Genomic DNA, 144,179 nt, shown 5'->3' with positions numbered 1-144,179 from the left:
ATAAGAATTCGCTTCGTCTATCCCCGCTTTCTTTTCTTCCAATGACGATCGAATACTTTCGGTCTCCGTCTTGAGTGACGCCAACTCTATTCCCATATCATCATAAGTCTTTATAACATTTTCTTGCTCCTTCACGAAACTACCGATTACCTGTAAACAAAAATTCATTAGTATTCCCCTTCCCTGAATATGGACAATTGTCCAATACGCACACAAACACTCATTATTGCTCATCAGCATGTTCGAAGAAATCAAACAAGTTCCACAACACTAGACAACAAATTTTGGCAAAGTTTCTGCGTCTGAAACCATAATCTTTTTCTATATGGGCACACCTATGTTATATTAAAGTTATTAATTTTAATCTTTCTTCCTTTCGTGATATATGCTTTTTTTGGGTTGCTGTATTTTGGTTTCATTTGACATCCATATTTTTTATGGGACATCTTTTTTCATATGCCTCGTTGGTCAGTTTGCCCGTTGTGGCTTTTGTATTTGTATAACATAAGTATATAGAAAATAACTATAAGTATAAGCAGAAAATAAGTATAAGCAGAAAATAAATGTACAGAAAAAAACAACACAAATACAGTAGGCTCCGGACTATCCAGACTAATGTGGCGGAAGGGTGGGTCAAATAACAGAAATATATCCGGATTGGCAGGAGTTCTATAAATACAGTCCTCACTTCAAATACAGTCATCATCGATGGGGGGGGGGGGTCCGATTTGCTGACTTTAGATGACAGGGGGGGAGGGGGGTTTGGATAATGCTCACGTCATCAACCACCCTTTATGAAAATATGAGTTAGGATTCAGAGGGGCAGAGCTGATGACGAAATTTTGCTGACAAGGGGGGAGGGGTCAACGTTTTGCTGTAAAGGGGTCAAAAATGGCTAAAAATTTGTTTACGTAATACTTGAATGGCCCCTAACATAAGTATAAAGAAAATAAAATAAATGTACAGAAAAAAACAACACAAATACAATAAGCTCCAGACTAATGTGGCGGAAGGATGGGTCGAATTACAGAAATCCGGATTGGCCGGAGTTCTATAAATAGTCCTCACTTCCTACCCCCCCCCCCCCCCCAATCAAAAAACATTTTTTATACAAAAACCTGCTCTCATTCATATTTTCTGACCTCGAAGTACCGGCGAGAACTTAATAAGTGTTTGAATAGAACAGGAGGTTTAAAAGACGTTTTTTAGCACATAAAGCTGCAATTTCTCACAATTTTATAACCTGACAAAGTAAAAAAATGGCTATTTGCTTATTAATGAGAAGTCCGTTATAGCGACAATTTTCTTCGTGATAGCGAACTGTGGTTAAATGGACTTTTGCTGTATTACGTCATCATCGATGGAAGGGGGGGGGTCCGATTTGCTGACTTTAGATGACAGGGGGGGAGGGGGGTTTGGATAATTCTCACGTCATCAACCACCCTTTATGAAAATATGAGTTAGGATTCAGAGGGGCAGAGCTGATGACGAAATTTTGCTGACAAGTGGGGAGGGGTCAACGTTTTGCTGACAAGGGGTCAAAAATGGCTAAAAATTTGTTCACGTAATACTTGAATGGCCCCTAACATAAGTATAAAGAAAAGAAAAGAAATGTACAGAAAAAAACAACACAAATACAATAAGCTCCAGACTATCCAGACTAATGTGGCGGAAGGATGGGTCGAATTACAGAAATCCGGATTGGCCGGAGTTCTATAAATAGTCCTCACTTCCTACCCCCCCCCCCCATCAAAAAACCTTTTTTTTATACAAAAACCTGCTCTCATTCATATTTTCTGACCTCGAAGTACCGGCGAGAACTTGAGTACTTAACAAGTGTTTGAATAGAACAGAAGGTTTAAAAGACGTTTTTTAGCACATAAAGCTGCAATTTCTCACAATTTTATAACCTGACAAAGTAAAAAATGGCTATTCGCTTATTAATGAGAAGTCCGTTATAGCGACAATTTTCTTCGTGATAGCGAACTGTGATTAAATGGACTTTTGCTGTATTTTCTGAAGTTTTACCGTGTTACATCATAGATACACGATGTTTGCGTTGGTTTGATTTTAATAATATGCTGTCTTGTAGGAAATCGGTGAAAAATACTCTTAATTGAATAAGAAAAAAGTTTTTACTTCAAAGTTGAAAAATATTTCGAAGGGGGAACAAACTGTACCTTTTCGTTTTCTTGAAGAAGATCTCTTGCATCTGCCAACTCTTCCTTGGTTTTTTTGAGTTCCTCTTCCAATAACCGCATCTTTTTTGTGCTATCAAGTACACACGTAAGCTCTGAACATGCATTTCCAAGTTTTCTACTCATCTGTGAATGATAGATGGAAAATGACAACGTTATACATACGCACGAATATAAATACAGTCAATTCTCGATAGCTCGAACTCCGATATCTCGAATATCCGTTCAAGTCGAAGTTTTTACGCGGCCCCAGAACTTTTTTCATATTTTAATATTAAATTTTTCCCTTTACTCGAAGTTTTCTTCCTTTAAGTGGAAGTTTTCGGGAATGAGAGAAATTTAAAAAGTAGCATTCAGCTTCCCAATTATGAATTGAGGTACGGCGTATAAATAAATGGAAGCCCCCCCCCCCCCTGGCTATTCTAGTTTTCTCTTTACGATAAACGCTCACCCATGACAATGAACTTTGTGTCATCTGTGTTTTTTGTAATTAATTTGTTGCATTTGTAACATCTGGTCTTGTCGAAATCGCAGTTCGACCAGTTGCGAGTGGATTTAGGGTCCAAACGTCGGTACAAATTCTGATTCTGCGTAGATTTTACAAAAACTTCGCAGTGAAAGCTTTAGATTTGAAAGAGAAAAAAAAAGAACATATTGATGAAATAAAAAGAAATACAAATTCTCAAGAAAAAGTATGTTGTTCCAAAATAAGGCATCTGATCCGAATACCGTATCTAAAATCTTGAAAAAAACTAGGTTATTATTCGAGCAAGACTCTCTTCAAACTAATTATCCATCCAAACTATTAATTTGATTCCCAATTAAATATGGTTGCATTCGAATAGTTTATCTGTGTCGATTTCTTCATCTCCAGTAGATTACAATGGGAATTTTCGAACTAACGACAACTCGAAATTTTTGTCGGCCAGTGCACATTCGACTTATCGAGATTTGACTGTATATAGTTTAAACACAACAGTTTTTCCTATATAAATGACAAGTTTGACATTTTTATTATGTTTGCGTTACCGTGATAAAAAATGTTGTTTTATTAAGTGAATTATCATTAAAAAAAATTTTGATTATAGTTGATCCAGAGTTCCCGGTAGAACCTGCTTGATCATTTCCCTGAATTTCTTTAACCAAGACTCAAAAATTATCCTCTTTCCCTGACCAAAATTCCGTTAAAAAAAATTCAATCGCAACCTTCCGAACCTATTTATGTTGCTGTTTTTTTCACAGAGTTTTTCCCTGACTTTTAGCAAATATTTGCATGTTTCTCTATGTCTTTTGTTAAATATTTTACGTTTTCTCTGACTTTCTAGGTCGCTCGGAAGCCTATAATTACATCAACATAAGGCAGATGGTCTTCAACTGTTTTACAGTCGCGAGCACTGCCTGTACCAATCACCAAAAGAGAGATGCATGAAATCAGAATTATTTCAATCCTTGAATGCAATTTATACAAGGTGTTTAATTGGATGTTCATCAAGTGTTTGCGAGCACTAAATCGGACACTAGAGCATGAAATGCTCTGGGTACTTCGTGGTGGCAGCATCGTGGTGCTCGTGAGCAATTGTTTGAAGATGTTTGACATAGGGGATAAAAAAAGTGGCTTAGACATTTTAGAAAAATTTCGTAACTATTAAATGCAATTAAATAAATATTTATTCTTTCAGTATTACCATGAGCTGTTTCTTCATCAGGTCATTCTCTCCCTCACATAAGATCATTCTGGTCTGCAAATTCTTGTATGATTCATCGAGCAGTGCGTATGATTTTTTCATATCTTCAACCACCTAAATGAGAAGAAAAAAGAAAGAACTTGATTGTGTCATTGTTTTCTTGAGTGTTTATTTATTTGAGTGTTCAGCTTATACTGATTGAAAAGAATGCGTTTATTTTATAAAACTCGGAACTCTTGAAATGTTTATCAAAATTTCCAATTGGTAGAGTATTCTTCTTAGAATGTTGTTGTTTTTTTAAATATTAATGATCTTTTAATGAAACTATAACTGCTAGAGCTGTTGCTTGCTCTCTTTTCTCAGTTTACGTGTATCAATTGCTTTGGTCAGTCATTAAAAAAATAAATAAAACATTCACTGACCTTTGCTCTATCATTTTTTGCGTCAATATCGGCTTTTTTAAGCTCGCCTTCTTTGATTTCTAGTTTCTTCAGAGTTTCTCTCAGCGTTTTTTCAGTCATCCATAATGTTTCTTCTTTTTCCTGCAGTCGCTTTTCTTTTTTATCCGATTCTCTTGAAGTATCTTCCAGTTCTTCTTTAAAATGCGTAAGATCTTCCTCGGCTATTTCTAGTTGGACCTCAATTTTGTTTAGTTTACAAGTAGTTTCCTTGAGTTCTGATTCAAATTTGTTCAGTTTATTTGCAATTTCCTGACGTTCTGACTCGGTTTTGTTGAGTTTATTTGCAGTTTCTTCAAGTTTAGTCTGATTTTCCTTAAGTTCTTCTTCAGCTTCATCTACTCTATTTTCACTTTTTCTCACCTCTTCTTCAGTTTCCTTCAGTTTAACAACAGCATTCTCTAATTCTTCTTCCGTTTTTCTCAGTTTGCTTGCAGTTACTTCCAATGCTTCTGCAGATTTCTCAAGCATCCCTACAGCTTCTTTCAAATCCGCTTCGGTTTCCGTAAGAGCAATTGATGTTCCTTTCAATTTCTCTTCACATTTAACCAGCTCATTTTTGGTTTCCTTCAGTTCTTCCCTTTCATCTAGCAGCACGCTTGCAATATCTTCCACCTTCTTTTCACTTTTCTTCAACAAGTTTGTTCTTTCTATCAGATCCTCTTCACTTTTTTCAAGCTTATTTATGGTATCTTTCAGTTCTTCTTCACTTTTTTCCAGCTTACTTACGGTATCTTTCAGTTCCTCTTCACTTTTTTCTAGATTATTTACGGTATCTTTCAGTTCCTCTTCAGTTTTTTCCAGCTTACTTACGGTATTTTTCAGTTCCGTTTCACTTTTTTCCAGTTTATTCACAGTATCTTTCAGTTCCGTTTCACTTTTTTCCAGCATACTTACGGTATGTTTCAGTTCTTCTTCATTTTTATCCAGCTTACTTACAGTATCTTTCAGTTCCTCTTCACTTTTTTCTAGCTTACTTACAGTATCTTTCAGTTCGGATTCTCTTTTTTCTAGCTTCCTTACAGTATCTTTCAGTTCCGTTTCACTTTTTTCTAGCTTACTTACGGTATCTTTCAGTTCCGTTTTACTTTTTTCCATCTCATTTGTGATTTTTTTCAGTTCCTCTTCACTTTTTTCCAGCTTACTTACAGTATCTTTCAGTTCGGATTCTCTTTTTTCTAGCTTCCTTACAGTATCTTTCAGTTCCGTTTCACTTTTTTCTAGCTTACTTACAGTATCTTTCAGTTCCGTTTCACTTTTTTCTAGCATACTTACAGTATCTTTCAGTTCCGTTTTACTTTTTTCCATCTCATTCGTGATTTTTTTCAGTTCCTCTTCACTTTTTGCCATCTCAATTGAGATTTCTTTCACTTCCTCTTTAATTTTTTCTATCTTAATTGAGATTTTGTTCACTTCTTCTTCACTTTTTTCCAGTTCACACATAGTATCTCTAAGTTCCTCTTCTTTTTTCTCCAACATTTCCGTAGTTTCTCGCAATGTCTCCTCACATGTCACCAGCTTCGTTGTGGTTTCTTTCAATTCCTGTTCACTTTTCTTCAGCACGTTAGTAGTTTGTTTCAGTTCCTCTTCACTCTTCACAAGAACACTCGAGGTTTCTTTAAGTTGTTTTCCGGTCTCTTCTAATTCATCAATAGTTACTCCAAGTTCTGCTTCAGTTTTCTCAAGCTCACTTGCAGTTTTTCCATATTTTTTTCTAGCATTAACTAGCTCTTCAGCAGTTTCTCTTAATTTTTCTTTGGTTCGGCTGACTTCGTGTTCCGTCTCTTCGGCAGATTTCATCATATCTGAGACTAGTGCTTTGAAATTCCCAATACACTAAGAAAGAAAAACAATAAACTGTGTCAAAAAATTTATAAATTAATTTTATTTCTTTGAGATGTGAAATGTCCGACCTGTACAAGAACCGCAATGGGCAAGAAGCAAAATTCTTTATGTTTCTAATTTATTTTGCGTGTCTTGTGCGCGTGCGTTCAGCCAAAGGCGACTGCATCATAGCTACCTACGTTAAAGAGTGAGAAAAATCTATCTAGAATGCATAAAACGGTTTTTTATACTTTAATTTGTATATGTTACTGCCAAAGCCCGAAATGCGGCCAATTCGCGAAGTGACCAGCCTCGTCGTGAATTGGCCAAGAGTTTTGAGCAAAGTCCGAATTGTAGAAAGGATTTGGACTTTGTCTGACCATTTCGTGAAGTGGCTGGAGATCCCTGGCCAAAGCTCGACGTGCTGACGTAAGGCAGCCAGGTAGGTGCCAAATCCATTTTTTTAAATCGCCAACGTGTGATACACGGCTATATGTTCATATAGTATCTATATCGGATTAGCCCCATGTGAAGGGAGAAAAAGTGAAATTTGAGAGAAAAACTATAAAAATAATTGTATAAACATATAGTTTCTCTACCAATTTTTTTTCTTTTTTTTTCAGAAAAAATTAATTACCGCATCGTGACTGCGGTTCAATGAGTTGTCATACAAATACAAATACAAATAAATACAAATACAACGTGAAGATAATTATCACAAATCAATATTTACCGAAATTGGCCAATTCGCGAAGTGGCTGGCCCTATCGAGAATTGGATAATTTCGGGCTTTGGCAGTAGCATATAAACTGAAGAGCCAAAAAAACTGGTGCAGGCATGCGTATGCAAATAAAGAGATATGGAACCAATCAGAGTACGGCGCTGCTGTCGGCAACGCCTATATAACACAACAAGTGTCTGGCATAATTGTTAGATCGGTTGCTGCTGCTACAATGGCAGGTTATCGAGATTTAAGTGAGTTTGAATGTAGTGTAATAGTCGGCGCACGAGAGATGGGACATAGCATCTCCGAGATAGCGATAAATTTGGATTTTCACGTACGACCATTTCATGAGTGTACCGTGAATATCGGGAATCCGGTAAAAAATTTAATCTACGACATCGCTGCGGCCGGAAAAAGATCATGCAAGAACGGGACCAACGACGGCTGACGAGAATCATTAAACGTGACAGACGTGCAACCCTTCCGCAAATTGCTGCAGATTTCAATGCTGGGCCATCGACAAGTGTCAGCGTGCGAACCATTCAACAAAACATCATCGATATGGGCTTTCGGAGCCGAAGGCCCACTCGTGTACCCTTGATGACTGCACGACACAAAGCTTTACACCTCGCCTGGGCCCGACAACACCGACATTAAACTGTTGAGGACTGGAAACACGTTGCCTGGTCTGACGAGTCTCGGTTCCCAATTGCTTCGAGCTGATGGACGTGTACGGGTATGGAGACAACCTCATGAATCCATGGACCCTACATGTCAACAGGGGACTGTTCAAGCTGGTGGAGGCTCTGTGATGGTATGGGGCGTGTGCAGTTGGCGTGATATGGGACCCCTGATACGTCTAGATACGACTCTGACAGGTGACAGGTACGTAAGCATCCTGTCTGATCACCTGCACCCATTCATGTCCATTGTGCATTCCGACGGACTTGGACAATGCGACACCCCACACGTCCAGAATTGCTACAAAGTGGTTCTAGCAACACTCTTCTGCCTTTAGACACTTCCGCTGGCCACCTAAATCCCCAGACATGAACATTATTGAACATATCTGGGATGCCTTGCAACGTGCTGTTCAGAAGAGATTTCCACCCCCTCTTACTCCTACGGATTTATGGACAGCCCTGCAGGATTCATGGTGTCAATTACCTCCAGCACTACTTCAGACATTAGTCGAGTCCATGCCACGTCGTGTTGCGGCACTTCTGCGGGCTGGCGGGGGCCCTACACGATATTAGGCAGGTGTACCAGTTTTTTTTGGCTCTTCAGTATATATATATAGTTAAAAATTCTGATGGCTATTGATTTACAACTGCCCCAAGAAATAAAATATTTAAAAACTATTAGAAAACCAGTTGCCGCGAAATGGGAGGAAAAGGTGAGCCTTTCTTTCTATCAAACCGAGCACAACACCCGTCCATCGCCATGGGCAATTTACTACCGATTGAATTAAGCTGGAAGTGTAAGTTTGTGTACCTAACAATCTGAGTGAATGTAAATAATGCTGTGTGCGAACTATTTTTTTGTGCTGCCATCTACATTTCAAATTTTGAATGAAGTGTTATAATTGAATATTTGTACCATTGTAAGCCCTGTTGCTCTCTGTGGAGATACTTTTTAACTGTCGGCTTAGGATTACGATACTAGAGTATCAGGTTTTTATTTGAAAAATTGCAAATCACTGTAAAGAAATGCAGTATTCTAATGTAAATTTATAACATTATTTTTTCTGACATAAGTGTATTATGCATGCACGTGTTAAAAGATTTATTTGTTTATAAGATAAATCTAATTTGCGGGTAAAAATACCAGCATAAAGTCTCTGGAGAGTGTTGATCAGTAACTAACTGATAATTGTTAGGGTTTGTTTTCCTCGAATTATACAAATACAACGCCACAACAGGCAAAACACCCGGGCAATTATACGAAACAGTCCTTACTATAATACAGTAAGGACTATATTATAGTCCCACTTACAATTACACCTCGGAGACTAAATATATATACAGTTATATGCCCCGCTTAATAGGATATCAACGATTCCAGCAAACAATATTTGATTATGCGGGGGAATAGCTGAATTGCCGTTTCACAACGTAAGTATAGTTTGTATATTAAAAACTGGTGAAGGATTAATATTAATAAATCTTTTCGAATAAATCAGAAATCAAAAATGAAATGAAAAACATATTTAGTTACAATGATCACATACCTAAGATTTTTTGCTTTTCGTTAGGAAGGTTAGCGCCCTCTATTGGCTCAACAGGGAATAAATTAATATTCAGAAAATATCACAATAAAAACATTATGGGTATGGTGGTTGATTGTGTATTAACAGTAGACGTGTGAAGAGTAATATTCGATTAGGCGGGGGGAAAGTTGAAATTATCATATCATAACATTGTCTCTATGGGAAGAATTTTGGTGAACGAGTTTTTTATCCGTTTAAGCGGGGCATCAGCCGCTATCCGATTAAGCGGGGCCAACTGTATTTGATCAATATTTTTTCAGGAAATTAAAATCAAACTTTTTCATTTATCTCAGTGACTATTCACGAAAAAGTAACCATTATATTCATGAAAGTTGATTTTTTCATGCAGCAGCATTCAAAAAGCTATTATCATCTCATCAGAAAATTTATGAAAATGAAATAATGAAAAAAATAATTTAAAAAATAACAATAAAATATATCTTCGTATTTTACCTTATTTTTCTCCCTCAACTCGTCCTCTAATTGTTTTATCTCACCATTTTTATACGTGATCGCACTCTCCATTAGAGTCAATCTTTCTTGGAGCGCAGCTTTTTCATCACTCTCTGATAAGCATGATATCACTGTTGCGAGGTAATGGTCTTCCATATAATTGAATGCCTATAATATGTTACAATATAACACTTTCAATGAAAATTTATGTATTTAACATAATATTTGATGAAAGTTCATCATTATAAAGACATTATCGATATTGAACATTGAAAAGCCGGAAACAACCGGCTTCACATCTCTTTAGGTAGGATTACCAACCGTCCTCCTTTTTGATGTCAGATTCGGAGCGTCCTCCTACGTTTCGGAAATTTCGGCCTTTTGTCTTCTTTTATAGGTTTCCAGAATCTTTTTTTTTAATCTGAAACAAGTATCTCTTTATTGGTAAGAGTGTTTGCGTATATCTTTTTTTCAACACACTTTTACACGCTTTGATCCATGTGTCGAAATTCTCAGACAAATCCAAGATGCCTTCAAGCAGGGCGGTATGGACGGAGATACGGTGGAGGGGGGGGGGGGGCAAGGGCGTAGCCAGAAATTTCGTTCGGGGGGGGGACCACTTTCATTTTGGGGGGGGACCAAAGTGACAGAACAATGGATTTGGCCATCTTTCTCCCTTTTTTCGGTCATTTTCTCACATTTCGGGAGGGGACCAGACCCCCAAGTCCCCCCCCCCTCGCTACGCCCTTGGGGGGGGGGATCAGTTCTTCGACTGATCTAACGTATATATGAATTGACATCATCATCGTCATCGTGCCCCCCCCCCCAGCAATAATGACCGTGTTAACCAGACTTCCAAGTCTACCTCCGCCTACGCAGGGCAGATGCTATTCAATGAGTATTGTTTTGAAAAATACGTATGAATAACAAGCGATTGACGAGTGTTCGTATCTTACGTAAAAGATAAGAGCATAAAAAATATTACTGATTTTTCATCCTGGTTAAGATAGAGAAAGTCTTAAAATTTAGAACAGGTTTTTTTCAAAAATTATAAGACGAGCTAATTGCCCTGTAAAGAACAATTATATTATAGTGAGCATCACTCGGGGCTGCAATTAGGGGGGGGGGGAGCAGGTGGTTCTTTGGTCCCGGGCGCTGGAAGGACGGGGGCACCGAATACCCTATAATTGCTTTTTCTATATTACAAGTGGCCGTCAAAATGAGTTCTTGCCTCGGCTGAAAAAGTATCTAGTTGCGGTCCTGGCATCACTACTAGAGTATAACCAACTCACCCATTACTAGAAATCAGAAATTTCCAAATAAAAAACGTTTAGAAATCATTTGTATGATAATTTTTTTTCTAATGAGTGTGCACTGAGAAATTGAAAATATACATTTTAAAAACATGTTTGCTCTTTTTCTCAGGTTTAGTTCATATTTTGGAATTTTTTAACACTTTTTTGGGGGGATTTTTTGGTGCATATTTTGTGGGTTTTTAGGGCATATATTTTGGCATTTTCTAGTGCACATTTTCATAATTTTGGTGCACATTTTCATAATTTTGGTGCACATTTCGCCACTTTTTAGTGCATATAATCCGGGTTCTATTCATGACTATTAAAACGAGCAAACATAAAAATATTACAATTTTATCGTTAAAATATTTTAAAGTTAAAAAACGTTTTATCTTGCTCTCATTCAAGATGAATTCCCATTGCCGAAATGAAAATGTATATCCACAGATAAACTCCTTGAAAGATATCAATGTTTTCGGCCGGGCAGAGTGCATGACTTGTTGCCCAGTAACGATAAGTCATGTTGCCCATGTTTCGATAACGTTATTAATTGTAATGTTACCTTTCTTCAAATTTATCAGCATTTTTGAACATAAGCGAAATCACTGATCGAATCCATAATCCTAGACTGAAATTTGGGCCAAATTTCCGGTACATTTGAATCATATGTACCAGTACGAGCTGGGATTACACATAATCACCGATAAATGTGAAAAATAAGATTTATTAAATTTATAAAAATGGTTGGTACCTATGCATAGTCGCCGGTGATTATGCACAATGGCGTACGCAAAGGGGGGAAACCGAGATTATAGTGTTATTTTGCAGGGGAAACATACCCCCCCCCCAAGAAGAAAACAAAGTTGAAACACCCCCCCCGCCCCGAAAAAATTCTGCGTACGCCTATGATTATGCATAATATCCAGATTTATTAAATTTTGGGAAAAAGTCCTTCAGAAATTCATTTATTTTTAATTTTTAAAAAAATTCAAAAATAATTTGTTTTTTCACGCCACTATTTCAATATCCTACCTATAACAGCAGTTCTCAACCTTCTTTGACTTGCGGAGCCTTTTTAAGTAAAAAAATTCTATGGCGGAGCCCTGTAGGCCAATTTTTTAAGAGTTACTGATAATTTTTACTATTTAAAAATATTTAATTTTTTTTAATTTTACCATTTTTTTATATTTTCCTCGAGCGGCAGCGGAGCCCCTGGAGAGTGCACAATAAGCCCCAAGGTCACCGCAGAGCACCAGTTGAGAACCGCTGTCCTATAAATTGACTCAAGCTAAAGCAAAATGACAGAAATGACTTGGTAACAAAAACAATTTTTGTACACAAAACAGTGTACTTGCAACCACAGATAATTCTATCCTGTTTCGCCTCACAATATGTTATATTATTATTTTTTGAGGAATCTTCCAGAGTCCAGTGTGTAAACTCTCCTCTTCAGTGCACAGCAAATTACATTGGCATGCAAGTTTTTTTAAGAATGACGCTCCTTCGAGACCACTTTGAAAATCACAGTGCAAAATGTATAAGTTGCAAGGTCGAATGTAAATAAGTCCAGGTGAACTGGATGGTTTTACTGTGCTATCCATCTTTTTCAAAGGGATTTGTTTACATTTTACTGTTCAATGCCAGTGTCATAATTTTCGATAAATAAAGCACACTTTTATTTCTAGCTTTTTGCAGAGCTTCGTAAACATTGTTTATGCCTCTACATGTCCTAAAAATACAGAAGACAATCTAATGCTATTGGGTAACATCAGAGTCACAAAACCTAGAATTAGTGGTTCTTAACCAGGGGTGCGAAAAAGCATTTTAAGGGTGTGAGATTAAAAAAAAGAAAAAAATATGTTGACTGATTATTCAGGAAAATTAAAATCAGGCGGCTTCCCAATCCAGATCAATTTCAAGAATTTTTTTTGTAGCTGCAACCTCTAATTTATCAGATTCCAATCTTGCAATAAGTTTTCACATGAGATCTTAAAAAGAGCTTCAAACAAAAAAAAAGAGCAAAATGTTTGGAGCTTTGAAATCCTTTTAGAAATGACTTGCACTCTGGAGGGACAGTCCTAAAAAAAACCCCACACTTCTTTTACTGCCAGGCCAACAGAGGTAGCAGGCTCACCTCAAAGACTTGTTGTTCTATATAAATTTCACATTGTCAAAAATGCCTGTAGCTCTTTCTGAACATTATACATTTTCAACCCATCTCTTACTAAAAAAAATCAGTGAAAACAATTCTCTTTCAATTTTAACAATTTGTGGTGTCTTGTAATGTCTGTGAACTGTGTGTAGCAAGGAGGAGAAATCTATAAACAAAAAATATATACTACTGAGGAGTTGTTTCATCCCATCCAACTGCCTTCCATACAACCCACAGGTAGAACCCCAACTCCCCCATCTTAACATATTTGAATTGCCCCTTGTCAAAGGCAGCAAAAAAAAAGCAAGAGGATAAACCATTTCCTCAGAAGAGATAGAAAAGAAATTAGAGCTAGTATTGGCTTTGTTTTCAACAATGGAAAAGAGGGTCTCCTCTTTAGACACCTCCCCCCTTTCATCCATTTACTGAAAAAGCAGGTTCAGTGACCTTGACCAGCATTGGTTTCCAATATGTAAAATCTCACCCTTCAACTGATAAGACATTTTGCTCATGTACACCAAAGTTTCTCTCAGTAGGGTATCCAGAGGAAAATGCAGATAAAGATTGTTGATAAGGCTTCCTTATTCTCTCCCATAGTAGAGATAATCTACTATGGGGGGAAAAGTGAAGACCAACCACTGGAATGGGAATTCATCCCCCTTTTAATTTTTTTTCCTTCAGATTTTCCCTGACCTTTACCAAATATTACGAATTTTCCCCGACTTTTCCTAAATATTAAGGATTTTGCCTGACTTTCCAGGTTGCTGGGAACCCTGTATTAAATAACAAAAAATAACAAAATCACTCCGAAGACCAGTTACTTCGAATGATTGTTTATAATAAATCGGTCTCTCTCATCTCCACTTTACATAATAGTTTAACATCAGGGTATGGAAAAACGTTTTTTTTAAATAAAAAAATCTGATTAATTTTTGATTTAAATCGGATTTTTATCATCGGATTGCTTATTAATTAAAACAAATGTTGTTAATCATTAAGAATGCATATTTTCATATCACCTACCTGTTTTTTTCACCTAAATCTCTCAAATTTAAATCAGCATTAAGAAATAAACTACAAACGAACTATATGCAAAAAATATCAATATTAAAAATCTGTAGTTTTGTAACACGGAAGGTTGTTGAGCCCAAATTAACTTCACGGATAAACATTTTTTCTTCTAGAGAAAAGTCCTTTTTTTTATTCATGAAGGTTCCCCCCTCCCCTATTAAACTGAATGCTTGGTGATATCACATGGTACTCAGTATTACATATGGTGCAGGGTTTCTCGATTCACTCTATGCACAACCAAAGGGCTATTCAGCATCAATTAAAAAAAACCATTCTATTGACAAGACTGTTTCTTGCCCAGTTAATGGATGCATTTATTATGGATGTGCGATGTGTTTCCAATCTCTTGTGTGTGTGCATTTACATGATTTTGCTTAATAATTTACACATTTTTATTATTTCGCAGATTTAATGAGTTTTTGTTAAAAAAAAATGAGCAAACTCTAGACTTTTCACTTTGTGCATTAAAATTTCAAGTCGAATGGTAGTTATGCTTTATACAAAAAATAATTTCTTCTGGTTTTTTTGTTATCAGGGTAACCCTGGTGCCCCATTGTAATGCATAGCAAATTCTTAGCGCACTTATATCCATAGGTTCAGCTACCAATATTTTTCTGAATTTTTCTTTTTTCATGCACAAAATCTAGAAATAGAACAGCTACCTTTCTGATCTGTATCTAAGGATTAGGCTCAAGTCTATATTCACAAGATTTTATATACTTCTCTTTAGTCAACAACTTTACGGCATTTCAATAACAAGCATACCGTACTAGGTACTAACTTCAATATCATTGAAATTAATACAAAGTAAAATGAAATTTAAATTTTGTGATTTAGATCAATGATTTTTTTTTTTCAAATCAAGTGATCGTGATTTAAACCAAGAAATCGGTGTACCCTGGTTAATTTAAATACATTATTACTGCTACATTTTTTTTCATTAGGGGCCATTCAAGTATTAAGTAAGCAGATTTTCAGCCATTTTTACCCCCCCCCCCCGTCAGCAAAAGTCAGCAAAACACTGACCCCTCTCCGTCAGCAGCTTAGAATATTTAATATCTTCAAAAAGGGGTGGTACATGACGTAAGCTACCTTCAAACACCCCCCCCCCCACCTTGTCATCAAAAGTCAGCAAGTCCGAAACCCCCTTCGATGCTGACGTAATACTTGAATGAGAATGACCTTATTAATAGGATGTACTCAAAAAAGTGACTCCTAAAAGTAGTCATAATACTTACGGGGTGTAAATTAATTGATTATAGGTGCTGCGGAAAATCTCTAGAATAAAATTGCAATATGTTTAATGTAATGATAAGCCTGTGGTTTTCAATAAACGCGATACAAAATCAATACAAAAAGGGTTTCACCAACGTGCCTCGAGATTAGGCGGATGTTTCATGAAATTATTTATGAAGTAGAACCTCGATCATCTCTGGGTGAAGAAAATCACGGTTAACCGAAAAGCCGGTTATATCGGAGGGAGCAACAACAAAAAAAAGAAAATGAAGCGACCCGCGGCAAATTTCCAGATATTTTTAGTGCCCCACAGCATACGTCCAGAGCACTCAAGTGGCCCGCGGCACTTAAGTCAGGAGTCTCCAACGCATTGCCCGTGAGCCACATTTGGTCCTCGTATCATTTTCAGAAAATAGTTTAAAACAGCGGTTCTCAACTGGTGCTCCATGTGCACCCTCCAGGGGCTCCGCGGCCACTCGAAGAAAATAATAAAAAACAGTAAAATTTAAAAAAATGATTATAAATATTTTTAAATGGTAAAAATAAATCAGTAATTAAAAAATCCCCCCCCCCCCCACGGGGCTCCGCCATAGAATTTTTTTACTAAAAAGGCGAGTCAAAAAAGGTTGAGAACCGCTGGTTTAAAACATTGAAAAACGATTAATTCTAGAATGAATGAAAGAAATGATTCCGGAACAAATTCATGAAAACTCAGAATTACTGAGTTTATTTTAAAATTTTTGAAACAAATGATTTCAGAATTAATGAAAAAAAATAACTTATAATCAATGAGAGATAAATAATGCAGTAATTTCTGATAGAAATTATTTTACAATCAGTAGAAGAATAACTGCATGATTATTGAAAGAAAATTATTTCAATATTATATAGAGAAGAAAAATTTCAGAGTTACTGAAATAAATAAAGAATCTCATTTAAAGTGATTTCAGATCAAAACCAATCTCAGAATTAATTAATTTGTTCATTACTTAATCAAAATAATTTCAGAAATTAGTGAAAAGGTTATTTCAGAACTAATAAAAATTGGTAATTATTAAAAGAAATTATTTCAGAATAAATTAAAAGTCTTCAACTATTTTCGTCCTTATTTAACTCGGGGCCTCATTGGCTCCGTTCTATTAAGCTGTCGCTAAATTATATGAGTTGGTGACCCATGGGCTTCGTGGGATGTTTCGATTTGGTCCACCGTGTCTGAAAGGTTAAAGACCCCCTGACTGAAGTTAAGACAGTTCACATTCAATTCAATTTCACATTTTTTTAAATCATTCCACTTCTCTAAAATCAATGCTCTTTGCATTTACCCTTCCTCCACCCCAACCACTTCCTACAAGCATTTTGGAGCTCTTCAACTGATACACGTACATTTCAAAATGTCATTCAGCCCACGAATCGCTGTTTTTCGTCTCGAAATCTTTTGCCGTGAAAATCCCTCTCGATTTGGCAAAAAAAAAAAAGAAAAAATGAAGAAGTTAAAAGATTGTTGGAAATAGTGGGCCTGCTTTTGTCACAATGCAAAAAAAATTAAACTTTGTAAGCTTGCCGGGTGTTGAATCACCGTTCTTAGTATGGAATCATTTGCTTTGCAACTTTTAAGTTTCTGAGAAATTTTATTTAATGAGATAATATATTCAGTTTACTCAGAATAAAACTCTGATTCAAAATTTTTAATGAAAAATTATCATAAAATAGAATGAAATTTATCTGGGATAGTCGAACTCCCCCCACACACACAAAAAAAAAATCATTATTGGGGAGAATACAAAAATAAAAATTTGTATACGGTGCCCACACAACCTAAAAAAATGTGAATTAGTAAATTTTGGGTCTTTTTCTATGAAACTCAACCCGGGATAAATTTCTAAACCCGTAAAATTTAAATCAAAATTCGTCGAGATATTGATAGTCAAAATCCGGGATTTTCGGCACTTTTCAAAGAAAAATTTTTCAAGACGATTTAGCCTTCGAGAAGTATAAAATGGGAAACATCAGTAGATTTATGTAGAGATGTAAAATTCTCGAAAATATTCTCATCAAGGAGATATTCTCTAGTAGGACTACTATTATAAATAACTTGAGAATATTCTTATAAATTCTTGATGAGAATATTCTTATAAATTCTTGATGAGAATATTCTTATAAATTCTTGATGAGAATATTCTTATAAATTCTTGATGAGAATATTCTTATAAATTCTTGATGAGAATATTCTTATAAATTCTTGATGAGAATATTCTTATAAATTCTTGATGAGAATATTCTTATAAATTCTTGATGAGAATATTCTTATAAATTCTTGATGAGAATATTCTTATAAATTCTTGATGAGAATATTCTTATAAATTCTTGATGAGAATATTCTCCTGTTATTTATAATATAGTTACATATAATATACTTGAGAATATTCTGTGGAAGGACTACTTTCACAAATTACTGGGGAATATTCTTATAGAAATTATATCTGTAATATTCTTATTACAGAATAATAAGAATTATTCTGAAGTTATTAATAACAGTCCTTCCAGAGAATATTCTTCTTGTTCTCCGAGACTATTCTCCGGAGAATATTCTCACCTCACATCTCTAGATTTATGTTTGTAAAAATGCTACATTTTGCCATTTTCATTTTAAAGTGTCATTTTTCATGATCAATTGCAGAAGATGTACTAGCTTGTAATTATAATTATCTATAGATAAAGAACAACTCACTCTATTGAATTCATCAAAGACGTCTGTATCATTTGCACCTTCCATTGTTTTGGTCTCTAATTGCGGACTAATGAGACTTGCTTCTATGAACCTGCATAAATTAATCATAATAATTATTTATTCATAATCTAAGAAAGTAGTAGGGCTATAAATAGGGATTCGGGCCATGAAATCAACAAAAATGGATAACATAGGAAATAATGGCAAACATAATTTTGAACCATTTTGAAAAATTCCAAAAACTTCAAAGAAAAAAAAAATTCCAAGAGATAATTATCAAAGACTTAGCAAGTAGAAAAAAAAAAGGCGAGGAGAGACTGTCAGTATGTCCGTGCTTAGAAATATTCAAGTCATAATTCTGCCTTAGACTAGTTACTTCAGAATTATAGAATTTCATGTAATGTTTGTTCTGTTTTTTTTTCTAATTTATTGATTCAATATCGAGTAAAATATTCTTTTAAAGATCGGGGGGGGGGGGACACCAAAACCATTCAAGTGCTTAGGGCCTTCAAACGTTTTTGGGGCCTTCAAGGAAGAGTCTACCCCAGGACCCCGAGAAGGCACTCTACGGTCTCTTGCCTATGTGCTACCCCCCCCCCCCCGCCCTCAGAAGCCCTAAAGGAGAGAAGTCCTACCTGTTCTGAAGTATGAGTCTTCAACCTTTAAGGTAGTACGGGCCAAATTTTTCTTCATCAAGCCCAATGTCCAAGTCATACTGTGGTATCTTCATACTCGCACTAGCGTCTTAACAAGTAAACCCAACATGGCCCAAGGCTTCTCTCTCGAGTCAAATTTTCATTGATACTTAAATCATTTCCTCGTTAAATATGACATTTCATTAGTCAGTGAATCTTTTTTTTTTCATTATATATGAATTTTGATTTTCACTAATTCTGAAATTATACTACTTTTTATCGTTTATTATATTTATCCAGTATTAATTCTCAATTCTCATTAACTCTGAAGTGTTTTTTTTTCCTTTGAATATGAATTTTCACCATTTCATAAATTATTTCCTTTTCAAATATTAATTTTCATTAATTCTAAGACAATTTCTTCATTAAATGTTAATTTCCATCAATTCTCACACTACTTTGCCACAAAATATGAATTTTTCACTAATTCTGAGAAATCATTTTTTTCATCAAAAATATTAAATTTTCATAAATTCTGAAGAATTATTTTTTAATCAAATATGGCTTTCCATTAATTCTCAAATTATTTTTCCACTCATTATTACAAATTTTTCACTCATTCCTGGAAATTATTTTCTCAAATAGGAATTTTTATAAATCAAATTCTCCCATTTAAAAATTGGGCGTGGGCCTCACGTTGGGAATCACGGTGTTACACGTTTTTGGACCGTTCAAAATGCACACAGTCGATCCCGCTTATAACGTTTTCCTGCTTAGTACGACTTATTTTCGTGATCCTAATACCCACTCATCCCATTGAATCACTAATACTCGTCAAGAGTTCTCGCTCTTACGAGGTTTTTTCATGATGGTTTTTTTTAAAAAAAACGTTATAACCGGGATCCAATGTAATATTATGACTCTAGACAGGCCATCTTCAACCCGTTGCTCGCGAGCATAACGGTGCTCCCTGAAGCACCTGGAATGTTCGATGCCCGTATCCGATTTCGGGCTCGCGAGCACTTGATCTCACATCCCAAGTAAACATCATGCACAAATTGCGTTCAAGGATTAAAATCATCTTCATTTCATGCATTGTGCATTGGTATGTCCAACTTGCCATAAGGGTGCTCTTCTTTTGATGTTGGGTACAGACAGTGCTCGTAACTAGAAAAATGATGAAGACCTCCGCTCTAGACCACCAAAATCATTACAACGCTCTTAAACTCATCCAATGATGCAAAAAATGTATATGTCAATGTTCTTCACCCCTTTTACACTTGCGAACCGAAAGATATTTGGGAAAATAATTCGACGACCAGCAAAAAATTATTTAATAAGAGAAGAAAAAGAATTGCCTACCGTAAAAAGTACATAAATAGGAGAAATAAATTCCCGACGTGCAAAAAATATTACATAAACAACAGAAATACTTCAAGAACAGGCAAAAAGTACATGAATAGGAAAAATAGTTTGACAATCAACAAAAAAAAATATGAGAAATGATTTGCTGATGGCAAAATACAGAAATAGAAACCAAATATATATATATATATATATGTTACGGTAAATATGATAAATCGCTTATTATACATAATAACCGGTTATCATGAATACTTTTCAATCATCTTGGTAAGTTTGATAAATTTATCACTCCTCACCCAGGCCCGTAGCCAGAAATTTCGTTCGGGGGGGGGGGGGGGGGGGTTCGAGAGGACCAAATAATAGAGCAATATATCTGGCCATCTTTTTCCCTTTTTTCGGTAATTTCTCACATTTCGGGGGGGACCAGACCCCCATGTACTCCCCATTCGCTACGGCCGGCCTTTCTCTTCCCGGGGAATATGCAATATGCATAATGCCTAAGCGTCCGTCGTTGATAAATTTGATGAGTTCTAAAAAGATTATCACTTTTACCGGACGTTATGCATAATAGCCAAGTATCGTTGGTAAATTTGACCAGGACTTGAAATTTATCGCCTTTATCTGTGATAATGCATAATACCCTAGTACAGTGTCTCCCAAAGTGTGCAATATCTCCCCCTGGTTGACGATAGAATGGTCCGGGGGCGATAAAAGCTACGAGTATAACATAGAATCCTATAGTTTCGTTTGAGTTGGGCGGCGATGAGAAAAAAACATTTCTGAAGAATGGGGCAATGTGGAACAAAAAGTTTTGGAAACTATGTCCTAGCACATAGTTTTCCAAATTTTTTTGTTCCATTACCCCATTCCCTAAAATTTTTTTTGTTCTCATCGCCCCCGACTCAAGCCAACCCATATGATCCTATACTAAACCTCCATAGCTTATAACGCCCCCTTGGCAAAAATCTCTCTCCCCGGGGGGAAATATTGCCTATTTTGGGAACACTGCCCTGGTGCGTGGTCTCCCAAACTTTTTGTTCCATCGCCCCCCTTCTTCAAAAATTTTCTCTTCTCATCGACCCCAACTCAAGCCAACCCGTTCTAGACTAAATCCAGAGGTTCTACCGCTCCCCTGGGTCCTCCCATTGCACCCCAGGGGAGGTGATATTGCCCACTTTGGAAAACACTGCCCTAGTGCGATGAAATTAATAGATATGAAAAAAATTACAAATGAGAGTCTGTGTAATGAGTACAGTCGGACCGTATATAATGATAGCAAGTTTTACGATCATACCCCGATATAATGATCGAAAGTTTTACGATCGTAACTCGATATAATGATAACAAATTTTACGATCGCATCCCGATATAATTATAAAATAAATGTATGAATTATAATATATAGTATATCACTTAGTACGATTTTATTTTATTTACCAATGATGCTTAGATACTGTGCACAATCGCCAGTAAAAGTTATTAATTTAGGGAAACTTATCAAACTTACAAATATGCTTGGTAAGTATACATAATAACCAAACCAGTTACTATGTATAATATAACCACATCTATCACATTTACTGTGAATATATTTTATTAAATCTAAATCATATTAATTAATAAATTTTATTAAATCTAAATCATATTAATTAATAAATTTTATTAAATCTAAATCATATTAATTAATAAATTTTATTAAATCTAAATCATATTAATTAATAAATTTTATTAAATCTAAAATTATGTAGCGGCTGCATGAGCTGGGCAAAATATTTCGCTGACCGGCAGGAAATCCCTCGGACTGGCACCGGTCCGCAGACCAACGGTTAAAGAACACTATTATATATATACAATCGGGGGAGGGGGCCAGAGTTAATGAATTTTTGACCCATCTCAGGAACCAGGGACGTAGTGTGCCTTCTCGGGGCCCCGTGGCCCTCTTTTGAAAGGGTTATTATTATGCAAAATAAGTGTAAATTTTTGTAATCGGTCCCCCCCCCATTCGGCTTGAAGCCCTGGGGCAGTGCCCCGGGTACCATAGTGTAGTTACGGATCTGTCAGGAACCCTGTGACCTAAGGTTTGGGTCACGACCCATGGGTAGATACGAATATTTCGAAATAAAAAATCAAAATTTCGCAAAAACAAAATTTCTAAGTCAGGAATTTCGCATTTATTCGCAATAGTAAGCAATTAAAAAATTTTGAGTTCAGAATTTTTCCTTCATTCGTAAAAAAAAATAATATTAATAATAATTTGGATCAAAAATTTTTCGTTTCATCCTCAAAAGAAAAACAAGACTCGAATAAAAAACTTTTCATTCACTCGCAAACAAAAGTTTTGTATTTCAACTTCAAAAAAAAACAACAAATTTCAATAAAAATATTTGCTTTCATCCGCAAAAATGAAAACTAACGACATTTTTTTATAGTTTAATTACGTGACCTAAGTACTGTAGTTAAAAATTCTAAAATTCAAGTCCGCAACGAAATTACTACCAATTTTCGCTTTAAAAAGTGTAAATTATCAAAATTTCACAAAAAAGTGGTAAAAATAAAATTTTTGCATTTATGACATCAAAAATATCGAATTTCGCATTTATATATCCAATCTATTTCGTAAATACAAAAATTACGTATCCCTACCCTTAAGAACCCATTTCATAACCAGTGGGGGGGGGGGGGTATCCATCCAATACGCGAAATGAAAGTAATCATATGATTATGTTCACTTTTACTATCAATTTGAAAGCCCTTAAAAATTTGGATGCTTATCGAGAAATATCTGCAGTGCCGTCTTGGGCCCATTGCTCAATAGAAGATGGAGGGACCTCACAAAAAGGAGAGAATCTTGTTTGAAATTTTCGATCATTTGCTAGGCAGGGTCCCAGAAAAATTACTTCAGGGCCCATGACGCTCTTAAGACGGCCCTGAATATCGATACCTTGAATGACACTAACCAACACAAATTATTTACTAGTTTGATTCTTACTAGGACTTGATTCTAATCAGAAAGTTTTCAGTAATCATCCTAAAGAAGATAATCCGGGAAAAAAACAATCCTTTATAGATAAATAAATTGCAAAGGCTAAATTATAAAAGGCGCTGGATGCTCGGGAAGAATATTTAACGGTTCTGCAGTTGGTCAACTTTTCTCGTACACTAAAAGGGCAAACTCCAGAACCAAAACAGAATCACTTGAATACCACGGTATGCCCCCCCCCCCCCTCATGCATCGGGGTTCCTAGGATCGGATTTTTTTCGAGCTCTTAAACAAGAGTTTATTAGGATCTCTCTATAGTGAATTTGTATATAGCATGAAAAAAATTATGAGATTTTTTTTTGTCCCGGGCAGGGCCGTCTTAAAGAGTATCATGGGCCCCGGATCAATTGGTTTTCTTTTCAGGCCCTACAGGTAAATTCTAGAAAATTTTAACCAAATCTCATTTTTGTGAGGCCCTTCTTCTCTTGAAGTCCCCGGGCCTTGCCCGTGTGGGCACTGATCCCGGGCCCCCGGGTTGGAATTCTGTCAGCTGTCAGGCGTGTCATATTAACGCATGGGCCCACCCGGGCATGGCTCCCACATTCTGGAGCAGGGTCCCTAGGCTGGGACATTTGGTTGCCCCCCTCCCAGACCAGACTTTTCACGGGCCCCCTTAATGATGAATTTATGGCATGAAAAACAAAAAAAATGAGAATCGTCCCGGGCTCCAGGGCTGTAGCCCTGTCAGCCCCCCCCCCACACCCTTGTGGGGACCATACCCGGTGGACCTTAGAAAAATGAGATCTGGAACTTTTTGAGAGTAAAAAAGCATGTAATTTTGCCAGGAAGAGGGAGTCCTCAGGAAAATCAGTCGGCCTAGGGAGCCCCATTGTACTCTTAAAACGGCCCTGCCTGTCAGCCCCACTTTTATGAGGGGTCATAGCCCCGATTCAGGTGACACCACCCAACAAAATTATTCACCAGATTTCCAACCGGATTCTAATCGACAAATTCAGTAATTATCCGTAATTAATGTAATCAAAGAGCTTACCTTTAAATATCAGTAAATGATACTGTTCGGAAACACTGTATGATCGGGAAGGATGTTTCAAGGTTTTGTAGTTGATCGAGTTTCCTCTCGTCCACTGAAGGGTAAGCTCCGGAACCAAAGCAGAATCACAAATGGACTATATTTCTTCTGGAGAAGAAAGTACTTTTTCCTGGGCACGTTGTCAGGGATTAAATTGAATGGGGGGGGGGGGGGCACCTTCCGAGCGAAAATCCATTCAGTAACAAACATCAATAAGCTGAATAATTTCGAATGTGGGTGCGTTACACACACAATGGGTAAGTTAACTTGCATCAAATTCTTTAAACGTATTTGTCCTCTGCCTTCTTCTTCTTAGAAAAAAAGAAAATGTTCTTGACACTCCCTTTTTTTTAAAAGTCAACCTTGTGTCCGAAGCTCCTCTCACCCACCCACCCTTTTTTGCCAATTACAGCACCCATCAGGGGGTGATATCGTCCACTCAAGCGAATCCCGGATTAAAAGGATTTAACTCTTTATTGCAGAATTTGAGTGCCTGAGGGAAAAAATACCAGAATTATCTCCTTTTATTCTCTTCACCCAGATGTTTTCGTGAAATTTCGAGTAATGTCTTCATGAATAGCATTAAAACTTAGTTGTAACAGGTTTTTTTTTTTCTTCCTTTCCCTCTCTAACATTTTTTTATATACACTTTTAAAAATTAATTTTTTTCGGGGGGGGGGGGGGAATTGTCAAAAATCGGAAATATTATTTTCTCAGAGGGGGAATAATGCACATTGTTAATTGATATAACATGAGACATTATTCTAGAGCAGTCATTCTCAACCACTATGGTAGTGGGATATATTGGGGGTTGTGCACAAGTGAAAACCCGATGAAAGGGGAGCCATGACGAATGATAAGTGGGGGAGGGGCTACAGAGAGCTGTGAAGAAATAAAGCTTTCAAGAGAAATGTGTGCGTACATAAATATGTAAATATGCCTACTTTCAGAATCCAGCTGATCAGGGCTTGGCTTTAGCAGGTGCGAAAGGTACAAACGCACCGGGCCACAAAATATTAGGGGCTGTAAAACTGGATTTCATCGCATTGAATACGTATAGTATTTTACGATAAATGCTTTAAAAAGCCAGAGCTTGCAATTCTGCTAATAAGAAATATGTTGATTTATTAATAGACACGCATATGGCAATGAATTCCCCCCCCCCAATAAATGCTGCCTTGATTTCTGGCAGGACCCTAGACTAAAAGATTTATAGCTTCTTATATTGATTTTCAATAAAATTTGTAGTTTTTAATATTTAAAAATATAAAATCGATAACAGTTCTCAATTTTAGTAAGGATTTCCCTCCTGGTTGAGGGTGGGACCCCGGATAGGACGGGGAGCAAAAAAATATTGTCCGAATGGGAGGGCATGGGCATACTCCACGCCCGCAGGTCCCAATGTGACCCTCGGAGTCATCTGATGTGGTCCGCGCAAACCTAATTTTGTAACAACTAACTAAGCGGCACATTAACAGATAGATCACTTACGTGAAACGCAGCACATTTCCCCCCCCCCCGATCCCTTGTTGGACCTGCGACAAAATTCCTGATACTTAATTTACCTGTGGTGCAGTTTCACCCCGTTCAAGTGGCCCGTAGCACGATCTTTAAATGTGGGTAGCGGCATAATTAAAAATATCGTGGCTAGCGGCATATTTGCAGATCACTCAAGTGACCGGTGGCACAGTTTCAGAGCACTAAGTGTCCCGAGGTGCAAATCCGAATCACCTAAGTTACCTGCGGTACAGTTACTGATCACTCAAGCGGCCCGCGCCACACTTAGAGGTCACTTGAGTGATATACGACACAGTTCTAGATCCCTCCAGCGACCCGTGGTGCGATTATCAACATAAGGACAACGGTACGATTACGGACTGATTAACATTTCCAGATCAGTTGAGTGATCTGCGGCTCATTTACAAACCACTCAAGCTCTCCGCGACACATTTATAAATCACTTAACTGGCCCAGGGCACTTCTCTATACTAAATGAAGTGGCCCTAAAGTATCCTAATTATTATCCTAAAGGGTGAGCACCCTTGATATCGACCCCTACGGGGCGATGGAATGGTCCCGGGGACAGTAGAAGCTATACGGATTTAGTATAGGATCCTGTAGTTGGCTTGAGCATGGGGGGCGAAGAGAACAAAAAAATTGAAGAGGAGCAATAGAACAAAAAGTTTGGGAAACTATGATCTAGACCAGTGATTCCCAACGTGTGCGTTAACGACCTCTGGGGGCGATGGGATGTTCCAGGGGGCGGTAGAAGATACTGGTATAACATATGATCCTATGGGTTAGATTGCGTTGGGGGCGATGGGAGAAAAAAATTTCTGAAGAAGTTGGTGATGGGACAAAAAAGGTTGGGAAACTATGATCTATGGGTTCTTAACCTATAGGTCACACTTAAACTTGGGCCACAGGCAAGGCCGCATCTGAGGGGGAGAAGAGCAGGCGGCTCTGGTGTGCCGAACCAGAGGGGACATAAATTTCACCCTTTAACATCTCCTTCAATATTTACAATTGCTGACCATGACCAAGCATCTAGTTGCGGCCAGTGACTTATTCACGGGGGAGGGGGAAATGGGGGCTATGATCCACGTGGTAAATTTGAGGAATGAGTAGCAAAGAAAATTAGTAGAATGAGAGAAGAGTGGAAAAATTTATATAACGGTGAATATAGACTTCAGTGAGTGAGTGAGCAAAAGAGTGAGCTAGAGCGTATGAAAGCAACGAATGGCCAAAAGAGTGACCTACAGAGTGAGGTCAGCGAGTAACCTAGAGCGCGTGCAAGCATGTGAATGACCAAAATAATGATCAAGAACATGTGTAAACGCTTACTAAGTGTCACCCTTAGCTCAAAAACCTTTGGCTCTAAGTAGATTAAGACGACCCTTCTTGGAATTCCCTGCGCATCAAGTTTGGGTCGGGACCCATAACTCAAGAGGTCCTTGCTGTCAGTGGATATGGACGATCAATCTCGGAAGTTCCTGTGACCAGGACCGCAACCAAAGGCAGGAGTTTGCCCTCTGTGGGTTACACGAATTTTGCCGCTATTCTCCCATTCTAGTCTAATTTTCTTGAGTGCTCTAATTTGCCACCCTGTGCTTGAGCAAAAGAGTGACTCGCTTGGTCTCTCCCCCCCCCCCCACACTGCCAGTTTACCTGTGTCTCTGAAGTCACCCTTTTAGTGCTCCCTATATGCTTGCTCGTGCTCTAGGTCACTCACTGACCTGGTCCCTCACTCTGTAGGTCACTCTTTTGTTCATTCACATGCTTACTCATACTCCGAGTCACTCTTTCGCCCACTCACGTGCTTATGATTTCTCTAGGTCACTCTTTTGCTCAATCACTGACCTAGTCCCTTACTGTCTGGGCAGCAGTGCCATCTTAAGAGTATCGGGGCCCCCCCCTCCCGGGCAAAGTGATGTTTTGAGATGGCTAGAAATACTTGTCCGTAACCAATTTACACGGTTACTCTCAAAAATTTGACCCGATCTTACCTTTGCCCCACTATATTGACCGATTCATCACCAGATGTATATTTTGTTAGAGATCTGTTTGAAAAACTGATTTCCTAAAATCAACACTTTTTTGCAAAAAGAGGTTTTTTTTAACTCTTGCCTTGATTTGTAAGTCAAATTTTTTGAAAAGGCAAGTAAAAAACACTAGTTTGCAACAGCTTTAGCTTTCTTGATTACTCTCAGGATATCACCTTAAAAACGCCAAGTTATAATGTTACCTATGGCACACGTTCGGTGAATTGGCAGGATTCGAAAGTGACGTCATCAATTTTTAATGAAACTCCATAATTATTGGTCATAATCAAAAACTAAAAACACTTTTTCGCATCAGTTTTTCACAAGGAATCACGTGTGTCGATATTATTCACCACTTATTGTACATGGGTACCAACAAGAGAGAGAGGTAGTACGGATACCTATTAAAACCCATAATTTACTGCCAACAAGACAAGAATCGGCTGTTTCACCGACACCTAATAAAAAGTATAATTTACTGCCCAGAAGACAGGCTGTTTCATCCACTGCTAGCGGATGTGAATGAAGTGGAGGCGCCGGCCATATAGCCAAATCATATCCTATTCTGGCGTGATTGCTTATACTGAAAAAATCAATGAGATTGGTATATTCCAGATTGGATAAATTCAATTCTATCGTATACAAGACAAGATTATTGTGCAATTATCTACATAAGGTCAAAGGTACGATTTCGGACTGATTAACTGTGGACGATGTTACGATCACAATTTTTATATTCCAGATTCCTTATTGTATATATGTATATAAGAAATATCGCTGTTTGTTATTTTCACATAAATTAATAAATTTCCGGATACACCCATCCTTCGGGAACGCTTCGATCTCTCTCTCTCTGAGATTGGAAGCGAGGTGTGTCCGGTGCTTCAACGTTCAATGTATATAGGTTGCAATATGAATGTTAGACCCCAATATAACTAAACCGAAGAAAACAAATAATGCGCAGCACTTATTTACTGTGTTTTTATTTACAAAATTTACTCATATTTGTTTTATTTCGTCGGTTGATTACTATTTCGATACGTAAATTTCCCTCGTAGCCTCTTCTTGAAAAAAATAAAATAAACCGCGAATGACCAGGTTCCTTATTACACTCGAGATTCATTCCGACGTGTCCATCGGCTCTTCTGCGTCGAGTTTTGGTGTATTCACAACGCCACCATTTGGCGCTGCTCCAAGACCAGGGAAAACAGAGGGCTGGAAACCTTGCACGTTGTATCCCGTCCAACAAAAATTGTTTGGTTGCGGCTGCTGCGGGAAATTTCCAAACGAATTTCCTTGTGCGTATTGTCCTACCGGGTTCCCGTTACCATACACCGGAGGGAAAGGAGTTGCTGGCCTGCAAGGGAACCTCTCTGCTGGAAATCCGAATGGATTCGGTATTGGTGCTGGGACCGCAACACCGAAGCCGTTATTTCGTTCGGGTAATGGATCCACTTCCATAGGACATGAGCCTTGGGGTTTCGCCGACCTTGTAATCCTCTTTATGTTCCAAAGCCTGGTTGATACGTCCACGCCATACTTTTGGATGGAATACTGCTTGAGCCTTTCCAGAGTCAACTGTCCGTTGTAAAAGCGGATCGCCTCGTTGTATATTTGCGTGTCATCTGGGATTGTGCCGTTCGGATTCATGCCTGTCGTTCCAATCGTAGTATAGGTGACGTTGAGAATTTCTCGATTAAATGAAGTCCTACCTTCCTGTGCGTTATTTGTAGTTTATGGATAGGTGAACAATTGAACAGTGCTTAGCATTCACTTGAATTTCGACGCATTGCTCATGAAACGTTTGTTACTCGGATAAAGAAATCCAAACAAAATGTGAACAATGCTGTCAATAAAGCTTCCATTCTTTATCTGTGTAATTTAGGTGGTCGTGTACAACCACGACCACCTAACATACACTTTGTTGAATTGTAGTTTGAAATAGTTTCTCTGTGTGTGTGTGTGTGTGTGTGTGTGTGCGTGCGTGCGTGCGTGCGTGTGTGTGTGTGTGCGTGCGTGCGTGTGTGTGTGTGTGTGGAAGCTTTTTGTGGCTATTACTGCCAATATCGACTGCCAGATAAAGCATGCAAAGTAATGAAAAACTTATATCGTTCTTTCCTTGATAAATTGTAATTGTGGCATCATTCTTCCATAGAGTTGTAGTTTCACTATATTTATTGCGTCACATAATATTGCTCTTCGATTTCCTCTTACCGTCTCTACTAAGCTCGTATTTTTTTGGCTTTTAGCATTTGAGCCAGATTCAGTGTAGTGGAAAAAAGGTGTCGGTTGAGACATTTCTACTCTTGTTCTCAAATGGCTTGATCAGTTGCATCACTATGTGCTCTGAAACAGAGATTCGTTGGACGCTGATACTCCCCAAGGTTTGGAAATCCGTGCAAAACGTATTTGGTGTGCAAGCCAGAATTTTATTCTTTTTCTGTGACATTGTTTGCCTACAAAAATTTCAACTACACGTGTCAAAAGAGTAAAGCTTTTACTCTCCCAAAATATTTATTGAGTCCCGACAGAATTCCAGGTATTCAAGTTTACAAAGGAAAAAAAGATTTACCTCTATTTGCCTTTCCTCCATTGAAAAAAAAAGATAATCTGCTCTGATAATGAATTGGCCTTGACCTTGAAAGAACTTTATTCTTCAATATCTTCATTTACAAATAATTTTAGAAAGGGTAACCACTTCCAAGAAAATTCTACACCCCTTTTTTCCTATAGAATAGTACGTTGGGTCAAATTGACCCAAACCGTGGTTCTAGGTATAAGTGCTTATAGTTCTGAAACACGAAATGTGAAGATAATAAAATTTTCGCGAATTAATATTCATATATCATGAAAAGTCACGAAATTTTTTTAACATCTGCGCCTAAGTTTTCGAGATAAATGAAAACGAAGTTTGATTTAGGTCAAATTCATCCACTCCGCGGTTCTAGTGTTAAAATATAATCCATTATATAACTATTATAATCATTTACCGAATGGATTATCATTTCACATGCTATATACGTAGATCGCAAATTCTAGTTGGTTTTTTTTTCCGGAAATAAAACTACCACTCCCCAATAACGGACATATTTTCACGGTCCCGTTAGTGGCCGTTGTTGGGAGGTTTTACTGCACTTTTGTAGCATTTAGATATGTTTTATCATGTTGCAAGGGTATTAACTTTTTATACAGACATCCTGAATGACATATCTTTTCTTTTTTTCAAACCGAACACAACTCAGGAAAATATCCATATCCATATATCAGGAAGATGGCATATCTGAATACACTAAACGTTACTTGGATATTTTTTCTTATTGGAAATATGTCTCTAGGATCAAAGGTTTTCCAGTAAAATACTATACGTTACCATAGTCGGAGACCGACTTGAAGGTCTGGGGGGGGGGGGGGAATGATGATGTCAATTCATATATACTCATATACATTAAATCAGTCGGTTCCGCCTTTGGCGCTGCCCCCCTCCCCGTGTCTCTGCCCACGTATGTTACCTATGCACCCTGTACATGCCGAGGGTGCTCAAACTTTCTGGAGAGTGCAGGGCCACTTCATTGGTTTGGAAACGTGTCGCGGGCAACTTAAGTTATCAGGAAATGTGCCGAGAATCACTCATTTGAAAGTGTGCTGCAAGTCACTTGAACGGTTTGATACTCTTTTGTGGGCTACTTGAGTGTTTTGGTAATTTGTCACGGGCCACATTAGATGACTGCAGAAGACTACATTTGACCCGCGGGACATGGTTGAGCATGTACAGGGTCTTTATAATTAAAGTCCCACTTTGAAATGGCGATAACAGAAAAACTACTGGACAAAATGTTATCAAACTTGGTAATTGTTTACAGGAGATCATGGAATTCAATTCCCCCCCCCCCAAAAATAGTTTAAAAACTCACCACCAGTGGGGAATGACGCTGCATGCAATATTGTTAAAAGAAATAAGGCATGAAGACATCGAACATCCTTTGTAACACATTTTAGAAACGATTGAAAACATTTTAAACTGATGTCTTCATGTCTTATTTCGTTTAACAATATCGCATACAGCGTCATTCCAAAAATGATGGCGGTGTTTTTTTTGTTCTTTTTTGCGGAAAATTGAATTCTCATGACCTCCTGTACACTATTACCAAGTTAGTGATAACATTTTGCCCAGTAGTTTTCCCTTTATGGCCATTTCAAAGTGGAACTTTAATTATAAAGACCCTGTATGATGTAGACTGTCCCAAACTGTTTACACAGAAGATAGCTCTACCCAACCGTTAATTTTAGGAACATACTTTCAATTGCAAAAGAAGTTTTCAAATAATGTGCAGTTGCTTTGATGAAAGAGAGAGAATTGGATCTTCTCTTTTCTGAAATTTTCGTCATGATTTAGCGCAATGGCGACAAATAAGGTTACTGGCGCCCCCTTGTAGAAGCAGTCGCCGTTAATCAACTGCTTTTACATGGCAATTCTAGGTTATGGTGTCACAGGGAATTTTTCTCCAATAGGGTTGTTAATAAATGGAATAGCTTACTCCCGGGGGGGGGGGGGGGTCGTGAATTCTAACGCAACTGACACCTTTAAAAAGAGATATGACAAACATGTTGGGGTAAATCGAGAAAGAATCCATATTTAGAATAAGACAACTATAAATATTTTTGTGTAATTGTATATTTTGCATTTTAACATTGCATGTATATTTTTGTGGGCGTGCATACTGTATAATATTTTATCATGTATGTATATATATATTGTTTATTGTTTTTATAATTGCACTTTTAATTGGGTTGCTATATTTTTGAAATTTATGATATCCATATTTGTTATGGGAATATTTTTCTCAGCCACCTCATTGGGCATTTTGCCTGTTGTGGCGTTGTATTTGTATATATTTGTATGTGATGAATGGCAAACATCAACCTTTAAGTGCCTAGGGGCACACTTGCAATTTTTTAGCCGAGCAGCGAGCACTGTCACCCAAATTTATTGTTGAATGCTTTTTTCTATGACTGTGAAAAAAATATTAGTTTCATATTCATCCTAGGGTGGGGTGCCCATGTAAACCTGCCATGGGATGGGTATTCATGGACACTAGAAGATTGGGAAACCCTATTTTAGAGAAAGAGAGCTACAAAGCTTTTTTGCACAGGGCCGCTGAATATTAAAGCCCACCCCGTTTACATTTCCAAGATGTCATGTTGCACCATTACAGTGATTATTTTTAGTTTCATGATGAGTAGCCTACTTAATGAACTAAAATAAACGAAGCAATCCCAATAAAATCTAACTCTCTCTCTCTCTCGTCTATAAATTACACGTTTCACTTAATCTGTCACGTATTCATTGGAACTGAAAATTTAAAAACAAATGAATAAACTAGACTTCATGTGTGAAAGATAATGAGTAAACCACATTGATTAATTAATGTTCACACTGAACATAATAATTCACGCTGGACAGATTAAAAGAAACTTCAGAACTGAAATTGTACAACTTCTTTTATTAAAAAAACATTTCTTCTCAAAATTCATGAATTTGTAAATGAAACAAAAAATGAGATTGGATAATGTATGAATAAAAAAATGTTTTTCCAAGAGAGCGGTTTCTTCATTAATGTTTTCACCGGTAGGTGAAATGTAAAACAGCTAATTACTATTCAAATATACAGGGTTCCACTCTTATCGTTGTCCAATGACTATTTTGTGAACCAATGATTTTAGAGAAATAACTTTCAATTAAAAAAAATATTTCAAATAATGTTGTCCGTCATCTTAGATGCCGTTCATAAAAGTCATTAATAAAAACATTATACAAAATTTAAATTTCTATACATTCTTCAAACGAAGAATGTATAGAAATGTGAAACAAAAAAAAATCCCATGTTCTAAGTGCAATATTTGCGAAGGTATTTGAATTCAAAAATCAAAGAAAAAATATAAAAGAACATCATAAACTAATGGACAACGCTTCTTTCCTTCATTTATGCTATTCTTTGCAACAACTTTGTCATTGAAAGTTAGAAGATGGGGAGAACATAAAAAAATTTAAATTTTGTAAATTTTTTATTAATCATTTTTTTTATATTTCATTTGAACAGCATTTAAGATGATGAGCAACATCATTTGAAACATTTTTTCTAATTGAAAGTTGTCTCTAAAACCAACAGTTCAAGAAATAGCCATTGGACAACGATAAGAGTGAACATCCTGTATAGCAAATACTATGATAAGAATGAAGGACTAGAATTTGATGGAACTTTTTACATCGTCAAGGTGTTGTCTTAAGCTTGCTTACACCTTGTTCATATTTTTCCTTAAGCTCTTGTTGAGCTTTTTCCTTAAGAGGTTTTACAGCAATTCCATTTACGTATTTTCCATCATTAGGTAGAGTCTCTTTTTAGTTTCTGCCATAAGTTTCCTCATTTCTAAGACTCTTGCTTCGAGTCTTCCAATCTTCTAAGAAAGAAAAATAATAATCTGTGTGAATTTGCAAATTCATTTTATTTCTCTCATATCTAAAAGTTAAGTCCAACCTGAATAAGCGCAAAAAACATTATTATTCGTGTTTTAAATTAATTTTGTGTCTATTGTATAACCGGGCCTACCACTCACAAAAAAAAATCAACCAGGCCGTGGGCTTCCAAAGTTGAGAACCAACTGCTCTAGGTTGCTCACATACTCTCTCTCTATGTAACTCTTATGCATACATACTCAATAGGCTACTTTCGTGCTCACATACTCTCTAAGTCACTCCTTCAGTCATTCACATGCTTGCACATTTTACCGCCTGTGGGCTATATATTGCTGTACTTCATCCGCTCTTATTTTATTAACCACTTGTGCTCAAATTTGCTGCCCCCCCCCCCGGAATATACTACTAATATAGCCTTCTAGCACCCCCTTTAAATATGCCTCTAAGAACAAATTCAGTATTCTGAAGTTGTATTTTTCATTAAAATTAAAATCTAGCTTATCGATTTGAATGCACAATTATTCAAGAAAAGTACCCAGTACATATATGAAAGTGAATTCTCTCATGCAGCAGACACCCAAAAAGCTTTTATCATTTCATCAGAGATTTCATAAAAATAAATTAATGAAAAGGAAAAAAAACCAATAAAACGCATCTTCATATTTTACCTTATTTTTCTCTCTCAACTCGTCCTGCAACTTTTTGATCTCGTCGTCTTTATCCGTGATCATACTCTTCATCAGACTCAATTCTCGTTCGAGCGTTCTCGTGACATCTCTCTCTGATGAGCATGATAAGCACTTCACAACAGTGTGGTACTTGCTTTCCATGTCATCAAATGCCTGTGTTAAAATATGACTGTTTTAATGAAAATTCATGTAACACGATAATATTCAATCATTAGGCACAACCCCCTTCCACTTCATATGTCATAGAGCAGTGGTTCTCAACCTTTTCATGCCTGCAGCCCGGTTTCATTCATTTTTGTGAGTCGAAGGCCTGTTCAAACACATGACTAATGAAAAAATGAAACAGTTAATCCCTTGCAGCCCAGTATGAATGATATGAGGGCCCGGCAGTTGAGAAGCACTGTCATAGAGTATACATGCTTAACCCATGGCCCGCAGGTAAAATGTAGTAATCAGAGTCATCTGATATGGCTTGTAACCTTAAACTTAATTTCATGAAAATAAATTAAGCGGAATGTTACCGGGGGTCTATGCAGACTTTTTTAATAGGGTCCTTTTTTTTTTTGAAAATTTTCTTATTTTTGTGAAAAGAGTTGGTAATTTTGTGGAAAATAAGTAATTTTGTGGGAAGAAAATTAATGTAGTTAATGTGTCACAAAAAAATAAAATGTGTCACAAAAAAATGAAATGCCAAATTTATGACTACATTAATTTGTATTTTGTGAAGAGTCTGTTTTCTGCCAAATTTTGCGTAAAAAAATGATCACCGCATCTCGACTGCTGTTTGATGGGTTGCCATAACTAGCGTGGATATAATTACCACCATAAAATAAACCTACTTGACGATGATCCAGAATCATGACTTTTGTTATCGGACTATGGCCAGAGATCACCGGCCACTTTGCAAACTGGCCGGCCAATGTCAGAAATTCAAACATTGGCCAGGTGAATATTATCTGAAATTTCAGGCTTCGGCAGTAACATATATAAAAGACAAGAATCATCAAAAGTGCACACAATATCTCCGAAGAAAATACCCACAGATTAAAATTTTTGTGATAAAATGACAAAAAAAAATCTATTGCTTGAAAATTCATAAAATATGACTGATCACTCAAAATGCTTAAAATATGACTAATCATACAAAATATGACACGTCATAAAAATCCGAGTCCTACAGGGCTCTAGTCATCAATATATATAAAAATTAACTTTTTATACGGATACCCTGTCCTCACGGCCATCTTAAAAAAATCATGGACCCAAGGGCAGACTGATTTTTCTGAGGCTCCCCCAGGTCGTGCCCGGGAAGGCCCTTCAGTTAAGATGGCACTCGCCACATCAGATAGCTCAGAGGGTCCACGGAACGAGCACCCAGTGCCGTCTTAACGCATGGGCCCGGGAGCCTCAAGAAAAGAGGGGGGACCCACAAAAGTGAGATCTGGCTGAAATTTTCTAGAATTAGCCAGGTGGGGCCCATGATTGCTCTTAAGACGACCGAAGCTGTTCCAGAGAAGATACGAACTGCATTTATTTAAAACGTGAACTACAATAAAACCTTGTTAAGTCGTCACCCTGATAAATCGTCACTCTGGTTAAGTCGTAATTTTTCTTCAGACCCTTCCAGCTCTCATAGACCACAATGTTATTAAACCCTCGTTCACTCATCGCTTGGTTAAGTCGTCACTATGAAAAAGTTTGCGAAAGAGGAACAGACTATTTTTACGGCTCCCATTAAAAAAAAGAGCTTGTTAACAGCATTGCCATATGCTTAAAAGTCACCATAAAATCCTATATACCCAAACGGAACAGTTTAAGTAATGAAAGTTATGCTGGGGAAGTTCATTTGCCGACTAAGGTTTTTGGAACATTGGGGACTGTTCAAGCTAGATCTCATTTCTGCCTGGGCTCCATTGGAGAAACTGAGCAAACCGCGAGACACCCAAGCTCTGCCGCAAGAAGCAACATAAAGTCAAAGTGCAACGCGCGGGCACGGATAATAAATAATCATAGAAAGCATGGACTCTACTAATTTCGGGCTAATTTAAACAAAATATCTTTGTTGAAAAAAATTAGACATTCTTCCCCAAGTTGAGGTCTTCTGTTTACTTTTCTCTGCCCAGGGCCCCTCCACCAAGTCAAAAGTGTTCGAGATTACTTTGTAGTTGCATCATGAACTACTGATAAAGAATTCAAACAAATACAACAGACAAAATGCCCAACGAGGTGGCTGATAAAAAGATGCCCATAAAAATAAGGTTGTCATATATTTCAAAAATACAGCAACCCAATTAAAAATACAATTAACACAAATTATAAACAATATATACACATGATAAAATATTATACAACGCCCATAAAGAATACTTATGGTTGTCTTATTCTAAGAATGGATAGCTTCTCAATTTACCCCAACATGTTTATCGTATTTCTTTTTAAACGTGTCAATTGTGTTACAATTTACTACCTCCGGAGGTAAGCTATTCCATGTATTAACAAATCTATTAGAGAAAAATTCCCTGCGACACCATAGCCTTGCATTGTCCCTCACCAATCGATACTGGTGTCCCCTTGTAAAAGCAGTCGATTGGCGGTGTACTAAAAGTTCATGGTCCATCCTATCCATCCCATTGAAAATTTTGAACACTTCAATCATATCGCTTCAACACCTGCGTTCATCCAATGTAAACATATTCAAAAAATAAAGTCTCTCCTCATAACTCAAGCCCTATGTGCCAATAAGGACACACGTAGCTCTTCTCTGCACCCTTTCAACCAAGTCTATGTCCCTCTGTAGGTATGGTCTCCAAAACCTTACAGCATACTCTAGTCCAGGGCGAACTAAGCCTGGAAAAAGCGGAAGAATGACTTTAGGAGAACGCGAAGAGACCTTTTTGAAAATGAGACCAAGCATTCTATACGCTTTTTTGACAACCGCTGAACAATGTTCAGAAAACCTAAGTCGCTCTCGTCAATGAGAATTCCCAAATCGGTGACCCTAGTTGCATCCGGGATAGTGACACCATTCAACTCGTAAGAGAACCGTGAGTTGTTCAAACCAAAATGAGCGACCATGCACTTATCTACGGTAAACGTCATGCTGCAAACACTAAAATTAAATTTGATGTATATGTAAAATTAATGTGCAATAGAGAGTTCTGTTATGAAGAAAAGCTACTTATTCAAACAGTTGCTCTGATAGTCTAAATTAAAAATTACTAGTATAAATTAAAGTATACAGGACATTTCGCCACAATAATTTAAGTAATAAGAGATAAAAAATTGCTATTATATTTATTCTTTCGCGATCTATCAATTTTATTAATATTGTTATTTTGATTCATACTTTAATACATGTCATATTACTTTAAATTTATACGATTTTCATAACATTGGACATTAAAACTGACGGAACTCCGCTTAAGCCGTCATAATTTTTCGGTAACTTGACGTGACGACTTATCGAGGTTTTACTGTATATGGATTCTTACCAGTTCATCGTCGTAGTTTTGGGGTAGGATTTGGAAAAGATGAGGCTCGGCAGTGTCATCCCCGAAGAAACGTGTGTCGTCCGGTAAACAGTCTTCTGGCTCTACCTTTATCTTTACCATCTCGTCACCGTCGATTTCCCTCGATTTCGACTTGCGTTTCCGTCGCTCCTCTGATTCGATTTCTTCTGAAAACGTACGTTTACGGCTCTCCGTGTTGTCCTCCATACCTTTATTTTGTTGTTTACAAATTGCAACTCACACCAGCAATAAAGAAATCAGAGTTGCCAGATCCTTAAAAAATTTCCAACAAATTTTCATCCTCAAAAGTAGCCCAAAATATTTGGACTCCATATGATCAACTATGTACCACTGAGCTATAAGGAAAGGTTTATTAAGGTCTACTTATAACTCAGTGCTATGTACTAATTAAATTTGGAGTTCAGAATGGCTTTTGCTTGAGCTGACCATATTTGCTCGAGGAAAATACGGTATAATACGTTTCGAAATATGAGAACATACGGGACATTGGCAATCATTGCCAAAAATAATGCCAAAAGTAAGCAAAGTTGCCAATTCTTGCTAAAGTCGCAGAAAAAGTCACCAACCACGAAAAATCATAGGTGGAGATAGACTTGAAAGTCCCGGGGAGGCACGATGTTGATGATGATGATTGTGTCAATTCATATCTACATTAGATCAGGTGACTCCCCTTTCATGCTGGGGGGGGGGGGGGAAAGGAATTTTCCCCCATGCCCCCTCCCGTATCCCCACACATGTGCAAAAAATGAAACGCTGCTGCAAATTGCAGTGAATTTTAAAAAATGACAAATACGTGAGATGAATATTCATAGGAAAAAATCACAACGTGATGAAGACAAAAACAATTTATAACACGCCGACATTTGTTTCAGCACTCATGGGTGCCCTACATCCTGCGACAGGGGGCCCCTCCTCTACAGTTATTTTATAGTGTGGAAAAAGAAATATTATAAGTATTTAGTCCCGGCCCCCCAGGCTCGAGCCTTGTCAGCCCTACCCTCTAGGGCATAGGCGTACGCAGAATTTTCTCAAGTTTTTTCCGGCAAAATAACACTATAATCTCGGGGCTTGAAGGGGGTAGAACCCTAAATCCTCCCTCCCCCCACTGCGTAAGCCAATGCTTGAGGGTCATGCCCCTCCCTCACAACTTATCCAAACAATTCCCAACAACAACAACAAAAAATTCGAAAAATTCTTTCATCTCGGATTTTGTGCCCTTCCAGAGCCGTCAGAAAATATTTTCTTTGCTTTTTTTCTGCCAATGGAACTTTTTTTTACCCATTCGAGTCGGATTCAACACCCCCCCCCCCCCCACCTCTTGAACGGCGCCCCGTGCGGCCGCAATGGGTCGCATGGCCAAAAACCGCCCCGTACTCTATCACAAAAGGGAAGTGTGCGTTTTGGTTCCTTCACCTAGAACTTTTTCCAGAATAGTCAAATTAAAGCAAAGGAAAATTTCAGCTTCTCATTCGTCCGGTCCCTGGAGCACCAGATCCTTCGAAAAAAAAATTGTTAATGAAAAATAACCTGGTTATATGTCGTTTTTACAGGATAAGTGCTGATAGCTCATAAAATTAAGTGCTGTTTCAAGTATTAAGGCATTATTAAGAATAGTAAAATAATTCTGGAAAAAAATATATACATATACTTCTAAAGCGGGAAGTATTGTCACACACACTTTGCACATTAAAAAATGGTGTGCGGCTTTCTTCTGAAAAAAAAATCAGGTTCATCTCGAGGTCCCCTTTATTGAAGCCCGGTCAGCCTTACAGCTCAGTGGGTCAGCCTCCTGCCAGGGTCACCATTAGGGGCGGCATATGATGCTTCGCACCCTGCCACCCGGGTGCGAAGCCGCCCTTGCTTGCAGCGTTGTTCCAGATTACTTAATCAAGTGGTCCGTGACACGTTTTCAGGTCAATGAAGTGGTCCGCATTCTTCTAAAGGATGAACACCCCTGAACTAAAGAAAAGAAAGTCAATTGGAAAAATGTTGATAAAGAGTGAAAAGACCCTTAACAAAACAGAGAAGGAACCTAATTTTCAGAAATCAGCTACTCTAGAGACAGGTGCCACTTCTTTGAAAGTGCAAGAAAGGAGGTGTGGTGAGATGAATCAAGCATTGAAGAGCATTTTTTCACACTAAAAAGTATTGCATTTACCTATTCGCTTATTTATCCACTCGCGCTCTCTTCAAAATTATTTCGATATGTGTAAAAATTTCCGAGAGGGATAACACTGTTATAATAAGTCTGTCATAAAAAAAAAATGCCGCCATTGTAATCACACCGCCCTGGCAGCCTCCTTGAAGGCCTGGTGCCAGCCCTTTATGGATCACTTACTATTAGCCTGACGGGTGTATGTTCGACCATATGTTCTATATTTTATGGGACATTCCTGTAATTTTTGGTCGTACCAATTTTTTTTTATGCAACTGTCCCGTCTTTTCAACATAGCTTGTTTTATTTTGTAATCTTAGATAAATATTTATATATAGTCATATATTTAATCATAATATTTGAAATATTTAATCATAAGTTATGAAAATCATTTTCGTTGACGATTTCAGCAAAGATTACACGTTATAATGTTAATGTTCAATGTTTTTCCCGTGAGATAAATTGCATTTATCATAAAAATTAGAAACTTTGCCTGGTTTTAATTTATAGACAAATTGCCACGTTTTCAAGACAAATAAAATTTAATTGGTCGAATGGTCGACGCGTTTCGGCTCTTCAATGGAGAGCCGTCATCAGGACATCGTGGTCAGAATTCACACGAATGGCACCCCTTCATGACTCATTCGTGTGAATGCTGACCACGGTTTCAGTGGCGAATTAAAGTTGGCCAAAACTACGGGCGCAAAAGACAATACTGCCCCCCCCTAAATTAGATAAAGTATGAAGTTTTGTGTTTTTCGGAGCCCTTTTTTTTTAGAAGACGTGGCCACAGGAGCTCCAACTGCTACGGTACCCACTACCCGGGCCTGGCAATCGCAGAACTCGCATTTGTATTATCACTAACTAAGTAAGAATCGCCAAAATCCCACAAGGGCACATTGCTGACACTAAAACGACACTATAAACCAGAAATCACTTACTAAAACATTAAAATAAGCAACTAAAATATAAAATAAGTCACGTGAATAGCACGTGTATGATACCCTCAGTAAAAAATTTATCAGAGCAGAGTGACGTTACGCAGCAACATCATATCGCCTTGGATGGCTGTACGAAATTTGGTCGGATCAGCGGTTGAATAACACTGCCTTAGAATAATGATTGATGACCAGTTGAATAGCTTGATGAATTTAAGAGAAAAAAAAAGTAGAAAAGATGCATCCGTTCCAAAATTAATGTTCGAACCCAATATTTTCAACGAATCAATTATTTCAGATCGTTTCATTATATCACCTGACCGCGTAAGTCAGGCGCCTCGTGAAACTCATTTACGAGGATGTATAATAGAAAGCGATTGTGCTGCAGTTACAGGATCCCAATTACAGTACCACAGTCTATATACGGTTACCAATCTTTGATGTTAATCGGGCATAGGGAAATGTTATTTCCGACCAGAAGAGGGTCGGAGAGTTGGCCAGAGAGCCAATCGCATCACGAGTCCACAGATCATTCATCATAACTTCGCTCAAGTATCACCTTAGGAAAAAGCATATTTTCTAAAGAGCGATTCTTCCCCTCCCGTATTAGTTTAATTTTATAATTTAATTGTTAATTATAACTATTTTTATATTTGTAATCCTTCTCAGAGATATTTTCAAGAATCGTCTTCGGAAAATAGCCTTAACGCCTAACATCTTCCCTTCCCTCAAACCACCCGAATTCTAATATAAATGATTCCTAGAAAATTAACTAGTAATAAGAATGAAATGAAGATTTGCTCCCTTTATATAAAAATATCACTGCCACTAATGAGTTTCCAACAATGTGGAAACAAGAATCACTTATATCTTCCAATAGTTGCGTGCGCTGGACATTGTTGTACGACGATGATGATGATACTTTGTTACAAAGTATCATTGTTACACGATAACAATGTTAGCAAGTTAAATTTTATATGATGTCGTCGATGTTTTGATGTTCGATCTGTGTAGGCTTTTCTAGCTTTCAGAGGAAACACCACCGTGTTTTCTCCACAAGGGTAGGGCTGATAAGACTGCCCGGTGGGTCCGGAACGACTCCTCAGTTTTACTTTTCTTCATGATATAAATTCATTATATTGGGGCATGTGAAATATCTGCCTAGGGGTTCCCGACATAGATCCCAGCCTGGGGGGGGGACTGCTGTAGGATTTTGGGGGAGGGCATGGGAAACACGTTTGAACTTTGTTTTTGTTCCATTCAACCAGACAGAAAATAATTCTTCTGAATAGCAACTTTGTGTTTGAGGAAATCTTAATAGTCAACGAGAACGCAGCAACCTGTACGCTTTTGCAGATATTGATTACGGCGACGGCGGAAACAAACAACGTCTTTCCCAAGTTTACCTTAGCATAATATCTGGGGCAGGGGCGTAGCCAGAAATTTCGTTCGGGGGGGGGACCACTTTCATTTTGGGGGGGACGAAAGTGACAGAGCGATGGATTTGGCCATCTTTTTTCCTTTTTTCGGTCATTTTCTCACATTTTGGGGGGGGGGGGACCAGACCCCCAAGTCCCCCCCCCCCCTCGCTACGCCCTTGATCTGGGGAGTCTCTTGATTTAATCAACCTCTCAGTTACTAAGAAGCAGTGTTATCCGAAAAAATAACTCTGAAGAGTAATTTCACTCCAATATCCAACATTTTAAGGGGAAGTTTTGAAACTGAAGTTATATATATATATATATATGCATACATATATATATATATATTTTTTTTTTTTTATGAAAAACAAAGATAAATAACTCTATGAAAAAAAATATATACATATATACCTAAAATTTGAAGGAGTATATTGTCACACTTCAATGAAATTTGGTGAAGTAAAATTTAATTTTGATGCGGAACTGTTGAATATTGCTCAAACACCAATCAGAAGTCATCAACGAAAAAGGCATTCATTCAAACCGAGCACAACTCCGGTTTATATCGCCATGGGCAATTTACTACCGATTGAGATGTGCCGGAAGTGTGTGTGCCTAGGTTAGTCTGACCACGGAAAAATGGTCTCTATCCTTGTATGGCCTTCATGAATAAAATAGAGAGTTCATTTCTCTATGAGAAGAAAAATGGGGGAAAACAGAAAATAAACATCCTCCGGGTTGCTGCTGGCCTTCATTTTTCTCCTATTTCTCTCTACTGAAGAATGAACTCTCTCTTTTTCGTGATGAAGGTCATACAAGGTCAGAGGCCATCTTTCCATGGTCACACTACACTGCGAGTGCGTATTTATAGTGTCGTGTTTTGAATTTTCAGTGCTAGCATCTGTGAGTGAAATGTAATGATTGAATATTTGTACCGTTGTGTGTAGGCCTGTTGGTCTCGGTGACGAGACTTTTAACGAGATACCGGCTCCTCGCATTTGCGTCTCGAAGCTGAGAACCACAGAAAACCAACTTGAGCCGACCACCCCTGTGGCACCGGTAGGGTTCGAACTCGGGACCTCGCCATGAGAGTCTGTCACTATGACCACTCCATCACCACAGCGGCTAACGAAAGAGGCAAATCGTCAGACCTCGTTAAGGGGGGGGGGGTCACTCTTGAGAAAGCAAAATAAAGACTCCCGTAAGTGGAGTGCCCCGATAAACGGAGTAAGCCATGTTATTTCCCACTCCGCCTATTAATCAATTCATGCGCGAAAACAAACTGATCAGTAGGTCGGAATTACACTCTAAAAGTTCGATTTAAAAGATCTTATCAGGGCCGCAGTGTGCCTTCTCACCCCCCACCCAGTCCCCATGGAAAGGGCTATGCTAAAAAAATAGGGGTTTCCACCACCTCATTTTTTCAATGATTCGTTTCGGATGCGTCTCTCTTGTATAGATTTCAAACAAAAAACAAAATTTCCAAGAAATAAACAAAATGAGCGCAATTTTTTTTTTTTTTTTTTTTGGGGGGGGGGGGAGGGTCCCCCAATTTGGCTCGGGGCCCAGCCTAGTTACGGGCCTGGATCTTGCGCAAAACTTGAAAGAAACAGCCAATAGGCTCATTAGTTATTTTTTTCAAGTTCTGTAAATGATCTTCTATCAAACTTCTATCGTGTAATTCCGGCATAAACGTTTCATTTCATAGACTTTGTTTCAACCCACCGTAATTTGCGTAAGTGCTTCATTCCCCCCCCCCCCACTCCCCCCGCTCCCTGCCATTTTTCAGTAATTCCAGCAATAGCTGACAACTTTGTTCACTTTTGGAGATATATTTTCAATGTCCTGTATTTTTCTCAACTTCGTATTTTTCTTGAGAAAATATGGTCAGCCAATCCACTCCACAAAAAAACACCATGCAGCATGACGTCATGGCAGTAACTGAAAAGAATTTTTACTTTCAATTGAAAAAATTTATTTTCTACAAATTTTGAAATAATTTCTAATTTCAAATTATCATTTCAGTCCACAAATTAATAATCAAGTATAAATTAAAGCAAAAGCTCATCAACCGCATCAACTACAACAACTACTATTGAAGTATATGTGTGGAAGCGTTATGCAAGCTTTTTATTTTTAACGCTTGTGAGACGAAGTTTTGAAATATATATATTTTTTGTTAATTTGACGTAGTTTTCTCAGGGTATTTCTCTCGTTCGAGACTTGTGTCAATTTTTTATTAATTATTTTCTCTACGATCTTAGCAGTTAGTGTTCGATTATCATTTTTTTCAATCGTTATCGTATAGATAAGTACAAATTGAAATTTTTTTTTCAATAGGCTTAATACGTTTTCCTCATGATCGGACGTCCCTGGTTGGAGAAGCTCGTCATCGTGACGACGACGTCTTCGTAATGAACTTTTCTTCGTCGCCGATTCAAGAACCACAACGTTGTTTAGATTCGTCAAGATGAGTGGACGTCCCCGAACGACATCCCTGGCGGAGAGCGGCAGTAGCAAGCAATCTTCCCAACAGCAGCCAAGTTTCTCTGGGATCAAAACATCCAGTAAGATGTGTGACTCAATCATTTCAATTAAGTTCGTAGCGTACATCGCACATGCTCAACCCATGTCCCGTTGACCAAATGTGGCCCTCGGAGTAAATGTGGTTTGGCCCGTGACCTCAAACCTAATTTTGTAAAAATGAACCAAGCAATACACTATTTGAGCACTATTGAAGTGATCCATGGTTGCACATCAATAAGTGGTCTGTGGCACAGTTACAGATCATGTATGTGTCCCGTGGCACAAATCTAGATCACTGAAGGTGGTCCATATCACAAGTAACCAGTGGTGCAGCTCTATATCGCTTAATTGTTCTGTGACGCATGTTCAGATCACTTAAGTGTCCCGCAGCACTGTTTAGATCACTCAAGCAGACTGTGGCACATTTCCATATTTCTGATCTGACCCATAGTACATTTCCATGTCATGTAGGTGGCCCACGACACATTCGCAGAATTCTCAGATAACTTCAGAGTATAAGGTATATTTACAGATCACTTGAAAGTTATGCAGCGCAGTTAAACAACCTATGGCATATTCTTAGATCACTTAAGTGACCAGCGGCACAATTCCGGAGCACTTACGCAGTCCGCTGCAGCTTTAAGAGATCACTTGAATGACCTGTGACACATTCCAAAAGGTTGAGCCTTGTTGTAAACGATCAACCAAGCACTCAATCAAACAGATAAATGGGTGGGTGATTCATTTATAAATGTGTAATATATGCTTGTGTACCCATGTCCACAATTACTAACCAGCCATTGAAGGAATCGTTGGATTCTCTTTCTGCATAAAGTGGAAAATTTATAAATTGCTCCAATCATGAATTTTTTAATGCTTAGCTGGGACTGCAAGTGCATGGTGAGGGAGGCTGGTGATAACTGGTATTATTATTATCAAGAATACTGTATTCGCGTGATTTGGGAGGTGGGCACTTTCACTTATGTAGGGCCTCTCCCACCAAAACATCACCCTGCCCAGAGGCCCTTCATGCTCTCTGATGACTGCAATTGAATAGTGCAGTGATATAATGACACTCTGCATACCAAGAAAAAATGTTGTAGTAGAGGAGTTATCGTTATATATAGAGGTAGCATTATCTTCAGCTGCAGCGGAATTTATGCTGGGGACAGCTATAGTATAATCCAGAGCTGGATTAATCGCAGGTCACCATGGTGATGAAAAAAGTTGGTATTGGGGCCTAAAATTTTCTTTTTGTAGTTACTAAATTGCAGGCTGAGAGCAGCACAATGTTCGGAATTTAAAGCAGCGTATCTGACAACATGAAAGGGTCACTATGACCCTGAAAAAGTCAAAAGACATATTATTTTGGACCTTTTCTTTCGTATACAAATTTTTTCTGCCTAGATTGTCACTTATATTTTTTTGAGATTTGTCCAGCCCTGGTATAATCTCTTATGGTGTTGTGTTAACTAATTTTTTCTTCGCCAAGAAAAACGTCCAAAAGCATGGAGAGAAGTCACCAAGAATGAAATCTGTAACATAACTCTGGGCAAAAAAAACTGTGGGTTTGGTCAAAAAAGTTCAATAAAAACAAGAAACAAAATTGCAGGATTATTCTAATGGCTAATGTGCAAAAAAGAGGTTCTTGTGAGCACATGTTGATAATTTTTAATTACATTAAACATAAAAGCCAGGATAAAAAAACAGTAAAAAGAAACGGCACAACCTAACCTGACGATGGAAAAGGGTACACTATGGCTACACATGCTAGAACAGAACAGAGAAATAGAGGGCCGTTTTCAAACAACGTGCAGAAAATAGTGATGGGTCTAGGTTAGTGCTCATCTAAAACCAAACTTTTGCTCTAGGGATCATGAAGTTGATCAGACTTTGGTCAACAATGGCCCTATTTATTTAAATCGCATTATCATGGGGGATTATAGCTTAAATTTTCACCCCGTGAAGTGACACTAAAACTCAATCTAATGTTATAATTTTTCAGGCAAAGATGGCAGTAAGATTATAACGGTCATGGCTACCCCAGGACAAGGACCAGATCGAGAGCAAGAAATTTCATACACTGATACAAAGGTTATAGGGAATGGATCCTTTGGTGTAGTGTACCAGTCTCGTCTTATTGGAACCAATGAGCTTGTTGCAATAAAAAAAGTTCTACAAGACAAACGATTCAAAGTAAGACATGTTTACTTTAATTCAATGTTTTTTCTTCTCTTCTTTAGGATAGTTTCCTTTTAATCTGAATGGGTTTCTTAAATCTAATTTTTCGATTGAATTCACCTTCCAGTAAACCATTTCCTTTATCTATGCAGACCATACACGATGGTATTTCTTCTTAAAACAACAAAATTTGTATCTGCAGATTATATACAAAAAATTGCAGTGATCAAGTTTTTAGTTTCCTATACAGTGTATAGTAGTGTTTCTCAATGTGTGTTGCGAGCTGGACATATTCATTTATGTGTTCATTTATGCTTTGAAGTGGTTTTTTAATAAGCGAAAATATCTGCTATCCCATGGCTCCCTTGCCTAGCTTATTGTTTATCTGTCGACGGATAAACAATAAGCTAGGCAAGGGAGCCATGGGTGACAAAGAGAACTGCTGGTGTATAGTTTTAGTTTCAGTATAGCGCTTAGTTTCATAGGCAATAGGTCTAAAACTTTTTCAGTCCTTTATGAGGCAATTTTTTTTCTACAGCACTCCAAGTCAAAACAGTTATCGATAAAAGTAATAGTTGCTAGATTTTTAAGTTTAAAAAAAATTCGAGTTTTCTGTACAATCTATGTATAAATGTAGGAAATATGTAGTTTTTAGAAACTGGTGCAATTTGGGAACTCCTGCCTATAGATGACAAAGTCTGAGCGTTGTAGACAGGGTCGTCTCAGTGAATTAGGGAGTCATGATAATGAGATTTAGCACCATGACTTCTGAGAGCAGCTTGATACAAACAAAAATCATTCAACTCTTATGTTAAGCACTGAACAGTGTACATTTTGAGATGCAGACAAAATAACACTTGCAAATTAATATAAGGTTAAGATGTGTCTTGTGTGTTCGTATTTAAATAAAGTAAATTCATTGATAATGAGGTGTAATTTTCTTTCCCCCTTGTTGCCTTTATATTTTGAGGATTTCTTTCCATTGCAGAATCGAGAGTTGCAGATTATGAGAAGGTTAGACCACTGCAATATTGTGAAACTCAAATATTTCTTTTTCTCTAGTGGAGAAAAGGTAGGTGCATATTTCATGCATGAATGTCTCTCTCACCTAGTTTGAATAATGTAATTGCCTCTTTTTGATAAAGTTATTTTTCTGATGTAAAAATATATATTTTTAGTATAGTTTTCATATACTAACCTCTTTCCTTTGCAATGCCTATTATTTTTAACGTCTTCCTTGCCATTATATCAGTGTTGATAGGGCCCCATCAGCATGATTAGAAAATTGGGATAACTTGTAATTAAGTCACTATTATGAAGTCATTTTTATTTAGTGCCATGAGATTGTTGGATTGAAGTCTGGCTATACCATTTTTTTTTTTATGTTTTCTACATTCATCTTCAAAGTATTGCTGCTAAAACTTCACATTTATTTTTTAGAAATTAAAACAACTTCAAATTAGTCCTGCTCTCCAAAGCAGAATATGCCAAAATCTGTGACGTATGTCACAGGACAATCAGTGCTACTACTGAGTAATCTGAAAGAATTTCCACAAAAAATGTAGAAAGCAATATTATGGTAATTTTTACTGCACAACATTTCCAGTAAAGGTTCGGATCATTGCAGACAACGAAAAACATTCTGCTTCGTGGGTCCTGCTACTCTACAAAATGAATCTAACTATACCTTTGAATTCAAAGATGAAATGTGAAGCAAACGAAGACATGATTATGCAGTGGAACCTGTCTAAGACGAACACTGTAAGAGAGAGAGAGACCTGTCTTAAACAGAATTAAAATATAGTTTGTTCAATGATTAGTGCTTTTATTTGCACCTTTATAAAATGGAATTCTGTCTAAAACGGAATGTTATTTCAATCTATTGATATTCCGTTTCGTACAGGTTTCACTGTGTTATTGTTAGAGATATGTGAATTTCGCAAAAAGTTTTGAGATTGGAAATTTTGCACTTATTTACAAGAAAAACTTCAAATCAGGAATTTTGCATTTGTTTGTTAAAATAATCACAGCTGTCAATTATGGCATGTTTTCAATATAAATTAATAGCTGCCATTGAAAAAGTTGAAGTACTAATATTTTTTTTTTTTGAAATCTATCACTACTTAACTTTTTTTTTTAGCTACTAACCCACTACTACTTAACTGTACATATAACTCGTAAACATTCCCTCTGGGGAATTTTTAACAAATTGGTAAATGCAGGAACATGGTGTTTGTGCGTATGTATGGCCCTGGCATATTTATGTTGCTGGAGTTATGCATGGTTCAGGTTATTCTGTTGATACTTGAAGTCGGCATGACATAACAAAAAGTTAGTTGGTTTACCTTTAGAGATAGCTTGTCTGTTAACCCTTTCCGGCGCGGTGTCCCCATAGCGAAACCACCTTTTCAAAATTCCATCAAAAAATAACTAATTTTCGCACAGTAATCATTTAAATCTTATTAAATAGCTTAAGATTTAGATTTTCTGTCAGAGATGGCAGCATCATACTGGTTTTGTTTTGCAAGTGGTAAAAAAATCCGCCATTTTCTCTAGTTTTATAGTACGTGTTTTAAAATTTATTTCCTAATAAAAAAAAAAATTTTTTTCAAAAATTGATGATGGTTTTTTATAGATTTTGCCCTATTTGTTGAAATCAAGCCATTCAATAAACTTAAGAATAGTTTAAAATCAAATTATGAAAGTTTTAAAAAGGTGGTTCCATACTGAGGACACCGCACACCTAGAGCAATGAGATACACCAAGTGACGTCAGTGTGAAACCACCTCTCTTGAGACGAAGCGGCCTTGTTTTTCTTCATTTTCTCCCCTCTGTCTTGTTTACTAGAAAATGGGTGACAGCAGCAATGGTGTTGAAACATCTCAGATGTGTATTTGTGGTGGAAATTTTGGGGGTTAGAATGGAAGACACAACATGTGTTATTTTTTTGTCCCACACATAACCATTCTTTCATTCTAGTGGTTTTAGAGCAGCTTTTTCTTTTGACGACTACTTTCTATGCTCTCCCTACTGCTTTAATTTTATTTTCTGGAATTTATTTCGCCTTGAGTCCGTCCGTCCCCCCTCTTCACAACCGATTATTGGGCATTTGTTACTTTTATTGGTGGTGAAATGCCTATAAAATTCCTAAGTACAGTTGAAGCAATATTATACTAATTTCAGAGCTTCTCTCTGATCTGGAGTCTAATGCATCTGATGATACACCAGATAAAGAAAATAAAACAAAGCTTACTGCATGGGTTATCACGAAAATTATGCTGATGTATACACTGCCCAATGCCTGGATCCTCCCGACAATTTCATATGGTTCAGGAGAAAAAAACCAAAATCCAGATTTCAAAGGAAGAAGTGGGACCATCTTAGTAAATTCTACGAATGTCGGATACATCGCCAATCTTGATGTTCTCATTGTTTTTTTCAGTGCCACTGATGGAAAATTTGGCATTTTGAAAAAATTTATATGCCACTCAAGAAAGAAAATTTACACTGCCATCTCATTGAAAAAGATTTACCACCTATCAATATGCTTATGTTGATCATTTTGGCCTACAAAATCGGTAGAAAGGGAATTTTTCAAACAAAATGTTGCTTTTTCTGCATTACACCCTAGGGAAGCTTTCAGTGTTCTAGGTGTGCGGTGTCCCCACTGTGCGACCACCTGTTGTTTGCTGGATTTTGATGAAAATAAAATAATAGTTGCAAAACATATTTATATGAGTCCTATGTATCAAGTATATGAAGTTAGTTCAGCCAAAAAAAATTTTTTTTATATAGTGCCCCTCAAAGGATTAACATGATCATTTCCCCCCCCCCCCCCATATCTTTAAAAAAATATGTTTTGGAAAAAGCTTCCAGAGAGTAATAAATTTAGGTAGGCTACAAAGATGTTGGTGGTGTTGTAGGTTTAAATAGCCAAAATGTCTGTATGGTAGCAGGTTTTATTTCTAGTTGGGTGTCATGTGTAGAGTCAATTTATTTGAACTATTATCTGCTGCTGTTGTTAGCATAATGTTGTGCCCTTCTTCAATTCACCATTCTCATTTGCCTAAATTTTTCTGTCTTTTTTCCAAAAATGCCCTTACTTTGTTGCTCAATTGATTTCAAGACATGCAGACTTCGCAAAACATGCATGAATAAATAGTTGGATTCTTTCAAATTTTCGCTTAGTTCTAGAATTTTCTTACAGAACTGAGAAGCAAAAGTCAACTGGACTGGTATTTTGTGACTTAGAACTTTGTTTTAAAAACTGAAACAAGATTACACCTAAGCCAGGCACATATTTTGCAAAACAATCGCATGTAACAAAGTGATCCAGTTTATGCAAGAGAATATTAATATTGTCTTCTAAAAGTACATAATAGGATGCAAAGCGCTAGTACCGAGCAAAATTATGACCAATTTCCACTTTTGAAACTGAAAATTATTGAGATTTCACAGAAAAGTAATAAAAATAAAATTTTTGCATTTATTGCATTTGTTTCATAAATACGAAATTTATATATCCCTAATTATTCTTTATTCTAACATAAAGAATAATTAGGGCTTACTAAAATAATTTTATTCTAACAAAGAATAATTAGGGAATAATTACAATCATATTTTGTAAATTATTCTTTATTCTAACATTACAAAATAAACTTATGTAAGAAACATTGTTTCAAACTGCAACTGATTTTTTCTTTCTTTCTTCATGCAGAAAGACGAAGTTTATTTGAATTTAGTTTTGGAATATATTCCTGAGACAGTCTATCGTGCAGCTCGCCAACACAACAAATCAAAGCAATCTATACCATTTTTTTATATTAAAGTAAGTTCTTTCAAATTCGTATTCACATGTTTAATACCACCCACATTGTTTTCAAAGCCTAGATTTTTTTTTAATGGAGGCCTATTTAAATGTTTTTATTGTACTAAAAAGGGTTTTTTTCCTCCCTTTGCAGCTTTATATGTATCAACTGTTTCGCAGCTTAGCCTACATTCATTCGTTAGGCATCTGCCATAGAGATATAAAGCCACAAAATCTTCTTCTGGATCCCGAGACTGGTGTTCTCAAGCTCTGTGATTTCGGAAGGTATAAAGATATTTTTTCCATTAATATTTTGACAAAGGCAGAACCACCCCCCCCCCCCCCCAAATAGTAATCTATATATCAAATATAATTACACTATTCTGGTAAGAACTGCATGAATGTTGACTGTCTTGTGAATATCTAATTTATTAGTGCTATTCTGTTTCAGTGCAAAACTCCTGGTGAGTGGTGAACCTAATGTCTCGTATATTTGTTCCCGCTATTATCGAGCACCTGAACTCATTTTTGGTGCAACAAATTATACTGTAATGATTGGTGAGTACATAGAAATATTCTTTTGCTGTATTCTGTTTTATTTCTCAAATAACCCAACTGAAGATTTAATGATAAATGAATTATAGTAAATATATTTTTTGTGCAATTTAGAAATGTGTGTGTATTTTACTTTGCTGCTAATTTCAGATGTGTGGTCAGCTGGATGTGTCCTAGCGGAATTGTTACTTGGACAACCATTGTTTCCGGGTGATAGTGGGGTGGACCAACTAGTTGAAATTATAAAGGTCCTTGGAACTCCAACCAAAGAGCAGCTAAGAGAAATGAATCGTTATTATACAGAATTCCGATTTCCACTCATCAAAGCTCACCCATGGCAAAAAGTAAGCTATCATTGTGATGTTTTTTTGTTTTTTTTTTTGTGTGTGTGTGTGAAAGTAAGACTTGAGAACTTTTGAGACATGAACTTGTTTTGCTATACACATGTGATTTTTAAATGATATGCTACAGCATTTGCATGTGTCATGCATTAGCATAGCTGCCAAGTCTCTCGAATTTCTACTCCATCTCCCGGAATCCTGAAAATTTAATTTTTAATTTATCTTCTGAATTTTGATTGTGATTGTAAAAAACACCCTATTTTTTAGGGCAAAGAAATTCCCAAAGAATTTATCCAAAAAAACAGCTTAATTCATTTTCAATCCCCGAAATGATGTCACAAGCATGATGTAAATTTATTAATTGCAAATATTTAAAAAATATTTCATTTTCGGGGAAAAGAAAGATTCGCCAAACAGTCAGTGTAAATTCAGCCTTTGGACATTCAAAATTGACAAGGTGACTTGTATATGTTTTGACACAGTTTCAAGACTGATGGTGGATTATTTTTATTGGTGTCATTTAATTAGAAAGTAGTAATGACAGGTAATTTAACTTATTGGTGCCAATTGGCAATGACATGCAAAATGTCAAGTTTTTGCAAAGGGGTAAAATCCTTACAGTTTTACTTTTGCTAATGGGAAAAGTCCCTGTTGTTTTCCAAAAATTCATTTTATATTTATTTTTTTTTACACAGAATTTTTTCTACACATTGTTTTGTACAAATTTTAACCCTTAACAAGGTTTTTAAAATTTCCGTGATCCAAATTATATTTACCGTATTGGAAATCACTTAACTTTCTGTAAATTGCCACTTATTTTCAAGAAAAATATTTTTTCGAACCTTGTGCAGTGTGATAAATGCTCCTCCCCTAGAAATTTAGAATGAGGAAGGTAGATACTCCATCTCTTTTCTATCATTTATTCCGTGTGCATATTTCTTTACAACTCCGGAAAGAGGGGAGAAACATTGTCTCTCTCTCTCTCTCTCTTCTGTTTTCATACTTTAAGCAAATGCTAACTCCGCTCATTGGCAGTTGATTGACAGAAAGAGTGGGGAGGAAAACATGTTATCGGATGAAGCTCTCTGTACAGAGCTAGCTCAGCTCGAGATTGTTGAAATGAGAGGGTTTTAAGAACATATTAAATAATTCATAATTTAAGAGATTTTGGGGTTCCCACTGTAAGGGTTGATGTGTAAAGTTGATATATTACGTCACCATATCCCCCGCACACAAACACATTGGCTGGCTTGCTACCAAATTCGAGGACACCAAATTTTTGAATTATGGGTCATTGCCATGTCTGTTCCCATCTAATGCAGGGGAATATCATATGCTTAATCTAATTGCAAATGCTTCTACAGTCAAATCCCACTTGCAAATACCGTTATTGGGGGGAAAAAATTTTGCTTTAAGGAACACTTTTCTAATCCCCCTGATAAGTTTACTTAGGAACAATGCAAAAACTTCTGGAATTCCTTTATAAGCAAATTTTTCTATGAGTGAGTGATTTCTCTGGTCTCTTGGAGTTTGTTATAATGGATTCGACTGTATATCATACTTTGCCTAAAACCATCAGACATTCTGAAAGAATCCCAAAATTAATACTATATCAGTAAACCTTTTCCATATACTTTTAATATGTAGCATATATTTCTACATATGCTGCTATGTGTGGAGGAGCCATTTTTGCTTTGTTATGAGGAAATTTGTCTAAACTTAATAAAAAAAAAATTTAAGCGCCAATGAAAATGAACAAATTTAAATTGAGCTGATTAGAATTTCACAGCTATCGTACTATAAGTGGTAAATTTTCGTGCTTGAATCGCATTTATTTCAGCTAGTCCTCAAAGTTTCCTGGTTGTCATAATCAGGAGAGTTGCCTCAAAACGTGAATTTTTGAAAATTTAATTTCAGACAAGTTTGTAACTTTTAAGTGAACAGCAGTGGGTGGACATACTGAGTAGTTCAGGGGTTAGCTGTCTTTAGACAACCTCTGGGAATAGCCACTGGTCATTACTCTACCTATACATGTTGGTGATGGTTTAATTAACGAAATTTTAATTTCTACATATTTTTTTTTGCGTATAGGTTTTTCGTGCTAGAACACCACCTGAAGCAATAGATCTGGTATCTAAGCTTCTGGAATATACTCCATCTGCACGATATACTCCACTCCAAGCATGTGCTCACTCATTTTTTAATGAGCTTAGGGAGCCGGGTACACTGTTTCCTCCTTGCCGAGAGCTGCCTAATCTTTTCAATTTTACTGAACAAGGTAAATGTTTTTCTTTCCCATTTCGAATGCATATTTTTCAACATTATTGGCCTGAGTTGACATAAGATACTATTGCGTAAAATAAAGTAAAAGTCTGTTATAACGAGTGGCTTATAAGGACAATTTCTATATAACGAGTGATTTGCAGATAATTGTTAAAGAGCTAATGTTACAAAAAACATCTGCTTATATAAGTTCGTTACAAGACCATTTTTCCCATGATTGTGAGCTGCCATTATAATGGACTTTACTTTTACTTCTAAATGTGATTAGACTACCTATAATAGACCGCCTAAAGCAATAGAAGCTTGTGGCAATAAAACCTTTTTTTTAATTTTTAATGAAAATATGACCAGATTCATGGGCCATTTGCATACCTGCCAACTGTTATGATTTTCTCGCATTTAGTACAATTTTTGCCAATTAATACGATTATATGGTTTTGCTTCTAAAAATGTGATTTTTTACTGAATCGTTATTGTTTTCCTGCCTATGTCACAAACTGGTCAACATTAGAAATCATTAATGGTCTGTTGGTAGACACTTCGCAAAACCAGTAGCCGAAAATTTCCACACTCCCCATGGTAAGAAAGAGTAGAACCCTGCTAAGAGAATTTTTGTGGTAGTTTTATTGGTACGGTTTATGTGTTGAAACGATGTATCCAGCTGCCTCTGACTGTATTATGGAGCATACAGTACTGAGTGGTGCATCAATCCTTTAGCATTCATTTGGTGAATCAATATTTTTCCAAAATTTGCATGCTATCCTAGCCCGTTATGTTTTCATGTATTATATAGCATTTTATTTTTTTAATTCAGACCAAATTTTCTAAATGAACACGTGCCAAAAATTTAGTTCATAATTCATGTTTTTGATAGATTTACAATAATAGACCTTGATTCCAATATTTGAGTATCGTCAAAATTTTACCATGTTGAAATATAAATTTTTTTATTGTTATGTTATTCAGGATTGGGAATTTTCAATATCTTCTGAAATTTTCGACAAAAAATAAATAAATAAATTATTCTTTTAATATCAATCATTCGACTGACTAAAATGTCAAATTTTGAGAGTTGGAATCAATTGATCTAAATGTATGTGTGTATATATGAATTGGTATCAACATCATTGTGCAATAATGCATCAGTAATAATGGCCATGCCCCTCCAGACTTCCAAGTCTATCTCCACCTATGGTTGATTTTTAACTTTTTATTATCCATCTAATGAATTATCTTTTTGATGCTTTCGGGGGGGGGGGGGCTGTGAGTCCCATAGGCGAAATTCATTTTAGATAAAACGTAACAGAAGTTTATTTTCATAAAAGAAACCATATCTTTTTCCCCATGAAGCAATCACTTTCTGATTATCATTATATAATTTTCTAATAAATTTCCTGTGTAGGGTACCTCCCCACACACCATTTTCCCGTAACTTTGAAAATGGGCCATGTTGCGCTTTTTATGAATAGAGTAGGATTTTTTTTATTCTGAGGTTGGCAGGTCTGCATTTGGTTTCTTAGTAATTTTTCCCCCTCTGTATTCCACATTTCTCACTAAAAAAGTATTGTATTGTAAAATACGTATGGAAAATTTTAAAACTGATACACACTTATTTCGGAAGTTCAAATTCTATTCCATAATCGTCCTCAAGCATTTCATGCTAGTCATAAGATTATTCAATTTGAACTTTGCTATAACTAATCCATCATTACAAGAAGAAAAGTTTTTGGTCTTGGGCGAATGTCCTATAATGTCATTTTAAACTGATATCAGAAATTTTGCCAATTTCTTATGAGATGTTTTTTGTACTTTTCATATTATTTCCATTTCTTTCATTAAATTATCAATCCTTAAAATAATCCAAGTTTTTACCAACCAGCAAAACCTTGATGCATTGATACTCAATATAATGAGTAATATAATAAATCCCCTTACAACAATATTTTTTCAAATCTTGTTTGGAATTGCTTATAGTCTAATGTTTAATCCGTCTCAATACAAAAAGATCCTTTACCATCATAAATCTCTATAAAAATATTTTCAACGACATATGAAAAATATCATTTTAACGGTTTCAGTATCTCACTCTAAATTGTCTTGAATAGAATTTTAACTTTGCCACTTGTTTTCATTCTTCCGAGGATGTCTTAAAGCATTGATATTTTGCATCACACGATCACTGAAAATATTCAAGTTGTTGGTATTGTTCTTTCTGTGCAAAGTGGTAAACCCCTTCTACAGGAGCGATGCATCTAACTTAATTTTATTGATTAACTAATGGGTTGTAATTTTCTATGCCCATGAGAGGTTGCTGCAATATCCCAAGGCACACAATTTTAGAATAAAATACCCTATAAGGAATTTTATTGAGAGTAAACTGTGTGTATGTGAAAACTGTTGACTTTAACCAAAATAGAATGTTTTGAGGAAGAGAACAAGAACCCACCAATTAAATTTAAAAATTAAATTATCAAATTCACCAAATTTATTGGTAAAAATTAAATTTTTCAAATCATAATTGACATTTTTGGTGAATGTGACTATGCATCATTTTTTAAGATTTTGTTTGTTTGACCCATCAGTATTTTCATGGAAGATCACTGTTATGTGTGTGTGTTGATTTATACCAGTGGTTCTGTAAAAATACTTTCCAGAGATGCAGGAAAGTATTCTTGTGGGTGCAAAATGGACGGGGGGGGGGGGGAATTGAAACATGCTTTTTGATTAATGTAATTAATTAGAAAGAAATAAATCTTGAACAAACGTACTCATTATTAAAGGGAGGTGCATGAAGGTAAATATTGAACTGCACGCGCGCGCACACACACTGAGGGTGCGGGATGGAAAAAAAAGGGGGTTATGAATCGTTGATTCAAAGTTTTAAACAGTTTTCTTTTGAATATTGTTATAAATGTTTTGATGAATTAATTTTTTTTTTCTGTTCATTGCTTACTAGAGCTCAAGATTCAGCCTTCGTTGAACTCCATCCTGATTCCGCCACACATAAGTGGTGCCAGTGCATCTGGTGGAACTGGCACAATGTCGTCTATGCCTTTAGATACATCAGGACTCGCTAATTCTGTGACTTTAACTGGTGCTGCTAGCAGCATTGGTGCTTCTGTTCATGCAGGGAATTCATCTGCCAATGCATGACAAATGTTTTGAAATCTCATTTTCTTGAAGCATATGAAAATGCTTTGGTTGTTAATACCTATTTTAATGTGTTTCCAAATATGGCATATGTTTGCGAATCAGAAATTTCTACTGCTGCTGAAAGAAAAAATATATAGAAAATTTCCTGTCTTTTCTGTTAAAATATAACTTTTTTTTTTACATCATGTCGATGCGTAAAGGTAAAAAATTTGTAAATAGTATTTGATAAACACACTTATGTAGATCTACTATGCGTTTTTCCTCTGTATTTTATAGAAATTACCTCTATTAATGATGTATGAAATTGAGGTTCCTACCCAGCAGGTATTAGCCTTCCATTATAGACTTCAGATGTGTTCAAGACCATGCTTGATAACTTGAGTCATTTGCAAATAATGATTATGACCATGTTAAATACTGGCGTGTGCTCATAAAATAAGTGCATTCAGTACAGCAGATCCTGGATGAAATCAATGTATGTGTGTGTGCGTGTGTATATATATATAAGTATTTCATCTGTTAAATATTTTTGGATAAGTTTGTTTTCACAAAATTATGAAAAAAGAATTCAAATTTCAACATTTTTTATTTTACATATATTTTAAAGTTGATGATTGTTGAGTTTTCACTTGATCATTTCATAATTATTTTAGTGAAAATATACAACTGTTATGTCTTTTTTTAATCTATATTTTGACATTTTAATTTTTAAATTCACTTTCATTTTTTTTTTTTCACCTGGTTGACAGAACTGCTGGGAAGGTCATGTCCCGAAATGTATCGAATATTTCTTTACATTCTGCATTAAAATGTGTAATTTTTAAATCCAGCAGCATGTTATTATTGACTAAATGTGAATTGCTTCTTCTGAGCTCATCGACTGAAACAATGATTTTTTCCCGAGTTATTTTCGGGGCTTTGAATACTTAATTCATCAGCCTTTAATGTCAGTTTCATAACTGCTAAAATTATATGTTTATGAAATGAATTAACATATTCCATTTCACTATGATCATTGAGGTACAAGTGAAAATTATTTTTTTTTTTTACAATTCTATCCAAATGAGATTGCTTGTAGCTGTTTTTCTAAGCTATGAATACTGTTTTGAAAAAGGAAAAAAGTGATATGCTTGCAAAAGAAAATGAAAGAAAAAAATTGATAGTTTCCATTATTGATTGGAGTATTTAATAGTTCTTGAATGTTATCTAAAGGTAGTATTTATTATTAGAGCAAACCCCTAAAATGCAAGTTATCCAAAATGTTTATTTTGTATGTGTTTTTGCTTATAGTGAACCTGATTTGTATGTTCAGATGTAACAGTAATAGACTGAATTGAGCTTTGAATTTTGATCCTATTATTGTGATCATAAAAACATTCACTTTTCTACTGGCAATGCTGTCAAAGTATTGGTTATATATATAATCCACAGAGAAAAAATATTGAAAATACTTTCACTTTTAAATTTTGTGACTTTTTCTTTGGAAAAATATACAAACATTTTGAAAAAAAATTCTGCATTATTCTGCATTTTGATTTTGCTAATTTAGCACCCTTCCTATCGTATACCTAAAATTAGTTCTAGGACTTGCGCATCACCTAACTTTGAGGGTGCCAAATTTGCTAGTAGAGAATCAAGAGAGAATACAGGTCTGTACTTGATAAGTTTTTTATCTACCTAGTATATATGCTGTACTAACACACATTTCAGCATGTGCCGATTCGTTAGAAATTCCGCAGAGGAATGTGTGCGAAGTACATGTACGGTTAAGTAGTAGTAGTAGTATATGCTGTACGAGTCTTTCAAGATAAATTGACAATACAGTAAAACCCCTCTTTTGCGGACATCGATGGGACAAAAAAAATTGTCCCTGAAAGAGGGGTGACCATTAATCAGGGGTTTGAAATGCATACTTTTATTGCATAAGGGGAAATTGTTATTTGGCCATAAAAGAGGGGTGGCCATTAGAAGGGGTGTTTTTACATGTTTATTGTTGACCTCTGATTTCTTTGAGTGTCAAATAAATTTGCATGTAATGTGTTTATCTGGGATCTACATTTTTTTTTCTTTGGAAACTGTTGATTATTTTTTTTGTCATGTCTAAGATGTAATCATCCCAGTTCAAACTGTATCTTCTAGTCTTAAAACAGTATTTTAAGTACATAATGAAATTCCATCCTATTTGCTGAGAGAAGGAATGATTCGAAAAATAACCTAGTGTTCATTGTAAAGTCCTGGTTGTCAGTTATATGGATTTATCTAGAACAATAATTCAGAATATTTTTCGGTTTTAAATAAAATCATAAATGTATTGAATTTATTTATTTTTTTTAATTTCAGTCCAGATGTTTCTAGTGTAGTAGTTGAACATCCCTATTTGCAGGGCCTGTTTTTCATAAGTTCTAGCCCTGGGCAAATATGAATTTATGGGAGGGCGGCTCTTTTTTTGTAGTCTTTAAAGTGGAAGTATATGCAGGAGGGGGGGGGGACATGTTGGCTGTGCCCAATATTTAAAAGGCAGCCAATTTTGGGGCCTTGAAATCCTTGGCACATGCCACGTTTGCCCAGCAAGAAAGTCCTGCCTATTTCTAAGAATTTAATTCTGCATAATTTCAGTCTAATAAATAATTCCAATGTTATAATTCTGGTACTCTGAGCTTTTTCCCATTTGAGTTTTCATTTAATTAATTGGTACTATCTACTCTTATAGCTTCTTAATATTCATTTTTACAGATGCTAGAAATTCAAAACAATCAAATTTAACGTGAATGTTGTCTCTTGGTGTTTAAATTATTTTCATCAAAAAATGTTGCAGAATTGAGATTTCATGTATTGTAAAATTAAATTTTGGCACATTGCAAATTATTATTATGTCATTTTTTCTCCCTGTAAGCAGAATTTTCACATGTTGATTATGTGGTGTTGCAGATTATTCGCAGGAAATTGCAGTACTCTTATTTCTCAGTAGTTCATGATAGAGTGGAATTGTTTGTTTGATGAATAAGCGCAGCAGTAAAATTTACCCTGAAATAGAAATTTGATCATGTAATTATCTGTTGAAGAAATGTAATTAATCATTCAAACCCCAAAAACAGAATGTACTAAAAACTGTTAACATATGTCGCAGAACAATCGTAGAAAGATACTTCTACTTTCAAAGATACTGAAAAAAATAACTTTTCCATGTTTTCTCAAGTACTATAGGAATTTCAAACACAATGTTTCCAGTCAGATGAGGACTCTTTGGATAACAACGCAAAATTCAAAGCATTTTGCTATGCGGATCCAAACCAAGCTGAGGTTTTTGAATTAGGTCATTCACATTATTCTGTTTGTTTACTTTTCTGTGTTTATTGTCAGTTATTTATAATCTTCAAGAATATGCACGTTTAAATAACCTCACCATGGTTGGCAAGGCTTATGCAACATTGATGTTCATAATTAAACTGCCTTGTCCCCTGATCAGAATCATTTCCTGTTATTCATTATTTAGCTAAATACTATTACAAAGTTCCTAATGAAAGCTTTTTTTTGTAAGGTGCTTATTTTTCATTCATTCACCAAGTGCTCATCGCAAAACTTGTTAATCCTTACAGTGGCAAAGTCACCTAACTTGGTGCCTTTTATTTCAGTAATTCCAGGATATCTTGCTTCCTTGAGAAACCTTATTTCATCAATGATGAAGACGAACCTGGATAACGTAAATTTTTTTCTCCTGATAAAATGTTTTCATCCTCTCCAACAGATCAGCTGCCAGTGGGTGTAGTCAGCTTTTGTTCAAATTTCAATGATAGATATAGAGAGGCAGAGTGTTTTTTCTCCTTCCATTGTATAAGATAGTATAGGAACATGCGTACAGTATAAATAATAGCAAAAGAAGTGGAATATTTCTCTTTTTTTCATTATTCTTGGTATTTTGGGGAGAAGTACTGCACAAAATCTGGAAAAAATATTCTTTAAAAAAAGGATTAATTTTTTACAGAGAGTTTTCCGATTTCTTTTGTGGTAGGTTCAATGTGGATCAGGGAAATATTGAAAACAGCTCAAAAAGGGTTAATATTTAGGGAACAAATTTTTTTTTTATGAGATCACATAAGCATGAGGAACAGTACTGAACAAATTTTGGGTGACAATTTTTTTTTTTTTTCAGTTGAAGACACAACAATATTTTTTGGGAAATTGATAGTTTTGGAGCAGTTTTACTCTTAACGAAACTGATATGAAGTTTGATCATCAAAGTGAGATAATCTATTTTTTATTGCAGTTGGACTCACTTATAGCGAACACAGATATTATAAATTTTTACATATAATGAAGGTTTTCTGTCCCGTGAATTCGTAATGCTTATCTATACTATTTTTATTGTTTCTAACTAACACCAATTCCACCAAAGTATGCCTATAACAAATTTTTGAATGATTTTCAAACATGGAATTGTCATGAATTTCTTTGTAATCTAAATCTTTTTATTTGTAAATTTACCTTCCTCCAACCCATTATGTCACCCCCCCCCCCCCCCGAAGACGTTGTAGGGCTGTTTTGGGTACTGTAAAATCCTATTTTATTTTTTTATTATTTCTCTCAGTAAATTCTTGTTTTGTTTGCAGAAAACCTTAGGAAGAAAGGTTTAAGGTTATTTATTCCCAAGGATCTAACTTCCAAACCACTTTTAGTGCACATTTGCCATTTTTGAGCTAGATTCGGACGTTGGTTCTAAGTTTTATCATTTGCAAATTAATTTTCAGTATGTCCAACTGCAAAACCCTACTCATTACTTCAAAAATTATTGCTATACAGTTGGTTGAAAGCCAGATATATAAAGAAAATGAGGTATCAAAAAAAGTGCAGGATTACTCCCTATTCCCCTCTTTAAATGGTTCGGAAAAGAGTAAAATTTTTTTTGGTGCCCGTGCCCTAACTAAAGGCAAAGGCATGATATTTTGCACACTTATTTGGCAAAAATGATTGAAATGCAGTCCATAAAAATATCAGGAAAAAAAGCAATGATTGCTACATATTTTTGTTGATATTCAATTACATGAGATTTTAATTAAATTTTTTATTTTTATTAAAATATATTATTTTAATCTCTGCATTTTAAGACTGCTCATGTTTATGAAAAATGCATATTGTGCATTTAAAATGTTTTATTTTGGTTAAAACACATCATTTTTCAAGCTGGTACGGATATAATGGAGTTTCCATATAAAAATAGTTTGTGTTTTTTTTCGATTTCGTTATAAGTTTGTCCAACTGTGTAATAACTCGTGACCCAGAATGATTTTTCATGAAAAAATTTCCAGTTTAATTGCTGTTTCTTTTTTTATCCTGAATGAAAATGTGTAGTGTTTTAATAAGTTCTATTGAAAAAAAATTCATATGCCATTTCCATTCTGCAGAATATTTGTGTTTATAAGTCATTTTATTTATTGAATTCCTTGAATTTGTCTCTTTTTTGGAAGTTTGTAAATATATTTGTGGAGAATAATTTTTTTTTGTAAAGTAAATACGTTTGTAAATTGGAATATAGACAATCTTTGTTCTAATTTGTATGCACATAGCGAGTTCATGTGTATACGAATGAGTGTTCATGAATGTATGAATCATTAGCATATGTGTTGATTTATTTTGATTATCTGTACATATATATATACTTGTCTGTGGGGGAATGAGCACAAAGTTCTGATTATTTAATAGAATTGCACATTTTAAGTGTTCAAACATGTGTTATGTAGTGCTCCATATCTACTTAAAGTATCCTGCAGGTTATATATTTCGTATCCGATTAAGTAACAACTTTGGTTTAAAATCTCGCATACACTATGGTAAGGTGGTTTGTAAAGAAAGTAATTATTGTAGCAAATTTTACTTCTATTCTATATAAGTAGTGTATAAAGTTTATCTTTAAAATATGTAGTATTTGTTCTGTATTTTAAGTATAAAAAAAATTTTGTAAATTACATAATTTTTTTTTTCTTCTGCAAGTAGGCTCATATCTTCAAAAATATTCTAATTTGTATGGTGTATTTGTATTTTTATTTACACGTAAATTATTTCAGCAAATGAAATTGAATGCATATAAAAAAAAGTTTTGGAAATGGTCTCGTGAGCAAGAAAGTTAGAGCAAATGTTAGTAATAGTAAGCGAAAGAAAATAAAACTTTTGTTTTGAATTATTCAAAACTATGTATCGCCTGATTATGTGTTTGTCAATCTCTCAATCCTTTTGTTGTTGTTTTTTCCCTCAAAATCCATAGGTAATTGTATACCGTGAATAGCCAAAAATTTATTTTGCAGGGCAATGACACATTTTGGGGAGTGATCAAAGTGAAATGACAGACTTGACCTGTATTATTCTGCATACATCTGTTATTCTCTCGTCTTTTGTGGGGGGGGGGGGGAGAGGCCTCCTCTCTATGCCCTTGCTGCACATGCTGTTTGTTGAGAAAGTAAAATGGCTGCTGCAAAAACATTTTTACTCTCTGCTCCAAGAGAAACAATTACTCCCTACAATCATCTAAAAAAAAATGCTAAGCTTTTTCTCTTCCCTGCCAAGGAAAATGGTAATCGGATGGGTTTTGTACGGGAGAATTCACAAAACCCTTGTCATGCTTAAATGCTTCATGCTGTTAGGAACAAAATCATTGTAAATCAAATTATATACCAAGTAATATAAACATGCACAAAGAAGGTATGTTTAGTATACGATGATACCTTGGGGAATGAAGATTTTTCTCAATGTTTTTATGCCTCTGCTAACGAATATGGATTTGGCTAACAAAGATTTTAGCTTATTTATGTATAAGATTAAAATAAAACAGCAGCGTCATGTGCTAATCAAAATAAATCTAATGAATAACTCTCACTCAAGCCAGATTAATTTATTCCAACATGGGAATCTATGACATGAATGTCGCTCTCCACTTGTTAATACAAGATATACAGAAGACTGGATGTTGTGAGGATATTTGTTATTTGAGATGTTAATTTTTTTTTTTTTTTTAAGGAAGGAAAAAACTCATCTCTGATGATGAGTTTTTTCCTTCCTTAAAAAATTAACATCTCAAATAATAAATATCTTCACAACATCCAGTCTTCTGTATATCTTGTATTAACATGGGAATCGTTTTCCAGATACACCTTGCTTTCTCTTTCAGAAAGATTTTGAGCCATTTCATGTAAAATGGATGCTTAAACTGAAATAGAAAATGCATTTTAAAAAAACCTTAGACTTGTGAATGGTTTCAGTGCATATGGTAAGACTTGATACCAAACCGTACAGTCTATGCAATCTAAGAATTTACCTTATCCCTCTGAATATGTGTGAGAGAGAAAAGAGCTAACTATATGATTATAGCACACCACTTTTGAATAATTTTCCATAGAAAAGCCCGGGAAATCAGGTTTCGACTAATGAATTCTTCAGAATGAATTATTTTTGTTAGCCAAGTTATATCACTGCACAAGCTTTTGAAAGAAAATTCAAAAATGTATGTTGTTCAGAAAAATTCCTTTTTTTCATCAGCAAGGTTATGGCACGTGCAACTGCACACGGATAAGTCAGAAGGGGCTAATAAACAACTATGATCGGAAGAGGATTCAAAGACTGATGTTTGTAAAGTTGAAAATTTAACTTTTTTTGGGGAAGGGAAAGAAGTACCCCTGATCATTTTTCACACAATAATTAGCGCTTCAACTGGTTCTGTCAGTCAGTGACTTCAGAAGCTATCATAGAATTAATATACTGTATATGTATACTCTGCACATTCCAGAAAAAAATGTAAATCCTATTTGTGTGTGTGGTGGATGTTCTTTGAATGCACTTTAAATTTGAAATTTGTCTATTTCCAAAAATATGAATTTAAGTGACAACCATGGCAGTATCTGGCCATCTAAACTAATATAAAAATTGTAATGATGTAAATTTTTCTAGAAAAATCTTCGGAATTTGAAATTTGTCTGTGGTAATATTTTTTATGTTTCTACTGGAAAAAAAACATTTCCACTATCATGAAGTTCAATGACTTCATTTCTACCATAAATTTACCAGCATCGTCAGTTTTTTCATTTTCAAATTGCCTAATATTTTTCTCCAGCCCTCAACTTTGACTTAAGGGTAGGGGACGCATGACTTTGGTCAGTTAAGTATGTTTTGTATTATTAATACATAACACAAAACCATAAATTTTTGGGGTGCATGCAGAAAAATACCGCCTTTGACGCAGCTCACACTAGGGGGTACTCCCATCCATAGGTTTACCCAGAATTTTCTCAGGGAAGAGAGGTTTCAAATTTTTTTCTTCTGAAGTGATGGGGGTTACGGTCTTCCCTGCAAAATAATACCATAATCTTGGCTCAGAGGAGGGGGTTATAACTCCACCCCCCCCCTTTTTGACCACACCAATGCCCCATGTCCCCCTATCTCTTCCCATGGCTGAAGCTCGCGCAGGAAGGGGCACCCTTGTTCCCCCATGGACGAAAATAAGGAGGGCACGGGGAAATTGCTGTCCCCACCCCAGAGTCAAAGGTGTGGGGCCGACTGATTTAAACGTGTATATATATACTTTTATATGAATCGACTTAATCATCATCACGCCCCCCCCCCAGATAAGTCTATCTCCACCCATGTCGCCCCCCCCCCCGTCCATCAAAGTGATCAAAAATTAAAATAAAATTCAAAATATTTTAAGAAAAATGTCTCCGAATGATGTTATGAATCATAACATATTTTAATCATAAAAGCAAAATTAGAATATTTTTCAATAATAATAATATTTACAATTATTTTTATTATTTTTCCGTGTGGCAACAGGAGACCAACCACCGGAGAAGTGAAGTGCAAGGTGTAGACTCAACTGCGAAACATTCTATGTTTTGGATTTCGTAAGTGAGCGCAGCGCCTAATGTTTCCTGTGTGAGAGAGATGATGGCTGCGAAAATCTTGTTGAATATTTTCGTCCTTTTTATCGTCATCGTCAGTTGTTCGCATGGAAGTCGGTCGAAAACCCTGTTTTCGCCATCGTCGAATGAAATCGGACCTTTCCTTGTTGAACTTGGAAACGATGATGACGGAGTGTTCCAAGAAAACCCGAATTATTCGCACCGTTCCAGAAGAGGCATCGAGGATGTGCTTAATCATAATTTTACATCCGTTGTACGTGTGATTTCGTAATATATATGTTATTGCCTAATATTAAAACGCCGTTCATAGGAGATATCCGTAATGCGATCAAATTTCAAAGGATAACTATTGTAAACACAGTATATATTTGTATAGCTGATAAGGAAAATGATAGCTTTATTACTACTCACTGTTTAACTCTTGAAATTTTCGAGTTTTATATTTAAGTACTGTTAAACTTCTCGGAAGGACCACCGTCCCATAATCCATCATATTTAAATACCATCACTCGGCTTAGAAAAACACTCAAATTTGGTAAAATTCTCTTATAATTAAGGGATGTATGTATGCTGATTGAGTATGTATTTATAGTGGAAACACTATTTTTAAAGAGGTTAAAAATCACACTTTTACTGGGAACGCCTTTAAAAAAAATCCATTTTGGAGATTTTTTTTCTTTGGCAAGAAGAACAAGTCGAAAAGTCACCAAGAGTGAAATTGAATCATGCTCTTGAACATCTTTCTTGCCAAAGGAAAACAAATCGCCAACACATCGCTAAAATGGGATAATACTGTGGCTGTTAAAACAAATGACAAAACAATCTTGGACTAAAAATGGGAAATAAAGACAAAACATTTTACATTAACTGAAAATTTTAAATAATTCAATCGTATATCCCAACACCTGTATTCTTCGAATGTAAAGGTATTAAAAAAATAAAGTCTCTTTCTTCTTACAAGGCACATATATTCGAGCCTTCAAAAATATATTAGTAAACGATAATAAATGTACATCTCCGATCACAATGCCATGGCTTAAGTTCATTTCAAGCAGGAATCCAAAGAAAATTTAAATAGATCAATCAGGTACGTCCAGTCTAAGCGTGCAATGAGGATGCTGCACAGTATCACACGCAGGCTCTCTGCTTCATTCTGACCATGACATTTGAAGTGAACAGATGTACTTTTTCTGTTGAGCAACCGAGAGTTGAGACTTGGTGTTCAACCCAAGTAGGATTCTCTGTCGTCATGATTGGTGGCTAAATATATTTTCCTCTGAAGACGACACCCCCATCAGTGTCAAAACGCATTTGGATTTTTCATGTATTTGCCTTATTCATTGAAGACTTCTTAATATGAATCTTTCTTCAAGGCCTCCTTCCCTGTGCCATCAAGAGCACACCTCTTCTTTACATCCGCTCAACCAAGTCAATCAACCTGATTTTTTGTCATAAGCTCCACAGTATTTGTATCATTATCTTTAGTGCGATTATTATTTTTTATGTATTCACAGTTCACTTTGAAGTATTTTCAACAACTGTGGCTTCATTGGGCTGGTAAAGGCAGCAATGTCCTCATTTGTTTGGCACGTCAAGTGACCTTGAATATGTCCGAAGTGCTGATTTCCAAAGATTATGGAGCAACATTCAAGGAAATTCAAGCCAACAACATGAAGATTCTTGGGAATCAGTCATCTGTGATATCTATGTTTTATGCCAGTGCGGTAGTCAATGGTCATGTGAGTTTTTTTCTTTTGCTTACTGAAAAAATAGTCCTTTTTTTAGTGGGAAACCTATACAGTCGATGATCAGTATAACAACCGTTCCCGACATAATGACCGGTATTAAAAATCCCAAATGCATTCTTATGCATGTCATGTTATTTTTCATTCAATATGGTTACCTACAAAGATCATTCAATCCATTGCAATGTCTGACTGTGCATGATCCTTTTTTTACAAATTAATAAAATCCATGTAAATGTGTTTAACATACTTTCCAACCACTACAGTTTGTCTGTTTTTTCTATGGCCTTCTACCATAAACTACGAAATTACTGTAAATTGCAAAGAACTATGGAAGTCTGTTTTTTCAAAGGTATTTGCTTTTGATTAGAGATCCTGTTATCCTATCAGGTGAAAATTATGCCGCTCAAAGAGCAAAGACCACATCTCTGAAGAGTGAATATTGAGCTGAATTTGAAATGAAATGTAGCAACCATGTTGTTTATAGTCATTGTAAAGGTTTGCTTATTTTTAGCTGTTTGCATATCTGCAACTTTAATCCCCAGGTGGGCTTTAATCCTTAAATGGAAAACGGTTCAATTGCTGGATTGAAAAACAAAAAATGAGTGAGTAGAAGTTTAATAATTTATCAAGTTTCTTTGTAACATTTTTCACGGATAAGTTTTTACAAAGAAAATGGAAGAGGGATGTCGATGACACAACAAAGCAGTGATAAAGCCCTGTCTCAACCAAAGAACTTCATCGATTTCTTGAGGAACATTCATGTTAAACAGGTCCAAACTTAAACAAGAGGCTACTTTAAATGTTCGTCATGCTCGATATGGTCGACAAGTTGAAGAAAATAAAAAAAAATTACTAGAATTTTTAAAATAGTCATGTGAGGGCAAAAAATTAGAAGGGGGTGTCAGTGAGCATTGCCACTACGGAAATACTTAGTCCCAAGATTGCCATGTATAATGTTTGACCTTGACCCTTTAATATTTTCCTTTTCTACCATACACCAGCTGTGGTCATATCGCCATAAGACAGTTTACTCATTTTTGAATTTTATCAGAATGTTTTCTCTCTAGAGAAAGTAATTTTAACGTAGAGCTATAGCACAGCGAAACTTTTCTTAGATGGACATTTTATGAGAAGAATGTGAATGCCAGAACTCTGCCACCAAACTTATTCCATTGCCAAGATCTCTTCCAGCCCAGCTTCATGGTAGAGTCCATTGTATTAGACAGAAACTTGTCATTATCAGAATCAAATGATAGTCTGTGTTTGATGATTAGTTCTTTGGTTTGCCCCTTCATAAAACAGAAATCAGTTTGTAATAGAATATTATTCCATTCTTTCTTGGCATTTGGTTTCGTACAGCTTTCACTGTATCATAATGGTTTTACCCCTTTCAATGCATGAAAGTACCATCCATCACTGGTTGCCTCAGGTTGAAGTGGGGAATTTTTTTTTTTTGCTGATCTCTGAGATTTTTGTCTCAGTGCTGTAACTAAGAATTTTATTATCGTGTCAACCACGATTTTGCTGAGAGATCTTTTTTCGAGAGACTCAACACTATGTCAGCTGGACACCTGTATGACTGTAACTGTCTCCTCTTATCTATTTCTATAGGTTTGGGGGTTTGCTCAGAATCTGGAATGAGGAATTTATTCAAAAAACAAATATATATATATATATATATAAAGACGCGGTAGTCCAGGTCAGTAAGATACTTGCTTAAAGTACAAAAGGATGTTTAGAGGTGTCGCAAGTTCGATACCCAGTTCATCCTTGTCAGAAACTTTCCTGGGGCGGGGTTACAACAGAAATGTTGAAACATGACCATACAAAAAGATTGCTACTGCAGGGAGTCCCACATCAAGAATTTAGCGCACCAACTTCTCCTTGAGTATAAAAAAAGGCTGCTGTTCGGAATCGGCAATAAATTGTAGGTCCTGGTCTAATTAGCCCTCGTGTGCAGAAAATTACCTTGGCCACGAGACAAAAATGATCAAAAAACTTAATCGGAATTCAAAGCAAGTTTTTTCCCCTGGATGTGTAATGTATGTTCAAAATTATAGTGACTAATAGATATATTTCTTTTTCCAGTATATTTTCACCGATACCACTCACAAATATATTTTCACCACTCGAGATTTTGGGGAAACATTTGAAACGGTGAAGTTAGTATTTCATCCAGATACAATATCTATGCATCCCACAAAGTCTGAAATTGTCCTTGGTTATGATGAGAATGATAAAAAAGTGAGTTAATGAAATATATTTTTTTTGCAAAGTTTTCTCAAAATATCTATTATCTTTTACATTAGATGTACTTAGATTCAGTTATTCTAATCAGTTCTATAGATTCAGTTTAGAGCGAACTGTTTATTAATGAATAAATATTTAATATTTTAATTAATTTCCATCGTATTAGTTTTGATTTTGTCAGTGAAACTTTTTTTTTTTAAAAAATGTGTTTTTTGAATTGAATTTCAATTTTTTTTTTTTCCACTTACTCAATCTTTTCACCTTTGTTCATTTCATTCACTGCGCTGTATTCATTTCTTTCATTACTGATTATTCTGTCCCTATGTTTATCTATGTTCGATAATTATACTAGATTCATTATCTCATTGCCTTTTTCCTCACAAATGATTTTTTCCTACTGCAGCGAAACCTCAATATAAAGATACACTGTGGACCAAGGAAAACTATTATTGTAGAGAGGTTATTGTTATATCGAGGGTGACATTTTATCATCAGGCGCTGCAAAATTTATGCTTTTGTTGGCGTCTTTCCTGAATTGGTGTTACCATGATAGAATGTATTTATAATTATTTATTCACATCAAAAAATTTGAATTGATTAGTTGAGGAATAAAACCCTGTTGTTCCACACTGTAAAGTGGTTTATTGCACTGCACTTATGCGTACTACACAGAGAGTAGCTTCATTGCAACTTCGTCTACGCTTTTAGACGGTAGATATGGCAAAATACGGATGTTATCAAACATCCTTGATGGAAGAAACACTGATGATGAATTTAAAATTATGTGGAAGGAGATTTCGAGTTAAATGTAGAGAATATTGTTGTAGTAGTTTCAAAATATCTAAAAATATATCATTACAGAGGGATTTAGTTTAGTAAAGGATATCATTGTATCTCGAGAGGAGTTTAACATTAGGCTATAGGCAATTCCTAATGAGATTTAGAAAAATATCATTGTAGAGGAATTTATCATTATATTGAGTATCGTTGTAGTGAGTTTCCGCTGTATATACACTGCTCTTTGGTATTTTAGACTTTGTCTCCAAACACATTGAATATAAATGTTATATTGAAATATTTCTAATTCATATTAATTTATAATGTTTCTATTCATTTATGAATTTGATTCCTTGATTCTGATGTAAGTACGGTGACACCTCTTCTAATGAAAATAATTTGTTCCGAAATCATTAGGCATAATCTTTGTTAGCTGAAATGTAATTTCCCATAGTTCCTATTGTTTAATTTGCACCAGGTACTTCCAAAAATTTAAGATAAGTTTTATAAACCAAAATGAGGAGCTCTATAAAAAAGACAAACTGATGGAATGCTGATTGGATTTAAACAACTTCACAGTTGCATGTCGGAGAATATAAAGGAAGCTGAAAAACTGAAGATCTTTATTTTTGTGCAACTTTTTTATGCACGCAACCCAGTCAAGATTGTGGAAATCTCTGATGGAATCAACTCATTTTGCTAATTACATACATGCAGATGAACAAAATAACCTAGAATGTTCAGACCATTCGGCTTGAGGTTAAGTTTTGCAACAAAAGAACACGTGCACTGAAAACATGGTAGGCTCTTTTTATTTGAATTGTATTTTCTCTTAACCTAGCTTTTGAGCCATTTCATGCAAAATAAAAGATTATCTGAAAGAGAAATGGAGGTGCATCTGGAGATTCCAAGGAAGACATTAATTAATCAGGCTTGAGTGACAGTAATTCTAATAATGATTAACATGAAAATTTGGCTCGTAAAATGGTCATGTTAGGTCAGTGTGTATATTCATATCAATAGAAACATTTGTTAACTGAAATTGTGAAAAAAAATCTTCATAAGCCCAGTTGTTTGTTTTAGACGAGGTATCACTGAAAAGGTGAATATTTTGGTTCTTTAAAGCAAATGTATAGGCCAATGTACCTTATCTTTTGTCCTTTTGTATTTGTATTGTGTGTGTCCTTATTAACCGTTGAAAGGCCAAACTATGAACAAAGTCATTTATTATTTTAAAATTTGGAGGTCCCTTTGCATGCCTATACACAGATCAACTGTGAAATTTGAAGAAAAATTTTTTTTCTTTGTTTTTCACTTGGGGAGAGGTGAAAGCGGAAAGTGGTATCGCCTATATTCTCACGATTATTTATTTCTGGAGTACCAGTTATCACACGAAATTTTTTATTTTCTACTACAAATTCAAATTCGTAACACATACTGGCTTTTTTAACATAAAAATGTGTGTGTGAATGCAGAAAATTCAAAATTTTTTTTGTCAGTCATAAAAGAAAGAAAACATATACATTTTATAGACCCGTTTGTCACATAGGTAGCATTTATACACATTTTTGGCAAACCGCATACCGTCCTTGCATCACAGACACAATATAATGGCCATCAAATGACCCGACATCTTTTTTTTCAGTTGACAACGTGGACCTGGAGAAATAATTAACCCCTCCTTCATTTGTAAAATGTTAATTGTCACTTCTTTTCGGAAATTCAAATGTGAAATACAATCCGCTTCTCGCAACTATCCAACGTGCTATAATGGTCATATGGCAAATATTTTCCAATGGAATCCAGAGCCGAGGTTTTGATCAGATTCTAAAAAGAACTTTTTATCCCATGCAATAATTTTTTTTTTTCGGATTGCTCAAAACTGTTTTGCCTTTTCTTGAAACTTGAGCGTTACGCTTACATTTTTCCTTCTTTTTTTCTGCCCTACATCTTTTGAAGAACACGTTTAAGAGTTTTCTAACACCCCATCCTCGTTGTTGAAAAATTACCTAGCATTTCACATACATCAGTTGAAACTGTTGATACTAGATCATTTTCGACAATATCATCTTCATCTATGATGTTCATTTTCACTAGCACGTAATTGGCATATACCTACATCCTCTAATTCGGAATCTGAAAGAAATTCTAAATGTCCTACAGCTTCTTCTAATGTGAGCTCTTTTTGATATGGTTACACTCAGCTGAACACAACAAGACTATCTAGGATTGTTGAACTCAGTTTGATTAGTCTGAAGTTTGCAAAAACATACATTTCTAAGAATGCAAGAATAAAAAAGTATTCACCCAATATAAACAATCCACCACAGAGAGCACATTCCTCTGCCATAATACCCAGAATTAGCCCCTATACACATGTCGAACGATGACAACAACCTGAGGTTCGAACGTGAAAATCGAAGCAGCGCACTGCACTGCACATTAGTTATCCCTAGAATCCTGCTCTCTTGAAAGGCCAATGTTCCATAAATGGAACATGAATTTTTGAACGTGTGTAGCTCTTTAACATTTAACAGTACAAAGAAACTAATTGATTTACTTTGATTGATATATTAAGTGGTAGAGACACACAAATAATTTTCAATTTACTTCAAAATTGAAATGGGGAAAAAATGCCCAGAAAATGTCAAATTTCAAAATTCTGTCAAAAATTTTTATGCCAACCAAAAAGTTTCCGAATTTATTTCAAAAAATACTTTGAACTCTCCTCTATATATGATAAAAAACCGGAAATGTTTGAATTAATTTTTATCTGATATTTCTGTAAATAAAAACTATGTTCCATTTATGGAACATTGGTCTTTAAACGGTTAATTTATAAATATTTGTATTTTTGTAATAATGTTGGAGGTCAGAAGGTGTATCTCTGCTCTTGTTTATGAGCATTTCCATATTTTGTTCACAATGCCCTATTTGTACAGTTGCAGCCACCATAATCCATGTAGCATAATGTTACTTTTGCAATGGCTGGAGATACGTAATATAAAAAAGGGCCCTTTTCCTTCATTTCTAGGTCAGTTTCACAGTTGCTCAGCTGAAAGACGTTCTCAGAGGATCTATGGAACATACCGTGCCTTAAAAAAATTATCATAATTGTAAAACACATCAGTGTCAAATTGCACGATTATAATAAAAGATTTTATAGATAAGGATAATACAGGATTTTAGCTTAAAGTAAAGAATTTGTTTCAGAACAAAAGAAAAGAAACTGGCATGATTGAACATTTTGCTATCAATTATATGGGGAAAGAGAAAAAAACAGTTGCTCCGTTTGCATATGTCCCATTGGTCATTGAATTTGCTTTTGGATTTTTTTTGGATATAGTTATCAATTATTATTATCAAACCCTGAGTCCCAATGTAATCACATTAAGTGACGTGCACTGTATTTATTGCAGCTTTGGTTCTCTGATGATTTTGGTTTGACCTGGAGTGAAATTCAACGTCAAGTGAAATCTTTCTCGTGGTAAGTATTTTGTAGAAACATCTTCGTTCAAGTTAATTTGGTTTTGAAATTGGTAACGTGGACTGATGAAAAATTGATTTAATTTTATGTATATTGTGGTTATTTGTCTGTGTGGCCTAGCACTAGAAAAATCATTCAAGGAAGTGTTTTTCCTAACAGAAATTACTTTTTTAAACAGTTTGATGAGAATTGGAAAATCATTTGTTTGTTGCTTAATCTCTGCATATGCATTCACCATTTATTTCAACATTGCATTTGCTGCATATTTGTATTTCGCAGGGGAGTGCCTGATGTAGATTTTGAAGATACTGTTTTTGTGGAAAGGTTGGAACCAAATAGCTCTACGACAGTGTTGTCATCTGATAACTTTTTCAGGGGCCATACTAAAGTACTTATGTCCAATGTGAAAGACTTTGCAGTTAAAGAGAAATATTTGTTCATCACTAGAGTGCAGGTAAATCTGATGGCATTTTTTTCCCTCCTTCCATTGTTCCTAATTTTTTTAATGTCATTGTGATATTCACTTTGGAGACAATAATTTTACACATTGTTTGAAATACTATATAAAATTTTATTTGCGTCTCATGAATGTCACCAATTTGCTGATGATATTTTTTAGTTTTTATGAAACAATATTTAGCAACTTCATTATTTTGAAAATTTTACATTCTTTAAAAGCTTATCTTGTTCTTTTTATAGCATCTTCTAGGCTCTAAAGATGTAGATGGTGTTTTGCAGTTGTGGATATCTTATGATCGCCAACCTTTCAAAATGGCAGAGTTCCCTAGTCACCTTAGTCGAAAGGTGATTCACTACTCTGTTTTTGTTTAGCAATCACATTAACATACAAACAATAAGCTTTTTCATTTTTAGTATGATATTGTCTCTCTCTCTCTCTCTCTTTTTTTTTCTAAAGTTAGTGCTGTGTTTCTGATTTCTTGTTGTGGGAAATTCAATTTTTATTGATAAAAATGAAATTGACTATTTTTTCTTCAGGAAATATATATTGTTGATGCTTCTGATGACCAAGTTTTTGTTTGTGTGAAGCATGATGAATTGACCACAAATCTTTACATATCAGATGTCCAACGAATGAAGTTCTCTTTATCTCTTGAAAATGTTCTGTACATCGGTGATGCTGATTCATCTGGGTAGGTTAATATTTTCAGTAGTATTATGTTTTTGTAGGTTTGTTTGTTGTGTTGATATATATTTTGCTGTATATATAAAAAAAACCTGTTGACATATTTTAAAATCTATTCTCAAAATTATTAAATCATACACTACACTTAATATCAGGAGTTGCTGATGTTTCTTATATTAATTTTAGTAATTTAGCTAATCAAATAAAAAAATAGAGCAAAATAGGAGAAAAAGTTAAAGATTAATGCAGGGTTTGGCACCGTTGGCTCCTTCGTATACAAAATCTGGTTTTTAGCATAGAATATTCCATGATACTTCAGTGAGCTCTCAGTGGAAGATACTTTTTCTTCAGCCTTGATGTGCAACTGGAAGTGTTGATGCACTGATTAGACTATCCAATGCTTGATTTACTTTGAAAATCATGTTCTTGATTTTTGTTCACAAAATGAACAAATTCATAACTTTGTTTATTTTTCATCAAATTCAACTTTGAATGTTTGAAGTTGATATCATCATCATCATCATCATTTGGCGTCCCATAGGGGAAAAGCCTAGGCAAATTTTGCCCATTGCTCTAACACCAAGTGGTTCAACATGAGTTGTGGGTCATGTAAGAATGAAGAAAAATATTATTCTGTGGAAATACCCAGAGTTTGGTGACTGCTCCGGGGACGAGAGTTATGGTATCTATTACCACATTATATTGGGTCTCTGTATGGGACATTAAGGAGAACCACAACCAGTAAAGCCATGACAGAAAATTTGAGGCTGCTCCTGTTTGCGGTGCCCTTTTAGAAAAGGAGCAGAGAAGGTCTCAGGGATATGGCAGAACTCAACATGAGGTTATTAAATAGTAATGCATGAAAATTCAAGTTAAAGCAGAATTGAAACTCGCCATGAATTTAGGTGTTTAGTGTAATTTAGAAAATTTACCAAGTTGTAAATGCTGGGAGCATTGACAACTTCACTTAGAGTCACCTGATGATCACCGAAGTAGTTCCTTCTCGGGATAGAGAAGGCGGGACATCGTCCCACATAGTGGAGTGGAGTTTCGTCTTCTTCTCCACACGCAGGACAAATAGGTGAATCTGTATAGCTACAGTTGTGTAGGTGTTTCGCTAGGTTAGCATGACCATTGATGATCTGTATAACCTGTCGAATTTGTTTCCTGTTCAATGAGATAAGTTTTTTGGCAATATTCGGATGGGTTCCCAAGGCCAGCTTGGCCTGTCTGCAGTCCTGCCTTGAGTTCCATTGCCGCATGTGTTTGTCTTCTATCCATTGTTTGACATCTCCTTTGATGGTTGACATCGAAACAGGATAGAAAGGTTCAGGTCCAGATAGCTTCATGTTCGCTGCCTCTTTGGCTATCTGGTCTGCGAGTTCATTTCCCTGGAAATTTACGTTACCAGGAACCCAGTAAAGGTTGATGTTGTTGCTCAATGCGGCCAAGTTATTCAGCATGTCAGTGCAGTATTTTACACACAGTTGAAACTTGAGGAAGTTGTCAAGAGCCAATAGTGCTGCTTGGCTGTCAGAGAAGATAACAATTTGTTTTCCATGATACCCTTTGGTAATCAGACTTTCAGCCAGTATGGCTATTGCTAATACTTCAGCTTGAAAGACCGTGGACATTTTGCCTAGATACAAATGTATCTTATGGTAGTCGTGATCCACTCCAAAGATGCGGAAAATTGCTCCAGCCCCAGTATCAGTAATCCTAGAGCCATCGGTGTAACACTCAATAACTCCTGTTGAGATGCTATCAATTATGTGAGCAACTTCATTTCTCCTGAGTATGTGGATAGTGAAGCATTTAGTAAAATTTTTTGTTTTGCAACAGGAGTCTTTTGGCATTAGTAGAGAGGGTATCTCTGCCTTTCCCAGTAGACAGCTGTCAAGATGATTCTTGAAAGAAGGTTTGTATCCCATATATGGTCGATTGCACCATGTACCATTTCTTTCCATCTTATACATAGTTTTAAACGCTTCTCCTTGTAGGTACCATCTCAGAGGTGGTATCTTAAGAGTAGTTTCAAGGGCGATGGAGGGAGAGCTGGGTAAGGCTCCCGTAATAAGAATGCAAGCTAGTCTTTGAACTTTTTGCAAGACAGTTTCATAAGAGGTCTTTGATAACACCTGGTGCCATACCACACAACCATAGCTCAGCATTGGGCGTGCAATAGCAGTATAAATCCACTGAGTGGTTTTAGGGTTTAAACCCCAGGCTTTACCAATAATTCTTTTGCACAGCATAAGTATATTAGTGGCCCGTTTAGCTCGTTCATGAATATGGGATTTCCAGGAGAGTTTAGAATCCAAGTGACATCCAAGGTATTTCACTCTGTCACATATGGTTAATTCTTGTCCCTTGAGGGTTAAGTTTCCAATTTCCCATTTTCTGTTCCATGTGAAAATCACAATTCTGGTTTTTTCCGTGGAAAATGTTAAATGGTGTTTGTCACCCCATCTGCTGACAGAGTTTAAAATTTGTTGAGCAAGAATCCTCATTGTGGATAAATCATGCCCTTGAATGAGCACGACTAAGTCGTCTGCATATGCCTGTGAATACCCTGGTCCTTTCATTAGATCAGAGATCAGGGAGCTGAAGACCATGTTCCATAGAAAGGGAGAAAGGATTCCTCCTTGCGGACATCCTCTTCTGATAGCTCTTTCAGCTTGGGCATCAAGAACATGAGCAGTGATTGTTCGGTTCCTGAGCATATGATCAATCCATCTAGTTAACATAGGTGGAATGTTAAAATCTATTAGTGCCTTACATACAGAGTCAAAAGTAACGTTGTCAAAGGCTCCAACGATGTCCAGAAAAATACCAACAGCAAATTGTCCATTGATAATTGTGTTTTCAATTCTCCAAATCAGTTGATGAAGAGCAGAGTCAGTGGAAAACCATGCTGGTTCACATTAATCTTACCCATTAAGAGAGGAATCTCTTGAAGATGCCAGAGTATCAGTTTTTCCAGTAACTTTAACTGGAAAGAAGATAATGTAATCATTCTGAAGGATGATGATTTATAATAGGTGTCTTTTCCTGGTTTTGGTAGGAAGACACCTCTGGAGCTCTTCCATACTTTGGGTATATATCTCAAAACTAGGCTGGCTTTGAAGAGGCGAATCAGCTCAATGCCTATAACTTTCCATCCTTTTTGTAAAAAGATAGGATATATTCCATCTGTGCCTGGTGACTTGAAGGGAGAAAATCCCCTCAAGGCTTCAGTACATTTGTCATATTCAACTATCATGTTGGCTATTGAGGTGTCTACTGGTTCCAGGATGGGCCTAGCCTGTACACCACAGTCTGGTTCCGTTGGTCCACCTAGGTGATAGTCCAGAAGACATTCCAGCGTCTCCACTGGGCTGGCAGTATAGTTACCATCTGGTCGTTCTATAACATTAATTTTATCATAGGAATTGTTTTTGATCAATTTGGTAACCTTGGCAGTTTCTGACAGTGAATTCATCTCTGTACAGAACTTCTTCCAAGAACTATTTTTCACTTTTCTGATTTCTTTCTTAAACTTTCGTTGAACTTCCTTATAGTAAGTCCAATTTGATTCAAGTTTAGTCCTAACAGCCTTCCTGTGTGCCTTCCTCGTTTCTTTACGGAGGAGTTCAAGATCTTTAGTCCACCAATTTTTTGAGTAGACTTTAGATTTGTCAGGCTTGAGTGGACACGCCTGATTCGCTGAGTTCCTGATCACCTCTGTCAGAATGGCAGCGTGGTGATCCAAGTCATCTACTGTTAAGATCTCGTCACAGGGGTTGGCGAGAGTGTTGAGCTGGCTTTCCAGGTTTCTTTTAAAAAGATCCCAGTTTGTGTTCTTAAAATTCCGAAAAAAAGTGGGAGTAAATGTTGCTTCGTAGTAGAAGTTTATGAACATATGATCAGATAAGGAGGGTTCATCACTGACCCTCCATCTCTTGATCGTGTTTGCAATATCTATTGAGACCAGGGTCAGATCAATAACTTCTTCCCGATTACATGTACGGAAAGTCGGTGTGTGCCCTTGGTTAGCCCAAACCAGATTGGTTTTCATGAGGAGCTCCAGTAATGTTTCTCCTCTTTGATTTATGTCTGAGCTGCCCCACGCTGTGTGGTGAGCATTGGCATCACATCCAAATATCATACTTATATTGTGATGTTCGCAGTATTCCACCAGCTCACAGAACATTTGCGGAATTTTGAGATCATAGGCCATATAGACTGAGCAGATCATAATAAGGCGATTCTTGTTTAGTCCCTTGCCCTTTAACAGAACTGCAACAACGTCTTCTGATGTGAATTGTGGCAGTGCCCAGGCATGGATACTTTTGGCAAGGTATACACATGCTCTTGGATGAAACCCCGTTCCTTTCTTAACGAAGAGTTGGGAGTTGGGTAGACGGCCCATAATCATCCCGTTTCTGACCCATGGTTCTTGAATCAGAGCTACAAAATGATTATGGTTGCGAAAGGAAGCTGCAAGGTTGTAGGATGCAGCCTTGCTATGTTGTAAATTTATCTGCCTAAATAACATTGGCAAGGTATGTTACAAAAATTACTTACCAGTGGGTAAAATAATACCACTCGGTGTATAGGTTTAACCAAGGAGGTTGCAGAGATGTCCTAGGATAGATCAGAGTCGGACCCGGTGTTATACTCCAGGTCCAACGCCACTTCCATCTCTGGGTCATTGTCCTTATTTGCATCTAAGGGTCTGGATGTAGACCCCGTTTCATCAGCGGGTGCTGACCGTTCTTCTGCCTGGGGAGGTGTTGGCTTCTCAGGCCGTTGAGTAGAAATTGTTGGCCTGTGCTGTCGAGATGGCTCCCTGAATGTGACAGCACTCAAGCCACAATGCACAGTGAAAGATCTAGTGGAAAGCCACTCCACCATCGCTTGCTCCACCCCGATCACCAGGGTATTACCCCCATTTCCCGGGATGACAGCTCACAAGTGAAGTTGGCCAGACACCAGATCTTCATTGCATTTACTGAGCAGTTTAAGGGATTTGTTAGGATCCCTATCTCCAGGAATCCAGACAAAGAATTTTTTCATTGGTGGTCTATCACCAGGTCCTAGGGCAAGGTACCCGGTATGACCATCAACGTTTGGTGGAGGTGGTAAACCGTTGATTACTGTTTTCAACCACCCCAGGGTGGTCTGGTCTCTGCATATAATGCGAAGACCTTCCTCCCCAAAGATGGTTCGATCAACGTGAGGGTAAATACCCCCAGTGTCCTCCAGCATCTGGTCCTCCACCGAGTTGGTAATGTGAGACACATCAGCTGGAGTCAGTTTCCTTTCTGGATCCTTAGCCTGGACCCTGAGGGTGATGCCTTTCTTGGTAGCCTTGCTGTAGGAAGAGTCCTTGCAAGGCTTCTTGAAATTTGATTCTGGCGTGTCGCCAGGGACTCTTCCACGCTTGCGAGGAATGGCCCCTTTTGTCTGTGAGGCCTTGGCAGTGCCCGATGCAATTCCTGAGGGTCCAGGCGTGATGGCCTTCTCATTCCTTGCATCATCCTCTGCCAAGGTCACATTTGCCAGAGCTTTCTCCAGGTTACGCCTTTCTCTTTGGCGTTTCTTTTTGGTTTTCTTCTTCTCGTTGGCCGAGAGAAGTTGATTTCCCTCTACAGCAGGGTTCCTGGCTTCCGCTTGTGCTTCCACGGGTGTTTCCACACGTGCTTTGGCTCTCGTTTTCACTCTCGCTTCCACCTCTCCTCCTGGTGCAGGGGTTAGATGCTTTGGGGATTGGCATCCAGCGTTTTTTTCTCTTTTTTCTTTATTTTCCAAATTCATGGTCAGTTTGTAGAGAGATTGTGCGACCAGTATCCCTGGGTTTCCTCAGAGGGAGATTTCCTAGAGCTGACCCCAGATTCCTTCATGCAGTAGTGGCCTCGGGAGAGCCCCCCGCATCGTCGAGCATTACCCCACCCAGGTGCCACCTGGAAATACAGGACGAGCGGGATTATACACCAGTTGATAGGGCAGCCTCCCCGTTGGCTAGACAGGGTTCGGGCCCTTGTACTACCTGGCGGCCCAGGAAACGCTAAACCCAGTTTTTCACCTGTACCCTCTACTGCAGACATCCTCTGAGACCCCATTCCATCCCCCACAGAGTTCCTCCAGTTCTTCTGATCGCACAAGGAAGAAGCTACCACTTTCTTCGTTCGAGTCTTGTTGCTTTAGCATACAAGATCCCAGGGGGCCCCGACGTGGAGGTGAAGATAAGTGGCTTTGACTGAGCAGGGCCCACCGGACTTCGTCGAAATTACCCGCACCAATCGAGGACTGGATTTAGGGCCAATATCAACTCCATCAGGGTTTTCGACTCAACGTTGTCGAGAAATCCCTGCTAGCCTTCTGCCCCCCATTTGAAGTTGATAACTATGATGGGCTTTTTTTAATGAGCTGAAATTTTCTTTTTTATATACAAGTTTCTAATTTTTATGCTGCCAGTGTGAAGTGAGCCATAGGATTTGAGCTAGTGTATTCTTTCTCTGACATTTATAAAATATCCTGAGTAATAAGAGCAGGGTATGCCAATGAAAGTTAACAGATATTTCTGATCGAGTGCACTCGCATCTACAACCAGTGTAGTTTTAATATATAGGCCCCAGTTCTGGCTCCTCAAGTGCAGGGAGGAGTGCTCATGACAGGTATCTGGTTGCAATTTTTGAGTCTAATTTATGTTAATTGATAGGCAGGTGTTTCTTTCTAGGTAGAGCCTGGGAAAATCACTCTGCCTGGGCTGTCAAGAGAGCCCTGTCTATACCTCAGTATGTCTACTGCAGGTATATGGACAAAATGCTTGTGTCTCTCTCTCTCTCTCTATATATATATATATATATATTTTTTTTTTTTTTAGATGGACCACATTTCTTCAGGTATAATCTTTTTACTTTGATGCCATCTATGAAAACCTGCACTTTTTTAGTTATAAAGTAATTCATCTGATATATTTTTGAAGTTAGGGAAAAAATTATTTTAAATTAAATACAGTAGACTCTCGATTATCCAGCTAAGGACTAACTGGCCTAGTTTAAAAATAATTGAAATTCCCCATAGTAAAGTGATGAATAATTTACTTTGTTAAAGCATTGCAAGTGTAATCCAGTTTTTGTAATCAATTTATTATAAGCTAAATTACTTTTTGTAAGAATTAAATCTACGTTTCATATTAATATTTTATATATTTTAACCCTTTCCATGGTATAGTAAAACTCACTAGATCCCCCCCCCCCCCCCAGTAAAATGGCATATATTTCTTAATGAAGCAGGCTTTTTTCTGATTTTTTGCAGGTGCATAGTAAGGGGGTACAAGGGAAAGTGATCCATTGAGAAATCACCTATGCAAAATACTTTGGCTTGTTAATGCTAAAATAAATGGCTTTTAAGAGGCAAGATATCGTTTAGATGCCGCTGAGAGGGTTAAAAGTGTTTGTAGTCATATCATACTTCATAGAATCATTATAAAATTTATTTTAAAATGTGTGCAATGTTTGTTTTTTTTTTTTCTGAAATAAATTTTTCAACGGGTGGGTGCACTATATTATGAAGTACTCGCCTATGCTTAGAAGTCAGAAAATATGAATAAAAACAGGTTTTTTGTATAAAAAGGGGGTTTTTGATGGTGGGAAGTGAGCATCAAAGAACTTTGGTTTATCTGGCATTTCTGTTATTTGGCCCACCATTCCGTTACATTAGGCCGGATAGTCCAGAGTCTACTGTATATGATAAATGCTGTACCGCCCATATAAAATCCCTATATAGAAAGTGGTGGTATTATTTTTCTTTTTTTACTCCTTTAAAATTTGATTTATCAACTTATTAGAAGCTTAAATATAATGTAAATTTTTTTTTTCATTAAAGACAAAATTCTTATGCTGATGTACACAAAGTTGATGGATTGAGAGGGGTATATATAGCTAATCACCTCAAGCCTGGTGCATCTAAGTCTGATATGCGAAATAATTTGGTGTCTGTCATCACTTTTGACAAAGGTGGAGAGTGGAGTAATCTAAACCCTCCCAAAGAGGATAAAAATGGAAATTCTATTGAGTGTAACCTGGTAGGTGGAAATTTTTTTATGAATATTTTCCCTTATATCTTTCCTCTCATTATTTTCTCAATCAATAAGCATTTTCCATCATTCCTGAAAAGAGTTCTCTAACAATTGTAATTTATTACTTTAACCGCTTTACAATCAAGAATGCAATATTGCTTTCAAATGCCATTGGAACAATTCCTGTTTTCTTTCCTCTCTCTCATCATCAGAAATCTTTGTTGTAACCCTATGAAATGAAGTTGTGTTTTTTACCACCATTATTTATATACTCCTTTTAGCGATTCTTTTCATCATATATTTTAATATATACATATAAGAGGGGGAAAAAACCAGGTAGGGTGAGGGTAAGAAGATAAATCTACTGTGTACCTACTCTTATCTATTATGCTGTTTTCCTTTCATTTTTCCCCCTTTTCTACGTTTTTCTTTCACCTTTTTCTAACCTGCAGTTAGGACAAGGTTACCAGATTTATTATGATTCATCGTATAGAGATAATCCAAATTTGTTGCCAATAGCTTGTAAGTGAAGGGGGGGGGAGGGTTTAATGTTATCATTTTGTAAGAGCATGTGTAGATAGTATCTATATGTACCTTTATGATTAGAAGATACTGTGAAGGCTTTTATATCATTTTATGACATTATAGTCTTGACAAAAACCACATCTACTTCCATGAAACGGGTTGTCAGAATAGTTTTGGCCATGCATTAGGCGCATTAATATTAATTCCATCTGATTCTTTCAATATTACTGTGAGTTTTTATGTTTGTTAGCTATTTAATTCATTTAATTCTGATGTGCTGTTGTATATTACATTTCTGATTAATTATCATTTTCATTGTCATTTCAGAGTGAGGGTTGTAGTCTACACATTAGTCAGAAGTTCAGTAAATTATACCAAGGTCGGCATAGGACAGCCCCTATCCTATCTAGAAAGTCAGCAGTTGGAATGATCATGGCATCAGGTGTGCAGTCTCGGTTATATGCATACTTATAAGTGGTACATTTATATGTCCCATGTCTTGCAATATTTCTTCTTTGAAGTTAAATGTGTCATCTGTTTCAGAGATGTCAAAAAAAAATTTTTTTTTCTCGCATTCAATTTACTCAGGTGTTATTGGTCAATCTTTGAAAGGGCATCCAAGTGCTTTTCTTTCTTCAGATGCAGGCGTGACATGGCGAGAGGTTTGTCAAGTCATAGTCAAAAAGTTTTTTTTTTAAGTTGAGTTTTTATTCAGAGTTATATGTATGTACATTTACTTGAGTTTCCTTTTCATAATAATTTAAACAAGAAATTATTATTTTGTGCTTAGGTTCTGGATGGCAGTTACATTTACAGATTTGGTGATTATGGTGGAGTTATAGTAGCAGCACCGTTTTTCCATCAGCAGGAAACAAATAAAATTTAGTGAGACTATTTTTGTTGATATTATTTTGAATAATTAATCTTTTTTCTTTAATTATTAGCCAGCATTTTTTTTCAGGTCAAAATTATTTTAATTTTTTTCAGTTCATATATTGATTTTTTATATTAGCTATTTTCTTGTTAGTTCATTTTTGCATTCCAATTTGTTGAAACCAATTTTATATTCGACATTAAGTCTGGGCTTAATCAGACAATGGGAATATGGGAATGCTGTTGGAGGCAGATCAAGAGAAAAAGAAATGCCTTGAGTGGGTTTTATTATGATATTTCTTTGGATAATTAGTACCATTTAGTATCTTGCATATAATTCACAGAGGCTGTTGAATAGTCTTCACTTGCTAACTAGGAGAAGACCCTTTAATTGCTTCATTATGAGGACGTTAAGTCTCTACTCCTAGTGGATTCCTTCAAGTCCAATTTGCACCTTCTCTTGGTGCAGCCTGTAAGTAGCCATGTTTAACATGTGGTGAACGGACACGTATGGGCTTACTTTAACCCGCACTGGCCAGCATGGAGGATTACAGCCAAAAACCCTCTGAAAAGAAATATGAACTCTGTCAATAAACTAAGGCCTTCAGTTCCCCAGCAGTCGGAGTGTTCCTGGTTATGGCAGCAACCAGCAAGACATGAAGACAGAGGGTGCTAAGAATCTCTGGGTTGGACCAGGCTGCTATAAGATGATGACCTTGGCCACGTATAACGGACGATCTCTTTCTTCAGAAAATTGTTTGCAGGAGTTGGAAGAAGAACTGGAAAGAATAAATTTGCAACATCATAGGCATCTGTATAATAAGAAAAGGATAGGAGAAAATCGAACTCTTGCCAGTGGGCATCTATTTTACTACAGAGGAACAGATAATGGAAGAACCAGTGGAGTAGGATTTCTCATTCATAAAAAGTGGAAAAATCACATTGTTGAGTTAGATAGTACATCTGATAGAGTTGCAAAGCTGGTCATGCAAATATCAAGCAGATACGAGATACAGATTATACAAGTCTATGCACCAACAATAAGTTATTCTGAGGAAGAAGTAGAAGACTTTATGAAGAATTAGATGAGATTCATAGTAAAGGAAACCATCATATCAAAATAGTAATGGGGGACTTCAGTGCCAGAATTGGAGAGAGAAGAAATGCTGAAAGCTCGTTTAGAAGTCATGGTTACGGTGTACGAAACGACAGAGGAAACAGACTCGTTGAATTTGCAGAGATCAAACCGTTATGCATCATGAATTCATTTTTTAAGAAGAAACTCCAAAGAAAGTGGAACTGGAGAAGCCCAACTGGAACAATTAGTGAGATCGACTGCATCCTATCTAATAAGAAGCATATTATCCAAGACTACAGTGTTCTCAACAAATTCAATACAGGAAATGATCATCGACTGGTTAGATGTAGAATAAGGTTTAACTCTAGAATGGAAAGAGCGAAACTTATACAAATACAACACCACAACAGGCAAAATGCCTAGCGAGGTGGCTGAGAAAATGATGCCCATAACAAATATGGATGTCATATATTTCAAAAATGAAGCAACCCAATTAAAAATGTAATTAGAAAAATTATAAACAATATATATGCATGACAAAATATTATACAATGCCCATAAAGAATACTTATGGTTGTCTTATTCTAAGTATGAATAGCTTCTCGATTTACCCCAACATGTTTATCATACTTCTTTTTAAACGTGTCAATTGTGTTACAATTTACTACCTCGGGGGGTAAGCTATTCCATTTATTGACAACCCTATTAGAGGAAAACTCCGTGCGACACCATAATCTTGCATTGTCCCTTACCAATCGATACTACTACTTCACCAAACACCAACTCTGGCCATATCGCTATATTGCAATTTACTGCCATTAGTGAGATGGGTTGGAAGTGAAGGCGCTGTCTATCGGTGGTCGCCTCGAGTTCGTTAGGGAAAATATCTTATCAATATCCTCCCTTGGGTTCGAACCTGGGACCCAGACAACAACCTTCACGATGGTAGACGAGTATCTTACCACCATGCCACTCGGGCACTACCAATCGATACTTTTTTTTCTTTTTTTTTATGTCGAGGAGATATGATCGATGTGTTCAAAATTTTCAATGGGATGAATAGAATGGATCATGAACTTTTAGTACACCGCCAATCGACTGCTTTTACAAGGGGACACCAGTACCAATCAATACTGGTGTCCCCTTGTAAAAGCAGTTGATTGGCAGTGTACTAAAAGTTCATGGTCCATTCTATTCATCCCATTGAAAATTTTGAACACATCAATCATATCTCCTCGACATAAAAAAACTGGCATCGAAATATGGTAAAGCTTCAACAACACCGATATCAATTCCAGTTAGAGCTGAAGAACCGATTTGATTTGCTCTATAACACCACTGAGGAAGAACAAGATGTCGCCATGATGAACAAAACTTTAGCCACTACTTTAAAAGAAGTAGCAAAAGAAGTCACTGGAGAAAAGAAATCAAACCAGTGAAGAAAATAACAGAAGAAACAAAAAAAACTTATGAAAGACTGGAGAGAATTTCAGATTAAAAAGAATGACCCTAAATCAAAAGTGGAATATGCAAAACTTTGTAAGACAGTACGAAAGCGGATTACAGAAGATGTCAGGAAGTTTAATTGCGATATTGTAAAGAAAGCATTGGAAGATAATAGGAGCTTAAAATCAGCAAAACAAAAATTGTGTGTTGGGAGAAAGAAAATTTTTGCAGTAAAAAGGAAAGATGGAACCATCACAAAAGATGGAAATGAAATCATTAGTATTGTTGAGGAATTTTATAATACTTTATATAAACACGAAGAACAGGATTGGAACGAAGGAAAGGGAGTGGGAAGAAAAGAAAATGGAGCCGAATTAGTGCAAGTAACATCTGTGCTGAAAGAGGAAGTCTACAAGGCTATAAGATGTATGAAAAAAGGGAAATGTGTGGTGAAGATGGGATTTAAATAGACATTATATATGAAAGAAGCAGGAGAAGAATATTCCAGTATGCTAGTTATTTTGTTCACAAATTGTCTTACAAAATCGGATGTGCCTGAAGATTGGGATAATGCAATGACGGTTCTTTACAAAAAGGGTGAAAAAGAGGATATCAAGAATTATCGACCAATCAGTCTCCTATCAGTAATTTATAAAATATTCACCAAAGTGCTGACATATAGGCTTGAATCCAAATTGGACGAAGCTCAACCAAAAGAACAGGCAGGATTTCAGAGTGGATTCAGTACAATGGATCACATCCAAACAAACAGGGAACTTAGAGAGACACAAGGAATGCAAATTTCCATTGTGTATGTCCTTCATTGATTTTGAGAAAGCGTTTGACTCTGTCTTCACATCTGCTGTTGTTAAAGCTCTAGATATAATTGGGGTAGAGAAGACTTACATCAATATCAAGAAAATATATGACAAAGCAACTGCAACGATTCATTTGGATAAAGGAAAAGCAAAGATTAAACTCTGAAAATGAGTCAGACAGGGTGATACTATCTCACCCAAACTCTTTATTGCTGTTTTAGAAGAAGTATTCAGAAAACTGGATTGCGATAAAAAGGAAATTAAAATGAAGAATTTCTCAACCATTTGCGTTTTGCAGACAACATTGTTGTTATCAGCAGTAATCCAGACGTACTAGAAGAAATGATACAAGAACTGGCGAAGGCAAGTATTTGTGGGTTTGAAAATGAATCTGCAAAAGACTAAAGTTATGTTCAACCCCTTTGCGTTGAAGAGGACAATCTTGCTCAACAACACAGAGATAGAAGTAGAAAGCTATGTATACCTGGAACAAGAAATTATCATGGACAACAGAATCATTAATGAAATAAATAGAAGGATCAGAATTGGATGCAGCACTTTTGGCAAAAACTGTAATTCTGAAGAGTCACATGCCATTATGCCTGAAAAGAAAAGTTTTTAACCAGTGTGTGCTACCAGCACTGACATATGGAGCTGAAACATGGGCACTCACAAGCAAGACGATACAAAGGCTACAGACTTACAACGAAGGAGCAACAAATGAAGACAGCACAAAGGAGCATGGAAAGATGTATGCTAGGCATCCCAATGAGAGTTGGAAACTAATCACTTGGATAAGGAACCATACAAAGATATATATCATGGAAAGAATTAAACGTCTGAAATAGAAATGGGCTGGACATATTGCAAGAAGACAGGACAACAGATGGACCACAACTATTCTAGATTTGTACCTCCGTGGTGTTAAACGTTAAAGAAGGCATCTTCATGCAAGATGGATTGAGATCAGGAAAGTGTGGCTGGAGACAACTGGATGGCTAAAGCATTAGACAGAGCAAAATGGAAAAATTTAGAAGAGACCTTCATCCAGCAGTGGATTGAAAATGGTTGTTGATTATGATTGATATAATCCACAGATTATATGTTTAAAAAAACTCAAAATTTTAAAGCAGATTATGTGGTGCTACATTTTATCTACAAATTTTTTTTTTTTTCTGAGAGGTTGGAATAGAAATTTTTTTTCAAAATTAATTTTTAAAGATTTATAGATAGCTGTAGAGATTTGAGTTAATAAATGTGAATTAATTTTTTTTTTTTTGCAAAAATATGACAAAAACCACTTTCATACTTCAAGATTTCATTATTGATAAATGAAATTTTCACATGGAAGTTATATATCGCTGCAGACTATATAATATTTTTTTTTGCAGTGAAATTCACGTCTGTGGATTGGCTGTAGACTATACACAGGAAATTACAGTAGATTTTGGTAATTATATTAAATAAATTTCCTTGCAGCTATTCAACTAATGATGGTGAATCATGGCAGTCATTGAAGTTTACTGATGATGAGCCTGTTGGTGTATATGAACTGATGACAGAGCCTGAAGAGAAGAGACCTGTTTTCATCCTTTGCGGTTTTCAAAAGCGTAAGCGTCAGTGGCTATTGGTAAAGATTGACCTTCGCCGTGCTTTCAGTGAGTTCAGTTATGTTTTTTATTTATATGAATAATATGTCATGAATACAGTTGAATCAACTTATAACTAATTTATGTAATATGGCTAATAAAATTTTTATCCCTGGTCTATAAGATACTTTATTGTTGGGCCAGATAAATAGTAAACCTCTGTGATTACAGTGAACTAAGTTTTCAGTCTTTGAAGTTTTTTTATAATGGGATGTAACTGTGAGATATATATATATATTGATAAATTTAGTTTTTGGCACTTTTACAGTAGAAAATCAAGTATAGTCAGAATGGTATTATTACAGGTCGGCGAGTCTTGAAAAATCCTGGGCCCTAAGTCGCCATAGTGACTAAAAAAAATTTATGGATGCCTAAAATTGTCTGTGTGATGACTAGCTCAGGCAAAAGAAATAGGCTTGGTTTCTTAAGTATTTGGTTACAACCTAAATTTTTCTCGATTGCTCAAGTTCTACAAGTCAGCGCATTATGTTCTGGTAGTTTAAATGATGATAGTAATCATGTTTTCATTATATAGACATTCAAGTTTGTTAAGTATAATAAATAACATATTTAGAAAAATATCAGGTATTAGACATTATCAGTTTTACAGTAATTCAAATAACCATACCAGGTTTCTTGTTTTGCTTCCACAGATTTTGAACTCCCATACTCCAGTTCATAAAATTGTTTCGTTTCAGAAAATCACATTTGTCTGAGTATTAAAATTAGTAGGTAATTCTCAGAAGACATCTTTTCTCTCGTCCTTCATTTGAGAGAAAAGGGGAAACAAATTTTTAAACTTTATCACTGCGTAGTTTTTTTAATTCTGTTCTATATTCATTTTTATTTTATTGCTAGGACGAGAATGCAAACCTGATGATTACAAAGCATGGAGTCCACATGTTCCTAAACGTATGTGTTTGTTGGGACGTAAGGAGATTTACCATCGTCGGATTGCACACACGTCTTGTTATAATGGACTGAACAATCAGCATCCTGTAGAAATAGAAAACTGCCCATGTGAAAGGGAAGACTATGAATGGTAATAAAATACATTTTGTACATACAAATGCAGACTTTAACTTGAAAAATTCCCTAAATAGTTGTAAATATAGTCAAATCTTGATAAGTCGAATATACAGTGGCCATCAAAAAACTTTTTATTGTTAGTTCAAATGATTGGAATCATTGAAAATTCAGATTTCGGAGAAGTAAAACAAATTTTTCTCAATAATATAGTGCTATTTATGAGTATCATATTATAAAAAATGCCAAACTACTGGACATGAAAAAATTGGAAAAGATAAATTACTCTGATGCCTAAATATTGAATGAGAATATTAAAAAAATACATGGTTGTGTGTGCTTATCATGGGTACAAATGTGTACACAATATTTGTTAAAATTGAACTTATAAATAAAGAAAAAGCAAGATTATTCTCCATAAAGAAAGGAGTAATTTTTGATTGGCTGTCGTTTCATTCATGTTGGAATGGAGTCTTGTATGATTAAATTGATAATTTGCTTTTTTTTTTTTCAAATCTAAACTTTAAACTTTCACTTCAGAATTTTTGAAAAATATACTCGCAGTTAAAAATTTTAACTGACATTTGAATGCTGAATTCACTCGCAACTGAGCAAAAGTGAAGTGGTGATTTTGACATAATCAGACATATGAGAAATTATTTGCAAGCACTGGTGATCAGGTTCATTGCCATTGAGGAACAATGTTTATTAAAAAAACCAGGGTATAGAAGAGAAAGAGCTTTTTTCCTTGAATTATATATGCCACACCTTTAATTCTTCTCTAGGAGAATAAATGCAACTCTTTTTAAATTCATCTCATACCCAAAAAATTTGATTAAAAAAAGAAAACTTTGACTTAAGAGAAGACTTGTGTATTTCATCAATTCTATGCTTCATTGTTTTTTTTTCTTCGTTTGTCGATTGATGTTTATATAAGATTCTATCTTGCACCTTGCAATGACAATATTTTACATTCTTCATGCAATTTTGAACCTGAAAACTCTACTTGTTGAAAACCATAAATAGGGTATAGATGATGCATAAAGTTTTAAGTGATGGTTTGTGAAAGCTAGATCAAAATCTTTTAGGTAAAAAGAGGAAAGTTTCTTCCTTAATTTTAAAAACTGCACTGCTCATTCACAGATAACAAACAGATCTGTGGCAATTAAAATTTCATACCTTATTCAAGATTATTTTCCATATGGAAACTTTTCATAGACAATTGCAGATCAAAATTTTTCAAAATTATAAGTGATGGAATACAAAAGTGCTAAACTACATCTAGGTACATTACGTGCATAAACGATCCTTAAAAAACCTTGAGGGGTGAGATCAAATGAAACCTCACCAAATTGACATCCACTGGGTATAGAGCTATCAAGGTTTCCTATGTAAACTTTTTTTTTTTTAATGTGGAAAGTTTGATTCAAGGTCAAATTTATTTCTTGGTTTTTGATTATTTTTAATTACTTTGAAAAATCTGTGACATTGATCAGAAAAGTTTCCAATGATAAGTTATTTTTAGCATAAAACTTCTAAGCTAAATGCTCTTCAGAGTAACTGATCAAATTATTATGCTTTTGTGGCAATCAGGAGGGGGAAATGAGTCTGTTTTGGTGAATAAACTAAATTATTATTTTATTTAAAAGTATATTTTCATTTCCAAAACTAAGATTAAAACAAATTATTTAGCATATGCTGAGATGTGAATATCACTAAATTCAGGGGAAGGGGGTCAATTTACCCTTTAAGCAGCAATGATGAGATATCTCGCCTCCGTAAAAGCCTCTTAATTTAGCACTGACGAGGCCAGATATTTTGAAGTTGATTTCTCAATGGAAAAATTTTCCCTATACCCCTTAGTTTGCATCTGCTGAATATTGGCAGAAAGCCTACTCAAAAAAGTATGACATTTTAAAGAGAGTCGTGATTTCTAATTACCGCTTAAAGGATTAATGAATGATAATGCATATTTGTAAATAGAATATGAGAATTCTGAGGTTTTTTTTTTATTATTATTATGATTTTATGATGTGAAAGTTCTCATTCTACATTTTTACCATGTTGTCGGTATTTATTTTTTCAATTTAGTTATCTAAAAATTTCCATGATAATTTTTTGTCTTATTTAGTCAATTCTCGAAGAATGTTGTGCCCCTTTATCCCGAATGAAAAAAAGAGTTGATTATTTGAAATGAAATTAATTTAAGCTTTGGCTAGATTTATAATTAATTTGCATCCTGGTCTTTTATTCTGGCATAGATATTCATTATTTAAGTAATTTCTTTAAGCAGTAAGGTTTGTTCTTATCCACCTATTGCAAATAATTATTTATTGAACTCAATGTCCTTACTTGCAGTATGTCTTGGATACTTCTCACCATGGATAATTTTAAGTCCTCCTAATGGAAATTATTCTTACTTTTACTTACTAGGAGGAATTTTTAAAGTTTTATTTTTTTCAATTTAATTTCAGTGATTTTGGATTTAAAGAAGACTCCCTGAGTGGACTTTGCAAGCGTGATGAAGAAAGTGAAGGCAATCCTGATGCTGCCCCTGAATCTTGTATGCCTGGTCACTCATACAACAAGACAAAAGGGTTTGTAAATTTTAACAAATTAGTTATAAGATGAAATGAATAGCCTCGCATAGTGAAAGTAGTCATCAAAATTATAATGTCTGTAATCACTCCTAATTATTTTTAAGCAAGTTCATAAAAAGTCCTTCAAATGCATCTTGATTGCCAGTTATATAATTTTTTTTATTTTCTTGCAGATATAGAAAAATACCAGGGGATACTTGTGTTGATGGAGATTCTTTTTTTTATAATCCAGAGCCTCAGCTTTGTCCTGTTGAAGGTAATTTTATTTTTGTTACTGAGGTTGTGTCACAAATCTTGTAAATTACACTAATATTTGTTTCAGTTCATTTTACATGCAATGATTCTCAGTAAAATTAAAAACTTGTGTAAAACATAATGAGGTTGATGTATTTACCAGCATGTAATACTCACTTTTCAATTTTTTGAAAATGGGTCTGTAAAACACCACCTTATATAGCAGCACCAAGTGCTTGATTCAGTATACAAAATTAGTGTTATAAAAGTGTCTCCAGTATATGCTATGTTATACATTCATGTCCATAAATTAAGGATAATTCAGAATCACACAAAAATCGAAATCTAAAGTAAAAATTTCACCTGTAGAATTATCACACACATCTGCAAGAATGATATGCAAATTTCAGGAAGCCACCAGATGATGCCGATAGTACGTCACAATGACGAGAGTGTAAGAGGGGGGTATATAAGGAATGGTGGCAAAAAAGTGAAATTGTTCTCAAGAGTTCTGTAAGGCGCTTAGTGCCATAAGCGAATAGTTATGACACAGAGGACGCATGTGGATGATTTTTTACGTGGTAGAATTGTCGGCCGCATGGAATGTGGGTGTACTCAGATGGAAGTATCCGAGGAACTTGGAATTGCCCAAAGTGTCATCTCTAGGCTTTGGCAACAATTCCAAGATAACGGAAATGCCAGTAGATGTTACAGTACAGGTCACCCCTGAGTTACAACGCCGAATGAAGACTGGTATTTGGCAGTAACTGCCAAAAGAAGCAGACGGAGCGCAGCATCCGACTTGTCTCGTCCGCTATCTGCAGCCACGGGTACCACAGTTTCAAGGCAAACTGTGTACAGACGTTTGGGAGAGATTGGTTTTTATGCTCGCAGGCCTGTCAGATGTGTTCCGCTCACGGCAACTCGCTGTCGGCAGCAATTAGCCTGGAGTAGAGAACATGCAATGTGGACATCGCCACAGTGGGTTTGTGTGATGTTTTCCGATGAGTCCAGGTTTAGCTTGCAGTCTGATTCACGTCTGACTTTCATATGGAGAACGCCAGGTACCCGTTACCACCAAGACAATATCATTGAACGACACCATTACGGTGGTGCAGCATTGCTCATTTGGGGTGTAATTATACTGGATTCCAGAACAGAAACAAACCGGAATCATGAAAGCTCAAATTTATCGGGACATCATTCTGGAACGACATGTACATTTGTTTAAGGGTGCCATGGGCACAGAATTTGTGTTTATGGATGACAACGCCCGTCCTCACCGAGCAAACATCGTAAACGAATGCCTTGAATCTGAGGATATAGCCCGTATGGAATGGCCAGCATTCTCACCTGACTTGATTCCGATACAAATACAAATACAACGCCACAACAGGCAAATTGCCCAACGAGGTGGCTGACTTAAGAACATCATGGATCCCTGAGCCATTTTTTGGAGGCCCTACCTACTACTACTACACCACACATGCATAAAGCATGTGTGTGGACATGCTTGGCCGACGAGTTGCAGCCTGTCAACCACCTCCTACATGTGTACCGGAACTTCGGAGAGCATTGCTTGCTGAGTAGAGTGATCTTCCCCAAGATCAGATTGATAATTTGATACTTTACATGCGTAGGCGTTGTACGGACTGTATTTCATCGCATGGGAGACATACAATGTATTAACCATCATACCAACCATGTAATAGTAAGTTTTTGTAAAGGAGATATTTTTTACAATTGCTCCAGGGAGCAAAAATCGTAGTTTTTATGAATGGTATCATACATACACCATCGTTTTTGTTCTTTATCTTTTGTTTAATAAAGGGGCTTTATGAATAAGTAACGTTTGTTTTGTTTCTGAACCTTTATTTGCCGAAGCTGGCATTATCCTTAATTTATGGACATGAGTGTATTTCAGCAGATATGGTAATCTGTCTGCAATAGTGCCAATAACCATTTTTTTTAAATCTAATATTTTCTTTGAGATTTGTGGAAAGAAAAATTTAAAGCTGACATCTTATGGGTAATGTTTGCCATTTATTTAGTGTTTTTAATATAATGTACAATAAACTATAAATATAGTAAAAATAGAGAGCTTACAATAGCAAAAAATTTGTTGTAATAGGCTTCTTGTTATAAGCAATAAGAATCTTCTCCATTAGTTTGTTGATGGTGCTTTGCAAATCACATAACTGTGAGATTTTTGTTATTAACTGTACTCTTGTTATATCAGATTTCTACTGCATTAACTTATATCTATACATTCTGCTTTACAGGTGAAGAGGAGTTTCTTTTGGTGGCAACCTTAGGAGGAATCTCTAGGTTGAACTTGAATGCTGAAAAAAAAGAACTGTTGAATTTACCTCTTCCTGATGTGCACAATGTTGTGACCGTGGACTATGACTATAACAAGCATTGTATGTTCTGGCAAGATGGCAGGGAAAAGAAAATTTTTGTAAGTTGTATCAGTTTAAGTTTATTAGACTATACACATAAATTATATTGCACAATGCGTTCAAACTTTAATTTAAGAATTTTTTTCTACAAAATTTTTAAAAATTTATGTGCTGCTTCAGATTTGAAAAAGCTATTGGAACAGAAACAAACTTTCTATAGAGAGAAACAAAAAAAAACTTCACATCAGGTTTCACTACACGTTCACGCACATTCCCGCATGTACCGATTCGTTGGGGGTTCCGCGGAAGGGGGGGGTGCATGTGTGGTGTAGCAGTAGTAGGTAGGGCCTCCAAAAAATGGCTCGGGGATCCATGATGTTCTTAAGTCAGCCACCTCATTGGGCAATTTGCCTGTTGTGGCGTTGTATTTGTATTTCTTATCCTTTCAGAAAATAATTTAATTACTGACAACTCTTTTTAGGTGTTAAGCTTAGACAGTGTTTTGCAACATACTAGCATATTATCAAATTATCTTTCATAATATTTTGCTTTAATGATCAATTAATTGGCATTATTTTTGTTTACACAGAGACATTGTCTTTCAACAAGAAATGAACATGTGACTATTGCTGAAGCTAACATGCTAAATGTTGAAGGTTTAACACTTGACTGGATGAGCAACAATTTGTATTTTTCTGACAGAGATAGATCAGTTGTGGAAGTAATCAAAAGTGATTTGGAATCTTCTCAAATAAGGCGCACTATACTGGATCACAAACAGTTGGATCGACCTCGTGGTATTGCTGTCCATCCAGCGGCAGGGTATGATAATATGATGTTTATTTATATTTTTCTAATCTGTAGTCTGATGTCTAAATTCATATATATTTTAAAGAATACTTTATTTTAGTGGAAATGACTTTTAATGACTCGAATGAAAATTTTCTTAATAGAATAGATAATTACATATATGACTGCTAGATCTTCGACACATTTTTTTCTTTCAAAGTTGAACAAATTTTTTCTGCCTATAGGTATCTTTTCGTGACTGACTGGAGCTTAAGCAGACCTTCTATATTGAGATCATATTTAGATGGTACTAATCCCGCTGTTATCATTGACTCATCCAAAGTAACTTGGCCAAATGGCATTACCATTGATGTAAGGGACAGTAAAATATTTTGGACTGATGCTAAGCTCCACTATGTAGGATCGGCTGATTTCAATGGGAAAAACATGAAGTATGTTGTTAGTGGTTCAGGACTTGTGCCTCATCCGTTTGGTATTGCTGTATACAAGGCAAGTTTTTTTCCCTCTTCCAGCCTGCTATTTATTTACAGGTCTTAAATATTTGCTTTTGATAAATTTTGCTTCGTGTGTTTTACAAAAGTTATACAAATTTAGTTGAAAGTTAAAAAGAAGTTGATTTGGTTTAAAAAAGTAAATAAGACTTAGTTAAGAAAATTTAATTTTACATATTTGATTGTTATTATTTCTTGAGCATATTCAACTTTTTCATTGGTCGCTGAATTTATATTGGCTAAACTTATAATGTTCACCTAAAGTTAGAGCTGAAATTTGTAAATGCAAATTATTAATGCAATCTGCTAAATTAAACTAACAAAATCACAAGATATATAGTCTAAGATCTATGATTAAATATTTACTGTTGTAGGCCTGTTGCTCTCTGTGGCGAGCAAGAGGCCTATGACGGTGAATCTTCAATCATGACACTTCACTCACATAGTTTGAAAATTGGGTAGCAGATGGCAGCCCTATAACAAGCATTACACAGAAACAAGCTTCACGTTTTGTTCACAATATGGACACACACATTCCAACATGTACCAATTCATTAGAAGTTCCGCAGAGGAATATGGATGAGGTGCATGTGTGGTTTAGTAGTAGTCTTCTAACCATGAGATGAGACATCGCTGTGTAACGTTACCAATTGGGCCCCCGTGGAAATCGAAGAAATCGATCAAGAACGTTACAGCTGCATCATGTCACATCACGGACGATTTTATTCAATTCTGGCACATCCTGAATAGCTCATCAACAACTGAGCTTTCATGTTTGACTTGTCCTTCAAGAGAAAAATTCTATAGAATTATGGGACTTGACATACCATATCCAAGTCTCATCTTGTGCTTGGAGGACTATACAAAGCATTGTTTGTTTGAGGTTATCAATCAGCAATCAAAATATATCATGACATTCTTGATTGAGCTGTTATATAAACTGATAGTTGATGATAATAAGTATTTAGTGAAAATTTATTGGTCACAATTATATATAATATTTTAGAATTAATATACTTTATATTTGTGAATCAGTCACAAAATATATTGACAGAAAGTTATTTTAAATTACATTGGGCATACCAGTATTGGTGCCTGTTTCAAAAATTCATACATGAAGTAAAAGAACTAGATATGTTGAAACTATTGATTTGCTTTTCAGCAACATAATAATACTTGTTTTTTTGCATGTATATATATATATAAATTGAGTCAAACCTCGATTTAACAAAATCGCAATTTTATTCGCTAAAAATGTAATTCAACATTTTTATCAAATTCTGTCAAAATTGTCATTTTTCCTCTAATCAAAAAACTTTCTCTTCAGATGACCTGCCATTCTTTGCTTTGTAAAGACAAAAGTACAAACTTGAAGTAACTTTATTTCTTTACTGAAATCTGAACAATCAAATACAAATACAACGCCACAACAGACAAAATGCCCAACGAGGTGGCTGATAAAAAGATGCCCATAAAAATATGGTTGTCATATATTTCAAAAATACAGCAACCCAATTAAAAATGCAATTAACACAAATTATAAACAATATATACACATGATAAAATAATATACAATGCCCATAAAGAATACTTATGGTTGTCTTATTCTAAGAATGGATAGCTTCTCAATTTACCCCAACATGTTTATCGTATTTCTTTTTAAACATGTCAATTGTGTTACAATTTACTATCTCCGGGGGTAAGCTATTCCATTTATTAACAACCCTATTAGAGAAAGCAAGCAGCACAATGTTTTATTGTGCAGGTATGCACAAATTAGCTTCTTCGTAGCTAAGGCATCTTCCCAAGCACACTCTAAATGACTTTGTCTCCTTTACTCAAAAAGGAACATCTTCTTGCTTCCTTTTATCTGTCTCTAAAGAAGACCTGAATTCCAAATTCTGGGAAGTCAAATCTTTGGATTGTGGTTTTGGTGACAAGAAATAACGAAGAAAGATGTATAAAAAAATTGTTATATCAAGTGTTTTTATCCACTAAATAGGGGTTTCATCTTTATTTTGGTCAGAGTTTCTTATATCGTGGTCTGACTGTAAATAAGGTTTCTTGATTTTCATTTCTTAAATCACAAATGTATCTTATAAAGCACCATAGATTTCATTTGAATATTCAGTAAAACCTCATCTAATGGGTGACAACAACCACATTTTCTTGGAACCGAACGTGTTCCATAGATTTAACATTACAAATAACCTCTGAACAATGGCTACTTTGGATATTGAGACGGGGGGAAATGCATATTGTTATTAGACAAATAATTTTCAAGCTTATTTTCAGGAGAGTTTTCCCCTCCCCAGCACACTGTGAAAGTAAAAAATCTTATGTATGCTTTCTTTGGCTGGCTAAAAATGCTAAATGGGTTTCTTGAAGGCAGTGGAGAGGGGAAAAGGCCACTTAAGTGATCTATAAATGTGCAGTGAGCCACTTTCAGGATTTTTAAATACACAGCAAGTCATTTAAGTGATCTGTAAATGTACTGCTTGTCATTGAAGTGATCTGAGAGTGTGCTGCTTAGTTTATTCTCACAAAATTAGGTTTCAGATCACAGGCCACATCAGATGACCCTGAGGGCTACATTTGGCCCATGCGTTATGGGTTGAGCATGTATGGTCTAGTTCAGTGTTTCCCAAAGTGGGCATCACCCTCTGGTGGGGCGATGGAATGGTTCCAGGTGGTGATAGATGCAACAAATATAGTAGGATCGTATGTGTATGCTTGGGAGGGGTGATGAGAGAAAACAATTTTTGATCTGAAAAGGGAACGAAGGAATAAAAAGTCTGGGAAACTGTGGTCTAGTTCAGTTTTCCAAACTTGCTGTTCCATCGTCCCCTTTTTTAGAAATTTTTTTCTCTCATAACCCCCTCCCCCACAACTCAAGTGAACCCATAGGATCCTATGTTATACCTGTAGCTTCTATTGCCTCCCTGGACCATTCCACCTCCCCACCGGGGAACAGTGATATTGCCCACTTTGGGAAACACTAGTCTAGTGTTTCCCAAAGTGGGCAATATGGGAAACACTGGTCTAGTTGATCGTGGGTGGGAACAAAGAACTATTTGGGGTTGCTGGTCAATTGTGTTATATCTCAGCATTGCAAGCCTAAATTTTAGGATGCCAAAATACCTGTGTATGGATCGATTAATAAATTTATATAATATTATCAATATAATCATTATTCTAATATAATCAATTGTATAATTATCATAATTACAGAACAGATTATTATAATCAATTACAAAACAGATTATCATAATCAATTACAAAACAGATTATCATAATCAATTACAAAACAGATTATCATAATCAATTACAGAACAGATTATCATTTTACATGTTATATAGATCGCAAATTTTAGTTTTTTTCCTCTTTAAAATAAAAAACAACTATTCTCAATAATGACCAGTCCTCCCAATAGCAGCCACATTTTCATGGTCCCGTTAGTGACCGTTTTACTGTGCTTTTACTTTACACAAAGAACAAATTTATTTGGAGTATATTAATTACGTCTTGAGGGAAAGGAAAAGCATTTGTAGTGGTTATTCATTGTTGCCAGCATATAACTTCAGCATTTCATGACATGAATGTTAACTTGATTAGTCAGATAATTATTCAAAATTAAAGTGTAGTTATATTTAAATTAAATTAAGTCTAAGATCAAGTAAAAATCATATTTTGTATAGGATTGGATTCTTTTTGATGATTGGAGTAAGAAAAAAATAATGATGGCCAACAAACATGATGGAAATGGTCTTATTGATTTGGTACCAACAGCTGATAGGGGAATGGATTTGAAAGTTTTTGCTCATGGTTTACAAGAAGGTAACTCCTGCATCTTAATGTACTATATTGTATTCCACCAGAATTAAATTTTCTTTAGTCAAACAATTCTTTTACAAATAAAAAGTTATTTTACTTTATTTAGGCACAAATATCTGCAATAATTTAACATTGTCAGGATGTAGTCATTTCTGCATTCCTTATCCTGATGGTCAACATGTTTGTCTATGTCCAGAGTGGGCAGTAATAGAGAAAACTAAGAATGGTTCGGAAATTTGTAGGTGTCCTGATAACAGCCTCATGCTTTCGAATAGGTCATGTCTCACTGGTAAGTGTAAAGCTTTTATGAGTTGTGGTGCCATTCATTATTTTAGAATAAAAATTGGAAATTTGAAATTTAATTAACACATAAAGGCAATAAAGTTAACACAGATACAAACACATATTACTTTCTAATATTTTTTCCAAAGGATCACATGATCCATCCAAGGTTCATTGATTTGCATATACATCAGAGTTCACCTTGACTTTTATATCAGTTGTAGCAATTTGACTAATCAGAGGGTAAAAGTTGTAGCCAAATGAGAGAGAACCTTAGCCAAATTGACGCGTCATATATATATATATATATATATATATATATATAATGCGGATTTCAAAACAACTTATATCAAGTTCAAGATGAAAATATAAATCAAAATGCAAATCGTGTGTGTATAAATAAAAATTGTTTAATATAAAATGTAAATTACAGTACACAAAAAATATTTTAGTTCTCAAGAATTTGCAGAGATTTTTTTTGTTGTCCACAATTCAAAAGCATTTTCGAAATTCAGTTGTTGCCTGCTGGGACCATTAACAGGAACCAGAAATATTGTTATTTATATTCTTTACATTTATTCTGTTCCACAACTGTGGTTTAATGAGGTTCATGATTCTGAAGCAGAGATGCCACTCCACTCTAATTTACCCCGGACCCAGGTTATTGGCAAAATCTGGGTCTTTTTTGAGTGAAAGTGGGTTCCTCTTGGAAAAAAATAAAGTTGTCCCCCCCCTCCCCCCATCATTTACAGGCACCCCTGTGATTCAAACGAATAATTGATTTTTAAAAACAAGTTCAATCCAAAGATTTAGGGGAAAGTGCCAGAAAACTCTTCAGACCCACTTGCAGTGATGCAGTGTTGCTTTGCTCTCTTCAATCACGCTTTAATTTTTCAAATTATCATTAAATAATGTTATAGCTTGTTACAGTGCGAAATTAAATTTGCAGTTATATATTTATGCCTTACGGGAAAGTTTTTTTCATGAATTAGTGATTGATATTTATAGATTGCTAATTGAATGTTGCGTTGCATATTCGTCATAGTGGTTTAGTCAGGAACAGTCAAAAGTTTTGCTACAGCTGAATTCCTAAATTCGTCCCCTGCGTATCAGAGGGAAACTTTTTTCCTGACTACTTAGATTCAGTTTGATTGATGTATGATCTCTTGTTGACATTTTTATACTGTGTTTAACACTTCTATGTCTTATTCATGAAGAAAAGGTAATTATATAAATATAATAAAGTAAGAAAAATATAAGCAATATAAATATAACTAATTATATATATACAGTATATATTAACTAATAAATAAAAGAAACTAAAATAAATGTGTACATAATAACTGGAGGGGATGGGGAAGGAATTAGGATACCTTTGATGAGTATCAAAAATTTGCGTTTTGATTATTTTTTTTGGTTAGGAAAAATTTATTCCGTACAATCACACTTGCAGCACAATTAGGTATGAAGTTGAGTTACTTAAATCAGTTTTAAAATTATTTTTGACTCTAAATAAATTTTCAGAACTAACAATTTTGCTTGGCGGGGGGGTGGTATTTGGGCACTTTCCCTTACTAACAGAAAAAGTTTAATTTAGTAGTATAACTAGGCTTAGGTTTTTTTTTACATTCATTGCTAAGTATTCTATTGGTACAGAAAAGAGCTGCAAAGAAACCCATCGACACTGAGGAATTAACATGTGTAACAAATTTAAAACAAATATAAGTTAAGCATATTATATATGGTATTCACTAATAAACCAGTCTATAATTTCTCTGATTTTTCATTTCAGAAAGCCTCAGTTTCAATAATAAATTTGAAGCAAATGAGAGAGATTCTGATCATCATCTTCTGATTCATATAAATTCTTTTTGAGCAATTCTCAGCTTGAATGATTTCCTTCCCCCCTCGATGGTCCACAACTGTGGTCTACCACCATTTAACTTCCACATATTTCACACCTGAATATGGGAGCTATGTTAGATTTGTATTGGCCCTGCAATTCCTAAAAAATAATAATTTTTTGCGCACTTTCATCTCGGATTTTGCGACCCTCCAGAGAGTGGACAAACATTCCCCTTTTTTTTCTAATCAAATTTTTTTTTCGCTGTTTAATCTTGGATTTGGCGCCCCTTCCGGAGAGGCACCCTGTGTGAGTCACGTATCCGAAGAGCCGCTTCTGCGTCGTGGCAACAGAATTTTTTTTTCAAGGGATAGCCAGCTGAAAGTTGGAAAACTTCAGAAAATCGTATTTAGTCTGCTCATTAGCGGCCTAGCGTTTCCGAAACCTGGATTTTCATGACTTGAAACTCACGACCGCATAGCGGCTTGAAGACTGGATATTTATGATAGAAGTTTCTAGAGATTTCGTTTCAAGATCTCCAATGATCTTGGAAAATTGTATTACGGTTTGAACGGGCGATTCTTTAAAAAATCGCATTTGCAATCTCGTGAAACCCGGATTTTCGTGACTTGAAACTCACGACCGCATAGCGGCTTGATGACTGGATATTTATGATAGAAGTTTCTAGAGATTTCGTTTTTTTCTCTCCAATGATCTTGGAAAATTGTATTACGATTTGAACGGGCGATTCTTTAAAAAATCACATTTGCAATCTTGTGAAAACGAAGTGAATTTACGTGGTAAATACGCTGTCTCTGGCGTGGGTGGGTAGCCTCGAACGTACCATAATTTCCGATATATAACCTGCAGGAGGAACCCCTCAGAAATTGGTATAATAGCCACTCTCATTCCGGGACGCAACTTGATATTGCATCAGCCTCATTCGTTTTTAAGGTCACGATACCTTATCGCGATCATGATAGATGGTGAGGAGGAGGAAAAATAAAATAAGTTGGTACACACACAGGATTTTTTTTTTTCCCCTCCGTATTTTTTTCCTTTAAACTCAAAAAGTATGCGTCCCACGGAAAGCGTGAACAAAATTTTTATGCATCCTTTCCCAAATCCAGAGTATTTGCGCAATAGCGCGTCGGCGGCATCTCTGCAGAGAGAGAGGGAAGGTTTATCATAGAGTAAAGGGTTCAAACAATTTGTGGTTTTTTGCATGTAGGCTCTTGGGGATGCGCTCAACTAGTAACGTTTCTAGATGAGGTTGTTCGTCCCTGCCAACCCCTGACCCTCCTCTGGAACAATACCGAAAGTAGCTGAACATTGTTCGCGATTGGCCAACAAAAATTTCACTTCCGAATTCTTGCACATGCGTCAAATGGCCGATTTGACCATCAAGAGGCCGAATGGACACTCGATTTGGCGAGTTTGTTCTTTTATTTATTCGCAAAATGAAATATTTTGTCTTGATTTGGCACAATGGTGATTGGCAGCGCGAACCCTGATATACATATACTTGGCAACAAACCATTCACTATTGCAGCATTCATAACTTAGGTGCATAAATTATGATTTACTATGTTTGTTCATTGAAAAATTGATATCATTAATAGTTTAAAATTTTTAATGCATTTTTCTGATTTTATTTCATGATTTAAATTTTTATATTCTTTTAAGGGCTATATATAAAAACAATTTTGTATTAAGGTTTTATCACTTCATATTGGATTCCTGTTCATCTAGTTTGTCTCACTATTTGTTTTATTTTGAACCAGGCAAGGTTTTTCTGAACAAATGTTTTGTGAAGGTAAAGTTTGTTGAGTGTTGAATCTAAATAGCCATTATTGCAGTCCGGGATCATGAATATTTATATAGATACATTATTAACCCATTTGCGCAATGCTTTGTTTACAATATTTTTTCAATTAATTTTTATTCAAATTTTTGTATGAAATTACATTTTTGGAAATTAAAAATTTCAGTGTGTGCGCCAATGTGTGTTTTTTAAAATTTGTTTGCAAAGAAATTTAATTTTTTTATGGCTTTTCAAAAATGAAATTTTTGGAAATTTTATCTTCCTTTTTGATCTGGGATTTTTTTTTTCCATGACCAGAAATAATTTTTTAAAAAATATTTGTTAAATTTTTTGTCACATGATACATGACGTTTCCCAATATCACAATCTCTAATTATTTTAATTAAATTAAGTTAATTATTTTATAAATTAATAAAAAAAAAAGCATGTTAAATTAATATCAAGTTTTTGAAACTTCTCAAATATGTTATTTAAGTAATCAGTTATCATACATTAAAAACTGTTGATTTGGGCATGAATTTGAAGAGTGGTGAAAAATGGGTTAATTACTTTTGCGCAGCATTTCTGACTATGTCAATATTATACTCGTGGTCACCACCCCATACTGTTTATTGCATATTGTGTAACTGGCAGTACTCAAGCAAAATGTATTGTTCAAAGAAAAACTGTGGAGACAATATTGTTTAGTGTGTAGATTCCAATATTGATGAATTTCAATTTAGTACTTTAGTATTACTAGTGCTTGAGATTTAATGTTTTTATTAAAAATTATGCCCAGATGATTCATTAGTTTCTAAAATCTGTTCGCAGTTACATCAATATCTTGGCCCTCATTTATGTGACATTAAAATTGAAAATATTTTGATTTATATTCAATTAAACCTTCCTTTTCTAAGAAATTTTATTTATTCAACATTTTTATCTTTTTTTTTCTTTTTTTAATCAAGTCATTGCATTGCTTCAGTACTAAATATATATATCTGTCTTTCAGTATTCTTTGTGTATGAAGAATTATTTTATCGAAATTGTGTTGTTTACAAAATGATTGTACATGATTGTGCAGAAATGTTAAGAAAGTTGGTTGAATGTAGTCCCATATTTAATAATTTTTAAAATAGAAAATTTACTATACGGTGTGTATTTTCCCTATTGTATAAGGTTTTTTCATCCTTCAGAAGAAAATTCTGAATTCAGGGTATTATGAAATAAGCTATGGTAATTAATGTGTGCTGATTGGGAATTTTTTTTTTATTGAAATTTTTAACAATACTAAAGTGACATTAACATTACCTTAAGTATGTTTGATATCATGAAATGCACCGGTATATTGATATGAGATTTTCTTTGAAGAGTTAAGAAATTCACTGTTTTAAGTTTTGATATTAATTTGCTGCATTCTGTCTCTTTGAAAACAGCTTCAAAGGTTTGTAAGGCTGGACAGTTTGAATGCTCCAATGGTAGTTGCATAGCAGCTGAAAAGAAATGCAATGGTATCAATGATTGTGGGGATTATAGTGATGAAGGAAAAGTTTGTGGTAAGTTTATTTCAATTATAAAAAGGCAATCTTTACGTTATGTTGATAGTGATTATTATCATAGTGCATAAATTATTTTACAGTAATTACAAAATGCCATTTATGAATTTCTTCATTTCATAAACATTAGCCATTATATAGGTTTTTTCAAATAAATTCATAGTCAGAAATGAGTTTCTTTCTTTTCTTTTTTTTTTAAAGGAGAAAATCATTTGCTTTGGAATGGAGAAAGTGGTATTTCAGTAATAATAATTGCTGAATTATACCAGTTTTTTATATATTGTAAGAAATATTAAACTAGATGAAAAATGTCCTCTTTAAAGCATATACGCCCAGTGGCCAAAAAATTAGGAACTCTGCTACTCACCACTAATATCATGTGGGACCTCCTCTGGCTTTGATGACATCAGATACTCTTCTAGGCATGGACTGCTGCTGAGTTGACATGTGCTGACTTGCTGACAAGTTGCGGAAACTACATTGAGGAGGAATATTAGCCCATGCTAACAAAATAGTTGCTCTTAAGTCCCTTAGAAGGTGGTGTTTTGGAGCTTTTAACAGATCCTTCAACCTTATCCCACAAATGCTCAATTGGGTTGAGATCGGGTGACAGGGGAAGCCATTGAAGCAGTTGAAACTCTGAATCATGTTCCTCAAACCAATCTGAGATAATTCCAGCCTCGTGGGAGGTTGCATTGTCCTGTCGGAAATAGCCATCATCATCATCAGGAAACATTATTTATTTATTTAAAAATAGAAACTACAGGCAAAAGCCCAGTTACAGTTTGCATATATGAACACAAGATAAAGATAAAAACCATATGTATGTATAAAATAAAAAGATGAAAAATTTTAAAAATATACATTATCATCATTATTGCATTTTAGAAATTGGCACAATGCAGAATTTTTCAAAATATTAAAACAATATGGAGGAACATGAAAAAGATTATGCAGGGCTCCCACGCGTCTTACTTTTCCTACTTTTTGTCCTATTTTATCGGTATATAATGAAATGAATGAGTTTATATAATGAAAATCATGTACCCTATATAAATATTGATGACAATATTCAATAATTTGAGGCCTTCATTAGCCTATATACAAAGAATTGACCGTTCTTCATGTGAAAATGAAATAATTTGAAAATTTATTTTTCTGAAGGAACCACTTGTTCTCCTGGTCAGTTTACTTGCAAGAATGGAGTGTGTGTCCATATTGATTTTAGATGTGACTTCAGTAATGACTGTGGTGATGGGTCTGATGAAGACGGCTGTGGTAAACACAGATATTGATTTTTTTTATTTCTATCACTTGATCTTTATTGTCCGTGTCATTTTTTTTTCAGTGAATACAAAAAATTCCAAGTGCGATTATTCTCAATATGAACTGCACAATATATATATATATATGCATGACAATTATATCGTATGCATTATAAGAAATATTTATGATTTTTTCTTAAATTTTGGATCATGTGCTATTTCAAATTAAATATTTAAAACAATCGCCTCATCAGGAAATGCATTTTTCACTGAAGTTGTCGTTTTTTTTTTCTTTATTTTATCAAGATGAAAAAGATAAGAACAAAAATAGTGCTCATGTGTAATAAAAAGAGATACGTAAATTGTGTAAATAAAAAATCAAAATTTTGCAAAAAAATCAAAAATCTTAAATTTTACATAAATTTATAAAAAAAAAACTCATTAAAAACTTTTATCAAAAAAAATTAAGTGAATTTTTTTTCCAGTTCAAATTATAGTAATTAAATTAGTTAAAAGCTGAAATTGTAGTAGTCTATATATATTCTTTCTTTTAGCCTCTGCCTTCTTTCAGTAATAAACATTGTATATATATATATATCTATATATCGCTCAACGTTCACATTATTGCGAACTGAAGGCTTTGAACAGCTACTATTGCAAATTTCTAAAATGTTAATATGATTATATCTATCGATGGGCCCATCATCCTGTGGCAGGTTTTTCTGTAATTTTCCTATAACAAATTTGGATGCAGAGATTATGTAGAAGCTGTTGCATTTTCAGATGGACAAAATAACTTTATGTTTGTATGCTTCATTTGTTGTGTTGGATGTCGCGTGTAGAGTCAATTTACTTGATCAATTATTTGCTACTGTCTTTACTATAATACACTCGTGTGCAAAATTAAGAGAAGTAGCATATCTGTGAAGAGCACAGTGTGCTCCAATTAAGTCCGGTCCAAGGCTGATGTCACCATGCTCAAGACACCATGCTAAACGTGCTCTCTAGTGTGCTGTAGTGAATGGGATGTAAACAGTGGTCTTCTGGTATAAAGCCCTCCTTCATGAAGCCTTTGGGCAACAGTAAACCATGAAACTTGAGTTCCAGTGGCAGCATGCAGCTCACGTGAGAGCTGTGATGCTGTAGCAGTCCTGTGGCGACACACTGAAGGTGCCAAATAATGATCCTCATTGGTCAATGTGACTCTTTGACGACCTTGTCCAGGTCTTCTCTATATGGATCCAGTGTTCTGAAACTTTCCAGATTGTTGCAGACGACACTGGGCGTTAGATAGAGCTCTGTAGCCACCTGTACTTGTGATTGTCCTGCCTCCAATCTACCGACAATTCTCTATCTCATTCCGTCATCCATACGTTTGTGGCTACTCATTTTATCTGATAGCTTATAAAATTTACCAAACTCTTACAAGAAAAATAGCAAATGTTGATGAGAAGTAGGAGCACACAAATCGTGGATAACGCCTCGTGCCCTTATCATCCCCTCCATGGTCACAGCTCCGCCCACATGCACATGTATGCTTATATATGTGACACTGAATATTTGTATACTTTTTCAGTGCCATTATTAGTACCTTTGGTTCTGTACTTTTTGTGAAAATGACACAATGTGCAAATTCTCTTAATTTTTCACACGAGTGTATTATGCTTGTCTTTAATATCATCATTCTTATTTTCCTGTCTTTTTTTCAAAAATAGCTTTGAATTCGGTACTCACGATAAGATTGCAAAACTACTTACTTCCTCCAAAAAAAATTGGGGTTATGGGTAATTCAAACCTCCTAAATTGTCGATTAATTCCATAATTGTCTTGCAGAACTCGGAAGCAAAAGTCAACTGAATTATAAGAGTTAGAACTTGATTTTCAAAAATGGAGGAAGGTTAACTGAACCAGGCATATACTTTTCAAAATAATCATGCACATAATAGTACGCACACACAAAAAGACTAAGCAGAATTGCGACCAATTTTTGCTTTAAAAACCATAAAATATTTAGGTTTCAGAGAAGAGTAGTAAGAATTGAATTTTGCATTTATTTGACAAAATTTGCAAATTTTGCATCTATTGCATGAATATTAAAATTATGTATCCCTAGTTATTAATCATGCATTTTAAGTTGCAATATTGATTGCATCTGATAGGAAAGAAAAGTGATCTGAGTAATATTTTGAATTTTAAGATGGCATATATTTTTTTTCTTCATAATGTGCATCTAAACTATAATTAGAGATTAGCTGGGAAATATCAGATTATATAAAATTAGGTGACTGATTTCACCTTTTTTCCAGTTCTTCATCTATTTAAGTACTATTAGCACTATTTAGTCATTCTAATTAGCTATAAAAAATTGAAGGATTGCAGTATTTTTAATCAGTCTAATAGATGGGTTTTCTGAAGAAAATCTCACTCTGGCTATATATGAATTTAAAAATCTGAATTAACTTGTGACCTGTGAACGCATTTAGATTTAGTTTTTTATTTGAAAAAAATACGTGCAACACAGGCTTGAAGGAAAGCAACTGAATTTTTTTTTCCTTTAGTATATCCCAAGTGTTCAAATGAAGAGTTTCAATGTAAAAATGGGAGATGCATATCGAAACAGTATGTTTGTGATTTTGATGATGACTGCAGTGATGGTAGTGATGAAACCAATTGTACCAGTAAGCTATCAATTAATTTATATGTATATAAGTTTCACTGTATATATTTTTTTATAAAATATAAGTGAAGAGACTTGTAAAGAGCATTGATGATTTTGAATGGAACTTTTTAAAGTATGACCTTCTAATTAAAACTTATACTAATTGAATGAAACTTATTATTAGCTCCTAAAGTGAGTTGCACGAACAGCGGATTCAGTTGTAAGAATGGTGGCCAGTGCCTTCCAGCATCGTGGAGGTGTGATGGGGATGTTGATTGCCATGATGGAAGTGATGAAGAAGATTGTGAAAATGTCACTTGTGAATCTTGGCAATTCCGTTGCAATAATGGTCATTGTGTTTTTGGATCTTGGGTCTGTGACGGACAAGATGACTGCGGGGACAGTACTGATGAAAAAAACTGCAGTAAGTGTATAGAAGAAACTAGTATGTGATGCCAGCATTTCTAATTGAATTGACTTTTTCTCATCAATTTTCATAAATAGCCAAAAAAAAACATCAATATATTTTAATTATAATTTTATACATCAGTTTTTTTTCAATGATTAAAATTCTACATGTAATTTATTCTTCTCCCTCCTATTAAATTACAAAGCAATTTTGTTTTTTCTTTACTCTAGCATCATCAACAGTCCCTCCAACTTCTGTAACAAATGCTACACAATCTCCTGCATTTGACTGTTCTGCTTTAATGTTCAAGTGTAACACTGGTTCTTGTGTCCCTTTCTGGTGGCGTTGTGATGGTGTTGATGATTGTGGTGATATGTCTGATGAAAATATGTGTGGTAAGTTTTTCCCCCAATTTATGCCATCATTCCTTGTGTGATCTGAGTAATTTTTTCTATTTTGTACATTTTGAGTTACAAGGTTCATTTAGATGACTTGGAAACTTTTAAATCAGTGTTCTTTAACTGTTGATCCACAGAGGGATTTTTTGCATTCATGTAGCTGCTACATAATTATAGATTTAATAAATAAAATAATTCTATTTTGGTTTTTATTTACCATAACCAGGTCTATGAATTATTTATCTCATTTTTGTCAATCTGTGGAGTTGTTCAGCTGTTTTCACTGGTGCACTAGTGTAAAAAAATTGAAGGACACTGCTTTAAGTGATTGAACTAGTTAGGATCCTTCGAAGGAGAATAAAAATCATTCACATAATTGCAGCTATGTAAATGTGTATATTTTCAGATTTGTAAGCAAAAGTATAATCCTCCAAAAACAACGACTCTCCTTTAGCTAAAGATCAATAAAAATTTTTTGATATTTTCAAGCAATGAAAATAACATGTATTTATTACAAAATTGTAGGGACCTAGAAAAAATTTTTATATGTATTATATGAATTTTTTAATCATTTTTGTTGAATTTGAAATTTTTTGAGGAATTTGGGCTAATTTTGAATTGTAGCAATGACATTTTAATGCTAAAATTTTGAAAATTCTATGGGGGGGAATGAAAAATCCCTTTTGTTTTTTTAGGTTCATCCACCACCAGGGTATGGTCAACAACCCGGGCTCCGAGTCATGTGCCTATTACTTTGGATTGTGGTTTTAATAGATTCGCATGCAATTCAGGTGAGATTATTTCACTTTTGTTTGAAACCATTTGCTGTCTTCATTTTTAAATTTATTGGTGTCTTCATGTTGATAAAACCTTGCACAAACATGAAATCTGTCAAAATATAAGGAAGAAGGATTGGGGGGTTTTCACAAATAATCATTGTGGAAAAACTAATATAATTATATATATACACTAATATACCAATATGTATAACTCTATATCTAATTTAAAATGAAGAGGATTTGATAACAAAAGACTGGTTCCTTGTTTTCGGAGAACAAACTTGAGAAGAAGGTTAGCGGAAGTTTTCAAAGACCGGTTGGAATCAGTTGGGGTGGTAAGTCAATGGGAAGAATTTAGTCCAAAGCTGTCCTCTGTTTTGCATGACGTCATACCCTTTGTTCGAAAAAAGCGTGTTTGTACATCGCACCCTCTATGGTTCACGGATAGCGTGCGGAACCTTTATCTTGAAAAGAAAAGAGCATTCAGAGAGTATAAAAGTGGACGAGGTGACCTATCATTGTTTACTGATAAAAGAAGACTGTTGAAGAAAGCGATAAGGGATAGTAAAAAGGAAGTTGAATCTAGGTTGGCAGATAACATTAGCTCTGACCCAAAATCATTTTTTCGATACGTCAATAATGCATGTAAGGGGACAGTTGGCCCCCTCTCGATAGGAGGCTCTAGGGTAGAGAGCAATGTAGGCATGTGTAGTGCTTTCAATGACTTTTTAGCATCGGTTTTTAATGGAGATAATGATATTTGATATACGGGTGTTGCATGGGGTAATAAAACCCTAAACGATATTCAAGTAGAAGACGTGGAGGTCCTAAATCTTCTAAGAAATGTATGTGCAAGCAAAGCACCAGGACCGGATGATATCTATCCCAGGGTCGTCAGGGAATGTGCTAATGAATTGTTGGGGCCAGTGCATAGCTGCCAAGTCTCCCGAATTTTTCGGGAATCTCCCGAATTTTAGCTTCATCGCTCGACCTCCCGAAAAGTTCTTAAATCTCCCGAATTTTTACAAAAATCACAAAAATCCCTAATTGTCCCTAAAAATTTCCTACTTCATTAAAAAAAATCCCCGCTTATGAAAACAATCCCTAAGCAATTTCTTGTGGGGCATGAAGCCTCTTTTTTTTCCCTTTCGAAATGACGTCACACGTCGTAAATGGGGAAATCCCCTTTTTAAGGAAGTTTTACAAACCCTCTGATGGTAACAAGAAAGTTGTTTGTCTTATCGTGCAGGGAAATGGCTTAGCAGCCAATAGTCCTGGATAATAATTGAAGATTATAGTGACGCGCATATGGTCAAAATTTCTTTTGTTGAAGTTACGTACGTACGATATAACAAAGCATGAATACTGATAAGCAAAAACATATTTAATCAATTTTAAAGATACTTATTCCGATGAATTTCCTTTCATCAAACGTTCCAGAAGAGGGCCGACTTTTCCTTTTTGTGCAAGTTGTGTTACAGACATAAACATCGGTCATGGGAAGACTGACATCATCACTCACGTGAAATGAAAAAAAAAAACCATCAAGCAAGTGTCACAAAAAGTCAGTGTTCTTCAAAAATTGACGGTGCTTTCCTTCATCTTCCGATGATTTTGGCGCAGAATGTTTGTTCACAGCGTTTCTGATTGAACACAATATTTATTTTTACATCATTGAAGTTTTGGCCTCCAATTTCACTTGTTTTTTGCGTAGGAAGTTTATTCCCAAGGGTTTAACTTCCATGTTTGTAAAATCCCTATTTTAATTTGACTTCAGTTTTTGAGTAGGGATTTTAGTCCCTATGCTTTAACTTTTATGTTTGGAAAATCCCTATTTTATTTGGAAAAATCCCTATTGTATTTATTAGGGAGTGGTTTTAGCATAAAATATGGGTTTGCGTGAAAATCTCCCGAATTTTCATTTTCAAAAGTTGGCAGCTATGCCAGTGGCACAGATATACAGGAGTAGTGTTGCTGAGAGTATCGTCCCAAGAGATTGGAAACTTGCTAACGTTGTTCCGATATTTAAGAAGGGTAGTAGAGAAGCGGTGTCAAATTATCGTCCAGTGAGTTTGACGAGCTCCCTCTTGAAAATTTTGGAAATTATCATCAAAAGGCAGTTCGTGAAGTGGATAGACTAGAATAATGTATTGTCGGATAATCAGCATGGGTTCAGGAATGGGAAGTCGTGTGTAACTAACCTCCTTTGCTTCTATGATTATGTGACTAAGGCTTTGGGTAAGAGCAAAAATGTCGATGTTGTTTACCTTGATTTCCAGAAGGCATTCGATCGGGTCCAACATGGCAAACTCTTGAAGCGTTTACACGAGATTGGAATAGGGGGCAACTTGCTGAATTGGATAGAATCGTAGTTAAGAGTTAGGTCGCAACGAGTTATGGTGAACGGGGAATTCTCTGGTTGGACAGACGTCACAAGTGGAGTTCCTCAGGGAAGTGTCCTTGGCCCCATACTTTTTTATCGATAAACTCGATCAGGGTATCGATGGGATTACTAGCAAATTCGCAGATGATGTGAAGCTAATGAGGGTAATTGGGAATGAAAGCGATAGGGAGTTGCTCCAGACCAACTTAAACAGGATTGCAGCATGGGCAAATGAATGGAGCTTGACGTTTAGCGTAGATAAATGCATGGTCGGTTCATTTTGGTTCGAACAACCCACGGTTCTCTTACGAGTTGAATGGTGTCACTATTCCGGATTCAGCTAGGGTAACCGATTTGGGAATTCTTATTGACGAGCGACTTAGGTTTTCTGAACATTGTTTAGCGGTGGTCAAAAAATCGAATAGAATGCTTGGTCTCATTTTCAAAAAGGTCTCTTCGCGTTCTCCTAAAGTCAGTCTTCCGCTTTTTCGAGGCTTAGTTCATCCTGGACTAGAGTATGCTGTAAGGGTTTGGAGACCATACCTACAGAGGGACATAGACATGGTTGAAGGGGTGCAGAGAAGAGCTATGCGTGTCCTTATTGGCACACAGGGCTTGAGTTATGAAGAGGGACTTCATTTTTTGAATATGTTTACATTGGATGAACGCAGGTGTCGAGGAGATATGATCGAAGTGTTTAAAATTTTCAATGGGATGGATAGGATGGACCATGAACTTTTAGTACACCGCCAATTGACTGCTTTTAGAAGGGGACACCAGTATCGATTGGTAAGGGACAATGCAAGATTATGGTGTCGCAGGGAGTTTTTCTCTAATAGGGTTGTTAATAAATGGAATAGCTTACCCCCGGAGGTAGTAAATTGTAACACAATTGGCACGTTTAAAAAGAAATACGATAAACATGTTGGGGTAAATTGAGAAGCTATCCATTCTTAGAATAAGACAGCCATAAGTATTCTTTATGGGCGTTGTATAATATTTTATCATGTGTATATATTGTTTATAATTTGTGTTAATTGCATTTTTAATTGGGTTGCTGTATTTTTGAAATGTATGACAACCATATTTTTATGGGCATCTTTTTATCAGCCACCTCGTTGGGCATTTTGTCTGTTGTGGCGTTGTATTTGTATATATATGAGAACTCCTTTCTCTCCATCAACTACCAACATCTCCTTGATCTAAAGTAACTTCACTCATATTTGTAAATACAAACAATATTTAATTATTCATTTACCAACTGAGTACAAGAAACCACATTCTCTCTCTCGAGCACACACATGATCATAATAAAAAAGAAAAACCCTCCGGCATTCGTCACCAGAAGCATCCCCCTACGTCCCTTCTTTTTCTCTTCCTCCGCCCCCCCCCCAACAAGAATTCACTCCCCGCAGTCTCTTTTTTCCGGATCAGTTCCTTCCTGTAAAGCTTCAGTCCCACAAGAGTGGGCTAGAGGGGACCCTTGGTAAGATATTTAAAGTTACAGATAATAAAAGTCTTTGTCAGGATTCGTGGCCATCTCCTCCCATCTGGGAAGCAATGATTTTTATGGCTTTCAATGCAAAGGCAGCGGAATGAGCATCTTCCTTTGAAAATGACCGGACAAGTACTGTTACTTCACGCCGGCTGTGGTTTTTGCACTTTATGTTCAACAAAGACTTTTATTAACTTTAATTATCTTACCAAGAGTGCCCCAGCCCACTCTCGTGGGACTGCTGCTTAAGACCCCTGTGCATGACAATATACAAATGACACAAAAAGGGCATATGTGACACAGCTTGGCCACCAAAAAAAAAGTTGGTATTATGTACCGTATCTATTATGCAAGCCAGAGGCAGAAGTGTTATGATCTGAGTTGTTTCTTGTGGGTTTAAATGAGGGCATATTGTGCAACGACAACAAAATGGAGTCAGCTATCTCAGCATACTTAATGATTGTATTTATCTATCAATGGATATTTTTTCTTCTTTGAGAAATTGATTGAAAGACCATATTTTATCATTTGGTCATCTTGATTGGTCTCCAAATGTTCTGACTTGAATCCAATTGAGAGCTCATTGATAGACCTAATTATTGAGAAAGGAATCTGAGGAGTCTTTCTATAATTTTTTGATCCAACAAGGATCTTAGTGAAACATTACACGTCCGGATAAAAATTAGTGTGGAGATATTGCATGACCTCATAAAGTGAATGTGACAGTGAATGTGTGCTGTAAGTCATACTAAAGGTGGTACATTAAAATATTAGAATATGCAACTTTTTTTGCATGATTAGTGTAAATCTGTGTTACGTATTTGTGATGTAAAAAAACATGTTTAATCAATCATAATAACCAAGTTTGGAAAAAGCAAAGCAGAAAAGCAAACAGTATTTCATATCCCGTAAAATCCTTATTATAAAGAACATTTGTTGCATCGGAAGGAAAGAACAAACATTGCAAATTGGCTTACAGAAGTTTTGAAAATATTTTTAGTCACATATTAAGTATGGGAAAAGTAGCCTTAGAAAGGCAAACAGCATTTCATGTCTCATCATAGTATAGCAAAGAAGAATTGTTCCATTCTGTGTTTCATTATGGTTTATGTTTGTGTGATGTTTTATATTGTGTTAATTAATCTTTAATTTTTTATTACTTTTAATGATTGAATTTTATTTTGCATAAAACTCTATTAAGGTGCTTGTATATGGAGCTCTGCTCTTTGTGATGGTTTCAATGATTGTTCAGAAGGAGAAGATGAACTTAATTGCAATGGTAATATCTTTATGAAGTATTTCTTAGGTTTATCAATTTCATGATTTTAATTTACATTAGTTTATATGGGTCACAAATTACATCATCTAAAATTTATTGTATGAGTCACAAATTTGAAAAAAAACAAAAAAAAACACTGTAATTATTCAAAGTTATTCAATTAGGAAAAAAATCATGTGATGAGGAGTCATATCGTTGTGTTGAAAGCTCTGGTTGTGTTCCTAACAAATTTGTATGTGATGGCAAAAAAGATTGTGGTGATGGCAGTGATGAATGGGGATGCCATCCATTAAATAGTAAGTTAAAGCATTAATCTTTTTCATAATCTTCAATTTCAGTTTTTTTGGGGGATAAGATATACAAGATTTAGTGGCTTAATACATTTTTATTCTTCTGAACTAATTACTATTCTTATACTATCAGAAATTTCATTGAATCATTTTTACATTTAAAAAAATTCATTCATTCCTTCCATTATATATAAATATCAATTACTTCTCTACCTATAAATGTTTTTGCCCTCCACTGTCCTAGAAAAAAATTTTGTCTTTTGTAAATTTCATCAATTTTTTTTTCCAGTGATATACTCACTTATTATTTAGTTTTAAATGTATTTTAGTGTAAAACTTTTTACAAGATTTGTCGAATCACTGGAGGAAAAAATAAATTACATATTTTTTTTGGTTTCGCAGCATCTGTGGCTCCTTTGGCATGTTCCTCTCAAGAATTTGCATGTAAAAGTGGGGAATGTATCGATTTTGTGAAACGATGTAATAAAATACCAGATTGCCCCGATGAAAGTGATGAACATGATTGCTCTCAAGAGGGTAGCAAATTTTTTTACCCTTGTATCTTAGCTAAACCATTTCCTTTTGTGTGTATTTATTTTATGGTAGTTAAAATCAATCTAATTTTTCATTCAAATTTCATAGGTATATTCTATCGTGCTCGGAATCTTCATGTTTTAATAGAAACAGTTGACATCCATGGATTCAGAGCTGTTTGGAAACCACCAAAAAATTCAGCCAATTTGACTTTTGAATATGCACTATCATTTAGGTATTCACAATTATAATTTTTTCAGCTATGAACAATAATGTAATCTAACAAAATATTGAGCATATATTAAATTTATGTGTGGTTCTCTCAAAATGAATTGCTGCCAATTTTTATTGCCACCAACTTTGTATTACCAGAAAAGGTTTTATATATCAGTAACGAATATGAATTTTTAAAAAATGTGTGCAAGTTCAGATATTTCCAATTATAACAAATGTATGTGTCTAAGTTATATGGAATAAGGTTTTTATTGAAAATTATAGTCTACATGTTGATTCACAAAATCAAATGTTTTTGCTTCCACTTTAAAAAAAAAATTATGACTGATTTTCACGTGTGTATAATTTGTATTCATATCTACAATTCATATAGAGAGGCAACAGTTTCCGATTGGAAGAACACAACTTGGATAAAAGATACAAGTTACACATTCACAAGCCTGAAGTCTGGAACAACATATATACTGACTGTATATACTCGTCGAGAAGGTCATACTGAAATTGCTCCTCCAACAGAATTTATGACAGTTACAACTGTTGCTGAAGGTCAGTTACCATTGAAATAATAATAATAATGTGATCCTCACGTATTCCCAAGGGATCAGCATGATCCGTCCAGGGAATTCGTTAGTGTTAGTAAACATCCATGCCCAAACCGGGATTCGAACCCAGACCTGCACAGTGAGAAGCTAGTTCCCTAACCACTCGACTGCCAGGTGGTAAAAACAAATAAAGCTACTTTTGTTTTTACCATAGTTCATTAAAAATATTTCTATCACATAAGATGAGAGAGGATATCTTTTAAAAAGGAAATCCTAGTAATTTTAATTGATTGGTCCTGTTCTGCTTGCACATACACATTGTTCCTTTTAAAATGAAAGCAACCATTCTCAAGAGGAGAATTTATTGAATTTTAAAACATGATACTCCATAGATGTCATCAATTTCAGTGAAACAATCTCAGAAAATGAATGAGAGTGGTTCATGTTTCCTATTCTGGATAATGTCTTGTTAGCATATACAGTATAAAACCCTTTGCAAAGGTTTTTAACAACTGGCTGATGTGAAGATGTATTTTTGAAAAGAGAGAAAATTCAACTGTGTGCCCCTGCAGGAAATTGAACCCACGTCCTTTCATTTTCCAGGTGAACGCCCTAGTGTGGTCTAGGGTGTTCACACAGGAAGTGAAAGGGCGTGGGTTCGATTCCCTCACAGGGGCAGTTGAATTTTCTCTTTCCAAAAATATATCTTCGCATCAGCAAGCTGTTAAAAACCTTTGTGTATGGATAGCAGAAAGTGACGTTATCCTCGGATAAACCCTTTGAATATAAATTACTGTTTCTAAATTCTGGTGCATTTTCAAAATATCATATTGAATCTTGCTCAAAATTTATAGTTTGTGATGCTATTCTTTTCATTAATGCTTTTGTCTTATTTGAATTATAAGCACAGTGCACTAGATCAATAATATAATTTTTATAAACAGAAATTCTATCTTACCTTCAGACTGTTTTTGAAGCTAACGTGTCAGAGAAAAATACTTATCCCTATATTACATGCTCTCATTGTTTTTTGTAATCAACTAGAGGCAATTACTACTTTGACTTGCTTGGTCTTCCAAGTGCCTGAATATTTGTTATCAAGTCTGAAATATTGTAATCATAATGATTATGAAATGACAGTTTTATTCTACTTCTGGTTTATTTTTATGTCCTCATGTTCACATTTCCATATCTCTGTTCAAGTTGTTTTCATAATAAAAACAAAAATTTGTGTGTTTGTGTTAGTCAGTAGTTTAAAAATCTGACTGCATAGAATTTCAATATTAAAGACATAATAATCATATAGGACTACAGCAGATAATGATTCACATTAATATAATACGCATTATATTAATATTAGATTAGATTCATTGATTATGTATGTCATAATTCATTTGTCTGTGATATTCTGATAGATGTTTTTAAATATTTAAATTAATTTTTGACAACTTAACTAGATTATTCTGTTTGTGTGAAGACTAAACTTAACATTGCTGAGAATTTTATTTAATTATACGTTCCTACCTGTTACATTCATTCATTTTTAAATACATATATTTTTTTAATTTGAAGAATAAATAAATACAGTGAAACCTGTTTAAGACAGACACTGTATGAGACGGAAACCTGTCTGAAACGGAATCAAAATATAGTCTGTTCAATGATTAGTGCTTTTATTTTGACTTTTATAAAACAAAAATCTGTCTAAAATGGAATATTATTTCAGTCTGTTGACGTTTCTTTTCGTACAGGTTTCACTGTATATACATATTTATAATATAATGAATTAATATAATATAGAGTAAAGATAAATATATCTATATATTTATACAAAAATTGCCATGTTTTCAAGACAAATAAATTCAATTGGTCAAATGGTCGACGCGTTTCGGCTCTTCAATGGAGAGCCGTCATCAGGACCTTGTGGTCAGAATTCACACGAATGAGTCGTGGAGGGGTGATGTTTACATCTGGTTGTCCGAAGAGTTCGCCTTTGTATTTACTGCGTCCGAGTGGTCTTTGGATGCGAATTGGGAGTTTCGTCCGAAGAGTTCGCCTTTGTATTTGCTGCGTCCGAGTGGTCTTTGGATACGAATTGGGGAGCGACGACCCGAAATGCGTCGACCATTCGACCAATTGAATTTATTTGTCTTGAAACCGTGGCAATTTTTGTATAAATTAAAACCAGGCAAAGTTTCTCATTTTTGTGATAATATCTATATAGTATATTTTTTTTAAATTAAGAATATTGGAGTTCATAGCTTCATCTGTAAAGGTCTCTTTGCACTCTTCATATATTTTTCATGCATGTTACTTTCTCATAACTTTTGAAATAATTTGCTGTTTAATATTTTACTTCCCAGCACCCTCACCCCCTGAGAATGTTACTGTGAAAGTTTTCCATTCTGGGCATGCATTAATTCAATGGAAAATTCCAAAGAACATTGTTCCTTCATCTCTCACATCCTGTAATGTAAGTGTTTCCTAGACTTTGACTGCTGTCCTTGTTTGCTTTTCTATCGAAATTTTTGGAGTGTGCTAGGATATATATTAAAAATTTCAGTTATTTTATTTTTAATATATTTTGATTAAGAATGATCCCAAAATTTAATTACAGATATGTTTGAAGTTTTTGTGTAAAAATTATATTGCTGCTTTTAATACTCTGTTTTACCTTGAAAAGTGACCCAAAATGGTTTGGATTAAACTGTCATATTTTGGATCAAAACTTGAAGCCCCAGAAATATTCATTGCACAATTTACACTCATTGCCATAAAAATTTGCGCACCCAGAAGTCGTCAAAATGAAACGAAATTTTACACATGTAAGTACTACGTTGATATAAGTAAGTGATTAGAAAATCCAAGAAAAAGGATCATTTATTGCAGAAAAAAGTACAGATGAACAGAAGTTTTAGTACTCTGTTGGACCACCTCTAGCGCGAATGCACGATGCGATACAAGCAGGCATTGAAGCATACAAGTTCCGTATGATGTCCTGAGACATCTCGTTCCACAGTTGCTGTAAATGCGCCTCTAGTTCCACCAATCTCGTAGGGTGTCCAACTTGCCGTCCCAAATGATCCCAGATATGCTCGATTGGTGACAAATCTGGGGATAGAGCAGGCCAGGGAAGGGTGGTAATGTAGCGTAGGCAGTCTTGTGTCCACATCCTTGCTGTGTGTGGCCTATATTGTCTTGTTGAAAAATGGCTCCTGGGAGCCCTGCCATGAGTGGCAACACATGTGGCTGAAGGATGTTATGGACGTACTGCTGGGCTGTCATTGTGCCATGTCTCAATATTAGGGGTGACCGTGTATCGTAAGCAATAGCACCCCATACCATGACACCAGCTGTGGGAGCGGTGTGTCGCTGTAAAGCGAAGGCAGGATTGAAGCGTTCTCCACGGGGCCTCCACACACGAACACGATTGTCATCACTGCTCAAGTTGAATCTCGATTCGTCGCTGAAGACGACCTTGTTCCACTCCGTTGCAGTCCAATCCCATCGTGCTCGACACCTCTCCAAACGGAGGCGTTGGTGGGTGGGTGTCATTGGCAGCACACGTAATGGGTGCCGCGATACCAGATGTCCTTTACCAGGTGCCTTGCAATGGTTCAGAAGACACAGGGGCCCGTAGTGAAGCTGCTGCCTGTGTCTGGATAGCGGCCAATGAGGCAGTTGGCTCTACGCGTGCGTTTCGGATGATGTGACGGTCTTCTCGACGACTGATCTGTCGAGGGCATCCTGAACCTGGTCGCCATGTAAATGACGTCTCTTCTGTCCACTGGTCCCAACACCTCCTCACAGTAAAATCAGAACGGCCTAGTTGACGAGCTACTCGCCGAGCTGACCACCCAGCTTCCATCACCCCGATGATTCTTCCCCTATCGAACTCTGACAACTGCTCATATGGTCTTCGACGGCGGCGTAACGGCATGTCTACCTCAGCATTTCCTTTGCAAACGATTAAATACACTCCAGCAAGCTCTGCTTACCTGTTTTATACTCCAAGGAGAACGAAGTTCAACGCCCTCTAGTGGCATTACGCAATGTGCAATCACGCTGCATTTCTATTCATTTGCATATCTGCCCGACATGTACCTTCAGGCCAACTTTCGTTTCGATCCGACAATTATTTCTTGGTGCGCAAATTTTTATGGCAATGAGTGTATATATAAGCTTACTGAATCAGAGTTAACCTGCTAGATATCGTGCTACCCTTGCTGAAGAAGAGAAAAAATAGTTTTTGGACCGTTTTAAAAATATGCAGCTCTTTTCATCTTTTATTTGAATGTCCTGAATATATTCTTTTTAGTCAAGAGAGACCTACACCTACTTTGAGCAAGCGTGAATAAGATGGCTCTGCATATAACTAAGGGACTGTTCAAGTATTATGTCAGCAAATTTTTAGCTATTTTTGGTCTCCCCCCCCCCCATCAGCGAAACTCTGATCCCCTCACCCCCTGGTCAGCAAAATTTCGTCAGCATTGCCCCTACCTCATAATGCATATTGGTGGGATCAGAAACGTACGCGAGACGGGGCATAGGGGGCTCGTGTGTTCCCCCCTCCCGATAAAAAAAAAATATTTTTTAAAAATTAAAATTTTGGAAGAAAATTGCTTTATATGTTATTATAATCAATTTTTGTTAATTTCAATGCTATTTGAAGGGTAAGAACATGGTCCCCACATCTTGGAGCAGGGCCCCTAGGCTGGGATCTTTTGCGATGCCCCTTTATGATGAATTTATAATGTGAAAAAACAAAAAAATCGGTGAGAATTGTCCTGGCCACCAGGGCTGGAGCTTTGTCAGCCCACTCCTCGTGGGGGCCATGGGTAAGAACTCAAAATTTCTCTTTAAAAAATTCATTGTGACGCACCCTTTAAGTCATATAGTAAACCCTTGACCCACAGACCAAATGTTGCCCTGAAGTTTATTTGATGTGGCTTGCTCCCAAACCTAATTTTGTAAAAATGAACTAAGTGGCACATTTACAAATTGCTTAAATCACCCGTGGCACAATTCCAGAGCATTTAAGTGGCCTGTGGCATATTTTCAGATCACTGAAATAGGCCTCAAAGATCACTTAAGTAACCCGCAACACAGTTCCAGAACACTTAAAATATCTGTGACACAGTTTTAGAGCACTTAATCGGCCCCCATTGCAGTTCTACATCACTTGAGTTATGCGTGGAACATTCGCAGATTACTTAAGTGATCCGTGGCATAATTACGAATCACTTAAGTGATGCCTGGCACTGTTCGAGAGCACTTAAGTGGCCCTGAAACATTTCCAGAGCACCTGAAAGATCCGTGAAACATTTACAGACCACCAAAGTGGCTCTCTAGGGGACTTATCAATAGGGAAAATGTTAGTTCACCCAATAACCATAGGAAGGTTCTTTTCCATTTTTGGCGCACTGAATAGGATGCCATTAAAAATATTTCATATCTCCCCTAAATGGTGATTGATGATATAAGCATCATCCAAACCCCCCTCCCCCTTGTCATCAAAAGTCAGCAAATCGGAAACCCCCTCCCCCTATCGATGCTGATGTAATATTGAATGACCCCTAATCAGTTCGATGCAAAAATTAAAAATACTTTGATTTGAAAAATTTGAGAGAAAGAATAAGTTTCACTCTGACATCCTATTTGTTTATTTTTCTGATTATTGGGATTCTTTGCAAGTCATATTGCAGTGAACTCTCAATATAATGATACTCTGCAGACCACAAAAAAAAAAAAAAAATTGTAGAGGAATTATCGTTCTATCGAGTGGCAGTAGTTTAATATTAGACTATAGGTATTTCCAAACAAGATGCAAAAAATATTGTTGCAGGGAGGTTTCACTGTATTCCATTTGTAATCACTGTTTTCTCCTTTCATATTTTAGGTATATTTCTCTCCACCTTATCCAACCCACGTAGAAGTTACAAAAGATTGCAAACATAATTTTTCGTTACATTTCAACTTTGAACCAAATACAAATTACACATTTTGGGTGAGTAATTTCAATAATAGTTATTAAAAAGGTAGAATTGTATAAACATAACAATACTGTATGTGTTTGATTTTTTTTCAATTATCATAAAAGTGTAATTGATTTGAAAGCTTGTAATATATTTATTTTGAAGATTTTTTTCTTTCAGTTTCCATTTAGAATTTATTTTAACCCTTTATCTACTGAAAGTACTTTAAAGTATGGAGTTAGATAATTTGTTATGTGCTAACTGGTTGTTTAAAAAACAGTTTTATTTTTTTTGTTTTTAATTATAACTAAAATGACCTACCAAATAGTTTATATGATTAATCATTATATTTGTATTTTTATATTATCATTTTTTTATTCTTTTCAGAATGTGATAGGTAAAGGGTTAATGAATGATTTGTATCTTATCTATAGGTGACAGCTTCCATTGGCAGTTTAGAAAGTGTGAAATCACTTCCAGTAGTTGTTGAATTTGTGAAAGATTCTGTGTTGAATCCAGTGAAAAATTTGCAAGACTCTTCAGTAACTGAGAACTCTGTAACATTGTCATGGATTGGTGAGAAGAGCAAAGTGGAAACATTTTGTGTGCGATACTGGCCATCGTACATGAGTGAATACCATCATAATGAGACTAATATTACTAGTGACTCAATAACAAGTAATTCTCTCAAACCCTATTCGAATTGGTATTCCTTATATACATTCATACATTAACCCATTTGCATTTTTCTCTCTCTCTATGCCCCCCCCCCCATTAATTCACTTTGTGTGTGCCATATCGCCATACAACTTGCTGATTATTTCATTTATAAATGCAAGTGGATTATAGTAAAAGTTGATTAAAAATAAAAATAGACGTTCCGTATATATGTGTAGAAAATTTCTAGCTATTATTGTTCTTTTTTTTTTTCCTGTATTTAAATTCCAGTAAAATTAGCTTAATGTGTGTGTGTATACTATGGCCAATGACTGAAGTCTGGCCAGTTCATTTGTTGGCTGAGTCATTTTACCAAAGTTGGAAGTATATGAGAAGTTAGAATATATCCCAGGCTTTGACGATAGCATATACACACAAATATACTTGGTCTTTTATGGAAAAACAGTGAAACATATATATGCTTATATAACGATGCTCAAGGGACTGGAGAAACTTATTGTTATAAATGAGGTATGTTTATAGATAGAGAATATTGATACTGTGAAAAGTACATCGGACAATAGAGTAATATTGTTATATAGGGTGTTTCAAATTCTTTTTGTCCATTGGACTATCTCTGCAACCATTGGCTTTAAAAGTTTACTTTACAAATCAATTGTTGCAGAGATAGTCCTATGGGCAAACAATTTGAAATACCCTGTACAGGCAGTTATTGTTATAAAGTGTATTGTTATATAGGATTTTTACTGTATCCTGTAGTATATATATCCACATTATATTAATTTAGCATAGTTATGTTACACTTTTTAAACTGCACATAACCCTGATCGTACTGCTTTGGAAATTGGAAATAAAAATAAACTTTGGGAAGTTTAATCAAAATCATGATCAATTTGACAGAAAAAAGGTTAGAACAATCATTTGGAGATATAGTATATCCCCCCAATCTTATATGGAGATATGTTTGTGCTCAGAAGGTACATACATACACAAATTTCAAAGTTATTCACAAGATGTGTATTTAATTTTTATACTTCATATATGGATGTGTGTATATAGTATATTTGGAAAGGCATCTCATTTTTCATGTAGAAATGTTTTGTGTACACAATTGTTTCGAATAAGTTTCTAAAACTTTTGTACCATAGTTGGTGTTTTGGCTTACATGAATCTTTTCTTGCTGTTTCAGTTTCTGGTCTTGCGCCTGGAACCAAGTATATATTCACTGTTTTTAGTGTTAAAGATGTTTTCGAAGGTCCAAGGGAAAAAATAGAAGTGACTACAAAAGGTACTTACATATATTTTGCTACAAGCTAATTAAAAAATCTGGAAAAAAAATTTCCAGTTAATTTCAGGAATTTATCCGATATTTTCAGGTTTTCCTTTGCCTTCTGTGAGTGATCTGAGATTCAAAGTGAATGGCACCACTGTCAAACTTTTGTGGAACGCCCCAAATTATACGCAGAAAATGCAATGGACGTATGGAATATACTTCTTTTCTCAGGCCATTGATGATTTCGGTAGGCCTTGTTTTTTTAAGACATAATTCTGGCATACATTTCAAGCTCAATTTTTTTTACTTACTTGAGTGATTTTGATTTATTAATTTCAGTAACTTAGTAATGTATTTCGTAGCTTTCATATTTTTGTTATTTTAAACATTATTGAAATTTATTTTCTGCTATGCTTGGTAAATAATTACAAGTTTTAGTTTAAAAACAAAGTTGTTTTTTTTCCCCAAGTAATCATTTTTGAACTTTTCTGTTGGCTCAATTCTTTTATTTTTATTCCACAAATTTTATGTTCATACCAAATGCATGGACAAAATTTTTTAATATGTTTTTATTTTGGAATTTTTTTTTTTCAGAGTTACATGCTGAAACGCGGGATACAAGTTATATAGCGAACAACCTATCATCTTGCCTTATTTATGTAATTCAAGTGCGTTTGATTAAGCCATTAGGTATCGGTCCTGCTGAAAAAGTGTTATATGTGCCTACTGAATTTGATGCTAAAGCTAAACCCATCAACCTTAATGTCACTGCAGTGAATGAGACCTATATGAATATTAGTTGGGAAGCTTCTTGCACGAGTATTGATAAAGAAATTGGATATGTGGTATTGTATTCGGTCACTTATTCAGTTATTGAAATTAACATTTTTATAATATAATTAGATAATGGTTGATTAAAAATGCATTGTGCAATGTAGCAAAACTATAACGGAATGGAATTATTAGTTGTAATTAAAAGGGTTTTGGTTTGTATCTCAGATTGAACATCGACAGGTTTGTTGTCTTAATCAATTTTCGAAAAGTATAATCCATTGTGATCAGTTGATAAGTGCTTAGTATCTTTGCTTTATTGATGTACAGTTCATCTTGACACTTGACCCTAACGTCAATATTTGGCGGTCCCTACTTATTCCTGTGGAGCAGGCCTTCAACCTTTTTCTAGTCGTGAACTGCCTATACCCAGTGGTGGACGCTGTTGCCACAATTGAAAAATTGCCTTTAATAAAAGTTTAATCTTGTCATTACGTGCAGACTTAGACTGCCTCTTTCACCTGACTTGCAACCCGAGGACTTTTTTCTTTGGGGCCATCTTAAAAATGTGGCAATAATCCACTTACGATTGATAAACTCGAGACTTATTAACCCTTTAAGCTGTTTTTAAAATTTTTTTGATCCTCATTATAACTGCCACATTAGAAAAAAAAGCATGTTAAGATCCCGAGATATTTCAAGTGATCGTAATAAAGCAGATCAAGTTTGACAAGATATCTCTGGATTGCTGCTGTAAGGGTTAGTGCAATATCAAACATTTGTTCTTGTAAGCTTTGTAAAGTCTCAAGCAACATGGTAAAAAAATGTGCCTATGTGCCCATGAAAAAAAAGGCCAGTGTTTTCACATTTGAAGTAAATTGTTAAACTTTTATTTATTGAAGGTAATGTTTCAATTCATAAGTCTTACCTGTTATTTTCTATTAAAAAGTTTATATCCATTTGAAAAAAGCATTTGTAAAAACTGTGTGCAAATTTTGAAACACCCTGTATAACACCTTGCATAATGATTGGGTTCAACTTATTTTTCGTGAAATACATTTTAATTCATTACAAACTCACTGTAGCGCTTTCATTTCTGCTAAGGGTTATTTATACCACAATAATTGGCAATTTTGAAGACAGTTGGTAACATTTTTAGGTATAATCTGCAACCTAACTCAATAATTATATCAATTTCCTGTATTTTTCTTGCTGAAGTAGGGTCACCCAGATCACAATAAAATAACTATGCTGCAGTATTTGATTGCATCTGATTATATTTTTTATCTTAAAAGGTCTTGAAAATGTCATCTATGGTTGTAACGACACCTTAGTCATAACAAAAAACATTTGCAAAATCTTCTGTGTTATAACAAAGTTTGTGTGTAAAAGAAATTCCATTCACAATTGCCATGAAATTTAAAATAAAATTATAATCAGTAGTTATTACTTTTTGACTCATTTTTCAAATATATGTTAGATGTATATATGTAAATAAATATATGGTGAATACATAAAATACTTATTTCAATAATTTATGCGTTATAGTAAAATAAACCAAATGAAAGTCATTAATTAATGCACTCTTTCCAATTTGTATGTGGAGTGAGTGAAACATTATCAGCCATTTAAAACTGAAAATCATTTTTTAACTATCTGGTATTTCATGCATTCTAATTTCTGTCATGATAGTTGTGAAGTAAAAAATTGTAATTGAGATTTTACTCATCTAATATATGAATTTTTTTCGTTTAGGTTATCATCAAAGACGAAATTTTGAACAAAAATAATTTTGTAAGTCTTGCACCAAGGCTTGATTATAAAATTTCTTTCCCACATACCATGCACCCTGGAGGAAACTACACCATCCAGGTACAAACAGATAATCCACATTCTCAATTTTCAACGCCTGTATCATTTTTGGCACCTCCTCTGCCTGGGATCACTCAAGTGAGAGCGCTGCGGGAGCTCAATGGGTCAATTTTTGTGGACTGGAAAGAGGTTGAATGGCCTCCATACCTAAAGAACCATAGGTCAGTACTTACATACAGAACAGAACATCCATAATTAAAAGACCCTATTTTAAAGTAGCCTACAGGTGAAACCAGTCATCAGAAAAGTGTAAAACATTGTGAAGGACTTCATGAAGGGAATGTGTTTCAGGGGGAAAACATTAGTTGCACATGTCGCCACCAGAGGCCGTTTCACTTTGAATACCTGTAGTAAACATGTAAATGTATGTGATGTCAGGCAATAGCTATTATAAAACCTAGAACCCTTCTTGGAGATCTTGTTTCTGAATGTGTTGGCGATAAATTTATGAGATCACGCTTTCTTGGTCAAATTGTTTTACTAAAACAACAATTCCCCAGTAACTGCTCTATGCACTTGGAAGAGGATTCGAAAAAGTCCAATGAATGCTAAAACCTCCAGAGTATGATAACGAAATTTTGAAACCACAGGATCATTGGCTGTTTGTCCTGGAAGAGGAAGAAAAACTGTTTCTATAGACGCAGTACAGGAGGTTTCGCTTCAGGTGGAAGATGACAGCTTTTCAAATTCTTGTTGTAGCACTAGTGCCAGGCATGTAGCAGTGTAGCACAGTCATTGGATAGGCCACATTCATTTGTCCATAAGATCATGCAAATTATACTCCAATATTATCTGTACAGACTTTTCCCTTGTGCAGCAGTTGCTTCCATGTGATTATGACGCTCGACTCCGGTTCTCACTGCCGTTTCTAGCTGGCGTTGAGGTCTTCAGAATGACCTTGGAATATCCTCTGGACAGAGCACATTTTCACTTGGATGGTGCAGTCAGTACTCACATCTGCCGAATTTAGGAACCAGAAAATCTACACGCTATCTTAGAGGTTTTGTTGCATTCACCAAAAGTGATGGTATGGATTTACTGCATCATTTATTCTCTGTCCCTACTTCTATGAGGAGTTACGTCTTACAGGTTCAGTGACATGTTCGATCACTGGAAATTGTTCCAGCTCTGCAAGCATGTCACTGCCTTGCAGATACAATCTTTATGAAAGACGGAGTTCCTCCACACATTGCAGTGTGGTGTTAAGAATGTTCTTAAAACACACTTTGCAGAAGAACGTGTTTTCAGCTGGCACTTCCCTAATCTATGGCTGCCCCGGACCTTAATCCGTGCGATTTTTGACTTTGGGGTATTCAAAACATCTGGCAAGTCGTGACAATCCAATAACTTTACCTGACCTGAAAGTCAGCATTTCATGCCATGTGCTGAACATTTCCCTACACGCACTTTGGTTAGTAGTGGAACATGCCATCTTGCGATTTCACATGGTATCGGAAAATGATGGCCATCACATGGAACATGTTTTGTTGCAGTAACAATTGTAAAAGTGTTTAACAATTGTTAAAATTGTAAATGTTTGCCTAATTGTGTGTCACTTCTTAATAAAACGCCATCTAGTGGCGACATGTGCAACTGATTTTTCCCCCTGAAACTAATTCCCATCACTTCATGAAGTCCTTCACAAAATTTCACAATTTCCTGGTGACTGGTTTTACCTGTAGGCTACTTTAAAATAGGGTCTTTTAGTTATTGACGCCCTGTACTTACTTATCTTTTCAAATCAACTCACTTTAGTTTAAAATTTTGAATTTAAACAAACATGAAGGATTATAATTATTTATTTTGTATGTATTCCATTTTATAAATGCACATAAGTATGTAACAATTAAATAAAAGCTATTGCCGTACAGCATAGAAGAATAGGTAAATTTCAATGTTGTATATTAATTATATGTAATTCTCCTTCACATTAAAAAATTACTTAATTTTGGTAAATGGATGAAATGTATAAGCAGCATCAAAAAAATTTACAGGAGAAAATCGTTTCATAGAAAAGTTGCTGCTTTTAGTGTGCTGAAGTTTCGTATGAGCCACAAATAATTCTCATTCTAGAAGTAAAAAGAAACCCACACAGAAATTGAAAAGAAGCTGAGAATTTAGTATGTTTGACTTACATTGAGTTTTCTTTAAGAATTTTGTAATGTTAATGATCAAACAGTAGGCAGTACATTTTCCTGTGAATTTATAAATTTATTTTTCCATTATATAAAAAAAATAAATATGTTCATAAAAATTTATGGGAATCTCTCCCAAGTCAGAAAAAAAAGTTATTGATAGATACAATAGAAATAACTGTTAAAGCTGTACAAGCGGCTGCTTTATCAAAGGAAATTATTGTACAGATGAAATTAAAGTTAGAGCAGTTATATTTGTTCATTCTCATGATTATACTGTATTACTTGTTTGTGAATTTTTTGGTGACAGAAAAGCTCAAAATGAAACTCGAATGCTCCATTTGAAAGATACATTATATAGTAATAATGATATGAAGGTCATCATTAGCAGATACAGGAAGGGGAGGGGTGATGTGGAATCCCCCCTCCCCTTTCAATAAAAGTTTTTAGTGGCATAGGCGGGTTGGTGGTAAACACCCCCCCCCCCCCCAATTCTTCTTTCCCTTTCCTTGCATAATGTATTCTGTATATATGAATAAAAGTTATGTTGATTGATTCACCATACTCACTCTGTGATCCACCCCTCTCTCACATTAGAAGAGCCTGCATGCATCCGCTTGGTCGCAAACAAACTTTGATTTGAAACTGAGATGTCTTAAAATTGTGAAAAGGGGACCTAGTTGTCGGATTCCATGAAATGGTTTCAAAAAATGAAATAAGTTCGTTGAGATCCCCATTAGACTACTACTAAACCACACATGCTCCTCATCCATATTACTCTGTGTAATGAATTGGCCTTCTAATATTTTGGACTGAGTGCTCTCTGTGGAGAGATTTTTTTAAATGGATATTGGCCAACACTAGCGATGGCATCATCAGGAGTTGAAGTTGTATTACTGAATTTAAATATTTTTTGCTAGCTACAAGAAAAATGATAACCATCAGCATTGGCAAAACTTTTAGAAAAAAAAAAACTTGTGCTGATAAAAAAAACATCAGTAATAAACAATCTTTCAACTACTGGCAACCAAGAAAATTTTTATTAAACATTGAAATGTTAAAGCAAATATGTGCGTTTCTTGTTGTCAAAAAAATAAATACGTTTTGACTTAGAAGAACCATTTATATTATGTTTTTACCTAAAATATGTGTTTACCAGTTATATAATAAGGTGTATTCATACATAGGTTTTGGTACAGTGTATTGATAAATGATGAGGATATGATAGGGGAAGAAATGACTCTCAATGTGACAAAGCCGCCATTCATTCTGAATAAACATCCTTTTTCGGGCAAGAGTGTTGAAGTTGCTGTTCAGGTTGTTGAGCAACATGGATACACGAGTCATTTGTCGGATTCATATTCTCTTACTAGTGATGCAAGTAAGTTATCTGCAGTTTATCTGAAGCTATCATGTATTGTATAATTGTCATTTAAAAATTTTATTTATTGGTTTTTTTTTTATCTCATGCACTTGTAAAATCTCATAACACTAGCCATTTGAAAAATATAACCTATTATATTTTCCTTGCTAGCAAAAATACCTAGCACTGCGTGGGTTTTCTCCATTTAACTGGGAACATTAAATTCGTGAAAAACCATTGTAGAAGGATAAACATGTCTGAAACAAATTGTTTGAAAACCACAGTAACTAAAGTAAACATTCCAAAATTCATTGTTGATGCCCACGAACCATTGTTCCCTGATTGTTTTTCCACCATTTTTGGCATTTGCCCAGCTCTGATAAAATTTTAAAGTAGCATATCATTCAAGTCTGGTCCTGTTTGCATATATATATATATATATATGTGTGTGTGTGTATATGTAAAATTTGGCCTAAAAATAAATATTTGTCTAGAGAGCACACTTATTCAATTTTATAAACAGTGAAACCTCACTTCAACAATACTCAATACAATGATAAATTCCTCTCTTTAACGATATTTTTTCAAATCGTATTTGGAGTAGCCTACTACTTCACCAAACACCAACTCTGGCCATATCACTATATTGCAATTTACTGCCATTAGTGAGATGGGTTGGAAGTGAAGGCGCTGTCTATCGGTGGTCGCCTCGAGTTTGTTAGGGAAAATGTCTTATCTATATCCTCCCTTGGGTTCGAACCCGGGACCCAGACAACAACCTTCACGATGGTAGACGAGTATCTTACCACCATGCCACTCGGGCACGGAGTAGCCTACTGTCTAATGTTAAAAACTCCTCTTAATACAACAATATTTTTTACTACTGTAAATCCCTGTAACAACAATATTTTAGATTTCGAAACTGCTACAAAAATATTTTTAATATTTTACTGAAAGTAACCTTTAATATATTTTTTAATTCCTCAGTTTTTGTTCTTTCAAGGGCGCCAAGTAACATTGGTATTTCATACTATCTACCCTTTGAAAGCGTTGATAAAGTTGCAGGGAGGCTACTTTCTGTGTAGCACACAAGCGTGTTGTGAAGTAAACTGCTTCGGGGGGAAATATGTAATGTGATCACGTATTCCCAAGAGATCTTTACGATCTGTCCAAGGAATCTGTTAGTGTGTTATTAGACATCCATGCCTGAACTGGGATTCGAACCCAGACCTGCACAGTCAGAAGCTAGCTCCCTAACCACTGGACTGTCAGGTGGCAAATAACTAACTGAATTTTATTCATAAACTAATCAATTACAATTTTTTGCTGTGAACAAACTCTCAAATGCATTTTATAGTGGTACTAACAATGCCAATTCAGAAGAGATACCAGAGCAACAGCTGAAATTTGGTGGGGCCTGATGATAATGCAACCTCTCGATATATTGATAACTTCTCTACAACTATATTTTTTCATGGTTCACAGAATATCAACACATTGAGGTTTCGCTGTATACAGATTTGGAATACTGGAGAAATATTACTTGATGGTTATTGAGTGATTACAGAAAATAGTCAGTTACAGTAGAATATACAAAGCTTTTGAAATCATTTGTATATCAAAATTTTCCCCATAAAATAATGGAGGTCCTATTAATCTACTCATCACTTCAAAAAAAAAGTCAGTTAACGTAGTACAGTTTCTCAAATCTATATTTGTCTTTTGTTGGAAGGTTTTTTTTGAACACTTTTAAAAATTGTGCTGCAACAAAAAAAAAAATCATAAACTATAAAATGTATTTAAAATAAAAGATACTGGAAAATTTAATCTTATATTAAACTTAAATTTTATTATGATATGATACAGCCAGATGATTGAAACTTGTTTATTTTCAATATTGTCATGGAATGTTTCTACAATTCATTGCGATGAATTTATTTTTGGTGAATTTATCTATCTGTTATCATTGCATCTTTAGATTGCTTAAATTTATTTCTCATTGAATTTTTTTCATTGCTCATAGTCGGAAAAGTTTTTGCAATAACTAAAAAAGAGTTGCTATGTGCAGAATTTTTGTTGAAACATTAAGCTTTTATAAATAATATTTTTATGAATATGTACCCCCTCCCCCGAAAAAAAACTGTTCGCTATGTGTATATATTTTGTCTCAAACTTTGTATCTACCTTGAGCATCAAATAAAAGAGAGAGAGAGAGAGGTTTTTTAACATTAAAAAAATACATTCTTATTTAAAAAAAAAAAAGCAGCTATGATATATATATAGGGAAGATTTTGCTTTATACGTTGTGAGATATTGATAAATATCTACATGTTTTCAGGCTATTCTGCAGTTGTGATAACTTCCTCAAGTCTGGTCAGTATAAGTATTGGAATAAGCGTGCTGATTTTGGTTCTCGTGTCAGTCATAGTGATTTTTGCCATACGGCATCGCCGGCTGCAGAGAAGCTTTTTAACATTTGCCAATAGCCACTATGATACTCGCAGTGGGTCAGCAACATTTACTACCGGTGAAGGACTCGGTATGTGGATTTTTTTTTACCCTTTTCTTACTAGTTTTGTAGCAAACTGTAATTATATGAAAGTGTGTAAAATTATACAGAAATCATTATTAAAATTATGATTTTGTTGATATAATGAAAAAAATCAGCGTTTTTGTATTTTATCTAAAAAAAAAGTTGCTTCAATCTTACATCTTCAGTTTAATTTACTACATCTCTTATTTCCATCATGTCATTCTTATATTTGAAACATTTAGAAGGGGGGGTTTTTTGTTTTATTTTTTATAGATGATGATGAAGATGAGTCCCCAATGATTCGTGGATTCTCAGATGATGAACCACTTGTGATAGCTTGAACTGCTACTATATGAATATAATTAGACATTTTTTACTTAAATGTTATTTGTAAATATATATTTCTTTACTTCTTAGTGTTTCTAGGTGAGCATTTCTGTTATATAGTTGTTTCAAGTTGATGGAAATGTGCATTTATTTTTCCAGTTTTTGAGGCAAAAAGATTTATTTTGAGAAAGTTTGTGATGTGCAGTATGCAATGAAATGTGTAGAGATATGATTAATGTGTTAAATTAAGTCATGTAAGTTGCATTCAAGAGAGAGTGAGTGAGTGGTTCTGGTCACAAATCTTATGTTAAATAGTTAAATAGATGTATGAACAGGTATTCAGGTATAGTATATATTAATATACAGGGGTAAGATATTTACAAGAAAAACATATAATTTTTTAAGCATGTTATTCACCAAAGGCTATAATGATAACAATTATTTAATCTTTAATAAGTATCAGCTCTTGGGTTAGTGAGCTGATCATGCATTCTTGAATTTATTTTTTGAGTTATACAATTTACTCAATTTACCTAGAGGCAAAAAAAAATTCTGCGTATGTGAAGTAATTTTTTTTTCTGATAGAAGGCATTATATGAAGTCATTTCTCTCTTTTTACTCCTTGGGCTTGATGAACTGTTGGACCCCCCACCCATAGTACTGAAATATAATCCTCAATAAACAAAAACAAAATCATAATTTTTAAGCTATAGCTCAGGAGTGTTCAATCTTCTGGTCCACATTGGGAGAAGGAAAACTGCTCTTTCGCCATATTGACAACACAAATGGCATCTGATGAAAAAAATTTGCCACTTTGAAAGTCAAATTCATCAATTCTGAGTCTAAATAAAATGAGCCAAGCTCTTTCCCCCTTCATCCTTAGTGGCAAAATAGCCTTGAAATCTCTACCAAAAAACAGTTTCAATATAGTCAAACTTGTTTATAATGACAAAAAATTTGTGAGTTTTTGTCATAATAACCGAGGTCTGAGATTGCGGTTTTCAAGACCTTTTTTGACAAAAATGTAATCAGATATAAACAAATGCTATGCAGGAAGCTGTTATTTCATTATGATTAGGGTGACCATACTTTAGAGAGAAAATACAGGGAATTTTGGGATCATAAATATGAGATATCACCAAAAAGGTTACCAAGTGTCTGAGGAATATGGCTGATGAATTGCCCTTAGTGAGAAATACAGTATACGATGTGATTTAAAATATATTTTACTGGGAAAAAAATTAGCATGGCAAATAAGACGAATGTTTACAGTCATGTTCATTTTTACACAATTTATAAATTATTCACCTTATTATGCCTTCATCTCTGATTCTAGTAAAGACTAATCATTTTAGTGAATTTCCTCCAAAAAAAAACTGGACATTTTTTGTACTGGAAAACGCCAAAAAGTGCAAAATTGTGGGAAAATATGGTTATTTTTTGTATACTGGTCATGTTAGTTAGGAGCACGTCAGAGTACTGAACTTAAAAATCATTTTTTGCATTGTTAGGTATCAAAAACACCATAAAACAACAAAAAATGTATAGTTATATCCAAGTTTGCGGGCATTTTCATTCACGTTATGAGCAAGGTCTCTATGGGAGATAAGCCCAGACTGCCAATTATTGGCTTATAACCAAATTTGGCTGTTATATAAATATTTATGTTAGAGTCTGAAATTGTTTGTTGGGTATCATTTCGATATCTGTTCTGGATCTTTGCTGTATAGGTTTAAGTAATTCTTATCAAGTGATTATTCATGTCATACTTTTATTACCCACGTAAAAAACCAGATTTTTCCTTTTTGTTATCATTCAAATTAAATGGCATGTCCATTATTTACTGTTTTATTTTTTGTTAATTGTTTACTATCTGAATCTCTTTATACAGTCAAGCTGATTAATTTTGTAATTATCCAAGCTATACACACTTGTTTCTAAATTTATGCTTACATTACTTTCTTGTTGTAGAACTTTTTGTATAGTTTATTTTCGAAGTATTCAATATATAGCTTCAGTATTTTAAAAAATATGGACTGTCTATATTTTTCTCTTGAATGCTTCTTATTTGGATTGGTGTAGAGTTTTTCAGTTGGAAATTATAACAGTATTAGGGGAAAGAAAGACTGTGTGATTTATTTCAACTAGTCATGTGTTTTGCAATAGTAAATTTTTTTTATGCATTTGTTTAGTGCATTTTTCTGTGTAGTTTTATGATTGGGAGTGAAGCACAGATTCTTTTTTCTTTTACATGTGCATATAATGTATATAATGAGATGTGTTGAGGGAATGACTATTACTTGTGAAGCTGGGATGATTGAATAAATTGTAAAGAGAAAGAAAAGAAAAACTAAGATGTTATGGTATTCTATCTAAACTTGTAAATACATGTCCTTCTGTGTTTTACAATATGCATTCTGGCATTACATGTGATTATACATACAGCATATGGCGTAGTTATAAAATAACTTTGCCAAGCCGATATTAGTTCCTAGCAACCACAAAAAATGAACGAATATAAATGAAATTCAAAACATTAGTGTTTCAGAGTATGTGCTCAAGAAGGGAAAGGAACAACATCCTAGCTCTCTTGTGGTTACGACCACAGCAAAAATATTTTGAAAAATTCAAATGGCCATACCCAATTTTATGGGTATGGAAAAGTGATTTGCGCAATAAAAAACCATGAATTATGTTGGAACGATACCTGTAGCATGATAAATTTTGCTGCTGGATGCAGACAAAGGCACGTGTAGAAACAAACATTGCAGATCACATTACTGCCGCAGTAAGTCCCTTGCTGAGGGGCTAGCACATCAAACCCTTGGTGGGATTTTCTTTGTGTCAGCATTTATGATGCTAAAATTACTATTCTAACATCATTCATGGTTTTTTCTGCACCAATCATTTGGCAATGCATAAAAGTGAGTGTTGCCATTTCAATTTTGTAAATTTGTAATTTCGTTTGTAAATTTTTGTTATAAATTTTTTTTGCTGTGACCATAACCATGAGAGCTAGGGTCTAGAGTTTTGTGTTTTGTAATTCTCATCATTCTTCAAAACACTTATATCTCGATTTTCATTTGCATTCATTGATTTTGCTAGGGGCTTGTATATTGGCAAAGTTATTCTATGACCACTCTGTATCATATTTCAAGAATGAGTTGTCATATTTTGCAAATGTATTAAGAGATCAAATATTTTTTCCCTCAAACTTATTTCATGATTTTGCCTGTCTCATCATCATTGTTTAATCCCCCCCTCCGGTTTTGAAAAGAAATTAAGAAATTCAACAAAATTTGTTGATTTTTATGAGTTTTAGTAACAGAAGGCATTCAATATTTTCCTTATTCTTTTCAAACGTCCTGTTGATAGTGAGCTAGACTCACTTATTCACATGCAAATGTATCATTCCATCATATCTTTTATTGCTGTAATGACAATGTAATTGTTATCAATTTTACTTGCTTTGAATTATGTAAATTAGGTTTTTTTAACCTATAAGTAGTTTTAAGTAAAATGCAGTCATTGAAGAAAATTGAAAGTCACATTTTTCATATTATAAAATGTTATCTTAAATAATAAAATGTATACTGTCAAACCCAGTTATCAAGACCTCCAACTTGTCGAACCCAACTTCAAGAGAATGAAAATTTGACTCACTATATTCAATATACAGTGATACCTCCGCTGACAAACATCTCTGCTTGCAAATTTTTTGGCTAACAGATTTCTGTTGATATGGATGCAAATGCTAGCAGCCACATAGTGAGCTGAATTTTTGTGCGATCATCACCAGAATTACTGTCTTTTGAGCATGATTAATTCATGTCAATCTTTTTCAAGCTATTCCTCCACTTCTATTTCGGATTTTTTAAAGTATTTCATGTAAAATGAAAGATTAGGCTAAGAGAAAATGCATTGAAAGAAAAGGAGGCCTAGATTTGAATATTTTATGTGTGCACATTCTTTCACTGTAAAACTCTTACAGTGAAAGAATGTGCACGCATAAAATATTCAAATATAAAATCCAATCTAAAACTCTTAGCCTCAAACAGAATGGTCAGGACTCTCTAAGAGCTTATCTTTTTCATCTGTATGTATTGAGACAGTGAAATGAACTGATCAAAACACAATTGGTGAGAGACATCTACGCACACAACCCAACTGGGTTGTGAGATGTGTTGTGAGAACATGGCTTAGAATAAAAATATCTTCAGTCAGTATCTTATCTTTCTTTAAATTCTCTATTCAGTTGGGAAGCTGTTTTATTTCAGCCTTCGGTCAGTTTTCATTGCCCTTCATAGTGTTTTATAAAACTTATCTTTAACTTTTGGGCAATACCTGAAACAAATAATTTTCCATGGAAACCTATGGGAAATCATGTTTCAGCTGCCTAATTTATGTGTTTCAGCAAATGAACATGATTCTGAAATGAATTATCTTTGTTAACCAAGTTATCACTGTACCTGGTGATTCAGAAAGAAATTTGATTTTAAAAGCACACATTTTTTTTTTAAGCTTTTCTTTGTGAAAAGTGAAATGGAGTCTATTTAGCTGAAAGCATGGGCGGAGATACAGGGGCTGGGGGGGGGGGCAGCATCAAAGGTGGAGTCGGCTGATCTAATGTATATTTGTATATATGAATTGACATCATCATCATGCCCCCTCTAGCTATAATGACCATGTCCACCACACTTCCAAGTCTATCTCCGCCTATGGCTGAAAGCTTTGTGTTTTTTCGTCAGTCTGCAATCATCTTATGAATATTCCTCATCCTACTATATTTGATGTATGTTGTAGAAACAAATGTGTTAATGAAATAACTTAGTTAACAAATAACTTACAAGTGCAAAAACCTAGTAAATGACTAGAAGCGAGCTAAAATGACTGAAATTCTGTCTTTACATTCACATTTTTCGCATGAATTTTCATATTACCTTGACATTGTTTGTGCATTTTGAACATTTAAGAAAAAGTGAGTATTTCCTCCAAGTTTATCTATTACTTATCATTCTGTGTTAATTTTGAAAAGTATATCATTTTTTGAAATTTTATGATTCTTTCTGAATCACCCTGTATAATAGTATAATTATAGAATATGTGTCCTATAGAGCATTATCAAAAATTTTGTATGTTATATCTGAAAGGTTCTTACATAGGACATGTCAACTATATTTGCTTAATATTAAAATGTTTCAAGTCTTTGATCTTTAGGTTAACCCAATTTGATCAAAAAATGTCAAATTTTTTATTAAAATTTCATAAGCAGTTTAGCTTCAAAAGATGTAAATTCCAATTTAAATGTTCATATTTATATGAAGCCTGTAAAAAGGCTAATTTCACTTTCCTGGACTGTTAGTGCAATTTTTTCAGCATTATAATTTAATCAGGGAGAAAAATATAGGTAAAACAGAGTGACAGAACATGTAAACCCTTGTTGTACATTTCATGTACATATAGCGTATAAAAAAGCCCCAGAAATCAGCCCATATGCAAATCAACTAAGATGGTAGTTAAATTTTGTTGAATGTAAAGTCTTCTAGTTATATTATCTTCTTTCTGGCTACTGAGAAGTATAACTTCCATTTCTTGATTTGATGTTTGTGATGTCATAAAATTAGTACATATGTGATCTTGTGTTTTTAAATATCTTGGTAATCTCTTATTTTATTACAAGATACTTGATGGTTGTTTAGTTTTGATCTAGTTTATTTTTCTAGTAACCCAGTGACTATATATCTGCAGATAACCCAGTTTATATACACAAGGTTCATGCAAGTGGGTATTTAATGTACGTGTACACATATGTTGAAAGGAAAAGAAGGTTGTACTTGATTATTTTTTTTTGTTATACCCCAAAAAATTTTCATTGCTTAAAAAAAGAACTTTAGGTTGTTAATGTTGGTTCTTGTTGTTTTCCGTAGCGAAAGTAAAACTGTGTTTACTGAATAACTGGATTATTCTTATATACACATTGTATATTGATGAAGCTTCTTTTATTCCTTCTCATAATTTTCCATTATCTTAATTAAAATATTTTTTCTTGTTTCTTTTTTCTCAGTGTATGTTATGTTGATATGCTTACATATTTATTCAAGAACTTCTCATTTTTTCTTCTTTTTTTTAAATATTTTTGATGGAAATAAAAATTTGATCTTTAGTTAGATTGAAAGTGTTGATCTTGTGTTTTTGTGTGTATAGTTGAATCCTTTTTAACTGTCAACTGAGATGAGGGTGCCCCCGATTCATTGGAGCAGATGAGAAAATCACAATATCATTATGAAATTGATGTGTAAGCTGAAAGAAGTATATACATAGTAGGCTATTTATGTGCTTCTCTTTTTGAATAGTTCCGTTTTTAAAAAATATGGTAACATGAAATGAAAAAGGACCATCTATGATTTTGTCTTGATCAATACTTATTCCAGCAAATATGTATAAAATAGTTCAATATGTATTTTTGTACATATACAGCAGAACTATTTGTTGGTAAAAAAGTGGTGAAATGTAAGGCAGAATTCAAGAAATCAATATTTCTTCAATATTTGTTTATTTTATTTGTGTCCCACAATTTGTATGTGCA

At 35.3% G+C, this 144,179-nt stretch overlaps 4 protein-coding genes across 5 annotated transcripts in view; 2 read left to right on the top strand and 2 right to left on the bottom strand.

The window, feature by feature from the left end:
* LOC149076197 (uncharacterized) overlaps positions 1-24,220 on the bottom strand; it is a 36,771-nt gene extending 12,551 nt beyond the window's left edge. Inside the window, exons 1-7 of the mRNA XM_089243752.1 lie at positions 24,125-24,220; positions 18,094-18,184; positions 9,612-9,779; positions 4,306-6,177; positions 3,884-3,997; positions 2,181-2,324; positions 1-150 (exon numbers count right to left, since the gene is read on the bottom strand). The exon at positions 1-150 is cut by the window's left edge and continues 18 nt beyond it. Of these exons, the coding sequence (XP_089099878.1) occupies positions 1-150; positions 2,181-2,324; positions 3,884-3,997; positions 4,306-6,177; positions 9,612-9,779; positions 18,094-18,138 (2,493 nt within the window). The 5' untranslated portion in view covers positions 18,139-18,184; positions 24,125-24,220. The remainder of the gene's footprint in view (positions 151-2,180; positions 2,325-3,883; positions 3,998-4,305; positions 6,178-9,611; positions 9,780-18,093; positions 18,185-24,124) is intronic.
* Positions 24,221-33,185: 8,965 nt separating this feature from the next.
* On the bottom strand, positions 33,186-38,768 carry LOC149076196 (uncharacterized). The gene is made up of 3 exons (XM_089243751.1): positions 38,358-38,768; positions 34,846-35,019; positions 33,186-34,161 (listed from the first exon to the last, which is right to left on the bottom strand). Exons 1-3 carry the CDS (start codon positions 38,580-38,582, stop codon positions 34,069-34,071), a joined length of 492 nt encoding a protein of 163 aa, XP_089099877.1. The 5' UTR covers positions 38,583-38,768; the 3' UTR covers positions 33,186-34,068.
* A 6,208-nt stretch (positions 38,769-44,976) lies between these two features.
* LOC149076195 (glycogen synthase kinase-3 beta-like) lies at positions 44,977-59,890 on the top strand. 2 transcript variants are annotated; one of them, XM_089243750.1, is made up of 10 exons: positions 44,977-45,055; positions 45,251-45,477; positions 47,442-47,632; positions 48,606-48,689; positions 52,335-52,445; positions 52,579-52,709; positions 52,876-52,982; positions 53,130-53,323; positions 55,412-55,598; positions 58,560-59,890. In XM_089243750.1, exons 2-10 carry the CDS (start codon positions 45,381-45,383, stop codon positions 58,754-58,756), a joined length of 1,299 nt encoding a protein of 432 aa, XP_089099876.1. In that variant the 5' UTR covers positions 44,977-45,055; positions 45,251-45,380; the 3' UTR covers positions 58,757-59,890. The 2 variants fall into 2 exon arrangements, with proteins under 2 accessions (XP_089099876.1, XP_089099875.1); XM_089243749.1 differs by having other exon boundaries at positions 45,009-45,113.
* A 7,687-nt stretch (positions 59,891-67,577) lies between these two features.
* Positions 67,578-143,762, top strand: LOC149076194 (sortilin-related receptor-like). The gene is made up of 41 exons (XM_089243748.1): positions 67,578-67,909; positions 69,171-69,395; positions 71,493-71,648; positions 75,851-75,918; positions 76,198-76,372; positions 76,618-76,722; positions 76,915-77,069; positions 84,935-85,133; positions 85,980-86,094; positions 86,241-86,314; positions 86,443-86,537; positions 91,347-91,525; positions 92,375-92,558; positions 95,017-95,139; positions 95,316-95,398; positions 97,659-97,837; positions 98,368-98,600; positions 98,813-99,077; positions 102,779-102,917; positions 103,021-103,203; positions 108,280-108,399; positions 109,564-109,677; positions 112,223-112,342; positions 112,508-112,747; positions 112,963-113,127; positions 113,826-113,921; positions 118,989-119,066; positions 119,231-119,362; positions 119,759-119,893; positions 119,999-120,125; positions 120,498-120,670; positions 123,030-123,139; positions 126,566-126,673; positions 127,076-127,319; positions 128,509-128,607; positions 128,696-128,839; positions 129,187-129,437; positions 131,119-131,396; positions 134,558-134,751; positions 137,072-137,272; positions 137,540-143,762. The coding sequence occupies exons 1-41, from the start codon at positions 67,679-67,681 to the stop codon at positions 137,605-137,607; spliced, it is 6,363 nt and encodes a 2,120-aa protein (XP_089099874.1). The 5' UTR covers positions 67,578-67,678; the 3' UTR covers positions 137,608-143,762.
* Positions 143,763-144,179: the final 417 nt, after the last annotated feature.

The sequence above is a fragment of the Pholcus phalangioides genome, unplaced genomic scaffold (assembly GCF_987345545.1).
Source record: "Pholcus phalangioides strain wild (caught in Gottingen) unplaced genomic scaffold, Ppha-v1.0 ptg000015l_1, whole genome shotgun sequence".
Lineage (NCBI taxonomy): Eukaryota > Metazoa > Arthropoda > Arachnida > Araneae > Pholcidae > Pholcus > Pholcus phalangioides.
Note: the sequence above shows the minus strand (reverse complement) of the source record. Positions and strands in the feature narration are given on the sequence as shown.

Excerpts from the sequence above, each read along its gene's own strand:
- LOC149076196 (XM_089243751.1), bottom strand. The coding sequence starts at position 38,582 with ATGGAGGACAACACGGAGAGCCGTAAACGTACGTTTTCAGAAGAAATC. Across the intron at positions 35,020-38,357 it reads AAAACTACGACGATGAACTG|GCATTTGATGACATGGAAAG; the intron begins GTAAGAATCCAT and ends ATTTTAACACAG. Across the intron at positions 34,162-34,845 it reads AGTTGAGAGAGAAAAATAAG|AAGATTGGAAGACTCGAAGC; the intron begins GTAAAATATGAA and ends TTTCTTTCTTAG.
- LOC149076195 (XM_089243750.1), top strand. The coding sequence starts at position 45,381 with ATGAGTGGACGTCCCCGAACGACATCCCTGGCGGAGAGCGGCAGTAGC. Across the intron at positions 52,710-52,875 it reads AAGCTCTGTGATTTCGGAAG|TGCAAAACTCCTGGTGAGTG; the intron begins GTATAAAGATAT and ends ATTCTGTTTCAG. Across the intron at positions 55,599-58,559 it reads TTTCAATTTTACTGAACAAG|AGCTCAAGATTCAGCCTTCG; the intron begins GTAAATGTTTTT and ends ATTGCTTACTAG.
- LOC149076194 (XM_089243748.1), top strand. The coding sequence starts at position 67,679 with ATGATGGCTGCGAAAATCTTGTTGAATATTTTCGTCCTTTTTATCGTC. Across the intron at positions 119,894-119,998 it reads ACATGATTGCTCTCAAGAGG|GTATATTCTATCGTGCTCGG; the intron begins GTAGCAAATTTT and ends CAAATTTCATAG. Across the intron at positions 137,273-137,539 it reads TACTACCGGTGAAGGACTCG|ATGATGATGAAGATGAGTCC; the intron begins GTATGTGGATTT and ends TATTTTTTATAG.